The sequence below is a fragment of the Helicoverpa zea genome, chromosome 15 (genome assembly GCF_022581195.2).
Source record: "Helicoverpa zea isolate HzStark_Cry1AcR chromosome 15, ilHelZeax1.1, whole genome shotgun sequence".
Taxonomy (NCBI): Eukaryota; Metazoa; Arthropoda; class Insecta; order Lepidoptera; family Noctuidae; genus Helicoverpa; species Helicoverpa zea.
The window spans coordinates 7,734,274-7,878,452 of NC_061466.1; the positions used below are offsets into that span (position 1 = coordinate 7,734,274).

The 144,179-nt window shown below is 35.7% G+C and overlaps 4 protein-coding genes across 4 annotated transcripts in view; 1 reads left to right on the forward strand and 3 right to left on the reverse strand.

The window, feature by feature from the left end:
- Nucleotides 1-453: 453 nt before the first annotated feature.
- LOC124637218 (protein unc-13 homolog A-like) lies at nucleotides 454-92,735 on the forward strand. Its single transcript, XM_047173580.1, has 5 exons — nucleotides 454-598; nucleotides 74,722-74,751; nucleotides 75,787-75,892; nucleotides 87,859-87,973; nucleotides 92,601-92,735. Exons 1-5 carry the CDS (start codon nucleotides 577-579, stop codon nucleotides 92,733-92,735), a joined length of 408 nt encoding a protein of 135 aa, XP_047029536.1. The 5' UTR covers nucleotides 454-576.
- Nucleotides 92,736-104,084: 11,349 nt separating this feature from the next.
- On the reverse strand, nucleotides 104,085-107,196 carry LOC124637219. Its single transcript, XM_047173581.1, has 2 exons — nucleotides 106,958-107,196; nucleotides 104,085-105,131 (listed from the first exon to the last, which is right to left on the reverse strand). The coding sequence occupies exon 2, from the start codon at nucleotides 105,027-105,029 to the stop codon at nucleotides 104,085-104,087; it is 945 nt and encodes a 314-aa protein (XP_047029537.1). The 5' UTR covers nucleotides 105,030-105,131; nucleotides 106,958-107,196.
- A 7-nt stretch (nucleotides 107,197-107,203) lies between these two features.
- LOC124637220 lies at nucleotides 107,204-108,735 on the reverse strand. The gene is made up of 3 exons (XM_047173582.1): nucleotides 108,374-108,735; nucleotides 107,271-107,897; nucleotides 107,204-107,208 (listed from the first exon to the last, which is right to left on the reverse strand). Exons 1-3 carry the CDS (start codon nucleotides 108,489-108,491, stop codon nucleotides 107,204-107,206), a joined length of 750 nt encoding a protein of 249 aa, XP_047029538.1. The 5' UTR covers nucleotides 108,492-108,735.
- A 31,645-nt stretch (nucleotides 108,736-140,380) lies between these two features.
- Nucleotides 140,381-144,179, reverse strand: part of LOC124637180 — a 6,166-nt gene continuing 2,367 nt past the window's right edge. The window contains exons 2-5 of the mRNA XM_047173537.1: nucleotides 143,203-143,394; nucleotides 142,813-142,957; nucleotides 141,622-141,755; nucleotides 140,381-141,065 (exon numbers count right to left, since the gene is read on the reverse strand). Coding sequence (XP_047029493.1) covers nucleotides 140,850-141,065; nucleotides 141,622-141,755; nucleotides 142,813-142,957; nucleotides 143,203-143,394 — 687 coding nt within the window. The 3' untranslated portion in view covers nucleotides 140,381-140,849. The remainder of the gene's footprint in view (nucleotides 141,066-141,621; nucleotides 141,756-142,812; nucleotides 142,958-143,202; nucleotides 143,395-144,179) is intronic.

A 144,179-nucleotide genomic window follows, 5' to 3' on the forward strand; every position in this document is an offset into this window, starting at 1 on the left:
GCTGGGAACAGCAGTAGTCGATCCTAAATTCAGATTCGCAGTGTTTCGTAGTGTTAGCTACTGCTCGGGGCACGTTCTGAAAACTGAACTGGAAATTCTCGTGAAAATAATTAACGAGTCACAAACTCGCTGCAAACTTGTGCAGCTCCAAGCACTCGCATATTAAAAAGCGCGAAGACAACTCGGGTAATAATAATCGCTGGTTCGTCGCCAACACCTGCGTCCCGAAGAGAGGAGTTCGTTAGCGGTCATTAAAACTGCATCTTTAAGGACTAGGGCAGTGCAATAATTGCATCAAGTTTAACCGGGCTCGATCGATGTGAGGGTATTTACCTCGCCGGGCGAAAATAATCCGGGTACCGGTGATGTCAGAAGGCGGCCAGTGCGCAGGCGCGAGGACGCTAGTAGGTTCTAGTGGGTACAGTGGGTAGCCGGGCGTCAGTCGGTCGCCGGCCGCGCGTTGAGCCGGGCGCGCGTGTGCTACTGATGGCGCCCCGTGGCGGCCGGTGAGGCGCCGGCCCCGCCGACCGCCTCGGGTCGACGGGCCAGCCAGGCCAGACGGCCGTTCGTCCCAACATGTCCTTGCTCAGCGTTACAGGTATATAGTGCTGTGTGCCGGCTTCAATGGTGCTAACCTGCTTTGTGTTAACATATATGAGAGTTACGCAGCAATTTGTGGTCGTTATGGACGCGTATTGAATGTGCACAGGTACTTATGGTGGTCACGGCTAAGGACTTGCCTGTGGCAACCTAACACGATCAACTAACGGCCACGTTACATTGATCATTGCTGAGAAAAACAAGTTTCCTTTCTTAGGAGCTCCTCATACATATGTATTGGTAGCTATGACTGCAGGCTTAATGTGTTTCCGAGAACTTTTCGTTTAACTGATATCAGATAAATAAAGTTTGATTACCAGCTTCGATATATTAGTTTGTTTTGCGTGGGTTACGATCGCATATCGGCGTGAATCAACCGTGTGCTATTGGTTATAAAGGTCATAGTCAAGGAGCGCGTGCAATGTTGCATTTTAGCATTTTTATTAAAGTTCGTGACATTTTCTATAACAATTCCTCACTTAAAGTACAAGATTATGCATTATTTATGTGATTTTTCCGCCGAGCTTGAAGTAGTGAGTATACATTGCGCGCTGTCCAGATGTTTTGTTTATGGTCTAACGTTTTTACCAGTCAGTGTATACCGCGGCAATTTCTACAATCGCAAAGTTGAACGTATTCAGACGTCTTCGCCGTGTGTATTGAAGAAAGGCCGCATTATCTGAAGCGAGGTAGTTAATTCAATAGTGCTAGAGCGAGCGCATCGACGGGCCACGCAGGGAGGCTAAGTATAGCTATAGTATACACAATATTCTGCCCCATTTAATGCGGATGTAGGTCGTGAACATAACTAGATGCCTTTGGGTAACTGAAGGAATTAACTGCCTACTTAAGTAATGGTCAGCTTTTTATTTGTTGCGGCATTTTCAGTATTTTTGTATACTACTGTAATTATGCCGATTTTCATACTCTCAAATACTCAGTCTTTTAGACTTAAGACAACACTGAATTTCAATGTCAGTTAATGTACTGCATAAAGTATTCAGAAAAACTCTTTATTTCTTATTATTTTCTTAACAAGTTTTCTTAGTACTTTTAAGATTTTCTTCGAGTTCTGTTGTAATCTCGTCTGCGTATAAAATAACTGGGATTCCTATCGTAATGAAAGTCGACATTGTAGAGTAAATGATGAGGAGGGACGCTTCAAACTCGATTAATTTGCCTTCTTATATTTTTGAATCAGCTTTAAGTCTCAGAAGGTACATTTTGTTCGTGGGACAATTAATTAAATGGGCTGGGTTTAAGAGTATGGACAACGGTCCTTGTTTGTAAATATTGATTATATAAGTACTGTGAACTTAATTTGAGAGGAAAGGTGTTTTACTTTTAAGTTTTGAATCTCGTTTAAGTAATTAAAACATGTTTTGGGGAGCTCTTCATTTGAATCCATTTAAAAGAATAAGGTTGTTTTATATTATGCATATAGGCAGGAATCCTAACTAATATTATAAATGTGAAAGTAACTCTGTCTGTCTGTCTGTCTGTCTGTCTTTTCTTCACGCCTAAACTACTGAACCGATTTGTGTGAAATTTGGTACAGACATAGTTTGGAACTTGAGAAAGGACATAGGATAGTTTTTATTTCAAAAAAAAAAAAAAAATATTCCGGACATATAGCGCCATCTATTGGTCAAACCAAAAATATGCCGGAAGTCACTATATCATGCGAACGAAGTCGCGGGCAAAAGCTAGTAAAAAATATGTGTAAAACAACTCTTTAGAGTGTTTTGGTTACCTAAGTTTGATTGTAACTGACCTATATTAATTTGACTCAATATGATTAGCGGCTCAATACTATGTAGTGTATTACAAATATTTAATATTGTTATAAAAGTAGGAAACTAATCTACTAAAAGCCTATTCTTTGCTGGGGTTGACTTCCAGTTTAGACAGTTGCAGTTGCAACAGTATTTTACATTCAGAGAACATATCTGATCTCCACGACCATCATCAAAAGATTTTTTTTATGGGTTATATTTCATCAATGTTTTCACCAGAGTACATACATTATGTACTTACAGAAGTACATATATCTGTACTTGCACGTGAACACGTAATAAATCTTTGCAATTGTCAAAAAGTTGATTAATCCATTCAAGTGCGTGTAACATGGTATAATAATCATATGTTTTCACGCCCACGTTTTCACGATGAAAAACTCCCGCCTACATTGTTAGCAGTGTGTTTAAGTATTTTTAAAACTCATTTTGTTCCAGAAAAGACAGAAATGCATATTTGAATGTCCATGTTGTGTCGGTGTTTTGATTGGGTGTAAATTAGATCACAATTTCGTCACAATCTGTGAACAATATTTATATTAAGTAACTAAATTGTCTTTACCTTAAATGCCAGTATTGGTAGGTGAATAATATAGATTGTCGGATTCTCGCCACAGAGTGTCTTTGGTTAGCACGTGTGCCTAGAATTTTCAGCTGTTTTAAGTGTTTTGGTGAACTTTTGTGACTTAGTTTTGTGTTTGTGTGTTGTCCTTGTGTTTGTCTCCAGTGGTGTACTGTTATTTCGGTAACTAACAACTTTTTTACAAGCATAATGGATCAAAATAAACCCCCCGATCCCGATCCTCCCGACATCTCTGCATATGCTCCACTTTCCCCGAACTATCCGCTATCCCAACTCGCTGATGTTGCTTGCAGCATCGCGGACTCCCAGACCCCATCAACCTCGAATACCAGAAAACGCTCCGGAGATGATGCCAACATTGGCGTGTCAACCCCGCCATCTAAACAACAAAGAAACCTAGTTGGCCGCAGCAGGTACTCTGCTACTGATAAGGCACCTTTTATCGTTCATGTCTCTCGATTGGAGCCCCAGCCTAACGCCGGTACCTCTCTTCATCCTGTTACATTCGGAATATTCCTACAAAAACATAGCATTACTAACGTTGTCCGAGATGGTGTTAAAAAAGTTGGTAGGAACCGTGTATCTGTAGAGTTCAAATCCCCTCAGGATGCAAACTCATTCATTATCAACAGCATTTTACACAAGAACCGCTATGTTGCCTCTATCCCCACTTTTAATATAACTCGGATGGGAGTTGTGACTGGTGTTCCCACTGATTTAAATGAAGAGGAAGTCCAAAAGTACTTACAGGTCCCTTCAGGTTGTGGTGAAATCCTGAAAGTTCGTCGCATAAACAGGAAAGTAGTTATTGATGGGGTGACTGAATTCAAGGCAACAGAGACATGTGTACTTACATTTGATGGCCAAGTATTACCTCAAAGAGTATTTTGCTGTTACACCTCCCTTCCAGTTCAGCAATATGTTTATCCCACCATCCAGTGCCGTAAGTGCTGCAGGTTTGGTCATGTGGAACTAGTGTGTCGGTCCAAGCCTCGCTGCAGTAAGTGCGGCCATGATCACCCTGGTGATGGTTGCAGCACTTCTGAGGCGGAGGCATTCTGTGTGCTCTGCTCAGGGAATCATTTTGCAAATAGCAAATCATGCCCGGAGTTGGGTAGACAGAAGGCCATTAAGACGGTTATGGCTGAGAAGTCCCTTTCATATGCTGAAGCTAGCAAATCTGTCCCACTTCCTTCTCGCAATTATGCTAATGCTGCAAAAGCTATTCCCGCCCCCACTCAGTCATACCGCAAAACTGTTTTCCTTAAGCCAAAGACCCATGCCCCTCTATCTCCCTCTTATGATAAAGCTGCCCATCAGCAGATTATTAACTCCCCTGCACCTTCACAGCCTGATGGCTGCGCTCTGAATAACCCATTCATTGATAATAATGTTTCCTCAATAATAGATATTCTTATTAAACTTCTATCTACAATTCTATCCACCAATAATACCCAATTACCGTCCAACGTTGCCTACCAACTAACTAACCTTTTATTAAATATTAGAAATGGCGCCTCGCCAAGTATTCCTTCAATGGAATGTGAGGAGCGTGTGGCATAAAAAGCACGACCTCATATTCCTCCTCAACAAATTCAAGCCTCTGGCTTGCTCTGTAGCTGAGACTTGGCTCACCCCGAGTCTCAGTTTTAATATGCCACTATTTAATATTCTCAGATGTGACAGATCTGATGGCTATGGAGGGTCGGCTCTCCTTGTTAATAATCGTGTTCCCCTTTCCACCTTGACTCTTCCGGTTCTGGATGGTGATATGAATATAGTTGCGTGTAAAATTGAGGGTATCACTGTTTTATCAGTGTATATTTCCCATCCTCAGCGTAGGTTTTTAACCACCATTAGGGACATTTTGAATAACATAGTGGGACCTGTGCTCGTCATGGGTGATTTCAACTGTCACCACTTTAGATGGGGCTCCAATCGTTGTGATTCGTTTGGGGAAGGTTTAGTAGAAATCTTGGATGATTTAGACCTTTGCATCTTAAATGATGGTAGTCCTACTCGTAGATCCCTTCCAGGACAGCAAAAGAGTTGTGTAGACCTCACATTCTGTTCAGTAGAGTTGGCGGCATCAATTCATTGGGAATGTACTACTCTGACGCATGGTAGCGACCATTACCCCATTGTTGTAACTTTAATTAATAAAACTTATTTAGAGAAAACGTCTCCTCCACTATTGAAGTACAACTTGTCCAAACCTGATTGGTCGAGGTTTGCATCTTTACTGGAGGAGAAAATTAGTGTGCTTCCAAATTTAACTTCAAGTTTCCAAGATTCTTCTGGTCACTGCCATGCTAAGAGCTGTTACGATGGCTTTATCTCGGCCATTACCTCAAGCGCAGACTCTACATTTCCGTTGCGTAACTGTGCCAGAAATAAAATCCCGTCACCCCCGTGGTGGGATCAAGAATGCACATCGGTTATTAAAGAAAGAAAAGAGACCGAAAAACAGTACAATGATGCGATGAATAGCGACAATCTTATACGGTACAGACGAGTGTTAGCTCAATCTCGGCGGCTTCTTCGCAAGAAGAAACGTCGCGGTTGGGTTAAGTTTTGCACTTCTCTATCCCCTTCCACTCCCATTTCAGCAGTTTGGAAGAGCATTAATCGTTTCAGGCGAGGCTGCTCCCCATCTATCTCTTCCCCTATCTCGAGAGAAACTGCTGAATCCTTTTTCGACAAAATTGCTCCAGCCTATGTTCCTTCTTCCTCAGAACTTCTGCTCCCGTCTGTAAATATTGTGGATGATCCTATGAATGAACCATTTTCGTTGGAGGAACTTGATGCGGTATTACGTCATGTTAGGGATTCCGCCCCTGGCATAGACGGCATACCGTACTCATTTGCAGTTCATTTTGGTTTTGAAGCAAAAAAATATTTTTTAGGAATAATAAATTATTGCTATCAATTTGGTTGGGTTCCTGAACAGTGGAAAGCTCAGATAGTAATTCCCCTTTTGAAGCCCGGCAAGACTGCTGATGATCCGAATGGCCTTAGACCAATTGCTTTGTCCTCAGTGTTGGCCAAGATATTGGAACATTTAATTAAAAACAGACTTGAGTGGTTGGTGGAGTCTAGGGATCTACTGCCGAGTAGTCAGTTTGGCTTTAGAAAGGGGCTTAGCACCATGGACAGTGTGGCAATTTTGGTTACTGATATCCGTACAGCCTTTTCCAAAAATGAATCCGCTGTAGCCACTTTCCTTGACATCTCTTCCGCATACGACAGCGTCCTTCTTCCTGTTCTCAGGCAAAAATTGCAACAGCTGAGGATTCCGGGTAAGATGGTACAATGTATATGCGCACTCCTCATGTCTCGCTCTTTGATGCTCAGAGTGCAGGGGGAGGTATTTGAGGTGAGACAGACGTGGAAGGGCCTTCCCCAAGGCTCAGTTCTAAGCCCTCTACTATACAACCTGTATACAGCAGACATTGGCTCCTGCCTTAATTCTGACTGCCACCTTTTACAGTACGCTGACGATCTAGTGTTGTATGTAGTAAATCCATCTATTACGGACGCTGCCTCATCTCTCTGTCTCTCCCTGGACTCTCTGCACACATGGCTTTTGGACCATGGTCTCTCGTTATCCGCCCCAAAAAGCTCGGTAGTGATTTTTTCCCGAAAACTACTGATCCCTCAGGTCTCAGTTAACATTCAAGGACAAGATATCCCCATAGGCAACAAAACAAAATTTTTAGGCGTTTTCTTAGACTCAAAATTATCCGGGATTCACCACTTTAATTACTTGATCAAAAGATGCGAAAGAGCAATCTCCATCTTGAAAGCTCTCGCTGGTGTCTGGTGGGGGGCCCACCCCTTCACTATGAAACTGGTCTACAACGCCTTAGTCCGTAGTATCCTGGACTATGGGTCACACCTGGTGATTCCAAGCAACAAAGGTGCCTTGGCCGGTTTAGATAGGATTCAGTCTCAATGCCTTCGAATCATCTCAGGTTGCATGAAGTCGTCGCCTATTAACGCCTTGCAGGTCGAATGCGCTGAACCCCCCCTAGCCCTAAGACGTCAGTACCTCGCTTCCCGTTTCCTATCCAGGGTTATACCCAAGTCATCTCACCCCCTCATCCCAAAACTCAGAGAGCTTGACACTCTTTGTCACAGCTCCAAATATTGGGAACACAAAGAAATTCCCCTATTCCTAAAAGCATATCGGTTTTTTCAAAATTTAGAATCCCCCATTGCTCCACATCCCAGACTTCCTCTATTTAATTACCCTTATGAAGTACTTTGCTTCACCCCTAAAATATTTTATAACATTGGCATATCCAAAAACTCCCCGTCTGCAAATTCGGCCTTTAATGCGGTTTTGGGTGAACGATGGATTGGATTTCAAAAGTTCTTCACGGATGCTTCCAAATCAAATGGTGGCTGTACTGGAGCCGCGGTTTACTATCAGAACTCTAAAATAATTTTGAAATTCAGATGTCCGAAGGAGTCTTCAGTATTTACAGGCGAGTGTGTGGCACTATTGGAAGCTTGTCGTTTTATAGAGTCCCATGAGATTAGCTATGGAGTTATATTTACTGACTCCCTTAGCTGTCTCCAAGCCCTATCCCAGAATCCCTTTAGAACTAAACTCCACTGTCCTATTGTCCTGGATATTAAAAAGTCCCTTTTCTCCTGCACTAGGCAAGAGAAAGAAGTACACTTAGTCTGGATCCCTAGCCACTGCGGTATAGCGGGCAATGAATGTGCCGATGCATTGGCCAAAGATGCGTGTTCATCTGAGTCCGCTGACCTTGCACACTTCTCCCTTCAAGGGCATGACCTGCTAAACCTCCCCAAATTGAGTCTTGAGACCTCGTGGCAGGAATGGTGGAACATCTCAGGCAAAAAGAAGGGTAGCTCTTATTTCGCCATTCAACCGGTTGTAAAACCAAAACCGTGGTTTTCCAATTTCAAAAAATACCCTAAACGGGTAATCTCAGTCCTGTGCAGAATACGGTTAGGTCACTGCTGTACACCGGTCTTTCTGCGCAAAATTCGGGTGCAGGATTCATCCCTCTGCGAGTGTGGTCTGGATGAAGGTACCCTGGACCATATATTTTTTGACTGTCCTATCAACTCATCCTTTGATTTATATGGTCGTCTCCAAAAACTTAAAATCCCTCTCCCGACTAATTTCCGTTCCCTCCTATCCCACTCCTGTCCAGAACTGCTCCAGATGCTGTTGATGTTTATTAATCAAAACAATATTAAATTATAAACTGTGGCCTATATTTAGGCCACAGTTTGTATGGTTGTGGTATATATTTTATGTTATGTGTTACTAACATTTTGTTGTTGTTTTTATATATGTAAGTGTATTTCTGTTTGTTTCAGTGTCGTCCTACTAACACATTAAGTTACACAAGATCGGCCACAGCACCATCTTAAATCAATATATATATATATTTTTTTATTTATTTTTTTAATTGTAAGCACTTCTTGCTTCTCATTTCACTTGTCATTGGCAGAATCGTCGAAGTTGACATCGACACGGATTGCCATATACAAAAAATAGAATAGAATATAGATTGTCATAGTGATTTGTTCATTCAATTAGTTTTAATTTATCACTCATCTCTAAGTGATAAACGATACCCAAATTACAATTTTAATAATCGGATAGCAATTTTATATGATTAGGAAAAACTTTTGAAAAATATGAGAACTTTTTCTGCAATACGCAGTTGTATATATATATGTATATAGGTTTATTTTAACTTTTTGAAATTAATACGCATGAGAGTAATTGTGTTACCAAATAATAATATTAACATAGCAAAATCTTTAGATTTATGTGGCCATTGGCAAACGAAATAGAAGTACGTAAACGTTTAAATATCAATGTCAAGTTTTTAGCCTTAAATAGGGCTCTCCGGTACTCGCGTGGGTGTTGTCAAACAAAGGGATTATATTGAGCACCCTTTGGTCAGTACTTGCGCGTCAATACAAACCAATTTCAAAACCGAAATCTCTACCTATTGTTAGAAATAAATTTTAAGCTTAAAATAAAGGTACTTAGATTTATTCCACAGGATTTTGTACTTAAAATTTACGTGTGTGATTGTATGAGTACACTCATAGAAGTAGGTATGTGTATAAAATATAGCAGCAATAGTTTTTGAAACACAAGTCCTCCAACACTCTAGAAATAACTTAGAAACTTAATCAAGTATGTTTGAAGTTTGAGGCGTTGGTGATTCTTCGCGTTATTGCATTAAGTTTCAAGGGCTTGATAAATGGATATGAACAAAGCTTTATTACCATCCCCTTCAGGGTTTCTAATGTAAGAAATACAAGTCTTATTTCTTTATCTAGCTGTTACAGTAAACTACTAAAGCAATTTTAATAGAGATAAAATAATTTTCAAAGAGGTGTTTCTAGTACCCTCAGGGCATGAATTAAACTCAAGTAAAGTTACAGGTAGGTTATTTCACGAAACAGGTTGAACCATAGTTGTGTGTTTTAATATACATGCACATTGTCTTTGTATAAGTGATCAACTTGGCTACAACGGTTAGTGGGAAAACTTTTTATCAGTGAACGCACAATTTGTGGAAGAGAATTGGCAGTTCTTCGGTTGAAAGAACAAACAAACAAAACTATTAATACTTTTTAAAGTATTAAAGAGAATTACTACAGTCTGACGCCAGTCTAACCAATGAGTATCGGGTTGCCCGGGTAACTGGGTTGAGGAGGTCAGATTGGTAGTCGTTCCTTGTAAAGCACTGGTACTCAGCTGAATCCGGTTAGACTGGAAGCCGACCCCCACATAGTTGGGAAAAGGCTCAGGAGATGATGATGAAAGAGTACTACTATCGTTCTTTACTCAGTTTCTTACAGCTAAAGTTACCAGCAAACGCTCTTGAAAAATAATAAATATAGTACAGTATTTCTTTCTTTCTTTCCCTTAAGAGTAGCATATCAAACAATCCTTTTCTTATAGATTTTCGCGTCGAAGCCTTTTTTCCAATTCCCTATTGGTCTTGAAGTTATGAAGATTTTTTTTAGTGCGCGAGTGGTATATCGCTTTCAATAACAATGATGTATCGAAATCATATGTCTAGGTTATATAGTGAATTCTTTGTGATAGGCTTAATGTTAGAAGTTATGTTCACGGTACTAGGTAAATAGTACTGTGAAAATTTGCATTAAATTGTTCTGAGTCCATTCTTGAATTGTGATGTTGGGAGACTTTTCATTTGACTTTGAATTAATAATTATTTTGATATGAATAGAAAATATTTAATAGAATACAAGAAAGCGTATGGCGAAAGTATATCATTATAGAATGAACAGCGAAAAGTCTGAAGACAAATTAATCTTGAAAATTTTATCGATAAGTTACCAATCTCTTTAATTACAGCGTAAAATAATTTTCAACTTTCTGCTAAATACTCTGAAACGTAAACAAACCCGTGAGCGACCAAATCTCGTTGATCATTTAACCAGATTATTGGAAACTGCAACAGGTTTCTATGGTATTTCCACAAAATTCACAATCACATGTTCGTGGCGAGAGACTATGTTGAGTTCATTACAACAAACCAAAGCCTGGTGCCTGGAGCCTGGAGCCAAATGGTAAAGCACTAGCCTGTCAGTACATATAAATAAGCAGATTCGATTCCAGAAAATGTAGCTATTCTAACACAATAGGTATCTTCTAAGTGTATATTAAACGCCACTGATTAAGTTATAGGTGGATGAAATCTTGAGGAAACCTGAACTTTAAATTCTGAAATTTCCAATCCGCCTTTACCAAGCATGGTGATTAATGCTCATTCTTTTTGTGTGTGAGAAACGGCTTGCAGTGGGTCAGTAAAAAACCTGATTTAATGGTCCCAGTTCATCGAATATCCAATATTAGCAAAAGGTCCGAGTTTTCATGAAGTCGAATTATTATCGGGTGTGAATAAAATGCACACAGGGAATTCTCGAAAGCCGACAACGGGGTGATAACGTTTTATTGTCATGGTTGTATGTTGACTCCCTAGTTTTGGTTGTGAATTTATGTTTACGGTGATTTTATTTAAGTTTTACTGAGGCTGAAAGGATTTTTATTGTAAACAAGAATCAATGCAGTTGTTTTTATATAAGATTCACATATATTTTTCTTGTTTTGTCAAATTCAAATGAGATTTGACATGATGGTAAATAAGGTTAAAGAAGAATGGTCTATTGAAAATTGATATTGGTTATTAACTTCTTATGAAAGTATTTGTTTATAAGCATTAACTAAATGCGAATAAAAGGTACTGATAATAATATTATGGAATTGGTTTTTCAAAGGGAATATGATTGCTCGTTCGCTATAATGTTGGACACATATATATACCAGTCTAGTCTTGTTATTACAAGAAAATATATCAGTGTTTTAGCTCACAAACAACTAGATACAACCATATTTGTGTTATTTCGCGTGATCTGCCTACATTTAGCATTGATATCCACAATTTATAGGTACCAATGTTATTACGTAATGCTACATGCTACCATAGGCGAATTAACCACAGATATGATACATGGTTATTCTGTTTTTAGATTTCTAAAATAATATACGAATGGCCTACAGAGTTGTTATTTAATAACATCTACAATGTGTTCTGAAAACTGTTTTATAAGGGTTTGTAAACATTGTATATAATGAATTTTATTGGGTTTTGTGTCAACATTTCAATTTGCGTTACAATTTATGTCATTAAAAACTTAAACAACTTTTTACATAATCTTAATAAAATTATATACACCTATTATCTAACTTATTACCTACTATGTACACTTACTATAAATATATAAAAAAAATATAATTGAAACACATTGTTAATCTTTATATGCATTTAAAAAAGTATAAATAAGATTTTGTGTTAAGTACCAGCCTGATAAAGCTCGGAATTAATTATCGGTTACCGGTGTGGGCACAGTTTAATATCAATCTTTAATACTCCGAGATACATAATATTGTGGATCCTGGATATTATTTAAACAGCTGGGGCATTCGGAAATCACTCTTACCAGGGGGGTATCGGTTGCCCTGGTAACTGGGTTGAAGAGGTCAAATAGGCAGTCGATGTTTGTAAAAAAACAATAATACTCAGATATATCCAAGCTGTTCAGATGGGCCATTTATTATAGAATTTTTGAAAATTTTTGTTCTATTCACCTAAAAGAATTTTAAGCTTCTTATCTTGTGTAAGTAATGCTGATTGCTTTGGCAATAATTAAGGAGAGCAACAATAAATAAACCGTGCCTGAAAACTTGCTCGATTTAATTTTCATAAACTTTTCAGACGGTTCATGCTTTTGTTTCGAATACGTTACATTGCTAATGTCTATTCTTATGTAAGATTTGTTAACTTCAGTATATTTTCTATTATAGATAAGTATTATGTTCTAGTGCGTAAAATGGTTGGATAGTTTGATAGATAGATGACGTTGTGTGAATGTATGAGAGATGTTAGGAGACCGCGTTACAACAAACATAAATCATTTGTTTTTAAGATCCTTCATATTCATATTTTTGACCGTTTCATAATATACTTTTGCAAAATAGGTAAATGGTTTGGCCATCAAAATAATCATTCGCATCGTTGTCGATAGATAACGTGTATACACTCAAAAAATAAACCAAAAGTGCAATATTATCGGAACAAAAATTTTCCAACGTAATAAAAGCTTTTGTTTGATAAGTGATAAAACAATCACCAATAGTTTTATTGGCAATTTATTTTTAGCGTTTTCCAATTGGTTAATAATATGTAGCGGCCTAATTACGTAATACGTGGCAATCTCAATTTTATTGTTTTCAGTTTAGCGTGTTTTGTTAAAAGAAAGCGGTCAAGTGCGAGTTGGACTAGCGCAAGAAATTTCGCAATTTCTTAAGTTAATGATAGTATCCTTAGAAATTGCGTTTGTTGTATGGGAGCTTTCAAAAAATTTAATTTTATACCGTAAAAAATTTATAGTTGTATATTTCTGGTTTTAGGTCACAATTAATATGCAGCTTCAATTTAAAATAATGACATAAATGCATACGATGGATCGGAAAATACATGACGGTGATTAGCTCTTCATTTCCCATATGCATACGAAAGTGCATTTGTTTTAGGCCATCGATCCGTTGGTATATTTAGTCTCACACTGGAAATACTTGTGTACTGCAGTTGAGTGAAGTTTATAACGTGTCGTGATCGTGTTTGTTTGACTTAATAAGTTTACATATGTGTGGACAGAGATTTTATATACGTAAATAGCAAACTATTTATTATTTACAGTATCTTTTACTATATTTTTAGATTTTGGTAAACACCTGTTTAAGTGTAGGTCAATCGGTAATATTTGTGCATTTTTGTGTATTAACCCATACCGAGGCATTTAATCTTATTTTTGTTTACCTATTGTATTTTTCTATCAATTATACACAGCATATAGTTTATTAATTACTGAGATCATTAACGTTAAGACCAACTTTCACCAACTTTTAATTAAATTATCATCCTCCAAAAACTTCACAAACTATTCCATCCGTTATATTATAAGTTACATATTCCAAACACAACATCGAATACCGCATGTATCTCGTGGTTACAAATCGGAACATCCTGTATTTTCCCACGGGTATCGGTTAAGGCGACTAGGCGCTTACGCCTAGATCCTACGCCTACATACCTCTCTGTTCACGTAAGTAATACTAGCTATGATCGCTTGCCAACGGTTAAAAGCTGTTTGCTATCAAGATATAGTTGGGGTCGTAAATCCAATGGAGATTTATAGACTGGCTGTTTCAGACTAGTTTTAGTGTACCTATCGTGAGATGCATGATACATCATCTGTCTTGCTATTTCCGAGTATGTTGGGATCGGATTTTAGTCTAATACGATGCAGTTAAGTACTAGTGTTGTGCACGGTGCAAATACCTATCGGATCATCTCAACTTAGTGACTTGGGAAACCCGATATCACTTGTTTAGACTAGTTGTCATTCTGGCTTCTAACTACCATTAACGACTGCCAAACTGGCAAAGATTTTCAACCGATAGTTGGAATTTACTATGGTGCACCTGTTACGTGACTAATAAATAAGCATTTAAGCATTCAAAGTTTAAGTCCACCTAACAGAAAATATATTTAATATAGAAATTAAATGAAATTTCTTACTAGATGAACAGTTATAGAACGTCGAATATTCCAACTTTCATGACACGCAAGTGATTTTTCAGATCTTTAAAAGTTGCAGCACAACTCATGATTGCCGCTCTTCAGTAAATATTTTATGAAACTGCTACACTTATGAGAAAGTTCACAAACTCTTATAACTTGATAATATAAATTGATAGACGAACAAGTTTACGAGACAATTTTTACTTTGATATTAAGTTATTTTATTTCTCGTTAAAGTTATGCAAGTTGTCTATAGTTTAGTACTTAATATAGATATTAAATTACTTTTTATTGTTTATGAACTCGTATTTTGATTTATCTGCTTATTTTTTCAGTACTAGCTTTCGCCCGCGGTTTCACTCGCGTCCCGAAGCCGGATGGTGACAAAAACTATCCTAAAACCTTCTCTCGGGTCTAAGTTACTTCCCTTCTAATTTTCAGCCAAATCGGTCAAGTCGATTTCATGTTATGTCGTGACAACGGAAAGCGGGTTTCATTTTTATATATATAAGATTTGAAACGAGTTACTTACTGAAGCATACTTTGTATTTCAAGCAGCGCCTTAGTTATGTAATTGCTGTTCCCTACGGGTTTTGCAACTAGGCATTCACTAATAACTCAAAAAGAAAAATGTATACAGAGCTTTAGTCTGTGATAAATAAAACATTTAGAAATGTGTTTAAGAATTATTCCATTCGAGCCGATAATACTTTGATAAAAACATCAAAGGATTTTGCAAAACAAAATATTAAAGCATGCATATTCTTTGGCTTGTGAAAATCTATTGAAACGTTTATAGATAATCTGGTGCACACACTTGAAGGATATAAGAAAGGAGGTGGTATTATGTGTCTATGACATGGAGAACAAAATGACTAGCGGAGGTGCCATAACGGAAAATCTAAGAAAGTAGCGCGCCAAAATGCGGGTGTGCGGGGGGCGAGCAACGTTACTGTCTACGCCCTCATACGCCTTCTTTGGACCCGTTCATTTTTTTGTTACAAAAATCGTTGAAAGATGTCTCAAAGAACCCGAACGCCTCGACAGTCCACTCGTAACTGATCGCTTTGGTCATGGCCACCGTACGTTTTTGACCTACATAGAAGAAAGCGCCTGACCTACGTAACTTATGGAATCTCCAATCATCTTTCCTTACTCCGTGGTCTATGCCTTGGTGGAGTACAGGCCTGCCTACATAGCGAGCTCACATAAGCTCATATTGACATATTAAACTGGTATATACTGTACATGTTATGAGCGGAAGAGTATTTGGTTGTAACAAAAGGCTTTTGAATTGAGCATTGAGATCTTTTTTTATGGGTACAAAGAACAGTATAACCAAACAAAAAAGTTATTAATAAACTGTAATGCATATGTATTTGTTTAGAACAGTGTGCATTTTGTAGGACTATTTTTTTACTAGAACTTTCTGACCGCCTTAAAACTCGGTGTGTTCTATTTTTCTCCTACAAAAATCGATCACCGATGATGTTGTTGACGTTGGCTGGCAGCTATAGGATAACTTTACCCACATATTATAAATCAAAAATATATTTTTTACGAGTAAAAATCCTTATAATCATATAAAAACATCCCCAAAACACGAACACAACAGCTCAACGTCACAACACGTCCCCTAAAATTTTGTCTACGAAATCGGTTTAACGCGAAAAAAAGTAAGATTGGCGGCAAAAACCTGCCGTTTCCTTATTCCGGTGTAATCACGTAAGATTGTCAGTTTTCGCATGAATTATAAAGCGAGGAGATATCGGAAAAAAAGCTGGAATCATTTAGATATTCATGAACAACAGATGCTGTTGCGTGAACCGGTTTTACATCTCGTTGTTGATTTTTGTTTCTTGGTAAAAGGAAGAGTTTGTGATTGTTTGCTATAGATTCATGATTTTGTTTGTGTGTTTTTAAGGTTTTTGGTTTGTTTACAAGTTTATTTATCTTTCTTCTCTTATGGAAATAATATGTCAAATATTCATCAGAATGTGTTCTACAGTTTAAAGCTCCCGCCCACTCCAAACTTTTAGTCGGCCAACAGTTTGTCGGGCTCATAAATCAGTTTGAAGATGTATGGTAATACGTACATTATAAAGATTTGGCCAATATGAGATCGACTTAAAAGATTGAAGTTTCATCATTTCTAAAAATAAAACGTAAATAAGAAACTGTAGTTCAAAAAAGTACGCTAATATTCATGTAAAAGTAAAATATAAGCAAATCAAACTAACTCCTACAATGCTACTTACAAAAACGTTTTTTGTTAGCTTCAGTACGGGCGTTATTATGCCAATTTGCCATTTCTTGCCGCGCCAACTTTGATGTCGTTCCAAGCACAACTTTAATAATTAAGTTATTCCAAATGACCTTAAGAAGTCGCATAGCTTATCTGATTTTCAAATTCAATCTCTTTACAGAGGACCTGAAACTTTTGAGAACTTTTTTTCAGAAATTCGTAAAGTTTTTTCGAGTGTCATGTTCTGACGTTGGTCTGAAGAAATTGGAGCACTGTGTATAATTGAAATTGTTTTTCTTCTTTATGATTTATGTTCTTATTGTATCACTTATTTGCTTATCTATTTATACTTTTGGAAATAATTTGTGCTGGCTTCTAGTGTAGTGTTAAAACTTACTTCTGTACGCTATGTATGAAAGTAATTACTCCAAAACAAAATTGAAACAATAGGTAATGGAATAGATTGAATCCATTTTGAATTCGCACACAGTAGTAAGATTTCCCCAGGGGCCAACACATACTTCACTTTCAATAACTATGAATGGAACGTGACTCCGCTGACAGATCTTGGGGGAAAAAATGATATATGTGAATATATTCAAATAAACTACGAAATTACTTTTATAGAAATATATTTTTGTATCTTATGGAATAGAATAGAAAATGAAAAATCACGATTGAAAGTTACATTACTAAAGTGTGAAAATACACGTGGCATGAATTTCACAAAAGCAGTTTTTTACACATCATCGAATGAAACCATTTTGCTAGTCCTAGAAAAGCACATTTTTAAGTTGAAACCTATAAAACTGTTTTTCTACGAAAAACCGATAGTCACGCTTTTCAGTGAATATTAGAGTATTCAGCTCATACCTCTATCATCAATCAGTTTAATGATTTCTCTTTGAAATGTCTGCGATTTTTCAGCCTGCTGGCAGTTTCGACCTTTTTTAAAGGCACAGGCTGTTTCCTTCGTGCCTGAAAAATGTGTCTGTGTTTTTAAGCGAAGTGATCTGGTAGGAAAATAGTGGTATTTTTCACCCTATTTACATAAGCGTGGCGAGCAACACTCTCTCAGGGAGAGAAAATATATCAACGTCTTACATTGTTCGTGAATGTTGGAGGAAATTTAATTTTTAATGACACTTTAGTAAGGAACCATTTTTATCCTTGTGACGCGTAAGTTATGGCACTAGTAAAGCTTAAAAACTTTAACCTCACTTTTTATGGGAAATCATCAAACGACGGCCGGATTGTTTCTTCGAAGCCCTTTATTTACCAGGGCCGCGATCACCCTTTCAAACAATACCCAGCCAACTTTAACATCACTTTAGTTAGTATTCCAAGCGACTGAATCATTCAGCTTTCCAATACTCACAAACTTTCCTCGCATCCTAACTCTCAGAAACAATTTTCTTATTATTTCTTCGTACCAGTAGCTTATGACTTGTACCATCCCCCAAGGCAGGTGTACTCGGGGAACTATGTCAAGATGAACCATTTTTTAATCGTGTCGTCACAAGTATGAAGCGGCACTTGGATGGATTCCGTCCCTAAATACTGAATAAGACTTTGTTATGGTTAAGTCTTTAATTGGACACTTGGTTGCTTAACGGTTACGTGAGTGTTAGGTAATTTACTCTTATCGTATATAATTTGCTCGTCTTAGGTGAGGGCTTGTAGAAAAATCTTAAGGTATTATTATGATCGAGTAGAGATAAAAATTGATTAGATAGGAGCATTATATGTTTTGAAGTTCTGATTTGGAGTGCTCCTAAATATACTTTCTTTATTGGTACCATGTAAGACACAAATACACAGAGGTTCTATATAACATAGTAAGAAAATAAACTGTCCCGTTGGTCTATTAATCGCCAGCGCCACCGCCATGCACATGGTATCAGTTTCATACTAGGGAATCTTTTTGTATGTTTTCAGTAACTTTCACAAAAATACAACCCGTGCATTTAACGGCACGTAAAGTCGGCCTCCCCGACTGTTATCCAGTAGCAATCGCTGTTAAAATTAATCTTCAAAGGCCGTCAGGATCTGAGAAAATTAGGACACTAGAGCTTGTTAGGTGATTAAACGTATAGCTCAGTCGATAAGAAGAGATGATAATGTACTAATAATTGTAATAGTATGTGTATTTAATGTAGGTAATGTATATAATGTGATCCTGAAGATTTTGTCGCACTATAATAGTGAAAGGCCACGTCTACTCATATAAGTAATGATGTACTTACTGATATGAGATACTGTCATACGAATACTCATAGATAGATCATGAGCTGTCAAATGCCAACAAAATGGACAATATTATTGGTTTTATCTCACCTTTGCGGAATAGTATCTAAGGGTATGTAAATGGAAATAGAAATATAATAAATTGTATGGATTGTTTTGTAAAATAAGCGGTTGACAACCGTTAGATTCATAAGGATACAAAAATTACTGAGAGGATCTTAAAATAATTGGAAGTATGGATAAAATAAGTTATACATAACTCTTATCTTTTCATAAAGACCACTTGTTTTAGTCATGTTTAATAATCAACCATAAGACAGTGTTTAAAACTTTGCCAATTAAAATTCTCATTATAATACTAACACTAATAGATATAATTACATCTACTACACTAATACAAATCCATATATCACCCGTTTATAATAGAACAGTAGAACAGGTGTAGGTCGTAATGTCGGCTGTAACAGCGTAATTCGTAGTTAATATGAAATGGTGTGCAATGAATATATTGCAGGCAATTATTCGCTCACCTGTAGAGTGATGTTCCTTGTAATTGATTCTGTTATTGTCTGTACGGTTTGCAGATGAAATTTGTTCTAGTATACGAATGGTTAATAGTTCCTATACGAACAATGAATAGAAAGTTTTGTGTATAGATACGCATTTAGGTTTTTAAATGAACATTGTTCAGTTTATAGTGTTAATTTTAAATCTCATAAGTCAAGAAGCCATGAACATCGAATGTCATTTTAATGAACAGTGGCCTAATGCTCAATCCTTCTCCGTGTGAGAGGAGGTATGTGCCCAGCACGCTAAAAGGGCTGTAACAACAAGTGCTGCCTTACTAAAGTTTTTCTCCATAGGGTCCACTTTCTGGAAATATACAACTGTTGTCTGACTTTTTCTAACTCTGCAATTACCTGTATTTGAAATTATATTTTAAGTAATATATTAAGTACTAGCCGTTTTCCCACGGTTTCACCTGCGTCCCGTGGTAACTACTGTCCGTACCGGGATAAAATATAGCCTATGTTACTCGTGGATAATGTAGCTTTCGAATGGTGAAAGAATTTTCAACAGTAGTTTTTGAGCCTATTCATTACAACCAAACAAACAAACAAAGTTTTCCTCTTAATAATATTAGTATAGATTAAGATTGACTGGACAAAAATGTTATTAATGTTGTAATTAAGTGTTATTTTGGGATAAATATAGATTGAGAGATGGACACGTGTACCGTTTCTTTGAACTTGTCATCAAATAAGACAAGTATCAGCGTTATAAAGCCATTTCCGAGAATACCTTTAAAAAACAGACAGAGTACTTCTTAGTACGTAGCTTCTGAATAAATAACATTACTTTGCTTTTCATAAAAACCAAATTCTAATATAAACTTAAGTACATAGGTGAAGGCACTTATTCTTTTAAGTGTATACTTGGGCGGTAATTGCTTTCACTTATGACTACGGTTCAAGCTTCCTACGCGTGAAAATCCTCTACAAAATGTTTGCAGTAAAATTAAATGAACATTTATGGGTGTTTCGGCCTTTGTAGGTGAACTAGGGCTGGCACAGATACGTCACATAGAAGAGCGTTATCTATGTCAAACGATTATCGACTTTGTATTTAATGAAATAGAATATAAAATCAATTAATATAACTTTAAGTCGTTCCGTTTCTCTTTATGTCACAGTGGTGTTAATTGATTTTAGAACGTATTTAAATAAATACAGGGTTGATAATAGTTTGTTATATAGTGCAATATACACACATCGCCTTTCTGCAATCTGCCTCTATGCTAACTTACTTCCATATGAATTCAGATGTTTTGACAAAAGTACCTATTGATAGCAATGTACAGACAAACAAACAGTTATTTAACATTTTCGCACATATGATTTTAACGAAATCCCCTAAAAGTTATAGAACAATTTCCAATAAAATGAACATCGGACCTTCGACCTTTGAAAGGCCTAGTCAGTTTAATGTCACGCCTCTGCCTACGCCTATCCCCGTTAGTGGGATGAACATAGAACATTAGGGCAGTCATACACGTTTTGCAAATCTCTTTCACTACTCCGCCTACGTTTGAGTAAATACTCTGTGTTATAAAGGTTAAATGTTTCTTTTTATGGGAGTATTTTTAATGTATTTTTAGTTAGAAATGTTTCGTATTTGATTTTGTGACTAATGGAGGGTAGATAGTTTCTTATGTTAAATGGAAATTGGGGATCGAAGGCGATCGCATATTTATACCGGTTCGAGATCTTTTGTTCCCCCAGATAGAATTATCAAATCAAACTCGGAAAAACTGTGAGCTATACTAAAAACTATTCAAACCATAATATTTTTCTTGAGTTTTAGAGTTCAGAAAGGTTTTATATAAGTACTTAGTTTCTCTTTTCCCATCTGAAGGCAATTTTGACCATCAAAAATTGTTGTTATTACTTCTTATGAAACCGTTTTGTCACTAAAATGGGTGCTGTAAGAACCGTTCTATTTTCATTTGAAATGGAGAGACATTTGCGCCAAATCGAGAACCGAGCCAGTGGAAATAGACCTAATAATTTACGTACTCAGTTACCCGTCTCGTGAAATGGAATTTAGCGGAGCAATACCCAAATATAACCGCAGATACTTGTGGTGTCTGAGCATTCCTTACAGTGATAAGTAAACACCCATAGGAATATATATAGGTCCTGATATCCTAGTGGTTGACACATTTTCAATGCATAAACTTAATGGAAATGTGGTTAAAGCTTTTGTGTAACAATAGTGTAACAAACAACAAACAAAACAGAGTAGAAAGAACATTATGAATGAATTTATTTTCAAAGTGCAGTCAAAATCCTTTTATGTTTGACAGACGATTTTGTCTTTTCTACATAGTTTTAGCTTTTATTCATAAGTCGTATGTATTCCAGAAGGATTATATAAATAGTCAATTCTAAACTCCTTTCAACTAGTCAACTGCACATCATGTAACACAGATCACAAATCCCATTTACTTCTTCGAATAATCACAAAAAGTGCAAAACTGAAACGTACAAGATAGTTTGTCGTGTAAACTAGGTGCCGTTGACTCGAAGCTCCGCTTTCAGTCTTCTTTACCTTTGTGTTGGTTTGTTTCATTGCAAAGCCAAGTAGGTCACTGACATATCAGCACTGATACGCATTGTTCGTAAATAGGTTATGGCATAAGCAACTTACAAACTGGAGTACAAAGTGCAATTTCGTTTGATGGTTATCATTTTTGAATGTGTTGTCAACAAGCACGTAAATAACTGAACAAAAATATATAGGTTCTTTATTTTTTCAGCAAGTTGACACTGATCAATGATCACCATGTGACTTTACGAGTATTTGTGACCAACTTCAAAAACAGGAGGAGGACTTTTGACATGGGTCTAGAAGTCGGTGTTGAGATTTTGTTCCTCTCAGTGTTTTATGAAGTCGGTTTCTATTTTATAGTAAAAAAAGTATTTTTTGACGGATAGAAAGAAGAAGTGATGAACTTTTTATAAGTAGGTTAGTGGTAGTTAGTGGTTTTTTAGGTAGGTATACATCACTCGCTTCCATAAAATAAAACATCAATCCGCAATGTGTAAGTGCGTTTCCCTGATTGGTTGGCGTCAGTATACTACGTTATTAAGCCCCGTCACACGTCACTGATTGTAAAGTCGGTTTCACACTAAGTCGGGCCGGCCGTCATCTTACCGTGAGATCTACCTTTCATCCATCCTGTCTTGTTTAAGCTCGTAAGATTATGTTATAAGATTGCGTCTTTGACATAGATACTGTCATGAGATAGGATGTTATGAAAACAGCTTTATTATCGCGTTATCGTATAAAGGTTTATCGCGTTTCTTTTGTTTTTCATCGTCAGGAATTTTCCTCGTGAGTTTAATGTTAAGGTGTAATGGCTGTTATCCATGTTAATCATCAGTATGTAAGTAGGGAAAGTTCATAAGTTTTTAGGTACCTACTTCTGAGTACTTTATTTATTTTTCAAAATTGTTTGCACATATTTTATACAAGAACATACCACAACATAGTCGGCGCGATTAGATTCACTGCTAGTACGTATTGCGTGTCGCGCACTAAAATTGCATTTTCACGGACATTTCAGGAATTTGTACACACAGTTTGTAACTATTTTCTAGCGTGAGTAAATAGACCAGAAAAACATTTGTTTGTATCACAGTGCCACACACTGGTAGAAACTCAGCTTAGGTTCCTGCATCTTGGAATAACTTCATTTCTTGATACAAAGTAACGTTCATCCAAACCCACAGCATTATTATAAAATTAGTACATGAACATTTAGTCCAATAATTCTGTAACTAACTGCTGGAAAGCTGTTATTACCATATCATAGTTTAACTACAACACTAACTTTTCAGTGAGCTCGTGCATAACTATCCTTTTACAGAGCCGCGTTTAACTCTCGAATAACTATTATTATAACAAGTTATTTGCAAGTTTAGGTAGAAAATCAGAGGTTTGGCTATCATATGGGTCTAATGAGCATATTGATAAAGTTGGTACTTAATTAGAAGAGTCGGTATTTAGTTTTGCAGTTTGGTTTCCGGGGTTATTTGTTTTAAATTCCTTGTTTACCCTGGGTAAACGGTGATGATGTTTTCTGCGGTGATTCGTCCCATACATCCTGCGGCAGATATAAGTTTTAGTGCTATTTCGTGCCTCAAAGCAGTGCAAAACAGTGCTTCGTTCTTTTGTTAAAGATATAAAAACCGGATTTATAAATCACTACATGTAGTTCAAACCTTCATTACGTTTTTCAACACTACTGTTGTAGATTCTGTTCTTTAAACCTGATATTACATAGAAAGATATCAGGTGTCTTCAAATCTTATACTTACACATATTTAGATGTATGCATGTAACTAAAATAAGCTTTGTTCGTTACACGTGAGCTTCGTTTATTATTCAAAGCGGATCTGAAACTTTCAGCTTATGTACAGATAGTGTACATTCGATTTTTTCATTTATGTTAAATTATATTTACCAGATAATCTGGTTAAGAACGATTATTGACTAAAGTTTAAGATATTTCCTAAAACTTTGTAGTTTTTAGGAGTTACCTAAATCTGACACTGTTTCTATGTAACTGTCATAGAAACAGTGTAAATCTGACACTGTTTCTATGTAACTGTCATAGAAACAGTGTAAATCTGACACTGTTTCTATGTAACTGACATAGAAACAGTGTAAATCTGACACTGTTTCTATGTAACTGACATAGAAACAGTGTAAATTTGACACTGTTTCTATGTAACCGTCATAGAAACAGTGTAAATCTGACACTGTTTCTATGTAACTGACATAGAAACTGTGTAAATCTGACACTGTTTCTATGTAACCGTCATAGAAACAGTGTAAATCTGACACTGTTTCTATGTAACTGACATAGAAACAGTGTAAATCTGACACTGTTTCTATGTAACTGACATAGAAACAGTGTAAATTTGACACTGTTTCTATGTAACTGACATAGAAACAGTGTAAATCTGACACTGTTTCTATGTAACTGACATAGAAACAGTGTAAATCTGACACTGTTTCTATGTAACTGACATAGAAACAGTGTAAATTTGACACTGTTTCTATGTAACCGTCATAGAAACAGTGTAAATTTGACACTGTTTCTATGTAACCGTCATAGAAACAGTGTAAATCTGACACTGTTTCTATGTAACTGACATAGAAACAGTGTAAATCTGACACTGTTTCTATGTAACTGAACATGAACTGAACTGACATAGAAACAGTGTAAATCTGACACTGTTTCTATGTAACTGACATAGAAACAGTGTAAATCTGACACTGTTTCTATGTAACTGACATAGAAACAGTGTAAATCTGACACTGTTTCTATGTAACCGTCATAGAAACAGTGTAAATCTGACACTGTTTCTATGTAACTGACATAGAAACAGTGTAAATCTGACACTGTTTCTATGTAACTGACATAGAAACAGTGTAAATCTGACACTGTTTCTATGTAACTGACATAGAAACAGTGTAAATCTGACACTGTTTCTATGTAACTGACATAGAAACAGTGTAAATCTGACACTGTTTCTATGTAACTGACATAGAAACAGTGTAAATCTGACACTGTTTCTATGTAACTGACATAGAAACAGCGTCAGATTTTACAAGAAACTTAGATAAGCATTCTGAGCTTTTGCTGTCACATGTATGTGAGTGCGTTGCGACCGATATTAAATCCTGCACCTGTCAGACAGAAAATACTCTCTTGCAAAAATAGAACATAGGTTCTAAGGTAAAGAGATGTTACAGAGCATTTTATTTTATTTTTGTTGCTGATGTTACTAAACTGTGTTTTTTTTCTTAACAACAACACACACATGTCTAATATATCATTTGATATGTTTAAAAAGCTAGTTTATATGATGCAACAAATAATGCGTTTGGCGTAGGTATTGGTTTTGCCACAAGCGGAAAAACCTTCAACAACGTTATTGCTATTGCAAAAAAGAGATAAACAAACTACAAATTCTCTATACATGTAAAGGTTAATTATTAATTTGTATACACGTAACATACATAAAGTTTAACGGCTTCCACGGTAGTGTAGGAGAATTTATAGCATAGTAAACATACGGGCAATATTAGTTATTGTTCGCACAAACCTTTGTATGTAAAGTGGCGTTGTCATTTTATACGCTGTCTTCAAAAATCTACATGATAATAACATGGCATGAATATTTTTCAAGACTTTATTGTCATGTTTTGATATAACACAACTTAGTTTCCTTTAAGGGGGTAGACACAGAGGCGTTTTTCTGCTGAAAGAGTGTCAGCAAACCCTAGTGGGGCCCAACAGGATCAAAGCCTACCGGGGTTGCGCGATTATTCGAAAGAGTTACCCAGGTCCTGGTACATAAAGAGCTTGAGTAGGAACATGATGAGTTTTAGTCAGTAAGAGTCTGACATTCCCAGGAGGGGTCATTTGACGATTACCCGTAAAAAGATATTCTCGTCTTTTTGGCAGCAACGTTTACACTATGCAAAATAAATAAGTACAATAACTTTTATATAATTTTTGTAACTAAAAAGTTGGTATATAGTAATCAAGATGTAAATAGTTCATTGCCTAGCTTTCATTAAAACTTTACATAGAGATTTTAAATTATTTACACAGGCACAAAAAATACTAATTAGTCCAAAAAGGAAGCTCACTGGGAATAAGCTTGAAAAATATTTTACGATTTTTTACATACGTAGTTTGGGCTAAAAATTGGTTAAATCTATGGGCTTCATACACATTACTTGGTGCATTCCTGCCAGAAGTCAGCAGTGGCGAAATCGAGATCGCTCTGAGACAGCTCAAAAATGGAAAAGCCCCTGGCGAGGATGGCATTACAACAGAGCTATTAAAAGCAGGAGGAAAGCCCGTACTGGGGGAGCTCCAGAAGCTTTTTAATGCCGTCCTGTTTGAAGGGAGAACTCCAGAGGCGTGGAGTAGGAGTGTTGTCGTCCTGTTCTTCAAAAAGGGAGACAAAACCCAGTTGAAGAACTATCGACCCATTTCCCTCCTAAGCCACGTCTATAAGCTGTTCTCAAGAGTGATCACGAACCGACTTGCGCGAAGACTCGACGAATTCCAACCACCGGAGCAGGCTGGGTTTCGGAGCGGATACGGCACCATAGACCACATCCACACAGTGCGGCAGATTATACAGAAGACCGAAGAGTATAATCAGCCCCTGTGTCTAGCATTTGTGGACTATGAGAAGGCCTTTGACTCGGTTGAAATCTGGTCTGTTCTGGAGTCCCTGCAGCGTTGTCAAGTAGATTGGCGATACATCCAAGTGATGAGATGTCTCTACGAAGCCGCTACAATGTCCGTCCAAGTACAAAATCAGCAAACAAGGCCCATACCGTTGCATCGAGGAGTGAGACAAGGGGATGTTATTTCCCCGAAACTGTTCACTAATGCAATGGAGGATATGTTCAAGACGCTGAACTGGAAAGGACGTGGCATCAACATCAATGGCGAACACATCTCTCACTTGCGATTTGCTGACGATATCGTCATCATGGCAGAAACGCTGCAGGACCTACAACAAATGCTGAACGACCTGGCTGAATCTTCTCTACGCATCGGCCTACGGATGAACTTGGACAAAACCAAGGTCATGTTCAATGAACATGTTCTACCGGAACCGATTGCGATACACGGTGCCGTTCTCGAAGTTGTTCGGAAATATGTATACCTCGGGCAGACATTGCAGTTAGGTAGAAACAACTTTGAGGACGAGGTGAATAGGAGAATTCAGTTGGGTTGGGCTGCATTTGGGAAGCTACGTCGAGTCCTAACATCGTCGATCCCACAGTGCCTAAAGACGAAAGTCTTCAATCAGTGCGTCCTACCTGTCATGACTTACGGAGCCGAAACGTGGACACTGACGGTACGGCTGGTCCACAAGTTTAAAGTCGCTCAGCGGGCTATGGAAAGGGCTATGCTTGGCATTTCTCTGAGGGATCGCATCAGAAATGAGGTAATCCGTCAGAGAACCAAGGTCATCGACATAGCCCACCGAATCAGCAAGCTGAAGTGGCAGTGGGCTGGCCATATTAGCCGAAGAACCGATAACCGTTGGGGTAAACGAGTTCTAGAGTGGAGACCACGCCTCGGCAAGCGTAGTGTAGGACGTCCTCAGGCACGGTGGAGTGATGACTTGCGCAAGACGGCTGGCAGGAGCTGGATGCGAGTAGCCGAAAATCGATCTCAGTGGCGTGCACTTGGAGAGGCCTATGTCCAGCAGTGGACTGCGATAGGCTGATGATGATGAAATGACTTGGTGCATTTAAATACTTACGATGAGTTGTATCATTTAACTATACCTTTACCGAAGCAAATTCAATTGTCAAATCGCTGATTTAACCAATACGGCTGGTTATAGGCTTGTTATTGTTATCGGTAAAAGGTGCTATATATTTACGTGTACACTTTTCAAATTAACCAACAACTACCAACCACTCATTGTACAGTCAGCAATTGGACGCACGACGTGCTCTTTGTAGATAATAAGCTTGCAGTGTCGTCTCGCAATGAATAGGCTGACGTTACCTGCAGCTTGGCATTCACCGTGAGTGGCACTCGATTTAACTGTAACTAGGAACTGGGTACTGGGAATGTATGCAGTGAATGGCTCTTCAGGTAACAATAGGTCACCGCAGTACTACAGACCGATGTTGTTATTGGAAAACTGATAATATGGTCCAGTCTAGTTGTACTCAAGGGTCTATAGTGCCGGACTTTTGTAAGGCGACCGATGTCCTTTCTCAGACCTCTGTACCAAAATTCATTGAAAACGATTCAGTAGTTTTGACATGTAAACCGAACAGACAGACAGACAGGGTTTCTAAATTTCGCATTTATAACAAGGGTTAGTAAGAAAGAAATTGTGCTTCCGTAATTCTTATAGGGAAAAGGGACTTTTCGCTACTTACTTGTATTTATAAGGGTACGAGATAATCTTATAGATTTTCAGCTTTCACAGCACTCAATGAATATTAATGTTTTCCGTGTTCCGATGTTCCACTGTTTGTTTTAAACAAGACAGTTGCAACTTAGAAGTATTTTTTCTTGAGTATATTATTAGCATTTTATGCAATAGCAAACAGTCACAGCTGAGCCTGTGCCCAAAGCTTAAGGCGACGAATTGGTCAACAATAATTCCATAACCGGCACACGCATCTAAGGCGCCAAAAGGGGTCGGAGCGTCTGAGCGGGGCGAGGATAACAATACGCGCGCTAGCTTATAACTAAAAGTCGTAAGCGACTAAATGGTTTTGTAATTTTATTATTTAGAAATGATAATTTGATAAAAATTCCTTCTACAATTTTAAAGAGTATGTATTTACTCAACTACTAAAAAAGTTAAGAGGCTTAAATCGGTCCCGTTTGCCCATAATATGTGAATCTCTTTTTAAAAAGAGGTATATTTGATATATTTTTCTCTGTTATAAAAGTTACCTAATCATGTTTCTACGTCTAACAAAATAAGGTTTATATCATGAACTTTCAGGTAACCAAGTTGTATTTTGATCCGTTTTGTATTTACTGAGAAAAATTGAGATCCTTGGCGCCAAAAATTCCAATTCGTCCTCTTAATATTAATAAACAGTATCATAAAAAAATCGAATACACTTACCTACCTATATTATGTCACTACTTCATAACGTAGTTTAAGGTTTGAATAATATTATTAAAGATGTTTTCGAAGGCAATACTCTCAGTAAGCTGCAGATATTTTTCATCCAACTAGTCCTATTTAATTAGACTAGATCCTGACCTCAATAATCGGCTTATTGTATAAAAAAGTCGCCCGCGTCATCTTGATGATATCTAGGCCATCGGTAAGATATAGTGATATCATAAGGAAATTGGGATTGTAGGATAATTGCGATAGAATGACAGAATAATTGCAGAATATGAACTAATAATGTAATAATAATGTAATTGTTTTGCAATATCAAAGAAATTGTAAAAAATCCTGTAGGAATTTATGCGCGTATTTAACTATAACATTTAAAAAAAAGTCGTGGTGGCCTAGTGGGTAAAGGACCAACCTCTCAAGTATGAGGGCGCGGGTTTGTATGTACTTTCTAAGTATATCTAAGACACCATTGGCTGTGTTTCGGATGGCACGTTAAACTGTAGGTCCCGGCTGTCATTGAACATCCTTGGCAGTCGTTACGGGTAGTCAGAAGCCAGTAAGTCTGACACCAGTCTAACCAAGGGGTATCGGGTTGCCCGGGTAACTGGGTTGAGGAGGTCAGATAGGCAGTCGCTTCTTGTAAAGCACTGGTACTCAGCTGAATCCGGTTAGACTGGAAGCCGACCCCAACATGATTGGGAAAAAGGCTCGCAGGATGATGATGATTTAACTATAACATTTGGTTTTAAAAATCTCTACGTGCATCGTACTACATTCGACCCATGAAGTAGTATTTCAGCTGTAGAATACTTCTATCCCGGGTACGCGGAGTAGTTCCCACAGGATACGGGTAAAACCCCTAGCATAAGCTAGTAACAAATCTAATATAAAAAAGATTTCCCGACTCAGCTAATCGAAGTTAATCGCACAAAACATATCACAACTATAACGTAAGTCATTTTAGCCTGCCGCGACCTTTGCTTGGTCACGTCCTGACTATTAAGTGTCCCTTCATATGAAGGGGTGTCAATATTGGAAGCCGTGCTGCTATTTAACCGACAACCGTAAGTGGGAGGGAATGGGACGATTAGATGCTAAGAGCTATTTTTATACGAGTCTAAACGATTCATTTGTAGAGTTTTTCTTGTGTGTTGGTAATATTTTTTTGTGGATTGGATTTTAGAATGATACCGTTAAAGTCCCGATTTTTCATAAATATGTGTACAAATCGTGAAAGTTTCAAAAACTTTTATATGTAGGTAGTTTTCGTGAATCTCGATGGTGGTCGCAAGGCCCTCCTTAGCTCGCGAATTCCAAAAAAGGTTCTTACGCAGCGACTACAGCGCAATATTCTGTGACGACAAAAGTTTGGTGCAAACTATCAATTCGAAAAAAATATCAGGTGCTTAAAAGGTATTGTAACTTTGGATTAATAAATCGCGATTATGTCCCGATTGAGAATAAATAATTGAGTTTCAAGGTGACAAACCACAAAATTTAACCAACTTTATATTCTCAGATTATAGCTATTTTTACTTGGATTGATATCAGCTAAGTATATTGAAGTTCACTTATGATTTCTACATAGCTAGCACAAAAGAAAATCAGGGTAAGATTTACATAAATCATTTTGGTTTACAAATCTCCAATAAGGAAAAAAGGTTTTATTAAAAAGAGGTGAGAGAGGAGAGCCAGGGATATATTTTTTCTTCATGATTTCCCGAAATTGTTACCTCGTGGAAAATGTATGATTGTGGCGTGTTTATAGTTAATATACAGTAGCATTATGGTGTAAATTTTGTTCAATAATGCTAACCGACCGTTTAATATTTTTACCAGAAATATAAATTCAGTTTTCTAAACCAACATTTTAATAGGTACAAACCTCAAACCAATTTCCCCAAATGGATATATTGTCGACTAAACTATGTTTTTTATTTTATAATTACAACATGATATTGAAGGATTGCATACTGATAAGTTAAAGTAACGATAATTTAATTAAGAACTTGAATTCATTCCAAAAACATGGGTTTATCAAAGCCTATCATAGAATCCATTCAACATAAACTAAAATCTATCTATAATATCATAATTTCCTAAGACAGATTAGGATTATTCATACATATACGTGTGTAGATGGGATCCTATTCATAGCATTAATCCGTCTATTTTACAATCGGAGTTCAAAGCTTAAGCTATTACAGCACTTTCAGACTAGCGGATTTTGTCGCGCGTATATCTACAGTCGGTATTTCTACGTGCAACAGACTCCGCGCGGCAAAAACTTGTTGCGCGATTCCAGTTATCATATTTTTACCGGTGATTGTCCATCGTGGTTGTATAAATCACTGGCCGTACGAAACGAGCGTTGTCGAGCGGTATGTTCGCTAGTATGAAAGCGTTCTAAATATGACGCTTATATGCTATATGTTCAGACGTAACTCAGTAGACCACCTACAAAAAGAAATATCATGTCAAGCAATTCAAATACCTATCAAAATTATTTACTGGTTTCCCTCAGGGAATATTACCTGCCTATTTATACGGTAACGATTACATAAATGCCAAACAACCAAACGAAACGTTTACAAATGTCACTAAACATTTTTCCTTGTAATCTCAATGACCTTTATATGAAACATACGCATAATGGGTACATAAAAAATGAACATAATCTTCTTAAGATCAGAAGGCCATTAAATTGATGGGTCCCGGTTATTGTTTCAACTTCTTTGGCAGTCTACGAGTAGTCCGAAACGATAAATTCTGTAAACCAAGACTCGTTGTCATAATTTCTACGACTAGGAAGGTTGTGGAAGTCAGATAGGCTTGCTCTATGTAAAACACTCTCAGGTGCATACGGATAGACTGGAAGTCGACACCAATATAGTTGTGAATAAGCTAGGCAGACGATGATATCAAATATCACCCTCCTGCCATTATCCCAGTTTTATTTGGGGTCGACGCAGCATGTTTTCTCCTTCCATACTCTTCTATCTGCTGTCATCCCGCAAGTCACCATCTTTATAGCCATATCGACATTCACAGAATCCATCCCTCAGTAGATATGCTTACCACGTTTTAATGATGGCAGCTAAATAGACAACTGAAACTACAAAGCAACCATTGCAATACAATACTTGGGATATTATATGCTTTGTACAGAGCAATTTGTGGCAAACAAGACTATTGCAATGCACACACGATTAGTAACACTAGCGAAGCATACGTGTTGCATAGGTATTAGGTAGCCAACTGTAGACTAAGCCTGATTGATCTGACATTGATCATCTCTTAACAGCTCAGTGGTTTCTCAACCACTGGGTACTGCAAATTGATACTAGATGTTTCTTGGGGTTTCACCCGCGTTCCGTGGGAATTTCTTAGCATACTTGCCTAAAATATAGCCTATGGCAGTTGGAGATAGTGGAGCTTCCCAAAAGTGAAAGAGAATTCAAATCGTTTAATAGTTTTGTATCTTTTAGGGTAAAACTCAACAAAGATACATCATTGTAGTGCAGTGAGTTTAGATTCAATTGATTTTAAGCATTGGTCAGGATCAAATTATTTAGATTCTAGGTACATATGGCTGGCATTTATGTTTGTAAATCCACTTACAAACAAAGATCACAATCCTTACGAAATATAATAACATTTTATACATTTCGAAATGTTTAATAACTTCATTAGACATTCAAAACAAAAAAGATGATGTTTGGAAGCCACTGTCTTATACTAAGAAGGTTGTATTATTACCAGAAAATAATTGGATACCACTCGAAATAAACGGTTGACAAAGATTTTGTCCAATTAAATATAATAATAGACAAAATGAGATCTTCCGTCAGTGCCATGCGAAATCATTTGAATATTGAAATTGAAATCTTGTACATAATGTGTTCGGGGAAATAATTTTGAAGGCGTATTGGAAACTCCTTGGATTCCCTTGAAAACCTAAGTAATATTTACGTTCGTAGATGCTACTTTTCTTCAAAATGCTTTGGTTTTTGTATATAAAATTGACTTAATCTGTGTTTGAACATTAATTCTACAAAAGACATAAAATTAAATGAAAGTAGGCATATAAGTGTAATTTAAAATCATATTTTTTTTGTTGTATTTGATATGTGAATGTAACGTTTGTGAAAATATACATATTACATATAATTATAGTTTAATTTAAAACACTATACTGGTTCCTATAGAATCTAAGACTTTTTACCGTCACTTTGTAGGAAGTTAGAAATAAAAGTAGGTACATAGATTAGTACTGAAACTATATCGAACCTATTAAGAGATTAGCTAATAAAATTGAAGTTCAGCCAACATGACGGATGTTGGAAGGCAAACGAACTCTAATAATATTACTTACGTACCCCAAAAGTACGAGGAAAGTGGAAAGTTAAGGGAACGCGAATTATATACATTTTCTGCGTCTTTTTTTGGCAAAATGTGTAACGTTAGGCACGTGCTATGATTTGTAAAGACGCTATATAAAAGTAAGCTTTATAGGTTTTATGTAACGTGTACGTTTTTTCATTATGTTGGTTATTTTTAAGTGCTCACTTTTCGGTAATATACATATTTATTTAATATGTATTTGCATATCGATCTATGAAAATAATACTAGATTTCTGTAGTCGAGATTTTTAATGACCATATTGTTTGATTCAGTCACGGTAAAAAATATGATGAGGATAAACTGCCAAAAATTTTATCTATAATTAGAAAGTTTATTGTAATCTCCGACAAAAATACTCAAATTCTTTTTTATAAGAAACTAGCTTTTGCCCGCGGCTTCGCTCCCGTCAACTGACTTCTCTACTTTACCCTATTTTTTTTTCTCATAAGAACCTTCTCCTGACAATAACAAACACAACAAAAAAAGAATTAGCCAAATTGGTCCAGGCGTTTTTGAGTTATGCGCTTACCAACACATTTTGCGATTCATTTTTATATTATAGATTACTTGACTGTTCAATTTTTTTTGTGTCTCAACAACTTGGTACGTAGACTGTTAAATAAACAACTATACTTAGAGCTTAAAAATACCAATCACCTGTAAATTACGAGACCCAAATATACTCAATTAAATCGAACAACTATTATGGGAAATCTAGGTGACCTACAAACCCCATGAAGTCTTTTCCCTTGATTGTAAAACATGACAAACCAATAAGGCCTTTGGTTGGCCTTGCTAGACATTTTTGATTAGCCAATCGACATGCAAGCTGTAGGCCTTCTAATACTACAATTATTATTTGCCGTGTGCTGATTTTCAGCGGGCTGCGACCTATTTTCAAACTTAAAGTAAAGGAATTTTCCGAATTTGTATGTAAATATGGAAATTAGTTCAGATTTTTACCTATATGTTTTCTTTTTCCAAAGTTAAAGTAACCGTAAATGATAATAAAAACATTGTAGTTGAGTGAAAATTTATCTATTTCTACATGTATTTTACTGTACAATTTAATATATTTTAAGTACACCACTCTGATTTACCCTTCGAAACAGAAATTCCTGAAAACCAATACATTAACAAGTCACGTAAATAGGTATATCGATTTAAATCAAAAGCCACTTAAACTAATACAAAGCAATTACGTACCACACAAGTTTACCACAATAATTACTATGCATAATAATGCAGTTATTTAAATACCGTCCTCACCCGAGGACGCGTCAATGAGTACTAAACATGGAGTAAGGAAAGATGAACAGAGATGCAATAATGCAGGTAGGTCAGGCTCCTTCTTCTAGGTCAAATTCGTTTGGCATGACCAAAACGATCAGTTACGAGTAAACTGTCGTAGCGGTCGGGTTGTTTATGACATCTGTCACCGATTTTTGGTATGCCGAAAAGTGGTCGGGTTAAAAGAAGGCGTAAGTATAAGGGCGAAGACAGTAACGTTACTCGTCCCCCGCTCACCCACATTTTGGCGCGCTACTTTCTTAGGCTATTTTATTTTATGGCACCTCTTTGAGAAATCATGTCCCGCTGTGGCTTAGCAGCGTGAAGGAGTGTCAGGCTCTTACTGACAAAAACTCATCATATTGCTTCGTATACCTTTTATGTACCAGAGCCGCGGTAACTCTTTCGAACAATCCCGCAGTCCCGGCAGGCTTTGGCCCTGGTGGAACCGCTGATGTTATGGCACTTCCGCTAGTCATTTTGTTCTCCGTGGTCCTAACATATGCACATAATATGCACGCGAGTGTACTCCAACGCAGTCGCCCTTGAATTTTGAGTACTACATTAAAACCGTTATAAATGTGTTTTGCGATAAATCAATATGTCGAGTGGCGATCATCATTCAGCCTTCGTGGGTTATGGTGATTTTCCCAGCGGTTATTCAAGGCAAAGGGTACTTAATAGTTGCTTTTCAGCGATTTTTGAAACGTCATCCATTAATACTTTTTGCTTGAGGTATATCAGAACAGCTCTTATGGTAATAATTATGCAGCACATCAAGCATCACTGAAATTCAGTAATTCTTAGATTTATTTCATAAAATTTAGTCTGTAGTAGGTCTGAGTCAGATGATCATGAATATTGCGGAGGTAATCATTATGATTTTTAAAAATAAAGTAAACTTACATCCGCACCTTTTTTTAAAAAAATGATAGTTTTAGAAAATAGTCGCTAAGTTGTTTAATACTAAGCATTGGCTTGCTGCTTCCCAATTTGTTACTGATTTGGGATCGCCCCAAATCACGAAATTGCTCCACAACTGAAACTAGCACTAAAGTATCGCTTATAACTTGCACCAAACAAGCTGTGGTCGGCTGCACCACCATAACATTAATTCAGCCTCTGCTGATGACAGAGTTATCCGCGAAGTTGCATCTACAAATACATACCTTTAGAGTATCCGCACACTGGAAACTTTTAGTCGGCCCACAGTTCACTCCATGGTTGGCAAAAAAAAATAATTAAAGAAAATATTCATTTTAATTAAAGTTTTTATTCGGTCTGGTACCGGTTAGATGCCTGATCTTTGTAACGTGCGTACGGCCATTCACATTCATACTGATTTATGAGCACAAAAAAATGTCGGTCGACTAAAAGTTTGCAGTGTGCTAGTACTTAAGTAGAACGTCCATTATCAACTTTACCGGTAAAGCGTAAATCAGTTAAAATGTTTCATACAAAGTTTGTAGTTATTATTTAACTACACTTTGTACGCATTTTAGTGCAGTTTTGTATTGTAATTTTTTGTGTGGGGGTTTTTATTTTACCTTTGAGAATATTTGAGGGTATCTAAGTTATTTTTTTATGTTACAAACTTATGCAGTATTTTAAGGACTTTATATTAGTGTGTTGGTGTACTGAACTTATTCACTATTCGTTTTTTGATTTGGTAATGTTTGATTTTATCTTATACATATTTTATTGTTAGTTCCAAAGCTATGGCGCTACGAAGCGTCTACGTGCTACGCCGTAGCAATATCTACGTAAAAACGTGATAAGCGTAAATTAGCCTAAATTCGAACTATGTATAATAAAATAGAAACTGTACCAAGTATGTACATTTCACATTTTTTGTGTATATCTCCACCAAAAGTCACATCTTCTCACACAGCACACTTATAATTAGGAGATTAGAATTCTGGATGTTTGATACTTAACTAATTTTGATGAAAACTTACAGTTAAATAACTTAATATCAAAATAACATATGCTGCAACTTTTTATCCGGTTACACGAAGTAGTTCAACCACGACGCAAGTAAAACAATCGCAGAGAGGCAATCGTATTTCACTTTTTCAGCATACTCTACGTGGAATCGGTCACAAATAGTGTGAATTATATCATGAATGACGCAACACTGAATATGTTATCGTACGCCGTACATTGCCCTTGTGTCAGTCTATCGGTTTGTCGGTAAATAAACAAACTAGTATCGCGTCTGTTTGTAAACGTGTTAGGTAATTTAAACTGTTTGTGTTTGAGCGGATAGGTTTGGTTCTTATCGAGTGGGAAAAGTGTGACTAGAAGTGCTTTTGATGGCATAAAAAGGCTTAAAAGCCATCATAATTCTGCCCAAAGGTTGAGTTCGCCCAAATCATCTTCATTTATGGCTATGGTTTATGGCAATAAACAAGCACTCGACAATATATCATCATGCCTAGTCAAAGTTAAAATATCGGCCAAGTGCCAAATCGAACAGAAAATCAACAAAGTCTTAGTTATAAGGTCCCGTTCCAATAGTTATTATATATTGTAATTTAGGACTTGTTGTCATACTTTCATGCTTTCGACTATCAGTATCGTAGTGAAAATTATTAATCATCATCTGCCTAACCTTTTCCCAACTACTTCACTATCCAAATAATTAAAGTATGCTTTAATCTAATGGCCTCGGACCTTGTCTACCCAGCCTATCAAAACACGCATTAATCCAGTGGGCATAGACATTTACTATCCGGCCTTCATGGCTGTAGAAATAAGGTATTATAATTACGCGTAGATTGCAATTTACCGCGAACGATAGAAACAAGGATGTTCATTTCCTTGTTCAACTTCGCGTAGAAAATGGTAAAAAGCATTTTGTTTGTTTTTAGTATATCTCTTTGAATAATGTATGCAATAATTATTAATTACTTTTTAAATGTATCGCAAGTTACACATTGCAGTTAGTCAAAGACTTTAGGTGATTTGAGAAAAGGTTGTCATAAAAATCAAAGGTTCCGTACCCAAAGTGTAAAACGGGACCCTATTGCTGTATTCACTGATCATCACCCTTTAATTGACCTATCCCCCAGCTACCTATCCCCTATCACCTATGGATTGAGGTATTTTTTTCGAATTAACTATACACATTCCATTTAAAATTGTAAATCCACAGACTGCTACCTGCCTGCATACTACTTATAGTCAGAAACTCCAATCAAAACTTAAACCAAAAATAATCTCAACTCACCTCATAACAGTCTCATAAACAAGACAAGCAACAATATGTTTTTAAATGTCAATACCGGGATATGCCTAAGGGCGGGAATGCAGAGGTCGATGGCGAAATCCGCCCCTCTATCAAGGTCTTGGCCACTCCGTGACGTCATCGCAGGGGACTCGACGCAATGGAGTTCAAGTTTCCACATCTTTCTATAAGCTGTCTATCTGTTCATTTGCGATTAGAGATAGAAGTTAAGTCAAACGCAAATCGCAAATAGTGGATAGATAGATCATAGAAATTCGCAGTATGTATGTGATTCTTTTGGAGTGTTCAGGTTATGTGAGATTGGTGAATGAAAAGTGCTTATACCCGAATTGATGGAATATAAGCTATTGTATTATACAAAGGACTTCCTCCACAACCAGTCCTACCAGTAGGTTTCGCACCACGCACCAGTCCGAAGTCTATACCAACATCTTCATCATGATTTTTATCCATTGGTTAAAAGTCAATGAAAAACAGTGTCAGTCAATAAACTGATTTATCGCGAAGAGATAGACAAATCGAAAGACGTTGTAAACGATTTCGATTTTATTATGTAGTGATGATTTAAAAAATGACTTGACTTTTCTACGAGCGGCACATTCCCAGAAACAAAAATATTTCGTTCTAATCTAAAGATTATCTTTTGCTGAAGTGGTAACCGAGCGGAAAAACCTTTAATGTGAAAGCGCTGTAAAGATAGTAAATTAAGTGAAGCAAAAGAAAATACTATGACAAGAATATTTGATCGTTTTTTTATTGTATCATCATAATACCGCCTTAAGCTGGATAAGTACACGTTCGGAAGATTACTCGAGTGTTTTACCACCAAAATATGAATTATTATATACCGTGCATATTCTATGTAATCCCGTAATCGGTTTAAGTTATAATGTTCTTGGTATTAGTCAAGGTCACGATTTGTATGGGAAAATATTATCTTGTATGTGTGGTAAGGGAGAAGGGAAACTTTATTTACTTTTGTTTTTGTTTATGAATAGCGTATGAGGTTTCTCATCAAAGACTTTATCAATAATGTCTTTCTTATTATTGTATTTCGTAACAGAGCTTTCTCACTAGTGGATTTGGTCGGTTTTACGACATCGCTTGTACCAGTAGTTGTCAATTGTTTGTTGTCACTTGTATACCTGAGTAATCTTACGAATCATGCGTTGCCATGCTCAAATATCGAGCTGAAAATTCGCTGTTCTAGAGCAGCATTTTCATTGATATAAAATAAATACTGTTCCTTTTTGGGCAATAATGATTCTAAAACCAAATGAAAAGCGTCAAAAGCTTAAGTTTTATAATTTAATATTTAAGTCACAAATGTTGTATTTCGTAAATCATAATTAACCAAATTAATGTTTATATCCTAATAACTAACCGGTGTTTGTAACTATCTCAGTAAACTTGAAAACATTAACATAGTCTGCTTACATATATTATCTTTTGACACAAAATTAAGGCAATACCAGGAATGAAAGAGTGAGATAAGGCTATCTGATTGCAAATTGTTGTATCGCTAAAATGTAGGTGAAGTTACCTGTGTGGAGTTGATTTTGATGTAGGTCGTGCTTAGAGGTAGGTAATGTTTTTTAAACGAAGTTACACTACAATTTTGTAGTTTAATTTATTGTTTTATCAAAGCAATTTTTGTAATTTGTTTTGAAAAATCACGATTGACTTATAATTATTAATGAAAATGCGACTAACTATGTATCATAAGCCTAAAGAACTGTGTCCTGATTCTGTGGCAAAGCTTTTGGACTGATTTAATTTTTGGATCGCGTCTAAGAACGGATATAGGATACTAACTAATTTATAATACCAATTTAGTTTCTTTTTTATTTAGTTTGTTTAATATTCGTTTTATCAATTTCCGAAACACCTGTAAGTTCTCGTGTCTAAACATTTAACTTGTATCTATTTTGTATAAGGTGACATCGTATACGTAGCACATCGTCTTGTCATCTCTAAGTGGTTGCAAGACTAGGAATAGGTCAAACGCTTATTAGTGAGCCTACAATTAGTTGATGGATCTAGTTCAGTTATCTTAGAGGCAGTAGGCCTTTAGAGTACTTAACTATGGTCTTGGTCTTTGTAGTACGTACTCGCTGTGACAGACTGTATTAGTGTTAGTGTGAGTGTGTTATGCGTAGATGTGTTGTAGTAGGCTCTATGAATCAAAAAAGTGAATAGATAATGTAAAAGACCCGTAAGTTGCTTATCAATTATTTAGTAGGTATACTTGCACGTACTAAATTTGAAACACAAAAGTGTTACAAATTTTGAAATTTGTGTTTTGTTTTTGACAGGATTTTTTTAGTCTAGAATTTGGAATGCTTAGAATTAATGTGACTTGTTTGATGAAATAGCATAATGGAAGAAGAAAACATGCTGTGCCAACCAACCCCAAATAAGAGTGGAAGAATTTGCTTGGTCTACAGGAAACATACACAAAGCTCTTAGTTCTTACAATAACGTATGGCTATTGAGCAAACTAACATACTTTAGTAAAGCCATAGCTTTAGGCAAATCTAGCGTTACCATATAGAAACAGTTCATTATAACTACAACAAAATGTTCTGGAAATGGAATAGCTGCGTACATTCTGGAATTACAGAGAGAACATGGGGTTCTTAGGGTTAGCCTTGAAACTGCTTTGGTTACTTTCCCATTATTTTTGTTGACTTCTGAAGAAAATTCCCCACAAGTAATGCTTACTACGGATTTGGGAACTACGCAATAAATTCGATAAAAAATGTGACCTTCTGAAATCCTCGGTAAACAATGATTTTGTTTATGCTTTCTTTAGCTTTTATTTTTGTTCCACTTTCGCTGACGAAACATCAAGATAAAAAGTCGTCTCTGGTCCTATAGCTAGATAAAATCTTTACAACGTACTGCATTTTTGATACTGTTACCTGGCCGAATTATAATTAACGTTGCCTAATAGAACATGAAAGCGAAAAAGGGATTTATCTCTGTACATGGCTTATGGCACTGTGTCAGTCAGTTTAGCTATTTACACAATGAGGTACAGTTCTTCGCAGATAACTAACTGCCGTTCTTCTATCTATGTTTAGTTTACTAGATATATAGAAATTAGATATAGCTTGTTTGCTTTGATTTTAATTATTATCTAATAATTCTGAAACTGATATTTTATATAATTTGCATGCCCATGTGACGGTATAATATGGAGAACTTTTATAAATGTAACACCCGGACCTGTACCCATGTTTGCAAATAATGACTTTGACTTTGTATCGGGTCGATAACAAAATGTAACAAAAGCAAATCAACGCGATAGACAGAATATTGGAAAAGGAAGTTAGCCGTTTTGAAGATGGCTACCGGCGGTGTAACATAAAACTACATAGGTAAATACGATTTTTAAGTATTTTAGGCTACATACCACAATATTAGGAAGGAAATAAGCACAAACATTATTTTGGATTTCGCTTAGACTTGTAATAACGTCTAAAAAGGAAACAGTACATTCAAATTATTGTGACAGAAATATCGAGCCCGAATGTATTAAGGGTGTAAATAGGGTCTGCCCTAACTGAATGAAAGTAGCAGTAAGGAGTTTTTTATTCGCGTTTCGACCTTCAAGTCGTGGTATAAAACCACGGAGGAAGAAAAGATAAGCGGAGATACCATAAGGCCGTATTTACGGAGACGCGGGGCGTCTCGCGTCGCGTGTGGCGTGGCGTCTCGCGGCGCGTCGGACGTTTTTTCTGTTTACGGTGGGGCGGCGCGTGAAGCGGCACGCATCATCGCACGCGTAAACATAAACTTATAGCAATATATGACCATGTTCATAGAGAAGCGAGACGGGAAGCGTGGCGGTATCCACCGCGGCGCCCGCGGCGAATCCTCTAGCGTGTAGCGCAGCACGCGGCGGGCGACGCGGCGGCGCACGCTCGTCTCGATCAAATCGACTGGTTTTATGTTGGCGAGAGATGGGAGCCATATTATAATATATAGTAGTCTTTGATGGGAGCGCACGTGTCGCAACTTGCAGCATTTCTATATAAGTTGCGCGATTTCTAAATAAGACTGACAGCCTCCGCCGCCTCGGCCATAGCTTCATCGAGAATTGCCATAGCATTTGCCATAGCTTCGCGATAAACGCGGCGTGGGACGCGTCGGTGTCATCCGCGGGCTCGGCCGCAAAAAACGCGTCTAAAATCGCTTCTCCGTAAACGCACTCATACAACGCCATATATTTGAATTCAGTGCATCTCCGTAAATGAGGCCTAAGGCAGGTAGGTCAAGCGCCTTCTTGTAGGTCAAATACTTACGGTGGGCATGTCCAAAATGATAAGCTTCGAGTGAACTAACGAGGCATTACGTTTCTTTGAAACATCTGTTAACGATTTTTGGTATTACAAAAAATAGGCGGGTTCCAAAGAATGCGTATCGGAGATAGTAGCGTTCCATTTCCCCGAAGACCCTTTTCCTATTTCTTAGTAGATTTTCCGTTATGACATCTCCGCTAGTCATTTTGTTCTCCATGTACAAAATACACTTGAAATGACTGACTGTACACTTTAATATGACTTCCTTGGTGGTTACAGCTATATCTACATACGTAGGAATTCTAAAAGTAGAAAAAAAGCTTTATAAATGCCTATTCACGGGAGTCAGGTCCTTAGAGCCCCCGCAGACCACAGACTTTTTATCGGCCGATAGTTTGGTCGGGCTCTTAATCAGTACGCAGATGTAAGCAAGTGCGCACACTATGGCGATTTGGTATCGGCTGATAAACAAGTTTGATGGGCTTCCCGATTCAATTCAAACTAAACTGTCGGCAAACTATCGGCCGACCGTATAATCAGTATTGGCTCCCTACCACACGCGCACACATAACGATTTTTTAGTCGACCGACTAAGCCGATAGTTCAGTTCGCTCCGAGCTTTGACAGCGAATGGTCGGTTGCGCGTGTTTTGTAAAATGGCGTCGCCCAATTCTCAGTCACTTATTTCGGAATCTTCGATCGTAACTTTGATCGAGGAAGTCGAAAAACGCCCTGCACTTTAATAATCGAGTAATTTGGAATGCATAGTGTAAAATTTTCCATTTAATAATCTATCACTAAAGATATGATGCACCCAATACTCTCGGGCTCTCTTTTTAATTTTCCTTCTCCGGTGTATGCGAGCAATAATAACATTTCTATGCAATGTTTTATTAATTTTCATTGTGCGGTGCGACCACTCTTTTCACCAGTTGGTTAGAAACTAGCAAATAGTCGGCAGACTGTTGGATAGTTTGCGCACTCATCACCGACTAAACTGTTTAGTTGGCTCGGTGTGCGTACTAGCAGGCCAACCCGACTAAACTATCGGCCGATAAAAAGTCTGTGGTCTGCGGGGGCTCTTAGTCAATGGGTCTTAGGATACCTCTCAGTGCGTAAAAGTGGTCCTTTCTCACCACGCAGCGTAGATAGATAGATAGATAGATAGATATATTCTTTATTATGCACACCAATTAAAAAACAACAAGAACAAACAAAAATTTTGAAGTTGGTGGCACAGTGGGCAGTCTAGTAGTAATGGGCAGCGTAGTTGACTTGTAGAAAGTCATCCCTTTGCATTGTTAGTTCATAAGGTCTTACAGAAATATTTTATTATGCTAACACTTTTTTATACATATTTTAATGGTTTAAGTAAGATTGAAACTCGCCTTTGCAAGAACGTCTAAATAAACTTTTTGAATGATGAATTCGGTTATTATTGCAGCCTACTAAAAGTTTTGAATAACTATAGTCGACATAGTTTTCTTTATTATGTGTGTTATAGACTTAACCCTTGAAAGTACTGTGTACAAGTCTTTAAGGTTTTTATGAGTACTTAAAACAAACTGCTTTAGTATTACCAAGGTCAGTCCAGTTTGTTTAGTTTGTACTATTTTATTTTAATTGTAGCCCTTTTCAGTGAACATGAAAGTTTACATTGATATCTATGATGATGATGTCCCTACTTATTCTATGGTACTTTCATAATTTTTTACTAAAAACTTCTGAAGGAAGAGGCTGTTAGTGAACTATAACAGCAGTATAACAGCAGTATTACCAAGTGAAGGTAACTTCATAGTCGTTATCTTTAAACCAATCGCTACACACATGTTTAGCGCCAGCGAAGAAATAAAAGGCTACTCTTCATCCGCGTGCGGGAAGTAGCGTCCTCAGAACACGGATGGAAACGCGGGAATATCTAGTATATTTAAATGTTAGAAATAGCGACAAATACTATTGTTTCCTTACAAGCGCACCAAGGGGATTTTAAAGTTAATTACCAGACGATGTTGAGAATTAAGCGACTGGAATACTGATCACTCAGAGGGATTCAACTTTGTCTTAGATCAAGACATCTTTATCGCTAGTGAAAACGTGATGATTTTCGCACCTTGTTCTGGGCGGAATAAAATTACAACTCTGGGGTACTTAAACTCTTCTTTCTCCTGCCCTGTTCCCAAATTTTACTTGGGGTCGGCGCAATATGTCATTTTCTTCCATTTTCCCCTGTCACTCGTCATACTGACACTCACTCCCTTCCCATTCATATCATCCTTAAGGCAATCCATCCATCTTTTCTTAGGTCTTCCTCTTCCTCTCCATCCATCTACATTCATTCTTAGCACACACAAAAATTACTGGGGTACTTAAACTAATCCTTGTTTTTTTCAATATTTTACAATATTATGGCTCCGGATACTCTTTTCAAAACGAGGTAGTTGACTGCTTTTAACACCTTTTAGCAATAAAAAATACATAGTGTATGGCAAATGGCCTTTAAACTACTCCAAAACTAGTAATTGGATATTTTTGGGTACACCTTATGTAAATATGTTTAAGATCTTGCTTCTAAATCTTTACAGCACCAAGTGAAACCATAAAAAACAAACCCATAAAACGATAGTTAAGTGTAATTATATCAAAAACTTTATAGAATATCTGTTGCCGTGTAATAAAGGCATAATTTCGCGGCACAGGCGAGCCGGGATCCGGTATTGTTGGCACAGAGCCATTAACTTCTATCCATATTACGAAAACTTCCTATAATACCATTAGACTTAAATCCAACCTTAATGCTACAAGATAAGGTTCGGTTTTGTTTGTACTGGCGTTACTTTGTAACAACTGGCGAATCTTTTTTGTTTGAAAATTTTTTGAGTTGACGGTCCTAGTTTCCATGTGGATTTCAATTAGAGAATGATATTGTATGAATGGGTTTTACCTTTGTGTTGATAAGTAGTTGAAATTCGTAGACCTTCTTTTAAAAAAAGGTAGGATGTTGTCTTCTAAATCCGCTAGTGTCAAAAGTACAAATAATTTATGATTTTTCTTAGTATAGTCGATTTATTTCAGAATGCGATACAGGTAGGTACAGATATTGTCTGTCCTGAGTAATATCCTTGTAATCATTCGCTATGCCTGCCTATGCACTTTGACTATACCAAACAATTTTTTTGGTTCAAAATTATTCAAACACGAAATCTTACACAATAACATTAAACTATATTTATTTTCAATTCTAAATATGTTTAAGCTTTAAATAGGCTTATAGATGCACTTTGTAACGGCCTTTTTTTATCGTCCCACTGGGCACAGGCCTCCTCTCACACGGAGAAGGATTGAGCATTAATCACCACGCTTGCTCAATGCGGGTTGGTGATTTCCTCAAGATGTTGTCCAGGTTTCCTCAAGATGTTTTCCTTCACCTTTTTAATAGCCATTGGTGTCCAAGATATACTTAGAAAGTACATACAAACTTAGAAAAGTTGGTACTTTGCCTGAACTGGAATCGAACCCACACCCTCATACTCGAGAGGTTGGATCTTTACCCACTAGGCCATCACGACTTTGTAGATACACTTAAGATACAAGTTTTATGTGCTACAGATCATTTATAAGGAAAAGGGGTAAAATAATAAAATACAAGCAAGTTAGAGTGGAGATAAGGACGATATAAAGATTAATTAAACATGGTGACCTTGCCGATATAATGAATGTTCTTGCTAACTTTCTGAAGCTGCTGAAGCGATGGTGTTCAAGGGAATTGTCCCGTTTTCAGAGATATTTTGGAAATTGTTTTTGAATATTGACTTGTTTAAATTGAAGAGGTTTTGAAGGGATGAGAATTTGAAATTGTGTTTCGTATATATAATAATAATATACTTATTTTGAGTTTTGTAGTTGTTTGAGTAAAATATAATGTAGGTATAGCGTGGTAGGTTTAACAAAGTACAACGAAATAAATATGCCTTTTGCAGAGTTATTTCATTTAAAGAACGTAAAATTATATAGTTGGTGTTTTAATAACTTTGTTTAGTTATTATTTAGCTTCAATGAAACAAACATATTTCAACATAAAATCAAATCCTAATCACACACAATCACAATAATTCTCATTGACAATTTATCACATTCAGCCAAATAATTGGAATAATCAATCAAACTATTCAACACAAACAATAATTATTGCGTTATGGAACGCGCCTCAAACCACTCGTCCGCCATTGTAATTAGTGCAATTAACACTGCATTATTTCAATTGTAATCACGAATATTGTGGGTTGCCGCAAAATCACGCTTCATTATACGATTATGCATTGTACTGTTATTTATCAACCACAGTTATTTTATTTATGTATAATTATATAGGTTTGTAATTTAATAACATTGTTTGATGAATAAATTGATTGGCATAATGTAAAATACTTGCTGGTAGCCGCTGTTTATTCTGTATTCTGAGGGAATTACTTCTTGCACTCTCATAAAAAGTAGCCTATGTTCTTTCTCAAGCGCTAGACTCTCCCTCTACCTTATTGTAAAACGCAGTATAGTTCGGCCATTCAGAGAATGCGTTCCTGACACGTCGCGATTGAACGATACTAACAGCGATTTACTTGCGTTGCAGTTACGATAAAAATATTTTTGCTGGTTGTTTACCGTTTTAACAATTGAGGAGCATTAAAACAACATTATTATATCAATAATCAATGAATGTAGTTACGTCGTCAGTTCAATCGCGACGTGTCAGGAACGCATTCTCTGAATGGCCGAACTATAGTAAGAAAGTAGGTACTGGCTTTAGTACTAGGTAGGTATAGACGATAATGTCGAAGAAAGTTGAATCTATAAACCTCTTATGTCAGCACATGAATACCTGGTGCTTTTTGGGATAAATATTGATCTCCTCTAACATTGATAACTTTTCAGAACGGAACAAATTCACGTCACAGCAAAACAAAACATGATTCCACCGTTTTCACATAAATCATAAATTTCAATGAAAGGGTGTACCTTCACATCAAAACAGGTTTACACAAATGAGGTTCAAGTTAAATTTACGGAATGTAATCTCCCAGTCTGAGTCCACAGAAGGGATTTAAAGCCGATTAAAATTTACCCGTGAATCGGGGAAATAGTTGTGTACTGTTTTCGTTTTGTTTTTTATTCAGTTAAGCAGTTTCAGTTGTGCAGTTTCTCATATCACAGAAATAGCTATTTTTTAGGAAAATAATTTCCCAATGTGGTAGTGTGGTAACACAGTGTATATTTAGCTAGAAATTGAGTAAAAAAAAGCAGTCGAATTGGGAACCTTCAATATTTTTTGTAGTTGGTAAGAGCCGAAATACTAGCGGTTATTTACTTGTTTATACTTTTTTTATGAATTTCAACGTAGTAGAGATTATTTATAGCCAAACAATTCTACCTAATGTTGTTTGGTTCCCACTGGGATTTGCTACATCTATGTGCAAATGTCACACTACCAACAGTTAAAAGCTTGGCCAGTGCTATAAATATTGAAGCTACGTTTTAATTATGTTTCTCCCCTACAAAGGCTATTTAATTTTATTTTGTGACCGCCCTGAGAGGTACAATTTATGCCTAATTAGATAAAACTATAATTAGCCAGATGAAAACTAACTCGACTGAAAAGAATTAGTTTTGAAAATAATTTCAGCGCTCATTTAATTAATTATTCAGTGAAAAAGTGATTTTAAACGTCATATTAGATTGTGAATTTAGAAAATCTTTCCCATTCATTCAATATGAACCGTATTTTTAGAAGTCAATTTAGTTTAAACTGCCGACAAAATGTTATTTTGCACCAACTGTATCCCGCGTTAACACTAACGTTCTGATTTTTTTCCCGCACCCGGGTAAAAATTAGTCTATATCCTTTCGCAGGCTTTGAGCTATTCGTGTACCTTTCACTTAAATAATATATCTTTGAGCTATTCGTGTACCTTTCACTTAAATAATATATCTTTGAGCTATTCGTGTACCTTTCACTTAAATAATATATCTTCAATGGTTTTGGCGTGAAAGCTATTAGTGAGAGCTTCTTCCCACCCTAGAGAGTAACACACAATAGAATCCACAATAATATTTATTTAGGAGAAAATTATAAATACATTTTCATGAAAGCACAATGACATGACACAACACAGACAACCCATTTTTTTTTATTATTCTTTTTAAGTACTCCAAATTCAAAATTGGTTAATAGGCCAGTAGGCCGACAAGTAGTATATAAGAATTGAAACTTTAACAAAAGCCTACCTACAATGGTAGGGATTTAATTCTTTGTACTCTGTGGTATTTTCATGGATGTTAACTTGTTTCGCAGTCCATCATTGAATTCCCTAGAGATTCACTCGTACTCGTATTTTCACTATTCACATTGTTAAGTACGTCATGAATATTTAATATTAAGCGTTTAAATGCATTATGTTTATTTGAATAACTGTATTTCGCTCTATGAAATATTCCTGTGTGTTGTTCCTCTATATTTCCCAATGGTATACGAAAAATAACCGAAATATTATCATTCAGCCATGGTTTTCCGTATGGTGATTTATTTTAGTCGAAATTTGATTTTGTTTTGTTTATTTTCGGAGATAAGCTGCAGATATACAGATATTATTTAATTGTGTTATTAGTCTGTAAGCTTTCTGAAAAATTAAATAAATATATTTTTGTATCTCGTAGACTTCATGAAAAGAAGAGGAGTTGCAGTTTTTTTTTTAATAAATACTTTGAGTATTACTGTAGAGGTTGATCGGTCACAGGAAGTAATAAACCTATTTGAAAAAAAAAATTACAAGTAAATCTGGTTAAGCCAGTTTTAATAAAATTCTGGAAATTTCAAATATAATCAAAAATATATAGGTATTTTCATAATTTTATGTGCATGCAAATACTACAAAAAACTTATTTTAACCATATGAACGAGAAGCTTCTATTTTTTTTACTTATAGTAACGAGTTTTGACCTCGTTCTCGAATATTCACAATAATAGTAAATCAGGGATGTCGATAACAATATTATTACATAAATATTTGGAGTGTTGCCAGCCTCCTCGTCACTTATTGCTAAGTTTATCTATTAAGTAGATGTCAAGTTTTGCCGGAAAACGAACTTAGCGTGATTTTTCTAACCCCTCCTAAGTTTGGTAGTTCTTGAAAGTTTTGTTTAGTGTTTTGTTCTATCCCATACTAAGGCGGAAGCTTATATCGATTGGCTTTTTTCAGGTGATTCAACTTATGCGAACCTTCTTCACTTTCTATAGAAAGTCGTTACTGAGAAAAACTATGCAAAGTTCTTTAAATACTTAAACATAATATAGCTACTTGATATGTAATGTTAAAGAGATTTATTAACTAAGAAATATATTAAGCTCTTGGGGATAAGTCGACGGCATTTGTGACCCTATTAATTACTGTAAAACCGACATCTAGAAAAGCCATAAAACTCGAAAAAAACTGCCTCAATTTTAAAAGCCTAGCCACGTTGTTTCTCTAAAGCAAACTGATAAATATTTTCCAATTATTTTTAAAATAAATTAGCCGTTATCGTTAAAAAGGGCTATTAATTTTGGAAATATAGTGTTCTAGTTACATGCGGTACACCTATTTGTATTACGTGATCCGGTATTTGGAATCATTCTTCGTTTAGGTAGTGTGTGCTGAGCTTAATAACAGTGGGGCACGCAATGCCGTGCTATTTTCGGTTCAAATTTTTCAAAGTCTCTTATTAAGCGGTTTGCACACTGTTTGAGAATTCGAGCTTTTTGCCGCCGGTTTTCGCGCTAGTTGCATAAATTCCTGAACTAAAATCGTTTCTCTGTTCAGTTGGTCGGTATAAAAGTTGGCTCTGGATTTAGGTGGGAAAATTGGTAGTAATAATTTTAAGTTGCCCGGACTGTGTGTTTGTTTAAAAATACTTGTGGCTTGTTCTGTTTGTAGGACAAAGTTCTCTGTGTAAATGGATCGACTTTTGTAAGGAATTCATCACAATGATTTATGATAAGAACCTGTAGAACGATACTCGAAGGTTTACTGAAAATGTTTTAGAGATTTTGCATTTATTCAACCTACACATAAATTGAACGGATTTATAAGTAATATCCGCGGGCAATCAAAAACTCAGTGGATATTTTATGCGGGCAATTAGTATTACACAGTTTCTAACAATGTCATCAAGATAAGTTCAAAATTGTTAGCAGCTGTATGTAATATATTTAAAGGCTTATTGTTTTGAAAAAAAAAACACCCAATAACCCATTTATTTCATACATATATTACAACGTTTTTTCTAATTACAAAAGTAGGTAAATACCCTTAACTACCTTGAAGTTAGTGTTCATATCTATAGATAGAACATACCATAGACACTAAAAAGTTTTCAATCACAAAATTACAGGTTCTTTGTAACATTAATAATGGAAATATCGACTGTAAACTTTAAAATTCAACCTCGTTTCAGGCTGTAGACTCGGAGCAATTTGGTATCATTGCATAAATAATGAGGGTAGTCTACTAAAAGCTTTGTTGTCCTACTACAATTGCCTTGTAATTATATCGCATCGTCTGTAATTGGCTTAAATAAATAAAAAAATGAAGCAGTATTTTTAGTTTAGGGGAGTATTCTAGTCTATGCTTTTGAGCGGCAGAATTTAAATAAAAATATGCAGTGCTCAGACTTGTCTGTTTACATAACTAAAAATGAATATAACTTAGTTTCACTATAACTCGAGAATGATTGAAAATGGTGGGCTTATTATATACTTGTAGATATTCCAAAAAAGGTTTCAAATGTCAGAAAATATGTTTTCAGACATCGATTGGTTTGCCGGATCAGCTTTTGACAAAACTAAATAACTCAAAAACTGTTTTCAAACCAAAAAATATCCAGTCCAATAATATTATAAACAGTTTCAATAACAAAATAAATATTGATGCCACAGTTAGCTAAATTCCCCAATTTTCAGCAGCGACAATTCAAATATAACTGTGTTTCAGGAACTGCAGTGCAAATGTTCGGCTCATTTATTGTTTGAATAGGTTTCAGATTTGGTCGCCATATTGACTTTGTTCTGTTATTGTTTTAGATTTGCGATTATTGTGAGTATGTTTGGTTTACGAATATGGGGATTTTGGTGTTTGTAGAAGTAGAAGTAGTCATATAGAAGTAGTTATCATTTTGAAGTTTTTTCAATAAGTAGATATTGTCAGTAAAAGAATATGTATGGAAACGGATGGAAGCAATCAAGGCACATCCCGCCAAATTATTGACATCCGTTACGTTAACTGATAATAGTTTAACACTGAAATTTACAGAAAGATATCCAAATATAGTCCAAAGTTTTTTTTCCTTCAAGGATAAAGCAATCCAAGGCGCTCAACGCATTAGCGCTTGACTCACTCACTCACTCACCTACGTGACCAGCAGACTGAAAGATCTAGTAGACAACAGATCTGCTAATTTTGTATGCAAATTCACAACGGCTTTATATTTAACTAGTGTTAGACCGTGATTTCACCTGCATGGGAGTGCTTTGTGTTAATCAAATAGCTACTTCGTTCTGTCAGTCGATAGACGTCCTCTGTTGGACAAAAGCCTGCCCCAATGTTCGCCAATTTATTCGATCTTCAGCAACCAGCATAGCTAACTTACAAAAAACTAAACAGCTACTACATAGTCATTAAAATTAGTCCATATTTTTGTGTGAAAAAGTGATATCTTTAAAGAACAAAATAGTATCATTAAAGTGTAAAAAAAAAACAAAAAATGAAGTATAATTTCCACGAAGCTACATACAAACAAGATTCACCGGGCAACAAAAACAAAAAAATCCCGTGGACACAATTGCAAGACATCGCTTGTACCAATAAATTAAAGTTCTCTAGTGTCTTAAAGCGCTTTAAAAGCTATATAAAGCGTCGTCTGAAAAATAACAGTGCTGAAATAACATCGCAAACAGCGCTGCAAGTTAATTTGCTTGTTACCGTAACCCGCATTGTCTGACTTTAATAATTTACTGGCTGGCTTTATTCTGATTGCTAGTTTATCGGTGTAAATCTTAAATGAGTTTTTTTTTGTATTTTTTTTTACTATTACGTTGTCTTGTTGTATGTTTAAAGTTGTTTTTTAAATGTTTGTTTTTAAATTGTGCATCATTTGTGATTTATTAGTATCATCATCTTCAGCCTTTTTGTCGTCCCACTGCTGGGTACAGGCCTCCTCTCTAAATATAACGGTGTTTAAATAATTGACTGATCTGATAGTGATATCTTATGTCTATAGCTTTATCTATTTTTGGGACAAATCACATCGTACCTACAAAACATTTCTGCGAATTCTAGCTTTCAAAACATCTTGACTTCAATCCCCAAAAAACCGTAAACAATATTTATTTTAATTTATTTCTGTCTTCTCAAAACGAGTTTTCGAAGACTACAAAATAAAGCTTTATTTCACGATGGTGTTTATGGAGTCCAGGACTCTAGCAGACAGTCATTGACATAAAATCTTAATGCTATGTCCTAAGCCTTATATTTGGCCCAACAACCACCAAATGTTCGTAATTTGTCCCTCTTTATTGCGAATAAAATGATATATTGGAATATGAACGTGGTGATATTTTAGGTAGGTAGGTAAAAAAATATTGATATTTGGCTAAAAATAACTGACACAAATCTTTACTAATATTATAAAGAGGAAAACATTGTTTGTTTGTTTTTAAGGGCTAAACTGAAAAACTACTAAACCAATTTTAAAAATGATTTCACCGTTGCAAAGCTATGCTCTTCCCGAGTAATATTTTATCCCGGTACCTACTTCCCACGATACGGGAGTGAAACCGCGGGAAAACGGCTAGTGTTATAATAATTTAAATTTGGATGTGAAATTAAATAGACCGAGGTACAGTTCTGTCATTTTGGTCTTACTTTAAAGGAGAGATAAAATAATTTAGTTTAAGATAAAATACTACTAAGTTTCTTCAACATTTTTAAGTCAGTCTCAAAGGCATTATTAAAATTGTAAGATTGTTAAAACTCCTTTCATCCCTTATGACCTATTTCTTCATTCTATTCTAAATAAATATTATTCATGATGATAATAAATGTTCCTTTTGAGAATCTGTTGCATTAGTTTACGATGCTGCTTCAATGTAACTTGACATAAAATGAAGATAAAATGCTTTAGTGAAAACTAAACATTTTACTGTGAATTTTATTGGCGTGTTGGATTTAGGTTACGGTCATAGAATAGCTGTGGTTTTCATTGCCCAATATTGTATACTTAATAACATGTGGTAATTTTAAGTTTTATTCTAACTCTCCCGTAGTGGGCTGGAAGAGATTTCCTAAGAAATAAGTAGTGCTTTTGTACTTGGTTGTGAAATAAATAAATGGTTTTTAAATAATAATTCATAGTGACTGATTTTAGTGGTACTATTTATATATCAGTGCTAAATAATCAACGTAGTTAAATTTTTGATGATATAATCTATACTAATATTATAAAGCTGAAGAGTTTGTTTGTTTGTTTGAACGCGCTAATCTCAGGAACTACTGGTCCGATTTGAAAAATTCTTTCAGTGTTAGATAGTCCATTTATCGAGGAAGGCTATAGGCTCCTTTTTATCCGGGTTCGTGCAGAGGTTTCCACGGGATGCGGGTGAAACCGCTGGCAGAAGCTAATATAAAAATATAATTATGATGAGTTTAATTTTGTTAGAAGGTGCTAAACCCAGGTAGTTACTACCGGATCGATTCGCAAAATAATCTTATTTTCTCAGGGAAGGCGGGAGAATTGCTAACATGATACTTGACAAATAAATGAAAAGCATATGTGTAGATCAAAGCCTCTTCAATATTCCGTTTGACATCTCTGGTACGACTCGTAAACTGCCTGATACAGTTACGTTTATTGACTAGCTAGTTCTCCATGTCTGCCTAGTGTTTTGATATACGTAACTTGAAGATACGATAGCATTCTAGAATATTCCGTTTTAGGATGAAAGCTCTGCTGGAAATGCGAGCTATGGAAATGTTTGTGTAGCAGTTGCAAGTAAAAGCTTGTATTTTTACATGTTAATTTACCTGAGTATTTCTCAAGTATAGGCAATATGAAAAGGGTCATGGGTGAGATCATTCTCAAACTTTTGACCCGAGAATGTAATTTATGGGTCAAAGATTTATGACTCAAAGTTAAAAAAAAAACATTTTATTTAGAGCTATCAATTCCCTTTTTTATACAGAACTTGTTGTCTTTGTTATATAAGAGTGAGCCTCTCTTATGCAGTATACTATAACGTAGAAATGTGGCTTATGACAAAAACAAGATAACTTACATACAAAAAAAGTTATTATTGATTAACTTCTGGTTTTCGAAACTCTTGTATATTATTTGGTGTGTAGTACACTGACTATATTTTACCTAACCAGACTAGACATAACACATACACTTTGTAGTCCCCATCCATTAGTTGTAAGACGTATCTACCAACAGGTTGCTTCGTAACATTAACGTAATCGCACCGACATTTTCTCCCTTTCGTAATATTACCTGCAATCTATCTTCTAGCTTTTTGTACGTTTTCTAAAGCTTCAAGTAACATGCATTTGTTGGACAAAAAAAGGCTTTTTGCTGGTCCCTATATGGATAGAATTTTCTATCCAATATTTTTGGAAAGTGGCCAAAAGAATATTATTGCAATATCCAGCGAATGGTATGGATATGACCTTCTAAAAACAAATAAAAATGATTATGAACCCAAACGTTTGGTGAATGAAAAAAAGAAAATTTGTTGAAAAAAAGAAAAGAATATTAAACATTTCAAGACTGAAAAAGCAAGCAAGTATGTCACTTTCTACAACATTTAAATAACTGCTTATATATATATATATATTTTAAGCAGAAAAAAAACGAAAAAGGTGTAAATAAAAGGGCTAATAAATTGCTGCAGTAAAACATTTCTGTACCTTAAAGTATGCCCTCAATTTGTTATTAGTCCACTTAAATTGTCCCTTTCACCCTTCCGCTTAGATCGGTTTAAACTTATACGAGTCGTAAATCTTTGTCCGGTCGTTTATAAGCCTCCAAGCGAAAAAAGATGGTTTTGAAATTTGAACTCTATTAAGTAGTAAAATACAGTTCTTTTTATTTTTTCTGTGTATAATAGGTGCTTAAATTGTTTGCTTGTTTTATTTCTACATACATACAATATGGATATGAAAATAGAGTTTTCAAAAGTATAGAAATATGGAAGCGTTTCTGAAATTCTATATGATATTCTCAAAGTATGTTGATTAATAATAATATTACCTGCCTGATTTATAACAGAGAAAATATATATTTGAGTTCATTTCAAAGAGTGACAAAATTGTTAAATAACACTGCACAACTGCAACTTTATTTTCAACCCAAATTAATATTATTCAGACAGACCTGCCTAATTTATCTACTACCTCCATGAATAAGCTGCAATTTGTTCAGAACAGATTAATTTTACCCAAAAATATATGAGAGCAAATTTTATATTCCTGTAAAGGATATTCAACTTACTGAAATAAAATGAAATAGTGGAATTGCTTTATAGTGAGAACGAAACGAATGTTTGGCAAATGCGAGCTTCCTAGAACCTTTTCACATACGTATATATTATATGACTTGTGAGCTATATCGTTGGGATTAAAGAGTTTCTTGCCGCATACGAAATGTTTCTTAAGAATATCCTTGCCTTTGTGGGTACAACTTTTAAAAAGGTACACGGATTTGAGTTTTGTGGTAGGTCTATGGTACAGTTGATAGCTTAAAGCTGTGTTTTTTAAATATCTAGTGTGTTATGGCTTTATTTGACTTTAAATAGCTTTGTTTTAGGAGGGAAGATTTGTAATAGGCTATCAGTTCATCATACATTTAAATCTTACATACTAACGGCCAGTTTCTTCATCAAAAGTTAAAGTTAAAGTAAAAGTAACGGTCAAATTCGTTTTTTCAAGGCTAAAGTGACAGCAAAACTAATAGAAAAATTGAATTTAACCGTTACTTTTACTTTAGCCATAACTTTAACTTTTGATGAAGAAACTGGCCGTTAGTAAATAAATATTTGTATAACTGTCAAGAAGTAAGCTCAAATATAATTTCACCATTTAAGAGTTACTTAGTCTGTCGCTGTGTAAACCACTGCTTTTTAACTTTTTTTCAGTACTTTTGTTTTGATACTCAATTTTGTCAACAACTATTGTACCAACTAACTTATCGTTTCGCTACACAGATATACATATACATGTGTAGTTAATCAACATTAACAGTTCTTAGCTCAGTATCTAGGTCCCACTTTGTGAACAGGAGAGGGTCATTTATCAACTTTGCCAATGCGGGTCGGTGGACCGCAGATATGTAGGTAAGAAATTCTCTCTGAACACATGTTAGTTTTCTCACGATTTAAAATTGATAATTTAAAGTAACTTTAACAAGTAATCAGGAAGGCTAATTGTGGCTAAGTCAATTCATGTTACTGCCTGCAAATAGAGGGTGAACGACCTCAGTCACCACTGAAGCGAAGGTTTAGACATTTTTTTGGTTAAAATACGGGTTTCATTTGGATTTCTACGTTATAATATTTTTAGTGCTTTATTACCACATCATCATATTTATGACGGTAAAGTTTTGTGCGTGTGTGTGTATGTACGTTACTTACTCACGCGCAAACGCGGAATTAAATGAAACTTAGTGGTTATTTATATTTTTAAACAGATGCGGGAAGTAGTTCCCTTGAGAAGCTGGTAAAATATGTATATAAGTTGACTATTATCTGACTATTATCTTTGAATATTTCTTAATATTGTGTACCCCAGTGCCCGCACTATGTTATCTTAACACATCTGTACCATTTACAAGGTCCACAAGGAATAGAATATATGTATGCTAATATTCCTACTATTATTCTAACCAGCATAATATTATGACTATCATGACACACGAAATGCACTTGCATATAATAACAGTAACTAATTAATTCTCGTGGCGTTTATTATTATTTCAGAATTAATTTACCTAATAGGCTGTTAGTACCCTGACCTATTGAACTTAGTACACTACAGGAAGATGAGATTAGGTACTTCATCATCTTCCTGCCCTGTTCAAAAGTCATTTGGGTTCGGCGCAACATGTCTTTTTCTTCCATTCCTCTCTGTCAGACGTCATACTTACATCCACTCCCTTCTGCTTCATGTCCTCTTTCAGGCAATCAATCCATCTTTTCCTCGGTCTACCTCTGCCTCTCCATCCTTCCACATTCATACTCAGCACAGATTAGGTACTTATAGTTTAATATATCTAATGGTTACTTAAGACTTTCAGTTAAGAGATTGTAATATGAGGATAATAATAACTATGGATGGCGTCTTGATTTTTTCACATTATAGTTTATGAATGGACCTTATTTCTTGAAAAAATCACACGTATTTACCTCTTTTAAGGTTTGTAAATTTGAAAATGGGAAATTAACATATTGAACGCAATCACACTAACGCAACTATAAAAGAAAATTTTAAAATGTGTGCCTATAAGATTAGTACACAAGTCCAAATGTAATATTGGTGTTGCAAATTAAACTCACTACCAATAACAATAAAGTGGATATTTCAGTAAGTCGTACTAGTATTTCTATTTTCATATCAGCACAATGTACAAGTTCTTTTAGAATTCGTTTCATATCGTCCCTGCGTCATGCCGGCTGAATTTATTGCTTTCCACTTTTGTAGCGTCATAGTATATTACTATTGAGATTTGTGAAAAACCTCTAAAGGTTGCAAGAATTAATCAAAATTCCTGTAATTCCTTTTTTACCTGAATGAAAATGTTATAGACAAGTTCTACCCAGGTTTCAACAGAATTACCGCAACTGGATAAAAAGTAGCGCCCATATCTTACAGGCTCTGGGCAGTCAAACAGTCAGACAGACTGGTGAACGGACAGACACGCATATTTATAAATCTAAGTAAGGATTTTACCGATTTTCAAAATGAAAACCAAATTTTTGTCATAAAGACTAAGCTTTTATGGTGCGTAGTTTGGTATAGGTATCATTTAGTTTAGCTGTTTTCGCTTATCAGGTAATGAGACCTTCATGCTAATCTAAAGTGTGCCATGTTCGCAATAGTGCCTACTTTTATAACAAATACATACGAAATGGGAATTTACGTACAAGCTGTGATTTTGGAGAACATTATCTCTTTGTGTATGAAAAATATCACCATCATCTCCCGAGCCTTTTCCCAACTGTGTTGGAGTCGGCTTCCACTCTAAACAGATTCAGCTGAGTACCAGTGTTTTAAAAAGAGCGACTGTATGAAAAATATCTACAGGAATTAAACATTTTACCAAATAAAAGTCAGTGTAGGTACTTGTAAGAATATTATTTTCTACTTATTTGCGCTTTTTGCTAAATATTTGATGCCTTTGATGTTGAGATATACAAAACTTTATAAAGTCCAAACACCATTTTCAGGACTCATAATTTCTATTCATAAGTACAGAAGAAGGGGTCATATCTTCTTAAGATAATAATCACTTGCAAGGATTACATTTCCTCCCTCACCCGGCGTGAGAGAGTGACTCCATCTACTTATCTAATATTACAAAGTACACCACTTTGTTTAATCATAGTCCGTAGGTACCTACCTCATTTTGTATTTAAGTTTATGTTTTGCTATGGCAATGACAGATTTTTATTTTTTCACTTTCTCAGCGTGGTTGACATATACATTTATTGGTACCAAATTTCAAATCTCCAGTGGCAACCGTCAGTGAAATTATAGTCATGGTAAAACTGTAAGGGTTCCTTGTTGCCTTAAGGATTTTAATTTGAAAAGTAGACATATTGCATACTTAATTATTATTTATTAATAGATATATTAATCGATTTTGGTTATTTAAAACAAATACAGGATACCAATACCTAGCTGATATAACTAAGTTACAGATCAATAATACTCATCAAAATAACTTGACATGCATACGTATACAGCTACACCGTATTATGAGCGAGTAAAACCGCAAAGCCCCGCTAGTATTCCTATAAAACCCTTATAATGACCTAAGTCGTTTACAAACCCGATTTTTTTATAAATCCGCTATATTGTGGTATGACGAGGCTATCTGAAGGGTAATAAAAGGGGAGAAAAGGGGATTTAAGTTGCGTCAAACTGTTGTTACCCCTGTGTTACCCCTTATTCTTTTTGTAAAAGCTTGTGTTGTCATTTGTCATTATGAAAGTATGAAAGTTCGGTTATTGGCAAAGTTGTAGTGCAGAATGAATTTTGATTTTTAATAGTCAATTGATCATTGCTAAGCTTTTTTTTTTGTTTTTAGGGATTATATAATATTAATATACTTAACCAAGATAAAATCTTGAAGAGTATGTAGTCATATTTAAATGAATTTAGTTTTTATCGTACCTATAAGGGTTGTTTTAGCCGTATATGTGGTTGAGTGTGTTCAATCAGTGTCATTGTAGTTTTATGGCATAATGATAAAAGAACCTTCAAAATGTCTTTAAACTCCATAGAAATAAATAAAAAGGTTAGTTAGTCTTAATTTGTAAAAAAACTTGGATATATATGAAATGCATCATAAACTAGTTACTCTACAACTTTGAGGACTATCAATCCTTCTTAACAACTTTGTATATTTGTATATACAATGTAGGTAAAAAAGCTTAACTACAAAATAACAAATCTGCGCACCAGTAGGTAACCTTCGCTTGCAACTTGTATGAGTGGTATTGTCATAATTATCAGCCATTTCATATCAATAATTTACGACCACATTGAATGTAAAATTAAAAGTCCATTAAGCTTAAAAGCTTTCATATCAAAAACAATCATAATAAAACTACTTCCCATGGTGTGTTTGACAATATGATGTTTAAAAAAATACACGATTTCAATTAGTTTTTTGTAGTAAGCCTATGGAAAGTATTCGGGTATTAAAGTACATGAATTTGATATTTCGATAGAAATATGTATTAATACTGCATTTACTTTTCAATACGAGATCGAAGGGATATATAAAATATGTAAGGTCTAGTATTTTTGTGAAAAATACAACCAGATTTTTTATATAATTGGTGTGATTTAGATAATTTTTATTACGAAATATACTGGCACCATTTTCCTCCAAATCAATCAAAACTATTACATTTAATAGTGTTCAATCCTGATAACGGATTTTTAGGGGACTTATAATTATAGTCATTTTCTCCACCGATCAATAAATATAATATTACCGTGGAACCAAATAATAGCATATAAGAGTGCATTTGCGTGTTGCGGTATATTTATTACTAGAAGAAACTATTTAAAGAAAATAGCTTTTAAAAATATACAATCTTTTTATATTTTTACGGATCTTGTTATAAAGCCAGGTAATATCTGTACTTAAGAATCTAATCACAATAACCTTTGCATATAAACAACATTGGATTAAAACGAAAATGTATTTTCTAATCTACGTTGCCTTTACCATTCCTAAAACATACACAAAAAATACTTACCTTTAAAAAAGATAACTAGGCCGACCCATTTTCGAGTAAATTCTCCGAAACTTATTGGGATAATGGCATTCGAAAAAGAAGTATTTGATGATCCAAGCACTTAATAAGCGTTACTTATTAAGAGTATTTTTATGGTTAATTTTATGCTTATTTCGCTTTTTTTCATACTGGCTTTTACCCCATGGGATACGGTTTCACCCGTGCGCTTACAAAAATTATTAACATGGGAACTATTTCACGTACATATTGTACATGGATAACAAGTTGCCTGTATGTTACGCTGATACATAAACTATATTGCTATTATATTTATTAAGTTATACTTTATGCACTATGCATATATCATTACATCTTTTTGTGTGACAGAGGAACAAACATCCATCCATACAAACTTTTGCGTTTATAACATTAGCAGGATGTAAAAATGTGTTTATGTTTAAACTGTATAGCTCTGATTTAAGCCAAACTCTACATTGAGGATTATAGAACAATTGCAATGTTAAGGCGTATAATACCTACCTACACAATTGTGTGCTACTAAAGTGACATCATTCCTATAAGACGTGGGTGCAATCACAAGAAACAGATAGTTATTTCTAAAGGTAATACATATCAAAGATTAATCCTATAAACCCATATTACACGTTGAGCGATGATTAGTGGCCAAGAGTATGTTTTAAAGACTTCCCACATGGGTGGAGTTTCTCAATTCACATGCTTTTTTGTTTTCTTAGTTTTCTCCCATCTGGGCAGGTATCCAAACCTTGTAAGGTACTAACAGCTAGCATTAACAGCTTAGAGTTTGGAGTGCCACCAAATGTTCCATGTTGTGATCTTTGGCACAACCAGTTGGATTAAAGATGTTATTCAGATGAAGGTGTATATTTGTCACGAGCAAGAACAAATTGTAGACATACGTATCTACGTTATTAGGTATAATGCCAATTTGTACAATTTTGATCTTAAAACTAATTGAAGTAGGTGACATAATGGCCGATCTTAGGATGTGGTGGATTGAGACGAGAAGGTAAGCATGGAATATTTAGCAAGCTAATAAGATAAAGTAGTTTTGTACTTTTTAGTACCAATATATTAGAATTAAAGCCGAGTAAATATAACTCGTAGTCAATGAGTATCGTAGTTAGTCATAATTTTTATGAAGGTTACTCATTGATTTCACAATAATCCAATAGAAGGTTTGATACACACTGTGAATCATGAATTAAAGTTTTATAGTGTTGTGAAATGTTTCCTACAGGGTGCCAATATAAATAAATTAGTTCATTAGAATTGTATTTACTCTAAGAAGAAGTAATTTCTTGTAGTTTCTACCAAGTTACAAAATAATACATATACTTAAAGCAAACAGAATCATTTTATAATAGTTAAGTGTTTTTTCAATAAAACGCAATTGCAATAGTACTAGCTGTTCAGCGTAATAACGGGTTGTTGTTCTATTTACAAAAGCATGCGTGTCGACTTACCGACGGCAATATAATATTTACAGCCCACGTAACACGGAGGAAGGAAAGATGAGCGGAGGTGCCATAAGGAAGGCGTCTTCTTGTAGGTCAAGTACCGTACGGAAGGCGTGATCAAAATAATCAACTACTAGAACGAACGGGTAGAACTAACGAGACGTTCGGATTCCTTGTTTTTGCAAATCTAGACCTATCTGTCAATGATTGGTCTTGATTGATCGGCTACTTTATTTTGAAATAAATAGGCGGGTTCTAAAGGAGGTGTGTAAGGGCGGGGCTAGGGTCGTTCCTCGTATCCCGAACTATTCATTTTGGTGCGCTACGTTCTTAGGAGATATTGCGTTATGACGTCTCCGCTAGTTATTTTATTCTTCATGGCACGTTATTATACATGGCTTCAGTATAATAACATTATGCATCAATGCACTCGCTGTTCGTATACTTGTTTACATTATTACCGGGAATATGGCGACTGCATTATGCATGGTAAACGAATCAATTTGTTGTCAAATGATATTACGTTTTAGAGCTTGATGTAGGTTGATTAGTGTCGGCGTTAGTTTTGTTGTGATAGCCAGGGTTCATATTAGACTTATAATTAAATATTTAGTTCATAAATTATAAATATGTATATATGTAGCTATATATGGTTTATCAGTTGTGTTAGCACCCAAAACACAAGTTAATTAATAACTTGCCATGGGGCTAACCGACCGTGTGTGAAAAGGTGTCCCGACATTATTATATCATAAAGGAGAATGAGTTTTGGGCTACCTCTCCTCTAGCATTCAGTGATACATCAATAGAAAGCAAATTTTATGTTGAGTATTTTCTTGTATTGGTGTTACTGACATTAACGGAGATAGAACAGGTGTTTAGTGAAATAATAACTACCTAAGTCTCAAATCTGCTCTAAGTTATAATGTAATGACAATCAGTGGAAGGTATATTAATAAGAAAAGTTGCATTTGGACCAGCGAACTTTGGGTATAGAAGACAGTATAGGTACATGCTTGTCTGTTGGAAAGTTTCATCAAGTACAGAGCAACAAGCAACAAGTAAAGCAAAATTACTCTTAATAGAGATATATTCCTATTATGTACTCTCTTATGTACTCCTCTTATGTTCTCTTATTATGTACTCCTCTTATGTACTCTATAATGTACTCCTCTTATGTACTCTCTTATGTACTCTCTTATGTACTCTCTTGTGTACTCTCTTGTGTACTCTTTTGTGTACTCTCTTGTGTACTCTCTTATGAACTCTCTTATGTACTCTCTTATATACTCTCTTATGTACTCTCTTATGTACTCCTCTTATGTATTCCTCTTATGTACTCCTCTTATGTACTGCTCTAATATACTTACTCCTCTTATGTACTCTCTTATGTACTCATCTTATGTACTCTCTTATTTACTCCTCTTATGTACTCCTCTTATGTACTCTCTTATGTACTCCTCTTATGTACTCTTTTATGTACTCCTCTTATGTACTTTCTTATGTACTCTCTTATGTACTCTCTTATTTACTCCTCTTATGTACTCCTCTTATGTACTCTTTTATGTACTCCTCTTATGTACTCTCTTATGTACTTTCTTATGTACTCATCTTATGTACTCTCTTATTTACTCCTCTTATGTACTCCTCTTATGTACTCTCTTATGTACTCCTCTTATGTACTCTTTTATGTACTCCTCTTGTGTACTTTCTTATGTACTCTCTTATGTACTCCTCTTATGTACTTTATTATGTACTCTCTTATGTACTTTCTTATGTACTCTCTTATGTACTATCTTATGTACTTTCTTATCTACTCTCTTATGTACTTTCTTATGTAGTTTCTTATGTACTCTCTTATGTACTTTCTTATGTATTCTCTTATATACTCTCTTATGTACTATCTTATGTAGTTTCTTATGTACTCTCTTATGTACTTTCTTATGTATTCTCTTATATACTCTCTTATGTACTATCTTATGTAGTTTCTTATGTACTCTCTTATGTACTCTCTTATGTACTCTCTTATGTACTTTCTTATGTACTCTCTTATGTACTGCTCTAATATACTTACTCCTCTTATGTACTCTCTTATGTACTCATCTTATGTACTCTCTTATTTACTCCTCTTATGTACTCCTCTTATGTACTCTCTTATGTACTCCTCTTATGTACTCTTTTATGTACTCCTCTTATGTACTCTCTTATGTACTTTATTATGTACTCTCTTATGTACTTTCTTATTTACTCTCTTATGTACTCTCTTATGTACTATCTTATGTACTTTCTTATGCACTCTCTTATGTACTATCTTATGTAGTTTCTTATGTACTTTCTTATGTACTCTCTTATGTACTTTCTTATGTAGTTTCTTATGTACTCTCTTATGTACTCTCTTATTTACTCCTCTTATGTACTCCTCTTATGTACTCTCTTATGTACTCCTCTTATGTACTCTTTTATGTACTCTTCTTATGTACTTTCTTATGTACTCTCTTATGTACTCCTCTTATGTACTTTATTATGTACTCTCTTATGTACTTTCTTATGTACTCTTATGTACTATCTTATGTACTTTCTTATGCACTCTCTTATGTACTATCTTATGTAGTTTCTTATGTACTTTCTTATGTACTCTCTTATGTACTTTCTTATGTAGTTTCTTATGTACTCTCTTATGTACTTTCTTATGTATTCTCTTATATACTCTCTTATGTACTATCTTATGTACTCTCTTATGTACTTTCTTATGCACTCTCTTATGTACTATCTTATGTAGTTTCTTATGTACTTTCTTATGTACTCTCTTATGTACTTTCTTATGTAGTTTCTTATGTACTCTCTTATGTACTTTCTTATGTATTCTCTTATATACTCTTTTATGTACTCCTCTTATGTACTTTCTTATGTACTTTCTTATGCACTCTCTTATGTACTATCTTATGTAGTTTCTTATGTACTCTCTTATGTACTCTCTTATGTACTCTCTTATTTACTCCTCTTATGTACTCCTCTTATGTACTCTCTTGTGTACTCCTCTTATGTACTCTTTTATGTACTCTTCTTATGTACTTTCTTATGTACTCTCTTATGTACTCCTCTTATGTACTCTCTTGTGTACTCCTCTTATGTACTCTTTTATGTACTCTTCTTATGTACTTTATTATGTACTCTCTTATGTACTTTCTTATGTACTCTCTTATGTACTATCTTATGTACTTTCTTATGCACTCTCTTATGTACTATCTTATGTAGTTTCTTATGTACTTTCTTATGTACTCTCTTATGTACTTTCTTATGTAGTTTCTTATGTACTCTCTTATGTATTCTCTTATATACTCTCTTATGTACTATCTTATGTAGTTTCTTATGTAGTTTCTTATGTACTATCTTATGTACTCTCTTATGTACTTTCTTATGTACTCATCCTATGTACTCTCTTATTTACTCCTCTTATGTACTCCTCTTATGTACTCTCTTATGTACTCCTCTTATGTACTCTTTTATGTACTCCTCTTATGTACTTTCTTATGTACTCTCTTATGTACTCCTCTTATGTACTTTCTTATGTACTTTCTTATGTACTCTCTTATGTACTATCTTATGTACTTTCTTATGTACTCTCTTATGTACTATCTTATGTAGTTTCTTATGTACTTTCTTATGTACTCTCTTATGTACTTTCTTATGTAGTTTCTTATGTACTCTCTTATGTACTTTCTTATGTAGTTTCTTATGTACTCTCTTATGTACTATCTTATGTAGTTTCTTATGTACTTTCTTATGTACTCTCTTATGTACTCTCTTATGTACTCTATTATGTACTCTCTCTGTATTTCTATTTACACGTTTTTTTATTCACCTACAAAACTTAAATGTAGCCTTACCACTGAAAACAGTTAGCAATAGCAAGAACGGTAATTGTTTCAGTGTACCCATGGGTGTAAACACAGGACTACCATTGTTTCTTCACAAGTACCTTCAGTTTACGAGACCGGAATAATTTGAACGTTTACGAACTTTTGTTTTTGCGAACGCTTGCTAGACTGTGATGTTTGGTATAAAAGTTTAGCGTACTTTAAGTGACGAATTAAAATTAGGCAAGTACTGCGTTCTGATGTTGATTTTGATATGATACAGGTAGTAATCAAATATTGAATGATTTCCAATATAAAATATTGTGTACGTTGTGCTAAACAGGTTCATTGTAAACTGAATTTGAATAGTGTTACTCAAAGTCAAAGGGTTCTATGTCATATATGTAAATCGATAGAGACTTATTACAGGGTCCTTCTTATGAAACGTGGGGTGCATGCAGAAAACTGGTTACAATATTTGACTTACACTTTAGTGTAACCTTTAGGTTGACTCCAAGAAAATTATACAATACAAGTTGAAGTAAAAAGTTATATGAACTATAGGACATTCACAACATCACAAAATACATAACGAAACCGTCACCGATTCGCAATCAAGTGGTTTTTTAGGTTGGTTGACAGTACACGTAGGTGTCATAGCAAAGCGTGGAACAATCCTCGTTTAGAATAATTTATAATTAGACGAAACTGCCAGGATTATTTGTGGAAAGATACATTCGGATTCCTTATTTTTAAAAGGTTACGCCCGCTGAAAACTGACACAAAGATAAATACTGATTATCCCAAAACAAATGGGAAATGGATTTGTTTTGAATTTAACGGGATTAAATCAGGAATAATGAAATAGTTTCCGAGAAGGCTTTAAATAAAATATCGATTTCTTTCTTGTGACGTCTTAAGGGTATTTGGACCAATAGTAACACTGGATTGTTTAAGTTCTTACTGGCAAGTAGAAGCACCATTATTTCAGTGTGGTAAAAATACAGTCATATACGCATTCACACATATCATCATTTACATAAAACTTTAAAGTAAATAAATTTTGCCTTGTATGAAACATTAAGAAAATGTATATTCATGGAAAAAATTAAATTCTGAATAACCCTTGTTAAATCCAAATGTTTTTGTTGTAAACTAAACATAATACTTAGACTTTTTAAAACTTGACATAGAGGTTAAAAAAAGAACTTAGTTTCTAAGCAATTTTTTTTGCAGATAATGAGTCTGTCATCATCATCCTCCGAGCCTTTTCCCAAACTATGTTGGGGTCGGCTTCCAGTCTAACCGGATTCAGCTGAGTACCAGTGCTTTACAAGAAGCGACTGCCTATCTGACGTCCTCAACCCAGTTACCCGGGCAACCCGATACCCCTTGGTTAGACTGGTGTCAGACTTACTGGCTTCTGACTACCCGTAACGACTGCCAAGGATGTTCAATGACAGCCGGGACCTACAGTTTAACGTGCCATCCGAAACACAGTCCATGGTGTCTAAGATATACTTAGAAAGTACATACAAACTTAGAAAAGTTGCATTGGTACTTGCCTGACCTGGAATCGAACCCGCGCCCTCATACTCGAGAGGTTGGTTCTTTGCCCACTAGGCCACCACGACTTTATGATAATGAGTCTGTATGTAGAGTTAATTTAGGAACTACTAATAAATTACTTAAATAATAATTTGGGGTTCTTTAAATATGACCTACTTCGCAACAGGCTTTTCTTCGTTAAAAATCCTTACTTAGATTTTTTCCCGAATGATTTTGCGTGAGAGCTAGACTTTTATGAACTAATTCAGTATTTTACAGATTTTCGGTGCTTTATTTTTCTTATTTACATTCGGTTTCATTATTTACGAATGTCTTGCATTGTATTGAATTGATGCCGCGAATTAATAAAATGATGTTATTTGATTCCGAGTTCGTGCTCTTTGTCATTTGACGTCACCACCTTTCTGCTTTTGTTACCAAAAATTTGCTGTCACCTCATTTGCAAAGAAAAACGATGACTGTATTGGTAATGTTAAACAAAATATTGGGTTTTTAAAACTGATCATTTATTCCTTTTTTGTTCGTTATCAAAGTTTTATTGGGGTCATTAATATAGTCCAAAATATATTCTAAAGCTATAAAACAAAGTTATCATATATAACAGTATCTAAAATAAATGACTAACGCACACAGACACAGTCCGATGCTTCAGAAAGTTCAAGGATAATGAATGGCCGCGTAGGGGATTGACTGTGCTACGACAGCGTAGTCACGTCGTAGCATTTGCTACGGCGTAGCAATATATTAACGATAACAATTTGATTTATTGGTTATAACTTAGTTTTGCTTTAAAAGATTTACATATAAGGGCCCAGCATTTCTAAAAATAAGTGAAGTAAGCACAAGACTCATAGGAAGTGGCGAAGGGTAGTGTAGGCATTTTGGGGGCTGTCTTTTGTAAATTTTGACGTACAAAAAGTGCTGTTTTGCGGTCAAGATTAAATAAAAGATTTTTAGTTTAAGCTTAATTTATAAATTGGAAAATCCACTAGATATTGATACTAAGTTTAAAATCGGTATTGGTATTAAAGTTTCATAATAACAAAATCAGGCGATGTTTGCTTATATAGTTAGAAACATAAAATAGTCAGTTTTCGACGCTGGGCGACCCTTTTGAAAGTACGGAGTAAATAACATAGTTTTACGATGTTGTGTACTTGAGTACATAGATACTTGTTAGAACTTGTGATACAGGAGGTTGTAAATAATAAGTGACTCAATCTGGTTTTGGTAAAAGTACTTGGAAGGTTTTCCTAAACCGGAATATTTTGGTGTAGCCAAAACTTTTTTGAAAATGCATTTTATAAAATTTTGCCAATCAGCCTGCTATCATTATTTTTGGTGCTTATTCTATATAGCAAATCGTGGTGGCCTAGTGGGCAAAGAACCTACCTCTCGAGTAAGAGGGCGCGGGTTCGATTCCAGGTCAGGCAAGTACCAATGCAACTTTTCTAAGTTTGTATGTACTTTCTAAGTATATCTTAGACACCAATGACTGTGTTTCGGATGGCACGTTAAACTGTAGGTCCCGGCAGTCATTCAACATCCTTGGCAGTCGTTACGGGTAGTCAGAAGCCGGTGAGTCTGACACCAGTCTAATCAAGGGGTATCGGGTTGCCCGGGTAACTGGGTTGAGGAGGTCAGATAGGCAGTCGCTTCTTGAAAAGCACTGGTACTCAGCTGAATCCGGTTAGACTGGAAGCCGACCCCAACATAGTTTGGGAAAAGGCTAGGAGGATGATTCTATATAGCAAATGCCGAAATGTTAGGCACCTAATTTAAATAGTTCTTAGATCAAAATGGTACAATTCGTTCTGGCTAGCAAGATCACATATTCAGAAACACAATAACCTATAAACATATTGCCATAATCTTTTAACTCCAATAATGAAATTTTTATCATCTTTCTAACAACAATTCCACCCACAAAAGTCTCTCAAGAGAAATAGCTTGTGAACCAAAGAAACAAACACTTCAACACGCGTACGCAGAACTTTCAAACTAAACCCTCTTCCTACATTTAATTACCGCAGTTTGGGAAACTTGGTTCAACCAGAGACAGCCCTGGCAAAGAGGCATTTGCATACAGACCTACTTCGGGCATAATACTCCTTGCCTTCATATAAATTGCATGTAGTTTCTTCCACTCCCCAGTGTTCTCCAAGCTCACGAAACCTAGACACCTAAAAATGAAACTTTAAGAAATTATTCACACACCCACACATAGACACACACAGAGTAAAAAATGTAATATTAAAAAGTATTTTGTTTGAAACGATGCCAATATTTATTCGATGTCCCTCGCTTGAAAAATTGTTGAAGCTTAGAAAATATTTTACATTGCTGTTTTTATTTATACACTTTGACTACAAAAGGACATATTTACATACCTTACTCCCGTCAGCGTTGCCTCAGCGAGACCTTTTTGTGGTAATTTTTATTTGCATGCGAAAATACAGATGGCAGCATACCGCACATGTTTAAAGGACTTTAAGAAGTATTTTACTGAAAAGCTGTTGGGTAGACTGTACGCCACACAGTTTAACTAAGCTGGATTAATTTTGGGAGTATTATTAAGCGCTTTGCTTGCTTGTTTGATCTTTGTAACCCCTTTTTTGTCAGCAGTCTTTCACCACATTGAAGTAAGCTTTACCATGCCTGCTCAATGAATACACTCAATTATTGCTATATATTATTCAGACTAAGCTTTATCCGCCAATAGATCAATGCGACTCTTCGAAGATAAAATATTGATATGCTTTATAATCATAATATTTCTCAATATAATCAAAAAGAGTTCATACTATACCCAGTCGATAATAAGATCTCATTTACGTCTACAGCTGAACATTTCTTCCTCACTGCAATTGACAATATCGGCTCCGTAATTGGTCATTGCGCACGGCAGATAAGTTCGAAGTATACACAGGAAAAAGTAAATAAGAGAAAAGCTGCGATGCATTGGAAATATTTATTTAATCAGGGTGTTTTGCTTCAATAAATCTTACTTACTAAATTGTGTGAAAACGATATAGTAAGGTTTTACAAAAAGAAACTAAGAAGAGGTTGTATAAGTGATATAATTTATGTAACATCACAAAGCAACAACATCGATTTACAAAGGAGAAGCGATCAAAAATACATAAACATAATATTCAAAGTTTGCCTGAAGATCTAGATTCTGAAAGCAAAGTGTAGGTTCGGGGAGGAAAGTTCGGCCTTACAGTGGGAGAGAATTATCTAAAGTATGCATTCAAGTGGGGAGGGCAAAGCGTTTTGGTTTTAGCTTATAATTTTGCAATATTACAAGTATTTTTATGTTCTGAGCTACAACTCTGGCAGGTCAACTATTTGCGGAGAGTCTTTTTCAAATATATTTTTAAAAATTAAGCGGATAACTCTATTGCAGAAACAAAACTAAACAGTATAGAACTTTTTATGTATGTTTAAATTTCGGTAACATAATTAAAATATATCAATAGAAATAAAATAAATACCAATGGCCGATATTCACGACCGTAACAAAATCTTCGTCTAGCCCAATATTCAAGTGTTCAAGTGTAAAGTTTTTGTTATCAGCTGTCGTGGGAACGATGTTTTCAATGATCTAACTTTTAGTCAAGTCCCCTAAATAAGTCCGGGGAACTCTGGCTTCGGGGGATTTGATAAATTGTTACAGATTGCGGGTAGTTAAAGTTTTTGTGTACCTGTTGTTGAACTAGACCCCAAAGGGATTCGCTAACAAATATAATTGGAAAACTTCCATTTATCAAGGTATTAATTAGATATTTTTGTATCAGCAAAAGTTGTAATTCGTGTCTCCTTGGAAGAAACTTTTTGTGGAATATAGTAGTTTTGATACATTTTCGATTTGGTTTTAGTTTATTTAATCATACGTTAGATATGCCTGTGGTCTTGCTACATATTCTTACTAAAGAAGATAAGCTTTTATTTGCACTCAAAAGCGAACGATATTCTTAACTGAATTTGGTATGGTTAAGAAAATAAGCTGTGCTTTTGTACTTGATCCGTGTCCGTAAACTATTAAATAAAGATAGTGCGTTGAGATGATTATCTATTTTATGTCTTCTTATCAAAAACTACGGACTACAGGACATTTTATAACAACAATATTTGACCTATGACATTTAACTAATCCAAGACCACCATACGAACCAAGAACTTTCACCACACCTAATTACCGCCTTAAATATTAAATTAAGCGGCACAGACACACATACTCGTATATACAGTCCATCGACCACATTACGTTTTCTTAATTCTCAATAAGTCATGGTATCCACATCGATTGTGCCTATTCTCGGAGTAGTAAGTTCACACACGCGAACGCTGCACGTGGTTCAAGAAAGGCTTTTTTCCACACTTTTATCGTAGAAATAATGTGATTTTGTTGCATAGTTACTGTGAAATTGTAAGCTTGTGAACGTAGAAAATACTCGTAAGTGTTATGGACGAGTAAATTGTTTTTTGTTTGTAGTTTTTCCAGTGAATTCGGGTTGTGTTATTGTGCAAATAGAGGTAAATGAAAACAAAAAATGACTCTCGAAGTTTAACATTTTAATGAGCTCAATTAATTTTAATTTTTTGATTGAGTAAAAAAAAAATTGCTTCATTTCTGTTATTTGAAATGGTAAAATAAAATGTACGAGTGCTATTTATCAATCATTTATTTATTGAAGTGAAATACGGATGAAGTGTTCGTCTAGAATTAAAGCTCGGTTACTGACTCTTTTGACAAAAGTGTTCTAAACAGAATTCATTCTTGCGCCTAATCCTATGGGGATCTCTGTAAGTTCAAGTTGCAGAAGCATAACACAATAATTTTCCACGAACATGAAATGTGTATGCACAATCTCACTATTCAGATCTGAGAGGAATATGCTATGTCGGTAGCAAAACGTGCTTGAAATTAGAATGGCCGTGTCCGAGCGAAAACATTATGCTTTATGTCTTTATTTGTTTTCTAAGAAGCTCAAAAATATATATTTGCACTTACCGCATGTTTTTAATCTCAAACAATAATTAATTTCACTAGTTTACACGGTTTTTATACTCCAGCTGAAAGTTGTTGAATTTTATTTATCTATCTATAGGTAGTCTAGGAAAAATATTTAAAAAAATCTATCACGTCCACATTTGGAATTATATTTAATTTAAACAACACGAAAAAACGGACCATAAACAACTAAAAATTATTAATTTTGGACTTCTTTTTGTAGCTTTCGGAATCGGTTTCTCTTAATATAGACCAGGAGTAGTCTCCCAACATATTTTCGTCCCAATAGCCTTGATAACGATCTTCAAAAGCCTTTAAATCCTGGTAAAATGCTCTCTTTGTGCGTCGCTCATGCTTCCTAAGTTTTCCGGAAAAAAATCCAAGTGAGAATGTAGAAAAGGAATCAATTGACATGTTAACACCCATCTTATGATAATTTTGTAATGAATCACTAACTATCTCTTTATTGTTTTCACTTTTATTAATGCTGAAAAAGTCTCTAACAACAGTTTTGAATGAATTCCAAGCAACTCTTTCAGTCGTAGATAAAAGAGTATCAAACTTAAAATCACTTATGATTTTGCGTACTTGTGGGACGCTAAACACCCCCTCTTTAAGTGACATATGCATATACAATACCCGATATAGTTTTCCTATTAAAACCCGAAGTCTTAGTAACACAAAAGTAACAGTAATTTTCGTGATTAGTTGGTTCCCTGCACAACATTTGTGTACCAAATGGCAGGTGTACGTTTTCTTCTTATGACCATCACAGTAAAGTGATTCTACAGCTCTCACAAAACACATAGTGAGCCCAGTTTTTTCTTGAATGGCCACAGGAAATCCGAAATAAAGAAGATATGCAATTTTCAACGATTCTGTCATATGTGTTTTCTTTTTTATAAATATAAATTGTCCACAAACATTACAAAAGCGATCACAACTTTATTTACAGTGTCTAGGAGACATTTTATTTGAATTATATAAAAAATATCTCTTAAACTAAACAAGTAATGCAACACCAAAGATCGGTAGTTAAGAATGATTCCTAAAAACAAATATTTGAGGGCAGAAAAAAAATATGACGTGATAGAATTTTTATGTTGTTACTTTTATAATGTACAAAGGTAGCGAAGAGTACTGGTATAGATTTTGTAAGGGGTATATGAAAAAAATAAAAATTTGTAAACTAGTGTTTTCTTACCATTGTGAGAATTTATTTAAATAACATGGGGTATGGGTATTTTATATGACGTGTTACCATCCCGTTTTATATACAGAAAAATGTGTAACAACACACACATGACACGTTACTCATTGACTTAGAAATTTTCTAGTTAGGGTAGGTTAGGTAGGACTTTAAAAATAATAAAACTATATCTTAGGGATTTTCATTATGTGCCTGCTTTTATATACAACGTAGTTTATAGAGTTAAGCATTCTAGGTAACGTGTATTTATATAATAAATGCTGGTCTCTAAGGCTAAATGTCAAGTCTCTTCACATTTCCTGACCTTTAATGGGTCTTTCTGCGTAGTTTCTGGTTCAAAGCAAACTTTCAAATGTACATAATCACCAAAACTTTTGATGTATTGTTTCAAGTTCTAAGTTAAACTCTGGTTTTCATATTAAACATTAAAATATGTAGCACGCAGGAAAATAAAAGGCTAGCTTAACAATTCAGAAGTTAGAAAATATAAGTTTAAAACAATCATAGAAGTTATATTGCGAGTGCAAGATGTTGTGCGAAAAAGTTATGATGACAGTAACTGTGCAACTTAGTTAAGCTTAGAGTACCCGCATACTGTAGACTAAAAAGCCGGCCAACAGATGGCAATACGATTTTTAAAGAAAATTTTGATTTCAATCAAAGTTTTCAGTCGTTCGGAGACCGGCTAAATACCTAATCTTTGTAATGTGCGTACTGCAATTCATCTTCATACTGATTTACGACACAGACTATCGGTCGACTAAAAGTTTGCAGTGTGTGGATATTCTAAAGCTCAAGAAGTACCTTTCAACAGTATGACAATGTATATGAAGAGGTTATTGACCTCTCTCAGTCCAAACGACGTAATAATTGTTATTAAATTGCTCGTTTTTCTTTTGTTTCAGTAAAAAAGGCGCGCTATGTTTCCATGCAAGGTAAGAATTTTTTTAATATACCTTTTTTTTACAACGTCCATACACATACACACACAAGCAGGTATTTTCTTATTTTATGTCCAAAGTTCGTCGATATCTACAAATATATCAACTGTATATGTAATGATTCAGAATCTCAAGATACATACAAGCTATAGCTTAATTTAAGGGTCACTGAAGAAAAATATTTTAATTCTTTTTGACATACATATATTTTTTTATAAAGTATTTAATATCTGTAAGTTACATTTTCAATGTTCGTTACCAGCCAATTACCAGTTCTTTATATAAATCTGTGCCCTTGACCTTTGATAGAAATCTCCCTCCTAGGGCTCCTTTATTGATTTTAAATTTTACACACACGAACAGTCTGAGCATAACTTTATAGGTCATTCCATATTTGTTTTTGAATTGAATATCTGGAAAAAGTTATGAGATAAACGTCAAAATATATAACAAGTTCTTTCAATTCGAATGTAATCCTTAATAATGTTATATTTTGTATTAAAAGTTTGTCGGGTTACATTTGAAATAAAGACATCAAAAATTACTATGAGGTATCATTATCGCGAATGACAATATCACACCTCGTATCTACCTACAATCAGTTTAGGTAAAACATCAAAAAACATTTTTTTTTGAATTACCTGCTGCTACTCGAAAAACTCTCTTTTTCGAAATATTGGCTGCTAGTATATTTTTAAACAAAAAGTTATTTATGACTGTATTGCTGCCTCGCTTGTTACATAATTCTATTATAAAGCGAAAATACATTGAAAGCAACTGACCAAGGCCTAGTTCTATTTACAATTCAATGACCCTTTACATTAAGTTCGACCAACATGTTTGGCGGTTACACGAACCCGCAATAACCCTACATTACTTCTAATTTAATTCAACTCTCATTAGCTCTTTGATCGAAACTATACTAGGAAACATAGACCAGGCCTTTCTTTTCATTCCCTAGCCTACCTATTTTTATCTACCAAGCAAATTTGAACCTACGGCATATTAAGATATGGTTTATTTTCCCAGGAGTACAACAGTTCAACACTTACGTGACACTTAAACTACAGAATGTCAAGTCTACGACGGTGACAGTTAAGGGTCCGACTCCATGTTGGGAGCAAGACTTCCTATTGTGAGTATTTTTAACTTTTTTTTGTATTAATGCATGCAATAATAGGCTGTATTTCTTATATCTAAGGGCGAGAATAGAGTGTGTTTGAGTGTGCTTTCTAGTGGCCAAAGTAAGTGGTATACGTAGGAATCTTGTCTAATTAGTGGGCACTTAGAATTTTTTGTGCTGGCAAGACGTTAGTAAATTTTGCTACGATAGAAACGTAACATGCATGTCATTTCTTAAATTGTGATAGTTTATTGCTACTATTAACAGCGATTATGTAGGAACATGAAATGCATTGTTTACCTTTTGAACTTTAATATAAATGAGAACAATGAAAATCTTAAAAAAAAATATTGGAGTACACTCACTTAAAACAATCGAGAAAACAATACAGCATAAGGCTTGTAAGTTAACACTGCAGTGCCTACGTATTTAATGTAATAAGTACTAATTTTCACAAAATCAAACTTAGCACATAGTGCAGGCAATATTAATTTATTTAACCTTACAAGCGTCGAGGGACAGAATCTGTAACGGAACAATGGCGTCGCCACGGGACGGCTGACGTAGGTCACAACTGCCTACTTGTCATTCCTAACCGCGTCCTAGGGTTGTGACGAATCTGAAAGCCTAAGATTTTATGGCTTGGCCCCTGTTAAGTAGTCGTATATCTTTATGGAAAAACATATGTATGTTATTGTAAGTAGATTTTGGCAGTTGGAATAAAATGGTGATGCTTATTTTTTTTCGCAATGATGAGGTATGATTTTGTGCGAGATTTCAGATGGCTCGATTTTTGAATTAAAAAGTTTATCAAAAACATTTGAAAAGAAGGAACTTTTGAAGTAAAACATTGCAATAAAAACAATTGAGGTAGGTTTATAAATAATCGCAAATGATTAGACGCTCCATATCGTATATTAATTAACTTATGTTAGTAAAAAAAAGCATTAAATTTCATATTTTAGTTTCCCGCTTTAATCATGGCATCTACCTTAATTAGTTTCTTTTGAATTATCGATCAACATTTCTCCTTGGAAATTCATGTCACGTCACTAAAAACACACTGCAATACCTTCCAAGAAACCAGGAAGTACTTACACCATTTTACTCAATTTGAATACTTAAGAGATTTTATTTCAGTTCATTAAAGTGGTACGTTTCTTAGGCCAAAAATACTTGGAACTTGGGCTATATAGCCGTAGTTCATTAATCTCAATTCGAGCCTTAGCTGGTGCTGCATAGTAAGTAGACAGTAGACACATCTTGTCTCGTTTTGTATTCCTAGCTCAGTAACATTTTGTATTTCTAGCTCTGTAACATAGAGTTGTGTTACTTAGCGCGAGGATTGTGATGTCGTTTCTTTATACTATTGTGTTCTTATAGTTAGATTATTTGATCAGGATATATAACGTCCAGTCCAGCAATAACTAGCTAAGGAGATAATGCAATTTAAGGGCTTTGTATTTATCTATTTTAATTTCTGGATCGATTTATTATAGCACGCGATTTGAAAGCTATGATTCAGGTTTGCTTTATGGAGCTAATGGTGTAAAACCTATCATTATAATTTATTATTTTATTCTATACCTACTAACATCTATACATACTATTATGCATACATGATATGATGCAACCTCTAAATTATGCTATACTTAAAATAAAGTCGTTTCATAAGGTTCCAAAAATCAGTTCAGGTGATCATAACAAAATCCCCCGTGTTTGTCAACCCTGTGGCTGGCAGACTACAATTTGTATTATATTAGCATTTCAACCCTGCTGTCGCTTATTCATTGCACACCGCTCGACGTTGTAAAGTCACAATATGCGAATATACGTCATTCTGGTATGACAGCTGATGGACGCATTTGAGGGTTGAGTACAAATTGCGGTTAGGTTAAATATTTTTACAGGAATCTTTTGTAAGGGTTTTTTTTCTTTTTAAGCTTCTTAAGTCACAGTGAGGGAGAATGCATTTACAAAAGTGCTTGAATAAGAGGTTTATGCTAAGTTTTTTAGGTAAATTAAAATTAACATAAATTAATCGAAGTTATAGCCGAAGTGTCACGTCTTTACGGATGATACACTAATGCTATAAATCCTCTCAGAAACTTTAATGGCCTTACTACAAAAACTTAAACGTCTGATTTACACTTGTCTAAAAAAATTGTGGCTGCAAAATGAACCATATGTCAACGTCATAATCTGACATTTTTTTAGACAAGCCTTAAACTGACGTTTAAAAGTTTTTGTGGTGAGACGGGATGTGTTAGATTGCTTATTTATTGAGGCAAGTATAAGGCTTTTTTTATCCGACTGAGCGAAGTAGTTCCCAAAGGTCACAGATGAAGCCGGGTGGAAAACTACTATATATAAAAAGTGATATCAGCTATTAGGTACGTCTGTGACTGGCTTTATAACAGTCTGAAGTAGGTGTGACATGGCTTGATACTAATCTAGTGAACAATGCTTTGCACTTCGATGTGATAAGCAACGGTAAAACCATTTAACAGGTTTTATTTACCATATTTAATAGTGTTCTGATCATATCAGTGTTACTATCAAAGAGTGTTACAATTATTTGCTTCAGTAATTATGCGTATAATTACAGGCCTTATAACATAGTAGCGATTTTTTTTCTCAATCTCTATTATGTACACCAAATTTTTAGATCTTCATTAAAAAAAAAAATGGTATTCGAAATATCAAAAACCGCATGACACAAACAACAATCATTATCCGGTGCAAACATATATACCTAAGTATTGCAATAAAAATATACACCTATATTTAGTTATTTAGTTTTTTTTTTATTTATTTAGTTATCAAAAACACAGCTAATTTAATCTTTACAGGCACTTAGCCTAATACGACAAAATTAGTTACATTATATAAAATTTAAAAATTCAAAATTACATTATACATACGAAACTAAATATAATATCACAAAAATAATACCACTACTAAAGTTTTAAATACTAACAATACTATAGGTGGCCCTTGTGAACTCATTCAGCATGCATAACAGGAATGCAGGAAATAACAGAAAAAACGAATACATATAATAACACCACTACGTATATTACAAAAACATACGCGGCCCGTCGTTTTCAAGACGACTTTTTGCGTCCCTCCAACCATTTATAAAAACCAGTTCTGATGGAAAAGAATGAAAAATAAGGCTTGAGGTTTAGCCAAGATGAATGAAGAGTGTTGCCCTAAAAAGATGACGAGCGTCACACGCAGCCGCCTTAAGCTGCGATTCCACTAGGCAAATTTTTGCCGCGTCAAGTGCTGCTCAACATATACGGAAAAGGTACCTACGTTTTGAATGTTAGCTGCCGATCGTAACTGCTGAGCGAACGTGCCGTGGCTCTATATAAGCAATCGCAGCTTTACTTCTGGTTAGAACTTATATATTTACATGAAACTGTTTTGGATCGAAACGGCAGCAGCACGTACAGTCATTCTCAGATTTCGACAGTTGCAGTCGGCCGTTGCAGTTGGTAGCCAGCTTTCAAAAAGTACCTCAGCAAACGCGCAATATGACAAACAGACACAAAACAAAAGTTCCTTGCCGACTTTCAACAAGTTGGGCAACTTGCTATGTATAATGTTGCGCGTCAATTGTTGCCTAGTGGAAACGCGGCTTTAGAGTAAACACCTAATATAATCCTTCAGGCCTGTTGGTACTTTATTTAATAAGGGTTAGTGATGCTTGCAAAAAAGTCGTGGTGGCCTAGTGGGTAAAGAACCAACCTCTCGAGTATGAGGGTGTGGGTTCGATTCCAGGTCAGGCAAGTACCAATGTATCTTTTCTAAGTTTGTATGTACTTTCTAAGTATATCTTAGACACCAATGGCTGATAAAAAGGTGAAGGAAAACATCTTGAGGAAACCTGGACTATAGTCTGAAATCACCAACCCACATTGAGCAAGCGTGGTGATTAATGCTCAATCCTTCTCCGTGTGAGAGGAGGCCTGTGCCCAGCAGTGGGACGATAAAAAGGCTGTAACAGTAACAGTGATGCTTTCAGGGCCACTATGCACATAATATACATATGTGATTGAAGATAACGGAGCCAATGTGTTCTGTTGTCCTGTAGCGTAGAGATCTGAGGTATATTTAAATGACATTGTAAAAGAATTACTATTCAAAACATACTCGTAAATTTTCTTGTTTGCTCGGATTTTGCATCTGTATCTTAAGTATAGACTTAATCAGAGTGGGAAAAAAATGGACATCAGTATAGGCCAAAACCTGTGGAAAATAGCTTGTGAAATATTTAGATGTTTATGACTACTCCATACAAAACACCGATCGATAAAACGAGCACTAGATTTTTATCAAAATGTGAAAGTTATTAATATATATTCTGCGATAAGTTCGTGTGACGTAGGTCCGTACTTAATTTTTTTCAGACAAGTACTTATTTATTTATTCATTCCTGTTTAATATTGATTTTCGATATTGCGTAGTTAGCGTTATTTTCCTTACTTTGTTATCTCCTACGAGTTAACCAGTTATTCGTTTTGAATAAAGTTAATTTCTTTGTTCCAATATTTTTGTGAATTTTTCACCAAAACTTTTCATATTGTTCTAACTTTACGCGTGTCACTTTTAACACACAATATCACGCGCCAACTGTACCGGAAAATTCTGATATTTTGTGATAGCAAAATACACAAATCGCATACATTTTACGTCGTATCCCGCAACCGAATTTGTCGCTTCTCCATTCGTTCCTGATTTACGATTCTAGACAAAATGAACCCAATGCCAAAAACGAGAACAACAATATTGTGAGAGTATTGTTACGTCATCGTCGTCACAGCTTTTTTATCGTCCCACTGCTGGGCACAGGCCTCCTCTCACAAGAAGAGAAGGATTGAGCGGTAATCACCACGCTTGCTCAATGCAGGTATTTCAGACTTTACAATCCAGGTTTCCTCGAGATTTTTAATCAGCCATTTTTGCCCAATATATACTTAGAAAATACCCACATACAAACTTAGAAAAGCTGCATGGTTAGCGTTTCTCGGACGTTTTAATCAGACCCGATCGGACGGATTGGTGCTTTACCCTCTAGGCCATCACGACATTTTATATTGTTTCGTTATCATCAGTACGAGATATTGAGAATGTATTTTGGGAATCTAGTAACCGATTGACGGCCGAGGTTAAGAGGTGCAAACTGACCACCTACGTCGAACAGACGTCCAATTTCGTACATCTCGAGTCTGACATCTGACTGCGATGGGGTATTAGACAGTTAGACGTCCCTGAAGCTCATTGTGATAAAGGAAAGGTCTTACAACTCAGGGATCTTGAGATTCAGTGCTCGTTTCGTTCTAAGCCTACTTGAAATGCGTCTTGTAATAACGCGTGATGTCAGATATTTTAGCCAGAGACTTTTGTCACTGATTGAAGGAACACGTCAGGAATTATTTTTATTAGTGTTATGTTTTGAGAAAACATATTTATTTTTAGGTTTTATTGCCCGCGACCGTGATACAAAACGAAAGTAATTTTTGATGTCTTTCTTGAACTTCGAAAGTTCTTTAAATTCTTTTTCTCGAAATATGATCATATTTTGCATTAAACGTTTATCGAGATTCATTTCAATTGAAAGATCTTTCGGAATTAAATAAAAACACCAAAGATTAGGTACTACGATGGTAAATTTGTAGACTATAAAAAAGATACATTTCCCGTTCCAGTCGTGATACTTAATTTAAAGACTTTAATCTGACGTAGTAGTTATACTAAACCTATTACTGCCTCGTTGGTCTAGCTGTCGCAAGTGCGGCTGCTAAGCACGAGGTCTCGGGTTCGATTCCCGAGTCGGGCCGAAATCGCTTTGTGGGTTTTAGAAGACTTTCACAAAGCAGCCCGGAGCCTGGAAGCTGGTGATTGATACACCCGTGCATCGGAGAGCACGTAAATGTCGGTCCTGCGCCTGATCTCTCTCCGGTCGTGTCGGATTACCGTCCCATCGGGCTATGAGAGTTAAGGAATAGTGAGTGCACCTGTGTCTGCGCAAATGCTCGTGCACTATAATATTTCCTGCGTAGTTGGCTAATCTCCTTACATAAGAACAGCCGCCGTAGCCGATAATCGGCTAGGAGGACATCATCATCATCATCACTAAACCTATTAGGCCTCAATTTATTTTCTATCACTAATTTGATTTCACAAGGCTAAATTCAAACTTAGCTGGCATCGAATATACGCCCTGTATTCTTGAATATAGACCATTCATGTTATAATGGGGCATAAACTCGTTTTGTCCGCGCTCAATGGGCGCAATTAAGAGAGCAGAGGTGACTCTGGGCCAAAAGCGAAGCTTCGCCTATTCGGATTAGTTCTGATTTTAGTTCAGTATTGAAGCAATAAGTTTTTATGTGCTTTTGGTAATAAGAGTCATATTTGGTTAATGTTTTTTGCATACTTATTGTTATTGGTTTCGATCAGTCTTTTTATTGTTCCACTGCAAGGCATTTGTCATCTGATCTCATCTCTTATATAGAGAAGAAATGAGCGTTAATAACCACGCTTGCTCAAGGTGGATTGGGCATTTCAAAAGTTTTAGTCTACTCATGTTGCTTTCTTTCACCTTTACTCAGACATTGGTGTAAAATTATTCCTACTTAAAAAGTGCATGAAAATAAATAACTTATTATTGAAATATGCTTTTTTGCGCCTTTGTGGTATGAAAATATGCAAAAAAATACTGTTATATTTTTTCTGAATTGAAAAATTTAAAATCATATTGTACAAAAAATTGTGCCAATAAACCCTTTGTTCTATTGTTCATATTCAATTTTGCTGTTAAAAAACTGTTTTGCATCTGACTGAAGCTTTGGAAAATGAAGTATATTTTTTTATCAATACCGCAGTATTTTAGTATTCAGCTTTTGTAGATCAAATATCGGTATTTTTCACTTGAAATGCTGCTATTATAAATCGTAATTTGAAACAGTCAATTTAAAAATGTTTGCGTAAAATATATATTTTTGGGCTTAAATGTTTTTATAACTAAAGTATTCGTTGTAAATTAACATTGATTTACTTACCACATATTTTCTTTTTTATATGATTATTTATCTTACTCAACAAAACAAATGAAATATATCTTGAATAGCTATAAATTTAGTCTTTAGCCACACTGCTAGCTTCTAAAATGTGATCATTGCTTATTCTTAATCACCCCATAACGCCAGGCCCCTCTTCTCCACTGGGCACTATGGGCAAGTGCCCAGGGCCCCGGGATCGAATGGGGCCTCCTAGTTCCTGCCAGATTACCAAATGTTAAACCGATATTTAGGTATTACCGAAAAACATTAATTTTGAAAAATCTGATGATAATGTGATCGGCACTGCTTACTTTAAATTGGTTTTGTCGCAGCCCAAAATACTGATTCTCCTCTAAATGGTGTTTAATTATGAAAGAGCGATATTTTAAAACACGTGGGTACAATATCTAAACGATAGAGCGCTTTACACTAAAATACCGAAACTCTTAACATTGCCATCAATCATCAGTATAGCCCATTTAGAACAGGTGAAAATTTTATCAAATTTTAATACGCAGTTTTTCAAAAATGTTTTGGTCTAACAAAAATGTACATTAATTAAAACTGCATTATCATTTTTCTGAAAATCACTTCAAAACACTGACGAACTTTCTGCTAGCAATTAGTCCAAAACAGTGTTTAACCAATTTCTTAGCAAATGTATTTCAATTTCTTAGTAAGGTGGGGGGGGGGGGGAATCTCGGTCGGCACATATGGGCACGACCAGGATAGCGCCGGCAGAAGGGACAAGTGAGGGTGCCATTCTAATCTGCGAAGCCTAGGTTCACTACCAGTCACTGCACACTATTCAATTTTTAAACTAAACTACAACAGTGCATGCGCAAGACGTCGATGCGTCACTGAGAGGGGTGCCAGTCCGGCTGTCATGGATTACTTAAATTAATTCCCCAAAATTATAAAAAAAAATCCGCTCGCTTCGTTTGCGATTTTTTAATAGGTAATGTCTGATTCGTTCTGCGCTTACTGTTTGAGTCCTCAGTCTAACAAAAAGTTAAAGACCGAAGTAGCAAAAACAACTGACGCTCTACGCTGCCGATTTCTAAGTTGTTTAGGAGGTGGAGGACTTTTGTGTCCCAAAACTCGAAAAATTCGTGCTCGCTACGCTCGCGGCTTCTTCTCTCTACAGTGGTTTTTTTTACACTTGTTTGGGTGCTTTGTCCCAAATTTAAAAATTTCTTTGAAATACACGTAAGGCTTTAAATCTAGGATTTCGCATAGGTGCCCGTTTTTTTTGCAAAAGAGTTTATATTATAACTAAATACTGTTTTCTCAAGGTCATAGGGGCCCCATGATCCTAATGTGCCCAGGGCCTCAAATAGTTTAAAGACGGCCCTGCATAACGCAGGCTTTTATTTTGATTGCAAAAGGTATTTAAAGTGCCAACACCATTATTTGTTGCAAGGGGTCTTAAAAATATTAATATTATTCAGTTGCTCTGTTTTTGTTTCTTTCTCACCATGTATAGTATTTTTTAAAATAAATATTTTAAAAGCTATAACAGTTTAATATGTGCAACATTTATTTACTAAATGTTCTTACCATCAAATCTAAAACTTCAAAAATGGTAGGAACAAGAAAAAACACAACCTATATTTTAGTAGACAAAAGATAAATGTTTATATATATTTTAACCACTAAAGTGAAGAACTTAAGAATATCATACGTGTAATAGAATTATTTGATTGTAGTTTGTGGGAAAACTTTCATCTCATTTGACATACTCTAAATGTGTTCAGCGTTTATAAATAAAGTCTTGCCACATTGGAAAGCAACTCTACCAAAAAGTTTTAGAAACAACTAAACAATGCGTTGCTGCTAATAATTTAAAAATCTCAAATTTTATCCAGCTAGAATTTTGCGTAGTTATCCATTTAAAAAGATAACCAGTCTCGGGTTGCTTGGGGTATCGGGTTGCCCGGGTAACTGTGCGTTGAGCAGGTCGGTTAGACAGTCGCTTCGTGTAAATCACTAGTAGTCAGCAGATGATGATAATCCATTAAAAATAAATCTGTTCTTCAAGTTTATATGGACGTTAAATTAGGAGTGTTGCACAATAATAAATGTTGGAAGCCTACTTCTAAATAATGACTACGTCACGCAACTGCATTATTAACGAAATGGACAATGATGGTCACTTGACACGCACTTGAAGGCCTCCTAAAGTGGCAAACCACCACCAAAATGTATTATGTTTTGGGAAATAATCTCTTGTGTGTTTCAATTATTTTGATATAATAAATGCCAGATTTTACAAATATAATGACTCTTTTTAAATATTGAGACACTTTTTCATACCCGGTCGGTTAGCCCAAAGGTAAATTATTAATTAACTTATCACAACTGATTAACTAGTACATAAATATTATCACCAATTTTCAGCCTTTAAATTGACAACTGTCGATTTTCATTTTAAAGACAATAGACACGGTAATATCTCATATCGCATCAGTTGAATCGAAATGATATACAGAAATATTGAATTAAGACCACAGAAAGTGCCTTTTGACAGTTTTAACCCACGTTAATGTTACAACATTTGACTGTAAATAAAGTATGTCAAAATGGAAACAGACAAGTTTTAATGCAGCTCAAGCACAAAATAGTCTCACGAGACAAAGTGTATGAAATAACAATTCCTAAGATAAAGTAGATTTTTCTTGTCAGACATTTCCTCCGCGAGTGCAGTGTAAGAATGAAAAGTGCACAATTTTATTTGCTTCCAGTACAAAGGTTTCTCTTTATAGAGTGAACGAATTAATGTTATAAGGATCATCTGTATCTGCAGTTAATGCACTTACTCGATCATGGCTCAAGCATATTCTTCGATACAGGAGGACAGGATCGATAGTTCAAGTTGAACATTTGCTTTTTTAGTACTGGCGATGCGATATTCATTGAATTTAGGTAAAAGACCTGTTGAATGTTTAAACCAAAAATAATTAGGATTTTGTAACTCCAAATATTATACACTAACTCCCACCCGCAGTATCACCCACGCCCCGAGGGAACTCCTTGTAGCACTCGGATAAAAAGTGTAGGACACTTTTTAAGTTGGATTCCAATCTATATGTACCAAAACAATTTCAGCATATTTTATTCAGCGAATTGGCGAACATTTTTGGCGAATATTTTCATATACCTATTAACATTTCCAATATTAAAATAGTAGTATTATGAATAAAACCTATAATAACTAAGCAAAATATAAAACTAAGACACTCCATCTCTCCAAACCACTTACCTATAAACAAACTTCGTAGAGTACACAGAACCACAGTAAAACTTAGAATTAAACTACGTGGAAGAAAAATATTAGCTCATAAAACTTTACGTTTTCACAGCTCTACTGCCATTAATATGCTAAAGTACTTTCTTCTGTCACTTAAAGGCGAAGGAAACAAGTATCCATCCTCGAACAAAATATACGGTGCATTTTGATAAGTTTACCTGACACTGCAAACTTTTAGTCGGTCGATATGTTGTTTGGTCTCTTAAATCAGTGTGATAAGGAATGGAAGTACACATGTATCAACGATCAGGTATTTGTCCGGTATCACCGACTAAAAACTTTGATTGAATTCACGATTTTCTACAAAAAAAAAAAAACCAACCCGGTTTGAACGGTGCGCGGTTACCGTTTCAAACCGGGTTAAAAAAATCTTCATTTCAGTCAAAGGTTTCAGTGGATCTGATACCAGCTAACTACCTGACCGATGTTACGTATGTACTTCCATTCATCTTCATACTGACTTATGAGCCCAAACAAACTATCGGCCGACTAAAATTCGTAGTGTGCGGGTTCTCTAAGGCAAAGGAAACAAGATATCCATCCTCTAACAAAATATACGGTGTATTTTGATAAGTTTAAAAGCGATGGGTGTGGTTGTGAATCACTGAAGGCGTGACTGCTGCGATATAATTATGAGTAGTCTGTTTATATCGTAAAGAAGTTTTAGTGGCTGTTTTGAACTGTGATTGGTCAAGCTTGTAGTAGGAAGGTGGATTAAGTAGCGCAACGACGCGTGTTAAAAAGGAAACAAGAAGTGTCTATAGCATATTTTGCGAAATATGTTGATCTTAAAGGCCTGCAGATGACGATGTGTAGATTTTCATACCCCTTCCAAATGGTTGTGGCTAGATTGCCAAAATTATAACAATCGTCAGATAATCAACGCATATTTTTATTGTGTTTTGAAATTTTGAAAAACTCAAAATATGATTTTGCTAGTTACACAAAACTGCATAAATTCGAAAACTCTCACGGAAATAAACCCTGTAAAAGTAGAAAAACTTTTCAATTCTTCTTTACTGCATGAAAAATACGCGTCGTGTGATTTGTTTACCTACAGGACCAAGCTTACGATTCGCTGGAGTAAGCTCCTTTACTGTACGACCTGATTTTATGGACTGTTTGCCTTCAGTTGTGGTCGCTCTTATTTTGTTTTTTTTTTCTTCTTTTCTTTATTTTCTTTTACTGTGAATAGGGCAGGTGGGTTTAGATTTTGTGCATGGGTTGTTTGTTATTTGTGGATAACTATGGCATTGTGATTTTGTAATCTGTGTTAGTTCTATCAATGACACTTCTTTGTGTTTCATATCCACTTTCGCAATTTGTACATGTGTTTATAAACAATCTGATTTAAACGCGGTGATATGTAGAAATAGATTAACCTTAAAGCATTCTTAAGGTAAAAAAATAATTTATATTGAATTTTTATACTCGTGAATGACACCTTGTTTTCTATTCATTTGTGGCCTTTTTCAAAATTTATTTTCGAAATGCCCCTTTGCGGAATGACAATAAGGAAATAAATAAGTCCCATGCTAAATACAGATCTACTGATTTATTTATATGCTAAATATAAATATTTTCTTATTCAACAGTGAAATCAATGACATCAACCTGGGCCTCCTGGTGGAGGTGTGGAACAAAGGCGTGATCTGGGACAAAGCCCTCGGCTACCACTACCTGCCTCTCACTTCCGTGGCATATGACGAGGTAACATACAGATACTATGTGTTTATATGTGTATAGTTGAGTATTTTTGTGTTGAATATTGTGCTATTGTGAGATAAAAAAAACATAAAAGATTGCAACGAATAGAGAGTATTGTCCTTTTTGGGAAGTCTTTAAGTGAGTAGAATGAAATATTTTACCTTACAATCTAGTGTTACAAATAAAAATTGTCATCCGAATTTAAAAGTTGTATAAAGTACGTTATTTAATGGTACCTTATAAGGGTTGTAAGAGTGAGCTAAATCTCCTACTTCACCAGATACATAATTGAGTTATAATTTCAAGATTTTGGTTCATAGACATTATAATTTCTGCCTCAGAAAGCCATTGTTACAATAATCGTCAAATATCTTTGCTCCTGTTAAAATAGCCTGCTTTCACACATGCGCAGTAAGTAGTTTTTTAACAGTTTCTGATTGTCGTGAAGTCACTCCAGCTAAATTCGGAGCAGCTTACTTATTTCGCGAGATTGTAAAGTAGACCCTTTGTAATCGCAAACAGTGCTTAACAACACACAATGAAAGGACAAAATGGAAAACCCATTGAGTATTTTCAAGAGCCTTTATTCTTACACCATTTGAGACAGCCTTGAATCGAGCAATCCCTTTAAAGTCTTCCTTAAATGTAAACGTTTCTTTGTGTGCAATCCTCAACGAATTGCATTTATGCCCATTTATATTTGGCATGGAATGGGGTCGCATTTTAAAGGGTTTTAGGTTGGAATTTAAATAATATAAATCATAGAATGTTTCAGAGGTCCTTTTGGGTATTTTTTTTATCAAACTTTTTTCTGCTGACGTCATCATTTTTGTTGAGGGCTGATGTTAGTCATAAACACGTTAGTATCAGTACCTCAAAATTGTTGATTAACCATGGAATCAAAATTCTGAAATCAACAGTTGATCACTAACCAATATACAATGCATCGCATCGCCATGGCATAAGTATTATCAATACTCTTTTGTTTCAATTGTCCCAACACCAGAAACCCAATCTTTTAAAACGGAAAATGACAATTTATTTATTTATTTATTATATTTGGGAAAATTAAATATAATAAATTAAACAATTAAACCGTATAAAAAGCCAGAAACTCCCGTTTAGTGAGCTTTTACTGAACAATGTACGTTAATTTTCATGGAAATCATGATAAAGCTTCGATATATCGTACTCAGAGTATCCACTTTACTATGGCATGCAAATTGTACGGAATTTGCATACATAAAGGTTGTAAGCGGCATTTTCCACGGCGTCGACACAACTCGGCTTTTGTTAACTGAATAACCGCTAACCGGACGAGGTTTTTTTTATGAATACTCCGTAACAAGTTGGGTTTTAAACCCGGCTTTGTGGAAGGTGTTTGGAGAATGGCTTATGCTGTGTTCAGCGGCTAATAGGCATGGAAAGTTAGTTTGAAGGTTGCTGAGATTAAATATGAGTGACCTGATTATTACGAGAAAAACAATAATGACGTAGTTGTGCATAAGATACTAATTTTCAATGCCACAAATTTTTTAACGTATATTTTTATCATATGGGTATAAACAAGCATACTTAGTTCTACAATTTGGTTTTACTTATGTTAGTTTTCCGCAGTTTTATCCGTGTCTTGTGGGATCTACTATCCGCATTCAAATAAAAAGTAGTCTAGGTGTTAATTCAGGCTTCCTTCATATCAAATTGATTCAACCGTGTTTGCGTGTAGAAGTAACGAAGATACCCACAAAATTTCTTCTTTATTACTCTGATTAATAGAGTGACAACGTTCTTATCAATGTGTAAAATTGTATACAGTTCCTAGATTACAATGATTTCCATTACCGTATTACAAACAATAATTACTCTGTGAAACGTTGACCACAACCATAATACCGAACTGTACAGCTTACACTACGAGTTAACGTTTTGTGGTTAACACATAAATATCCATGACAAGCAGCTCTGAGTATTAAAGTCATAAATTATATCTAAAGGATATTCTCGGGAGACCCGCTTTGGGATACCTGTGTTGTTCTGAGTAATATATCGCTGTTCTACTAATTAAATATAATTCGTATTTATTTAAAAAGGTGGTGGTGGTATGATACTATATTTTTTTTCAGTAAATATGTGTAATTATGTATATGGGTCCGGGTTGTCATCTTTGGCATTCGTTCCAGGTGGTAGTAAAAAGCCAATTCGTTTCAAGTGGTATCAGTTTATGCATGTAGGTAGCCAATTGGAGGAGGTCAGATGGTCACTTCATACGAAAACACTGGTACTCAGCTACATCCATTAAAGTGGAAGCCGAATCCAACATAATTGGGAAAAAACTAGACAGATAATGATGAAAAGAAAATGGACGGTCGGTACGCAATCAGGGTACCTACGGTTATGGTGTAAGAAAGTCAATGAAATCAATACTTGTAATGAGCTCTGACTGACCTTTGCCCTTCCTGGCCTGGTATTACAGTAATTGGAGTATTTATCAAATTAATACTTCTCTAGAAATGTAAATTGATTTCATGGTATTCTTGAAAACTGCTGTTTGTGGTTCAGTTGTAATGCCGTGTTCACACCTTACCTTAGCGTACATAGAATGAGCATTATATAGATTCCTCACCTCATAGATTCTACCTCAAATCTTTCGATTCAAAAGATTTGAGGATTTCATACACAAATATACACGTAGGCCACTACTTGTAATACGTGGGTCCCTTCTTGAAAACATTAATGATTTTTCTCTGCTCTGATTTGCTCAAAATAACGCTATTCTGTTAACGAGAAAGGTTGCGTCTTACACACTGTATGTTTGTTACTATTTCTCGCAAAAACAACGATCACGTTTCAATTAAACTTGGCAGTAATACAGCTTGATACGGGCTATTTTTTATCTAGGTGCGAGAAGTATTGCTCTCCTAACGCAGACATCCACGTAGAACATTTAGCAAAATTGATTAAAAAATCATAGGTGTCCACGACCTATGCAAGTCAATACGTAATTGTCGGTTGAAAAATTTTTCCTTTCATGAGCGGCCAATTGATCAGATTACCTCTGAAATATTAATGAGAATCGCTATTCACGTTAATGAGCCCCTGACTGATTGATTGCAGCACTTTGCGAGTTATTTCAGTTCATTTGCGAATAACTGTGAACGAAGTGTGCGGTTCATGTTGAGTTTAAAAGTGGTAAAGGTTAGTTGGTGTTTGTGTGTACATTTTATAAATCGCGGTTGGTTCAAAATTTTCCTTGTACCAGTGAAGTCACTAAGATTCGTCCTAGTGTGACATAAGTTCGATGGCTTATAGACCGAATTGTATTCCATTTATAAAGTGTTTTCCAGTAAAATTCTGTTTGATCACCATTAGGTGCTACAGTTCCCATCATCAACGTAGTTTCTTCGAAATGTTTTGTTCATATGTTTGACTGTTGTAGAGTCACTTGTAGGCACTACAGTCACTGTACAAATATTGACGAGGTTGATGTAATACTTTATATTTTCAAAGTAAGTATACTAGGACTAGGTTACGAGTGACGTACGTGTTCAGCACGCAATTATAACGTAATTCCCTTCAAGCTTTCACAAGCCTTCGTGTGGATTCAACAACTCAAGGATAAATACTGTTCTAAGTATGTTTGCATGTTGAAATGTCGAGCTCAAGATTACGTATTAATTTCGATAAATGTTACAGTAGAATGAAAACAGAACAAAGCTAAAAGCTGTCCCTTTGATCTGTTCTGTAGCGCCAAAAATACTTTTGAGTGAGACTTAAGTTGAGTAGCATTTTGGGTATTCAAGCGTAGTCTGAAAACCTATTCCAATAAGTAGCGTATTCAAGTCTCCATTTAAAGCCGGAAGGTCAGCATATAAACAGAATTTAGACTGTTTTACTCTGCTATTAAAATACTTAGTTTTCAAACAGGTATTTCTCTACTGCGTAATTTTGCTGCTATCCGTACCAAGTTAAAATCACAATATTCATCCTACGGGAGTGTTTGCATTTGCATCGCCCTCCCAATTTACTCTTCGGAGGTAATTGGTACAAGTAAAATGGGATGAGGGGTGTAAATTTTCTTATTCATAGTCGAGAAGTTTGAGAAATCTCTGTTGTAGCATTTATGGTGATTGGGTTTTAAAATACTTTGAATTTTACTGATTTTATCATCATGTTTTGTTATAAATTAGTTTGTGTGAACACTTGGTTGAGTCAAACATACTTAATTAAATGATACAAAGGATAAAATTTGTATTATCAAAACTAAGCCTGGTTTGATTAAATTAATCTTTGTTACCTGCCAAAAAAGCAATGAGAGTTAACTTCGCCATTCCTTGCTGTCACATAAAACATATGATCACAAAAATCCACAAACAGGGCGATTTGTGGCCCATATTTTCCACTCACACACACAATTTTTCACCAATGAAATAGTCAGACGATCTCTCAAAAGTCGCGGATAGGCGTTGAACACGGAAGCCGCTTGCCACCAATCCTTTTGGAACTCACTGAGTAGTACAGTTTCAATAGGACCTATGTTCAGCAGTAGACTAGACATTCTATGGCTGAAATAATGATTTAGTATTCTTCTCCTTCTTCTTTTCACAACAATAACATACTTCTATTTCCCCAGTCGGACGGTGGGGGGCGGTGGGTGGAGTTGGAAGCGCAGGTGATGATGCGAGGTGGCGCCGTCGTCGGCACCACAGGCCCCACTGGCAATGCCTTGCTGTTGGACTGCAGGTTCGAGCCGCCTTTTGGTAAGTAACCTTTTATATATTTATCGTGAAATAAGAATATATACATAGCTGATGTTGAATAAGTGCCTCACGAACGCCTTAGGTTATAAGTCTGTAATGATAATGATAAGGATGGTGAATAAATAAATAGATACTGTGAACAGCACATTTTTAGTAAGGTGTAGAATTTTTGATGTTAATAAAATGCTTTGTAACTTAATGGTCCTAGAATATTGTTTAAACATAACGAGAACATTTTTCAGATAGGGTTTCGTTTACATCAAAATATGAATTCATGTTCAAAACTATCCTTGTCCTTTCTTATGGATAGTAGCTGGTTGTAATTTAGTCCAGCCATTATGAATGTGACTAATATAAGAAACAAAAAAAACGATATGAAACTTCTAGATTAAACATCACACTTTAAAATAATAAGAACCTTCTCTTCACACTGCCAATAATTACCTCCATTATGACCCACGTCACTTGAAACTTAAATTACTCAACGTAGAATCTAGCTTGCTCTAGTATAACACTGACTTGCAAGAGAAATGAAATAGGATATTGGCTATTAGGATTTATGCAAACTCCTCGACTTTAGCCAGCAGTGTATCTTGAGCGCGATTTCCTTTAAGCCTGGAAGTACGGAAATATTCTGTAGCTTGTGATAAAATAAACGTTTAAAAAGTAGTCTTCCTGAAGAAAATCTACAGTTGCTTTAAAAAAATACATACAAATAACTTTAAGTCCACTTGTGGGAACAGGTAGATATTGTACATATGCAGTTATGATGATTCCAAAATACTGATTTGTCGATTGTTCAGCTCAAGTTATGTTTCTTGAAGGATTGGATTTCTTTTTAATTATGTGTTCTAAGATGCATTAACATGTTCATATATATCACAGTTCATATGATAGGGATTTAAGTAAATACAAGGTGTTGATTTGCATTTGTGCCATAGTTCAGGAGGAGGACATACAATACGTAAATAATCGATTGGAATTACAGTAGATGGGAAATAACTAATATGCACTGCTTTTTTTGTCATTGTAATGTTCCGAAGTAATCCAATTTTATGAATGAAATTTATGAGTGATCGTTGCGTATGCTTTGTGTGAGGGTGCAGCACGGTTTTAACGCCAGTAACATACGCGCCAAGTTTAAATAAGGCCAGATGACATTTACGGAATTCCGAAAAAAAATTAAAGAAAAAAAATTCGTACCAATTTTTTTATTGATTTGGGTCGAGAATCATTAGTATAATTACCTCCTTGAATATGGCACGGATGCAAATCAACAGCTTGTATAAGGGATTGAATTGTGGGACTACATACTTAATTATCGTATTTATACTACGTGATGTTGTTTGCTTGTTCATCCTTGGCAGTCGTTACGGGTAGTCAGAAGCCAGTAAGTCTGACACCAGTCTAACCAAGGGGTATTGGGTTGCCCGGGTAACTGGGTTGAGGAGGTCAGATAGGCAGTTCTTGTAAAGCACTGGTACTCAGCTGAATCCGGTTAGACTGGAAGCCGACCCCAACATGATTGGGAAAAAGGCTCGGAGGATGATGATGTTGTTTGCTTGTTACTAAAAATAGGTAAATTATAAATAAAGATTTCTAATATACGATGAACAAAACGGAATACGACACACCATTAATCATCTTCAGGGACCATGTTACTTGTTGGCAGAATTTCGTTGCGAGATTTTTTTATGAAACAAAAATTTTTTTTTTTCGGCTTTTTGGCACCAAAATACATATTTTCGTTTTCTAAGAAATTATGATTTTGTATTGGTAATAGTACATGATGATAACAAGAAAAGCTTCAGGCTTTAAAGGTGATGAAAAGTAGAATTAGGTATTAGGAACCAAACATTTAAATCGATATAATAAATAATGCCCTCATGAATTTAATTATAATCAGTATCTTTCTTTACGGGAGGATTTTCATAATTAACGCCAATTTAATTAAAGGGTCCAAGATTAGGACGTGATCCCGTAATTAAAATTATCACCTGGGAAATGCGTTCTTTATTTTGACTTTTGTCTTACTAGTAGATTTATAGGATGTTGGGTTAGCAAAATAGAGCTCAGACATTGCCAACAAAAGTTATGTTATAAATACTTACAGTAGGTACCCATTTATAACTAGTTCACTGAAGAAACGTTACAATATTATATTCTCTCTGAAATACATAGAGAACATTATTATCTTTTATTGCTCAAGTTTCTGTTAACACGCAGAACTAAAAGAAAATTTGAATACCATTCGCAGTTACTAACAAACACACATAATATATTACATGGTCACATAAACATCGTGCTCTTGATTCATATCCCTTTCTAACTTACGGTGAGAAAACGAGACGCTATACATCTGGAACACGGAGTAAGGAAAGATGAGCAGAGATGCCATAATGCAGGTAGGTCAGGCGCCTTATTCTAAATGATTAGTTACTCAGTAACGAATGAGGCGTTCGGGTTCGTTGAGACATCTGTCGAAGATTTTTAGTAAGTATTACAAAAAATGAGCAGATGACAAGAGGGCGTGTAAGGGTAGATCCAGTAACGTTCCTCGTCTCCGAACACCCGCATTTTGGCGCGCTACTTTCTTAAGAGATTTTCCGTTATGGCACCTCCGCTTGTCATTTTGTTCTCCTTGATCTGAAACAATGTAAAACTTGAACGGTAAAGTATTTGTGACCCAAGACCCTTGTCACCAAACTGGCGGTTCCTGAAACAGGACGCGTAAAAATAGTTTGTAGGAAACCATTCTTCAGGACATTCGCCATAATCGATAAAGGAAAAGATATAAAGTTGTGTTGGCACAAATCTCAAGTATGTCATATTGGCGCCTGTCTGGCTGCTGAGCCTTGCCAAACTCTATGTCCTGATTTCGAAAATCTATGGTTAGGTCAGACCAGTAAGTGCGAGTAATGTGCGCGGAGGATTTATTCCACTTTCGAACAGGTCTTTGGTATATGGGTCGAAGAGTAAACAACCACAGAGGCTCATATTTGTCACATAACCACTGACATGGAAACCTATTTATTTGAAACTTTTTTATTCGAGTGATGGGCTTGATAACTGTAAACATTATGCCTATGAAGATTTAAAAAAGGAACTTCTTTTTTTGAAAATCAAAGTAATCTAATTTAGTTAGGAGGATCTGCTACCCTAGCGATCTATTTTCTTTGCTTTTCGATTACATTATCTGATGAGATCACATCTAAAATAGCCACTTAGAAACTCATTTATATAGTACCCTCTTTTATTTTGTAGCATTAAAAAAGTTTCTAGGGATGGGCATTGGACAATCTGTCTATGCTTAGAAAGTAAAAATAACAGGAAGAGTAACAAAAAATACTTATCAGTTTCGTATAAAACAATCAACCTTGATAAAAATCTGTTACTCATTATAAGGAGAGATAATTGGTTTCATGATCACACATGACAGAAATCGCCTCATAAACAGTGAAATAATTGTGCAATTTGAACAATAAACTGGTACCTAATTAATATACATGAAAAATTTGGAAACATGTTGCAATTTTCCTGCAATCGACGACCTTATCGAGTCCCTCTCAAAACCAATTTTAGAACAAATCTATAAAAAAGTTCCGACAGAAACAAAGACATTCAGCCAGGACGTCACTAGTCACTAGGACGAGACGTTTTTTTTTTTATTGTCCACAATGTAACAAACATCGGGCGCCGTCTAGGCGGGTCTGTGAGACTCGTGGGCGAACGCAGCCCGGGTGCCAAGGTCGCTGTGTCACGTGACCGTGCAAGGAGACGATAATAATGAATGGACAGCCTTATTACGTCTATGCTGGCTGTAGACGATTTGGCGCGAAATGTGCGTTCCATATTTGAATGTGAAGTTTTTTTCTTTTTCTTTGGAATGGCTTTGTGGAATGAATGAGTGTTTGCAATTCGAATAAGTAAGAATATTTATTAGAGTTTTGTATTGAAGTCGTGTAACCTATTTCTAGAATAGGTATAAAAGATACATATTTTTTTAACAGCGATTTACTTATATGTTCCTATGGCTTTGTTGTTCAAGGAAGTTGTCATTTCATGATTTGTAAATTAGAATTTTAAACTCATTCGTTACAAACACTGACACGATTAACACATGTCACAATATATAAATGTTACTGTTACTGTTACAGCCTTTTTATCGTCCCACTGCTGGGCACAGGCCTCCTCTCACATGGAGAAGGATTGAGCATTAATCACCACGCTTGCTCAATGCGGGTTGGTGATTACAGACTTTATAGTCCAGGTTTCCTCAAGATGTTTTCCTTCACCTTTATATCAGCCATTGGTGTCTAAGATATACTTAGAAAGTACATACAAACTTAGAAAAGTTGCATTGGTACTTGCCTGACCTGGAATCGAACCCACGCCTTCATACTCGAGAGGTTGGTTCTTTACCCACTAGGCCACCACGACTTTTTATCTAAATGAATTTAATTTAATTTGATTTAATTTTTTTATTTATATATAAATGAATCATTATCATTTATCAAATCCGTGTCCTAGAAACATAATTACAAAACATGAGGTGCATAAAAGCCATATATTGGCAGTGGGGTGGTTACGTACGTCAAATTTGATGGATTATGGTCGTATTAGGCAGTTCGTATACTTGAACATTTATGATAAATCGCGGCTCGCTACACGATTAGCCTCGCAGGGGGAGATAAAAGTGGTATTTATGCAAAAATTGCCAAAAAAGGGTTATAATATTATGTATTTTTTATATTTTTAATAGTATTTTAGTTATACCTAAGTGTTGGAGGTAGGTCAGTACTTTTCTTACCACATTCTAACTTGAATGTATTTTACAGTTTAGTGAAGAATTTCGTCTGGTTTGCTTGACCACATGGATAGAAAATCAATTGTGTCTCGCGTAAATCTGCGCTCCGATATACAACAGGTTAAAGTAAAAAACCGGCCAAGTGCGAGTCGGACTCGCTCACGAAGGGTTCCGTACCAGAGCAAACATTAGCAAAAAAAACAAAATATTTATTTTATTCTAGTTTTCAGTATTTGTTGTTATAGTGGCAACAGAAATACATCATCTGTGAAAATTTCAGCTCTCTAACTATCACGATTAATGAGATACAGCCTGGTGACAGACGGACGGACGGACGGACAGAGGAGCGAAAACAATAGGGTCCCGTTTTACCCTTTGGGTACGGAACCCTAAAAATAGTCCAATAAAGTTTAGTAACTTTAATTTTGGCTTATATTTTAAACCTGTTTATTATCTGTAAAACAATAATAATATTAACGAGTATACAGCAAAACTGCAATATAGAAACCTACATACCTCTATATTTCACACCGTGATCAACTACAATACTAGGTTTCATACAATATTAGGTGAACAGTAGCAAGACTATGTCCTATTTAGAACAATGACAAGAACTATTTTTAACTTCAACAATATCAATATCAGAATCACAGCAGTGAAAAGAACTAGATTCAGAGCGTAGACTTGTTTTACCAGAATAAAATGCTTTTCAAAATGGCCGCTGGCATCAGCTGTCATTTCAAATAATAGTTACGGACAGAACAGTTTAACTCTGTTCAACTTTAGTTGAATAGTTTATTCTATATTTACAAGCTTACTGTGTAATTTTTAGCATCCAATAATGCCTACAAAGGAGAGGTTTTAAAAAAATATTGAAAGGCATGTTTGAAAAATAATTTTCAAAATGATCTCGTTAAGTACTAAAAAAAATAGCTTTTGATAATAATGAAAAAAAAAAAAAAATTTAAAAGCGATGTAAATTTTAAATACCTACATTAAAAAATCTTATGTATTTAAAAAGACTCGAGATACTCTTTTTACCAAAAAACTGGCCACAAAAAAGTCTGTAGCCTATCTATGCATTGTTAAACATTGGTACAAAGAGAACCGACATCCGCATCTTGTCTCCGTTCCCCGATACCGTAGGAAACTGGGGAAGTGGGTGAGCGAGGGTGCACCGTCTAATCAATGTGTTGTACTTCCCTTGTATCTATTTGTACCTACAGTATGTTTTACATTATTGTATCACACTGTTTCGCACGTTTAGGCTTTGTATGTGTGTTTGGCTATTAAGAGGTTGTAAGTAATGGAAAAAAAAGGTTGAAATTCTCGTACATTGGTAGTCGTTACGGGTAGTGAAAAGCCAGTAAGTTTGACAACCAGTCTTACCTGGGGGTATTGAGTTGCCCAGGTCGACGACCTTATCGAGTCCCTCTAGGGGAGGAGGTCAAATAATGTAATCGCTCTTTGTAAGACACTGGTACTCAGCTGCATCCGGTTAGGGATGTTTAAAAGAAATTTCTTAGCTCTGGGTTCGGTTCATACTCGTGGTGTCATCATCAGCAAACAATTGACAACTCCCGGTACAAAAATGATGTTATGAACCGCTCAACAGATTTTGTCTTGTGTTACTACGGAAAAACCGTCTGTGTAAAAGTGCTATAATAGGTATATAGATATTACCTAAGTACTCTGTTTGATGATTTCTTTTATGGGTTACAAAGACTTGAAAGATCTAACAAAACAAATACTTTATAGTAGTGTAGAAATATTCGGATGAGTTATTTTGAATTGTTGTTTTTATTTTATTTTCTTTTATGCCTTTAGTGGTAAAGAAATCTTTGTAGTAAGTTCAAAGACTATAATCTAGAGGAGAGCTTTTTACACGAGTACGTTCGTTTAAGATCTATCATTTGATATAGAATAAAAGTATGTTACAAAGCTCAAAAAGTGGATTATTTAAATTGACAGTTCTTGTTCTTAATTACTTACCTCCCCACTCAGAGACATTTACTGATTACTTAAGTCACTCCTTAGTGACGGAATGTCATATAAATCCTTCACTAAGGAATGGCATAAGTAATCATAAAATGTCTCTGAGTGGGGAGGTAAGATATTTTAAGGCTCTTATTCTAAGCCTTGTAGTTCTACATTTTGTCGAAACTTATATAACTTATGTGTGATTAACACTCAATCCTTCTCTGTATGAAAATACTGCACTGCGACAATAAAAACTCTTATGATAATAATATGACTTACTTTCTCTTCATAAATAAATAAATGATCAAGAAACGTTTCTTTAATTTCTTAGAGTGCACAACTGCGGATACTGTAAACTATTAATAGGTATGCAGTTTCTGCAATGTAGTAATAATGAATGCACTGAGATACTGAATTAATTAACAGGGTTTCATGTACTAACTTCTCTGTCTTTGTTTGAAGTTCTAGTGTACTGTAGTATGTGACTATATTTAGTTATGTCTTTAGAATGTGCAATTATGCTCTAATTATCACTAACTAGCTTCTAACTCAGGTACTAGCTGCTCCACCTCTCTCGTAGTTCTCGTTGTCTCAAAGCTATCTGTTTGTCTGTTTCATAGGGCAGTCTGCTAAGTACCTTCTTTCGCAGCGTTACGGACCCTTGTCTATCAAACATTTAAATCAATTCTATCGTTTTGGCATAAAAGCGTGATAGATAAACGGATAGCCAGAGTTATTATTGAGGTACGTGTTGAATTCTTGCTGCCGCACATGTGCGGTTGGCTGCAGTCGGCAGCAAGAATCAAAACGAACCTTTATAAGGGGTATATACAGTATCTAAGTAAAATACTATGTATAAAAGCACTGTCTTAAATTTGTATGAGATTAAGCATAGCATACATTTTCACTCCAAAATACAGTTATAGTCAGATTTATATCAATAACAGTGGAGTTTATAACTGCGAATAGAAACGGCAATGAAACTATAAACAAGGTCTAACCTAGATAAACATCAAAGGCCCATATCATACGCTCTAATGAACACGTCCTAGCAAAACTTTGTGGAACTACCGTCGTTTATAGTTAAACAGTCTACCTGCAACAAAGTGTTTTCAATAGAGAATGACTGTTGCAGGTATTTGGGAACACTCATATTTGTATGTACACCTATGTTAAACTATTTTGACGAATTGCACCACGGCTGAAATTTGAAATGCCACCAAAATTGTTCGTGAATGTTTATTGAAACACCTGACAGGCTATTTTTGAGTCACCAATGACAGGGAAATTGTTTGCACATATTTGGTTCCGCAACAAAAAGTACCTTTGTAGGTAATACACGTTAGTTGCTAGCATGTGTTCAAGCACAAAGGTTGCAGTTACGTGGATATTTTAAAAACGTTTGCACTGACTTTGTTACTGTTTCTATCGACAATTTTATACCTTAAACCACTTGGCAGCCAGGCCCGCAAAACTTCAAATAAACCAAGATATCTCAATACCATATGTACACGAACTAATCATGAACATAATAACAGTTTAATATAGAATAGCAGTTCATTTACAGATGTCACGTATTTTCTTGTTATGCGTAGCCTCGTCGCTGAAATGGTCGTACCATTAGAACAATGAGACGGTTATGATCTTATGTACAAATAAAATCACTCTCTGAAGTACGCTGGGAGATTATTTATTACTAGCTGTTGCCCGCGACTTCGTCTGCGTGGGCAATATAGAATTTCCAATTGTCCAATTTCGTTCATTGCTCATCCCCCGTAGGTGATAGCGTGATAATATACAAGCTGTTGATTTGCATCCGTGCCGTATTCAAGGAGGTAATTATGCTAATGATTCTCGACCAAAATCAATAAAAAAATTGGTACGTAATTTTTTTTCTCTAATTTTTTTTCGGAATTCCGTAAATGTCATCTAGCCTTATTTAAACTTTTCGCGTATGTTACTGGCGTTAAAACCGTGCTGCACCCTCACACAAACGCAAACACAAAGCATACGCAACGATCACTCATAAATTTCATTCATAAAATTGGGTTACTTCGGAAATACCACGACATTACAATGACAATTAAAACAGTGCATATTAGTTATTTCCCATCTACTGTAATTGCAATCGATTATTTACGTATTGTATGTCCTCCTCCTGAACTATGGCACGAATGCAAATCAACACCTTGTATAGCCTATATGTTGAACCGGCCCCCAGGTAATAGTCATGCAAAATTTGATTTAAATCCATGCTGTACTTTTTGAGTTTATCCGGGACAAACATACAGACAAACAGATAAACAGACATACAGACAAAAATTCTAAAAACTACATATTTGGGTTCAGAATCGATTATGGATCACCCCCCAAGTATTCTTTAAAAAAATATTCAATGTACAGTTTTGACTTTCCTATCATTCTATTATATGTATAGATTTTGTTTACGCACTTGTAATACTTTTTCGTCTTTTTGATCAAAGAAGAAAGATATTAGGTAGAGAAAATAATATGAGTTTGGATACAATCTGAATGTGAGTAAAAGCTACTTTAGATGGGTTGGTTAGTTTTGAAATAATTATGAAAATATGAAAATCTCTTTCAAAAGGTCTTTCAAAAGAAAAAATATTTTACAAAGGTTTTGTATCAATACTGATTTCTGTATCTAAAATAGCATTCTTAATAACTTTTTCATTTCAAATACATTCACGATTCGTTTACCAAATTGCTTATCAGAATTTTTATTCACTACAAAAGATATTTAAAGTATTCATACGGCGTAATGAAAAAGGCATATTTTAAAAATTACTTTTAACCTTTCGGTGAAATAAGGTGTGTACATGGAGAATGAACTAGCGGAGATGCCATAACAGAAAATCTCCTAAGAAAGTAGCGAGTCAAAATGCGGGTGTGTTCGGGGAACGAGATAGTTACCTACTGTATCCGCATTAACACGCTTTGTTTGAAACCCGCCTACTTTTTTGTAATACTTAAAACCATTGCCATTCACTCGTGATTTACCTATTGTTGTGGCAATTCTCACCGTAGGTATTTGACCTAGAAGATGGTGCCTGACCTACCTCTACTATGGTATTTCTGCTCATTGTTACTTTCTCCGTGCTTATGTATGAAAGCCAGCCGCCGTTTCGGCGGGCCAATCAAAATTCAGGACACGGATTCGACTCAAAATAGCGTTTCGGAACCTAATTCTCTTTTATTGCAAGTATAATACCAATTAACTTGCTCCTAAGAAACTTTGTTCTTTGAATTTTATACATCGTAGGCTTATGACAGTCGTGATTATTATTTTATTATGTAGAGACCTTGTGAACGAAATTTTGTTATGACTTTGTATCTGTGTGATTGGATTTATAATTGTTTTCTTCGTTTTTGTGGTCAGGCTTTTTATAATTATTTATTTTTTGATACCGGAACTGTTATGTTATTCGATAAAGATGTCATCAACAAACGTAATCATTTTATGAATATTTCCGAATAAATAAAATTATACACGTATGTCAAAACAAGAAGTATGTAAGTAGTAATGTATAACAAAAAGTTTTAAGTACAAAAAGAGAAATGAAAATTTCGACATAAAAATGGACGATTAAATAAAGTAGACTGACCATTGATGCACTTTTGATGTCATAAATAAAAAGTAAATCTTTCATTAAATAACCTATCAATTATTTACTAAGAAGCAGAACAAAGATCTGAATATTCATAAATAATTTACTTTCCTTTTGTTCAGCCATATTTCGGTACTCTTAATATCTCATTACGAAATCTGTTGGAACTAACCATTCATGTCATCTGATGCCTTCTCGTCTAAGGCCCAGGTTCACCAACAACATAAACGTCAGTTTTCTTAAAACAATGGTTTACCAGGACTTTTCAAACGCGTATAAAATGATATTTTATCAAATATACAGAGATATTTACGCCTGCAATTGTAAATATTAACTGAAACCGTGCATTATTTTAAAGTAAACTAAATCTATATTTACGCAAAAAAGAAACCTAAGACTTATAAAGGGCGTAGGAATTTAGTTGTTCAATTTTCAAAGTAAACAATTATTGTTTTATGCAAGGCGGACGTTTACGTTTTCGGTGAAAGTAGACTTAAGCAAAGTATTGTCATAAATCACTACAAACAACCTACGAATATGATATATGATCAAACGAACTTCCAAGTGAAGTTCGATCATTATTATATGAGTCGCTTCATTCGAAGATATATTAACCATGTAGTCCCCCTTTCCTTGCGCTAGCAACTCCGCACGTCTTTTAGATTTTAAATTTACCCGCTTTTTTTTTTTTTTTTTTTTTTTTTTTTTACCACTTCTCTGACATAACCTGCCTTGCCGTGTTAGTCGTTTGTAACATCATTTCTTTTAGAGATATAAGGTTCTGGCAAATCTCTTTAGGGTTTTAACGGGTGGGTTGGGAAAATGATATATCTTCGAATGAAGCGACTCATATAATAATGATCGAACTTCACTTGGAAGTTCGTTTGATCATATATTATATTTCGTCGCTTCATTCTTCAGATATATTAACCATGTAGATGTTAAGAGACGATATGAGATTTGCATGTATGGTTGGAATGAAATGAGAGACATACTGACTCTGCAAACTCTGCTTCATTAATTATGTTCAGCTTATAGAACTTGGCGAACGTATGTGAGCGGCTAGTCCACCCCGCGGTTCTGCGTATTGTGTCGATGCACACTCCCGCTGAACTAGCGGACGAGGTCGAAGCGTGTCGTGTACTGTGTGCACTGAATATCGATGTATCTACACCGCTTTCTGACAACACTAACTTTATCCAACGGCTAATAGTTTGGGCCGTGGCCGCCCTGTTGGGTTTTTTAATTGTTAATATTAAATTATCAGAGTTTTTATTCCGGAGAGTTTTCGTAGCGTATATGTAATCTGAAAGTACAGTGGCCGGGCAAATATTTGTATTGTCTACAAAGTAGGGAAGAAAAAGTACGGGCTGTTCCCTACCTGGAGCAGAAGTCTTGATAATATCTGTTATTATTATTTTAATTCCAGTGGATGATATATTTATATTTTCAAGCTTAATAAGGGAAAGAGTTTGGACTCTTTGTGCCGTACATAAAGCAAGTAGTATAACTAATTTTTTAGTTAACCGGTATAAGTCCAAGTCCCTATTCGGGTACCAATTAGAAACATGGTTAAGTACTAGTTGTGGGTCCCATGTGTGTGTATATTTAGGTTTACTAGGTTTAAGCTTATATGCTCCCTTTAACAATCGTTTTACACATTCGTCAGAACCTATATTATTGCCCAATAATAACGAGAGTGCAGATCTGTGTGAGTTTAGGGATCCGTAGGAGGCACCCTTGTTAAACTGTTCCGTTAGGAAAGAAATAACTTTTGCCACTGTACCCTCGAATGGATTAATATTGTTAATATTGCAAAACTGCCACCAGGCTTTGTATGAGACACTATATTGTTTTTTAGTGTTATCAGAGAGCGATGCTAGCATGAGATCTATCGATTCTATGGGGATATTACGTCCGAGGAACGACTGCCGGAGAGTATCGCTGCAGCCAGCGTAAGTTGACTGTGTAGTGGGTGGTATATGTTCCTGGAAGGGGAAACAAGTAAGTTTTTATTGGGTGGAAAATATATGATTTCAGAGGAAATTAAATCTCTTAGCATGGGAAACCAAGGTTGTGATGGCCACCATGGGAACACTAGTATGCCACGCGCCTCGTCCTGTATAATCTTATAAAGGCATTTCAGTATTAATGAGAATGGGGGAAAAGCGTAGAAGAACATACGTTTCCAGTCGATAGTGAATGCATCGACAAAAGACGCGTCTGGGTCAGGAAACCAGGATGCATATACATGGCATTTGGCATTAGTGCGAGAGGCGAATAGGTCAATTACGGGCTGACCCAGTTTGACAATGATAGTTTGGAATGCGTGGTTTGCTAAACTCCATTCTATATCCGGATTAATTCTTCTTGACTCGATATCGGCTTCAATATTATGCTTAGTGTTAATATAAGATGCAAACAGCCATATGTCTCGCTCCTCGCACCATTGCCAAATTTGGGAAGCAAGATTATTTAAGTGAGGGTATTGAATTCCTCCCATTCTATTAATATAACTTATTGCTGTATTATTGTCCACCCTCAACAAAATAAAGCAGTTACAGAGTTGCTTAGCAAACGTTTTTAATGCTAGAAAAACAGCTAACAATTCTAAATAATTTATGTGACAATCCCTTTCGGTTTCCTTCCATGATCCGTGGGCGCGGTTTCCATTACAAAAGGCTCCCCAGCCTGTCTTAGAGGCATCAGAAAATATTTCTATTTTGAAATCTGGATTTTTTATAAAATTCGTACATATGTATATATTTTGAGCCCACCAGTTTAAGTCATTAATAATTGTATTGTACTGTTGTAAGTTTACTTTTGCGTTATAGTTATTATTAAATCTTTTCAAGAGAAGGTATTTTACGCGTTCTAAGGCTTTGGTATATAGCCACCCGTATTTAACAGCGGGGCACGCTGCGGTAAGAACACCGATTAAGTGAGCAAATTCTCTAATAGTGCAAGAGGGTAGACTGGTAAACTTTTTAGCGAGCTGCGCGATGATATGTCGTTTTTCTTTAGGCAAGGAAACAGAAAGGTTTGTTGTATTGTAAATAAAGCCAAGAAATTTGCATTGTTGTTGGGGTATTAAAGAGCTTTTATCGTAGTTAATTATGAATCCGAGACACGTTAATGTTCGCAAAGTCTCATTAACGTTACTAAGACACTCGGTGTAGGATTTACCAATACATAATATATCGTCAAGATATATAACGGATTTATATCCGCGGTATCTAAGATATGATATAACCTGTTTCATTATCTTTGTAAAAACTCTAGGTGCGATGGAAAGACCGTAGGGCATAGCGTTAAATTCGTACGTTATTGTATCACCGTTATCATTTTCGAATTGAAATCGAAGGTATTTACGGAATGACTTTTGAATCGGTACTAAAAAATAGGCTTCTTTAAGGTCGATAGTAGCCAGAAATCCGTTTTTTGGAATAAGTTTAGATGCGGTCCTATGATCTTCCATTTTAAAATGTGATTTTTTAACAAACTTATTAAATGGTTTGAGGTTTAAGATAAACCTCTTACCGCCATTTGGTTTAGTTGCTAGAAATATGCGGGATATGAACTGGTCTCTTACGGGTTCACAAATGCTGACGGCACCTAAGTCTAACAGCTTTTTAATAGCGATCGCCATGTCGTGTTTGTCTTGTTTAGACCAACATGTGTTTGTTACAATGTGAGGTTGTACTCTCTCAGACCAGGGGATATCTACGCCTTCACTAACCCACTTAAGGACAGTTTTGTTATCGGTTATTTTAAGCCAACAATTATAATAAAATTGTATTCTCCCTGCATGTACCTCGGTTATCGACGTCGTGTTGAAGCACGTGGCTTGTGGCTGTACCTGGCCCGACTGGTCGTTGCCGCTGCCGATGTCGTCGGGGGAGTTCGGTAGTTGATCCGATTCTGACCTCCTCGCCCCCCTCCCCTGTTTGACTGGGAGCGAGAAGGTCCCGACCAGTTTCCCTGGTAGCTGGACCGTGGAACCGTGGGCTGTATCCTGGAAGCTGAAGGCTTTGAAGCAGGCGAAGGTTTTTTGATTAGATCACCCTGTTTTACAATAGCCTTTGAGGCCTTTATTTTTTCCGAAAGGTCGTTGCCGAACAGAGTACTGTCCCGTTCGGAGCGATCGAGGGATTGTAAAAAGGATTTGTCCAGGCAGGGAGTTATGAATTTAACTCTAGCCTCTGTATTTTGGTGATGCAGATCGGATAGAATACGGCATCCGTCACTGATATACTTGATAGCCTCTATTCTGCTGTCACTATTAACCAGCAAGTGTAACCCTCGGTTAATTGCAGTAATGCCTACTCCCAGCTGTTGTTGGGTAGCGGTCATTTTCTTATCTCGGAATCTACTAGACTCTGGTATAGCCGCTGAAACTTCGAGGTTCAGTGCTGGCGCTTGAAGTAAAGAGCAATTTTCCGGGATAGGATAATTCGCCATAAGCGCCTCTCGACACTCCTTAGTCATGCCTTTCTTCAATAAAGGCAGCCATAATTTTGCGAGATTCTCGTGAATTTTTACGCCAAACTCCGGGTTTTCATCCGTAATCTCGCCTAGTGCCGCTAGAATATTCGGGTCCAGGTCCGGAACTGCGAGCGGCGCTGGTTCAGCTTCTGCGAGAGGCAAGTCGGTGGGGGCCTCGGAGGCCGGCGCCGCGTCGCTCGGTGGGTCCATTGGCGCATCTGGTTCGCAGTCGATCACTTCGTCGTTCGGATTCTCCAGTTCTCTCGGACCTGACGACGATATTTTGTTTGTTACAAGAGTGACTTTTATCAGTAGCGGGTAGATGAGAAAAAAAAACCATGTGCTTGTTGTAATAAAAAGCTTCTAGTACATACGTTATAACGCAATTACTAGGTCCTAAGAACTGTGTTTGTTCGATATAACCGTCGTGTTATCATCTCGGATAACCTCCAGGTACGATTAACCATTGTGTTGCCATCGCGGACAACCTCCCGGTATGTGTAAGCCATCGTGGTACCATCTCGGGCACCCTCCCGGCGTGTATAACCATCGTGTTACCATCGCGGGCAACCTCCCGGAATTTTAATGCCATCGTGTTACCATCTCGGGCAACCTCCCGGCGCGTATAACCATCGTGTTACCATCGCGGGCAACCTCCCGGTATAATAGTTATGTTACGTACACAAATACGTATAGGAAAGTTTAACACTTTAAGCACCAAGTATTGAAGATATTTAGTACTTACTTGTATTTTGTTCCGAATCTGATGAGGAAACAGCACGAATACGACGACGTTTTCCCTCTAATTTTCTTATTTTTTCCTTGTATCTTTCGATCTTGTCTTCCACTTTACGTTTCGGCATGATAACGAACTTATAGAAAATACTTTTGAAAAAAGACGTCCGTCTGTTGCGGCGCACGAAAAAGGAATGATGTTACAAACGACTAACACGGCAAGGCAGGTTATGTCAGAGAAGTGGTAAAAAAAAAAAAAAAAAAAAAAAAAAAAAAGCGGGTAAATTTAAAATCTAAAAGACGTGCGGAGTTGCTAGCGCAAGGAAAGGGGGACTACATGGTTAATATATCTGAAGAATGAAGCGACGAAATATAATATCTTTGTGTGGTTAATTAGTTGTATATGTGTGCGTGTGTATTTAGTGTAACAATAGCGTTGGTGTGGCTGTGTGCGTCTTGAAGAATTTTTGATAGCGTTTGATAGTTTAATACGTTTGTATTTTGTGGTAGGCTGAGTTAAGTGAAGATTTGAAAGTCTAGTGAGTGTTGGTGCCTTTTCTTAGTTGTGGTTTTTAAAATGTATCTTGAATGTCATTGGTAACGATAAAATGATTTGTGGAGTACCAGACTATATCTTCTTAATTTATTATAATTAGACAATATCTTACAACAAGTACCTTTTCAAACTTTAGTAACGAGCTTTAACTGTGGGCAAATTATAGTGGACACTCGTTAGGTAAGTACATATACATAAACTACTATTGAACCACATAAACTTAATCAATTGATACAACTCATACAACAATAAAAAGCTTATAATATAAAGTTAAATATAACAACAATAAATATAAAGTTTATACAACAATACTAAGCTTCTATTAATGAATTACGACGATTAGCCTCCAATTAGAATCAGATACTGTCAGACTAATCAAATAGATCGTAATTATAGATTAGCAGTGAAAGTATTGTTTGTTAAACAATAAACTACTGCGTGGTACAGTCGGCCATAAAAGGTTCAGTAGTTTTGAAAAAATCTTTGTTACAAAAACCAAACCGACTGCGATAATACCTATATTTAAAACCTTCTTCTAAATTTTATAATATAGTGAGATAATCGCGTAACATAAATATACAAATCAAACTGCGAACTTTTTGAAGTTGGTAAAATAATGTTCTATGAGTGTAAAGGGGTTATTTGAAAACGAGCCACTAACTGCGACTGCATGAAATCGGTTAATGGCTGAGGGTAGCACGTGCTAATACCACGACGATTGAAAGCCATTTCATATAAATATAGTCATACAAGCCAATAGTGCAGCTGCGGTAGATTTCTTGCAGTCACTGCACGTGTGCCGGCAGTTCATTTCTAACTAACACTTTATGAGAAAATGGACCTTGTTTCATGACATTCAAATAAATCTTACCCTTAGCCTACTACTAAACAATCGGCAGACTGTATGCAAGGGTGTCTTTTTTAAAAATCTTAATTCAATCAATGTTTTTTGAGTCGAGTTTGATACCGGATAAATACCTGATCGTTATTTCATGTGTAGTTTCAGGACCTACTTGCATTTATCTTCATGCCGACTTATGAGTCAAAACCAACTATCGGCAAACTAAAGGTTTGTAGTGTGCACGTACTCTTAGGGTCGTAAAGTACATTTTCACCCGACTGTACAATGACTGGTATAATTTATTGTGATTGAAATAAATTGTGATCTGTTTTAAACAAAAGAGTTCTTGATTGCTATTGTTGAAGGTTACTCCCACGGGAATTAATTGTTTTGAATGATACTTCACATTTTAAAGGTCAAGGAGTCCTTATCATTAAGGTTCAAGTTGAAGTTATGGTTTGCCATTTCTGTTCATTGTTTTAAGGTCATTGGCATAAATATAATTACAGCACCACATTATACATAATATATAAAGATAATTGATACAATAATTCTAAACGACTACCTTCTGCACAAACCCTAAAAAGTAGCCTATAGCGTTCCTCGATAAATGGTTACCTAACGTTGAAGATTTTTGCAAATCGGACCAGTAGTTCCTGATATTAGCACGTTCAAGCAAACATTCATACTCTTTCGCAAGCAAATAATAATATTAGTATAGATTAACAGAAACAGTAATTTTTGTATTTCTGAATCCTCGTCATCATTATATCCGCCAATTGCCGTCCACTGATGAACGTAGGTCCGCAGGTAGGTCTCAAAGAACGCTAACCATGCACCATATTTCTGAATAATATTTTATTTAAAATCAATTTTATTTAAAACAAACTTCAAATGGAATATACAAACAAATCTCTAAACATTAGCCCTCTCCCGGCGTGTCGTTTAAATAAACCAATGCTCTCAAGGTAATGACAAGATGGCTGCGATTACGAGATACCGCATATATTATTTGAGGGTTGAGCGGTCGGACGGTCAAATATACATAATCCTTACATTTCAATATCACCTCAAAACATGGACCCTATTTGTGTCTACAGTTGTGCGAGATTATTATGCTTTTTGATATTGTAGGTTAGATATTTTTTATTCACGGACAAGTCAAGGATGAAAATGTTAAATATAAATACCAATTATTTTGTGTGACTCTCCTTTATATTTCAATCAAAAATGATGATAATCACCTAACAACAAAGCTTCTAATCTATACTTCTATACCAATATAATACAGAGGAAACATTTTTTTGTTTACTTGTTTGTATCCTAAGGGCTGCGAAAGTCTGTACCAATTTTTAAAAAATATTTCACTGTTTTTCCCAGATAACATATTTTATACTGGTACGGGCAGTAGTTCACATGGAACGCAGAAAAAAACTGCGGATAAACGGCTAGTCTTTGATATTTTTTTGTGTAAAACTTAACATATTTACGCTTTTACGTTTCTAGATACAAATCAATACGTGACAACAACATAGGTATTAGGCTGTTTAGTGCCAATCTTAGCATAATCCTAAGTTATAAAGCTCCGATATATCCCAGTTTAGTGCACGGCACTAGCTTACACGGCCGTATTTCAACGTTCCATATTGTGTATATGGGCGCGAAACTAATATTTTTATTTAAATTGTAATTATTTTGTATCAACTACCGATAATTATAATGTTGCAAGTAATTTTTATTGTCATTTCCGTTTTTATATTAGTATTTGTTTTGACAGCTTTGTTAAATTTAGTATTTATTTTATTTTGAACTTCCGTTTGATTTAAATTTATTAAGTTTTTGTTTTGAACTTCCGTTTACGATTTAATTATTTTGTAAATCTTTCTTTTGACTACAACTGTATTTCCGTTCGTGATATTACAAGTGTTTCCGGCTGTGATTAATAATTAATATTAGTATGTCTGTAGATTTAAAATTGTGTTTCCGTTTATATTTTATACCTGAATAAGTCTTCAATTTGATTTCAACCATGTTTCCGTTTGTATTATTTTAATCTAATAGTAGGATTTTATTTTAATTCTTGTGTTTCTTTCGTATTTCCGTTTTTGTATTAAATTCATAATATTAGAGCTTATTTTGATTCGCTAGCGTTTCTGATTGGTTGATTGTAGGTATTGTAATACTTTTAACATTCCCGCTCTTTTTGATTGTCAAAAATCGGTATAAAAAGGCCGCAATGTGGCCATTAGGATTCATTCTTTTTTCGCTCAGCAGTGAATAAACAACTTAAGTCGGAGTAAGTCCTTTTTATTATAATATTTGTTACCCTATTTAATTGTGTGTGTTGGTGTGTGAACTTTTTGGTGGATATAATGTGTGATCGTGGTGACGACGGCGATGACGCGCCGACAGCAGCGGTGGGATCTACCTCGCCCCTGTTGAGGTCTTCCGGAACCAGGGCCCGCAAGCTAGCCCCGGCTACGCAGCCAGACCCCACCTTCTCTCTGGAACAAGTGATGAGCCTCGTAACCTCCATAACGAAGCAGGCTGCATCCAGCGCCGCCTCTAGCGCTGTGACTGCTGCGCTAAATGCTTCTCCAGCGCCGTCTCGGGACCGTGGTACCTTCTACCTACCACCCTTTGACCCAGATGTCAGATCACATGACATCAGGGACTGGTGTGCCAACGTTGACCAAACAATTTCAACGATTGGTATATCGCCCCACGAAGCTCGTATGAAGGCGATTCTGCAAGAGCGAAGACTTGGGCCGACACATGGTCACTGCAGTCCACTACATGGGAGCAAGTGAAACAGGACCTGATCCAGACATTTGGAGAAGAATTCCGCTATGCTGACGACGTCCAGCGGTGGCGCAACTTCACGTCGGAGCAGGCGAGCAGCTACGCGGACTACGCGACTACGGGATGGACGCTGTTTAAGCGTGTGCGGCCTGAAGCAACGGATGCCGAGGTAATTGATGCTCTTATTACTGGTATCTACCCTGATTTCATAAAATGTGAATTGTTACGTAATACGCCTGACTCTTTGCCCAAACTAGTTTCCGTTTTAAAACTTACCGCAAACGCGACCGACCAAAGACTGACAACAGTACGGACAAAAATCCTCCCAACAAAAAGCCCAGACCTTTCGAAATACCCGCAACTGCCACAAATATTTGCTTTAGATGTAGAAAGCCAGGTCACCTCATGCGTGATTGTAAGGGAAATTCGGTAGCTTCAGAGTTAAATCCACCTGCAACGTCCGCTTCTCAGGTTACGCCCGATCGTAAATCAGTAGAGTGTAAATATTGCCATAAAAAGGGACATTTAGAGAAAAACTGTTTTCGTAAGCAGAATGATGAGAAATCCAAACCACAAGTAAATTTCTGTGGCCCTATAAATAGATGTATGACTACCGTCAAAATTGGAGCTAATACCTATTCTTGTTTATTTGATTCTGGTGCAGACTGTTCGTTAGTACGAAAAAGTATTTCTGGTTCGATTCCAGGCAAAAGGAAATCTGTCAGCACAATTTTTACCGGAATTGGTGGCATTGATGTTATGTGTTCTCAAAGTATATTGGCTATTGTTGAGATAGATCAAGTAACTGTAGAGCTAGAGCTGTTCATTATGGAAGATCATCAAATCCAGTTTGATATTTTAATAGGCTATAATTTAGTTCAAATTCCTGGACTTGCTATTACATTGTCAAATTCAAAGTTAACTGTAACTAGAAACATGATTGTTAATGAATGTACCTTGTCCGATTCGGAAACAAAACTAAATACCGACATCGATGACCCTAATTTATTGGAGAAATTAAATGTAGTTTTGGAAAAATTCAAAGACAATTTTACTTCTGGTAACAAAGTTTCAGAGGTTAAAACCGGTCAGTTAAGCATTAGATTAAAGAATCCAGATAAAATTGTGCAACGTAGGCCATACAGATTATCACCAATAGAACGTGAAAAAGTTAAGGAAATAATTGATGACCTTAAACAAAATGGTATAATTCGAGACAGTTCATCTCCTTTCAGCAGCCCTATTCTATTAGTTAAAAAAAAGGATGGATCTGATAGGTTGTGTATAGATTTTCGTGAATTGAATGCAAATACTGTTAGGGATAATTTCCCACTGCCTCTTATTGCCGATCAGATAGATAAGTTAGGTACAGCTCGATATTTTACTTGTTTAGATATGACTGCAGGATTTTACCAAATACCTATTTCAGTCGAATCCATTGAAAAAACAGCGTTCGTTACACCCGATGGCCAATATGAATTTTTACGCATGCCTTTTGGACTTTGTAATGCACCGTCTGTCTACCAGCGTGCCATTAATAATGCGTTAGGTGACTATAGAGATAAAATTGCTTTAGTTTATATCGACGATGTGCTTGTAATATCTGCCACCGTAGAGGAAGGATTAACTAATCTACAACTCGTTTTAGAAAGGTTAACTAACGCTGGTTTTTCTTTAAATATTAAAAAGTGCTCCTTTCTAAAAAAATCTGTTGAATATTTAGGAAATATAGTAGAAAACGGAACCGTTAGGCCAAGCAGTAGGAAAATAGATGCACTCTCTAAGACCTCGGTGCCGAAAAACGTTAAGGAGTTGCGTCAGTTTAATGGTTTAGCTGGTTACTTCAGGAAATTTGTTCCAAACTTTTCGAAAATTATGTCTCCTTTATACGAGTTAACTAAAACGGGCGTACCTTGGAAGTGGACGGAACGTCAGGAAAATGCTAGGAATGAAATAATTTCTAGATTGACATCCTCCCCACTCTTGACAATTTTTAATCCCGACTTACCATGTGAACTCCATACAGACGCTAGTTCTCTTGGTTATGGTGCTGTTCTAATTCAACGCCATGATAATAATCCTCATGTTGTAGGCTATTTCAGTATGCGAACAACCAATGCTGAGAGCAGATATCACTCATATGAGCTCGAAACATTGGCTGTAGTTAAAGCCATTAAACATTTTCGCCATTTTTTATACGGTAGATGTTTCAAAGTCGTAACAGATTGTAATTCACTTAAAGCATCTAGAACAAAAAGAGAACTGACGCCCAGAGTTCACCGCTGGTGGGCGTTTTTGCAAAATTTCCAATTTGATATTGAGTATAGGAAGGGTGACCGACTTTCTCATGCTGACTTCTTTAGCCGGAATCCCGTAGAGCGCGAAGATAATAAAATTCATAGCGAAAATAGCTCTTTACAATTTTCAGTAAACTCCTCTACGTTAGATCATAACTGGCTACTTATCGAACAAAAAAGAGACCCTGTTCTTAAAAACATAGTAGAACAACTGGGGTCCGATACAATTCCAAAAGACATAGCAGACACTTATATAATATCACAAGATAAACTTTTACGACGTAAAGTTCAAATTGATAATAAAACTCGTAAACTTATTATAGTGCCACAAAATTACAGATGGAATCTTATTTCTCATTATCACGATAGCCTTCAGCATTTTAGCTGGGAAAAAGTACTCGCTAAAATAAGAGAACAGTATTGGTTCCCAAACATGTCAAAATTAGTTCGAAAGTTTACTGAAAATTGTGTAAGTTGTAGAATTCGAAAAGGTATGTCCGGTGCCAAACAGGTCACTCTCCATCCTATAGACAAAATCGCTATTCCTTTTCACACCATCCATGCTGACATAACCGGGCGTATGAATGGTAAACGTAACAACACTGAATATGCATTTGTATTTATAGACGCTTTTACTAAATATACGCATTTAATTTACACTACTGATAGAACGTCAAATACAGCTATATCTTGTTTACAAGAAGTAATTTCTATATTTGGTACCCCCAATAGACTTATAACGGACCAGGACAAAAGTATGACCTCAGCTGACTTTAAAAACTTTTGTCAGCGTTTCGGTATTGAACATCACGTAGTAGCTAAAGGCGCTAGTCGGGCAAACGGACAGGTGGAACGTATTATGAAAATAATCAAAGATAATATGTCAGTTGTAGAGCTTAATAAACCTTGGCATAGTGCTATCCGAGATTTACAGTTGGCTATTAACTCTACCATTTCTAAAAGTACGGGAATATCTCCAATGGAGTTGCTATTTGGGAAAAAATGTTCACCACCAGGTATTAAGCTCTTACAAATTGACAGCGATGAACCAATCGATGACCTTAATGCTGTAAGATCGTTGTGTAAATTAAGGATGGACGAGCGATCATTTCGGGATAAATTAAGATTTGATAAAGGTAAAGCTCATATAAATCCTTTTAAAGTTGGAGATTTTGTCTTAATGCATAAACATGAAAGACATACAACTAAGCTTGGTCCTAAATATGAAGGCCCTATGGAAGTTCTAGAGGTTCTGCCAAATAATCGTTACAAAGTAAAACATGTCAATTTGCGGGGTTGTTCTGAAAAGATCGCTAGTCATGATTTTTTGAGACCAGCACCTCTGGCCCAAAATGATCCATTTATGGATAATTGTGATGATAATAATGAACCGACCGTATGGGCCGATAATGATTAAATTACCTATCCACCTTTCCTTCCTTAAGCGCTGGCTGGCCACCATGCGTATCCTTATTCCCGGTCTAAGGGCTAGATCCCAGGCGGGTGATGCCATGTGATATGGCTAGATCCAAGGCGGGTGATGCCAAGTCAGTGATTTTGGGCTAGATCCCAGGCGGGTGATGCCATGTGATATGGCTAGATCCAAGGCGGGTGATGCCATGCAAAGAGGTTGACCCTACATGGGCCATATCTATTTAACTTGTGCAGCGCAGAGAGCGCGCTGGATCAGAATGGCCGTATGGGCGCGAAACTAATATTTTTATTTAAATTGTAATTATTTTGTATCAACTACCGATAATTATAATGTTGCAAGTAATTTTTATTGTCATTTCCGTTTTTATATTAGTATTTGTTTTGACAGCTTTGTTAAATTTAGTATTTATTTTATTTTGAACTTCCGTTTGATTTAAATTTATTAAGTTTTTGTTTTGAACTTCCGTTTACGATTTAATTATTTTGTAAATCTTTCTTTTGACTACAACTGTATTTCCGTTCGTGATATTACAAGTGTTTCCGGCTGTGATTAATAATTAATATTAGTATGTCTGTAGATTTAAAATTGTGTTTCCGTTTATATTTTATACCTGAATAAGTCTTCAATTTGATTTCAACCATGTTTCCGTTTGTATTATTTTAATCTAATAGTAGGATTTTATTTTAATTCTTGTGTTTCTTTCGTATTTCCGTTTTTGTATTAAATTCATAATATTAGAGCTTATTTTGATTCGCTAGCGTTTCTGATTGGTTGATTGTAGGTATTGTAATACTTTTAACATTCCCGCTCTTTTTGATTGTCAAAAATCGGTATAAAAAGGCCGCAATGTGGCCATTAGGATTCATTCTTTTTTCGCTCAGCAGTGAATAAACAACTTAAGTCGGAGTAAGTCCTTTTTATTATAATATTTGTTACCCTATTTAATTGTGTGTGTTGGTGTGTGAACTTTTTGGTGGATATAATGTGTGATCGTGGTGACGACGGCGATGACGCGCCGACATGTACAAAACACAGTATGGAATGAACAGTAGGTTAGCTTTGCGCAGTAGGTCATGCCTGAATCTTCACAACTATATTCGTACTCGTATATATTTCATGTACTTAACTGTGACATGTACAGTTGTTTGGTATTTTAAAGTTAGGTTAGTTGGATTTTATTTGAACTTATGTTAAACGTCCTTAGAATAAAAACTATCCAAAAATCTCAGAGAAGGTATAACTGAAAAATAAATAGTAAAAATAATATTTATATCATTACATGCATTCCTACCGTCCTTTCCCGTTTATTTATCAATATTTGACATTAATTTATTTTACACATACAGACAGTCACCAAAACATCAATGTTTTATTTTTGAAAATATATCTATAATTTTAACATTGGTAAATATGACAGACATAAACTGCAACTTTTCATTCACTTAAGAGACATTTTGAAGTTAAACTACTGTACATTTCTAACTGTGGCACAAAGCTCGTCGGTTATCACGTAAGTAGCTCTTGATAAATGGAGCGAAGGCTGGATACCACCATATCTTTCTGGTTAATAAACTCTTGCCCTAATTCTCTTTTCTCTTAGGAGTTGAGCTATTTAGAGAACCAATCTTGATGATTATGATGTTATCTTGACATATTTTTCGTACGATATAATTATGTGGATAAAGTTTTTTTTTGAGCATTATTGTAAGTTTTTTAGTTAGTTAAGCCGACGTTTGCTTTATCATCCTAAGAGTTAATATTATTATTTGTATAATGCACAAAAACGAATCTCTAACTTTGCTAGCGAGTGACTTCAAAACAATGGGACTTTTCAAAGTTGTTGAATTTAAATTTTGATTACATTTTTTGGAAGGAAAAAGTGAAAAGATAAAGCATATTTTTAACCTAAAAAATGAATATCTGGAATATTTGCTTTACCTAAAAAATGACAGTAAAACTACATGATTCATTCTGAGACTATTGTGTAAATTGTATTTTGGAGACATTTACCAGTCTTAAACATAACCCTAAATTAGGTTTACCAATAAACGTTTCTACTATCTTTCGAAGGTTCATAAAATGCAAGAGGAAAATCCTTTCGATACTTAGCTAACTTTATTTTAGTTAAGCTCCGTGGTTTAAGTTAATTAACAGGTATTAAAGCTAATTACCAGTAGCCACATTGGTTACCGAAACGGTTTAGCAGGGTATTTTGAAAATCGAGTGGAATATTGAAACTAATGTAAGTGAATATTAGTGCAGTTAATTAGTTTTAGTTTCCGACTACTCTTCGTAATTACAGTCTGTATCAATTACAATTTGCACATAATATGTTTTGTTAAAATAACAAGATTTGAATGCACTTAAACTATTATGGAAATCTGTGATTCGATTGACTATTAATAACAATACTGTCAAGAAGAATACATACTTATCTTTTTAAACTACCTCCATATAACATTTGTATTGCGTCTATTATCCTAAACTTTATTTATTTACTTATCCTAAATGTCGAAAATTCTGAAATATATACACATTTTATTCTTCCGAATTAAATCAAGTGTTAAAATCCCAGCTTCGTTTCATTCAATTTAAACATTACAAAACGAACACCTTTACAAAAGAAAAACATGAGAGCAACGACCTGGCTTAATAAATTGGAAATACTCAATACGAGGCTGCAATTTTCCAGTCTCGAATATCGAGGAAAATACAGTTACAAACCCCATGTGTCAGTAACGAACTGGAAGCGACACTTGAGTATGTTTTTACAGAGGCTTAACTTAACTTTGTGCTCATTGAAATTTCTATGGCGTGCATTGCTTTTGTTGAGTTGAGAATGGTTCTTGTTTTTCAGAGGTTATAGACTGATCAGTTCTATTCTATTCAGCACTGTTTTTGCTTCTTCTTGTGGTCTTGTGCTACAGTTTACAGGGAGTAAAGGCTACTCTATCTGCTTTACTTGTGATATTAAAAAAAGGTTTGTATCCTTTTATCAAGGTTCTTTACGCATGCATGAATCTTAATCGGTTCAGTCGTCTCAGCGTGAAGCGTGACAAACAAACAGAGGAATGCAAGGATCCTATTCATACCTTAGGCAGAACCACAATCCGTGCCAAGTAAACCATTGTATGTACTTCGCCCTCTGTTGCATGCCTACTCATGTGGCACTCCCCGTTTACGGAACACGAATTGCGCTCCAAAAATATTTTATTTTTTCCTTTCAAGTTTAAAAAAGTTTCGTTGTTGGCACAATAATAAAGAGCCTGCCGGCTGTTTTGAAATGTGCGGGATTACGACGCCAACGCGGCCATTTTATAGTACTCACTGCGAAGTATTATGGTTTTTATAAATCTTTTATTTGGTGGCAGCTGTAATGCTTAAATAAAAGGTACAGAATGGTCATCGCTGGGTGAAAGGAAAAATGCGATGCCACAATGGGATGCAGTCTGATGAATGAGTTTCGTTTTAGCGTTTGACTACTCATTAATGGCCTTACTACAAAAACTTAAACCCCTGTTTTACACTTGTCTAAAAAAAATTTGGCTGCAAAATGAACCATATGTCAACGTCATAATTTGACATTTTTTTAGACAAGGCATAAACTGACGTTTAAAAGTTTTTGTGGTAAGACGGTAAGAGTATAAAATAGTTTGATTTTAGATTTCATTGTTAATTATCTTGAAGAACAATAATCATGATAATCATGAACGTTTACAAATTAAAAACTTAGGACGGGCAAATGCGTAGTTTTTCCATTACATTGACGCAGATAAAACTGATTACCCAAACTAACTCATTAAAACTTCACACGAATAAAAGTTCATTGGTTTCACGCATTTTAAAATAGAAAACTCACTTTGCCACCGTGTCTCTTACAAAACCACTATAATTAGACCTAGTGTTAGCGAAAATAGCTTTTAATCACTGGGTATAAGGTTCTATTTACTAGTTCTGTGGGTCAATGACACTGGTATGTGTAAATGGGGGCATCTTCTTAACTGTCGCGATGACCTACCGTCCTACAGTGTGCTACGACAAATTCTGTTGTTACAATGTGTCTACGGCGTAGCGTGCTACGGTGCTACGCGAACGTAGTAAGAGCTTTGAAGTTATTTATAACTGTTCTTAGATGTGTCTAAGTTGCCTTGCGTTTAATTACTGCAGCTATTTTAGTACGTTCTTAGTGGTGTTTATTGAAACGTTTTGTTTGTGCAACGTTTTGTTATAGTGCTGTACATAACACAATACTTTAATTAATTAATCTCATACACATAGTAAAATATTATTATTGAACGTCTTTGGCAGTCGTTACGGGGTAGTCAAACGCCAGTAAGTCTGACAACCAGTCTTACCTGGGTTGCTCGGGTAACTGGGTTGAAGAGGTCAGATAGACAGTCGCTCCTTGTAAAACACTGATACCCAGCCGCATCTGGTTAGACTGGAAGCCGACCCCAACATATTCGCTAAAAGCCTAGACAGATGATGAGGAAAATACGAACATTACTTATACAAAACATAATTAAGTCTGATAACCTGATAATCGATACATTGTTTACATACATCAAAGTCACGTTGCTTTGTTTTCGCTCATGAATACATTGGTATGCATATACGTAATGTTGACTTAGCTAAACTGTGTGTATTGTTCGGTTTGTGTAATAACCAGATAATGTGTTAACTGCACAAGTTAATGTTCAAATAATGCGTCAGGTCTTTGTATATATGAGTAATTAGTAAATATCGTATGGAAAAGATAACGCATTATCATCAGCCTATGCTAAACCACGGCTGAATATATGTCTTCCCCATGATATACCATCGAGCTCGAATTTAATTTAATACATTGTATGTTTATGGTACACGACCTAGCGAAGAGTGGTGCGAATAAGACGATGGAATAGCATTTTTATTACACTTTGTTTTTTGAAACTAAATAAAATATAGTTTCTTGATAAACTGTGTAGCTTATTAAATGGGTCGTTGAAAGATAAAATATTGCCGTAGATTCCTTTTTTCTTTTAAAAGAACATAAAGACATAGGATCTATGTGTTTATGGTTAGTTTTCCAGGTCAAGTTGGCTAATTTAATGTTGTTAAATTAAATTAAAGAGAACTTTCGAAACGTGTACCTACTCGAATTATCATGTCATTATTAGGTAGTAGTATACATAGGTATAAATGAAACCTCTGTAAATCATTGTAATTCGTGTTATTTTTGAATGAGACACTCATAAAAATACTCCGGCAAATTTTTGACAAAGGTCAAAGGTTACAGTTCAAAGCCTGACCTTCATTTTATTTACTAAATAATTCAGCATGCAGTGTACTGAAAATTTCACTCATAACATTTCCATGTAATGTAGCACTATTTTTAGACGCTACTTACAAAGAAATAGGTTAATTCTCAATGCAAGGTTATTTTAATTATAAATAACATTTTTAATTAATTATTCTATTCGTTCTGACGTGTAGGCAATTAAATATTCCACAATTTCTGCTTGGCCTGGAAGCTAGCGTGCACTTGAGTTTGAAAAATGATTCCGCTTAATTACTATTTCATGTTTATAACTAGACATCTCCGCTACCCTATTAGTGTAGATTTTTAATTAGATATTGGAAATAAAAAGTAACATGAAGGCCATTTTTATACGGCTTATTTTTATTCCAAAAACTTTAAATAAATGCTGAAAATAAAGAATTTTTGATCAACGAACATTTATCAGGCAACCCCAAAAATATCCACCATCATTACTTCCTAGATTTTTGCTGGAAAAAAGAACAGACTGAACCCGATTACAACATTTATTCGTATTTGTAAATGATACTACGAAAACTTAGTCACAAAATCACCCTGCTACTGAAAAATCAATACCGAAATACTAAACTGTTACTCAAGTAGCAAAATGATGTATAAACGCCCAGTTACGCGCCATTAATCATTCTTTGAAACCATTGATTTTTCTGATTACGTATCGAGGTTAGCTAGAATTAAGCTGCCATACCCCATAAATATTTTTGTAATTCAAGGGGCTGCTACACACTCCATACTCTTCACACCAAGTGATTGCTTGTTCAGTCCCTTGTTATGCAAATTTCGACCTTTACCCTATAGAAATAAGTACGTTTTTTTATAATTTTAGGAGCAAAAAGTCTCGTGATTACTCTAACTTTTGATAGGATTATGGGTTCATAAGTTTATATTTATGCGAGTGAACTCCAAGCAAAGCCGTGCAAGTAATAAAATAAAGCATTTCCTTATATCTCGAAGTTAGCTGCGATTCTAGGAAACATTTTCCAAGAAATTCAAGCCCGCTCGGTTGCGGTTTCAAAGAAATTGGATTTAAAATTCCCTGTAATCTTTTCCATCTTTCCGACGATGTTATTTGTTCTAGGTTTCGGGTTTGTTCATGTAAATTATGTTTTCAACTGACGGCGGCCGGTGCCAAGTTTGGTAGACTTGTTTAGAGTGCAATGACCGATTGGGGTCACGTCGATCGAGAGATACGGCCGACAGCTAGATTATTAGCTACCTATGGGTTGATTGATATACCTATCACATACCATACGTTATATAATGTGTGTTTCTGATAGATAACAGCTTAATGATACACAAACGCAATGATTAACCTCCTTGATTTATTAGGTAAAACATCGATTAAAGTTATCGATAACATACTATTGTTAGTAATTTTAAATCGGTGTTTTTATAAACCAAACAGTGACCTGGGTCTCTTAACATCCTCTAGAAATAATGAACAATTAACTACTACGTAATACAGGTTGCTAATGACATCTGAGAAGACCAGTGCCTCCGGGGAAATAAATTTAATCTTAGAAATTGGGTCGCTTCAAGACTAAGGGGATGCTCTCGTCTTTTCTTCTTACTTAATAATGCTTTTTATGTCACAATATAAGCTGGTTGAGTGTTATAAGAATTAGAACAAAATGCTATGAAAACAAGTTTTTCTTTAGTGTTTTGGAATCACTGAATTTTGAAGTTTATGAGGATCAGAATGCACTGATAATTGTAATAATTTTATGAGAACTTGACACACTTAAAATATTGTAAAGTATTGTTTAAGTTTCAAAATAGTATATAAAATAGTATAGTTTTGCAAGAAAAATTAGTTAAAATATATTCGTTATTGCAGTAAGTTATAAATAAAATATCAAAATATATATTTTGCAAGACATAAGAAACATCAGACAAGCTAAGAACAAAAATATCCTACACTGCGCTCACGCGCGTATAGTATGGGCAAATCCCTCCTGCTTAGGGAGATCTTTATCCAGCAGAGGATGTTTTAGCCTGGAACGACTATGCAACATAAAAAATAGGTGCCCAAATCCTAGTGTTAAAGCAATGTTACGTGATAGAAATATAGTGTTATATTAAGGGTATGTTTATTTCGTTATTTCAGACGCTGAAGGTACCGGCGGGGCGGACCTGCAGCGCAAGCTGGATCTGCTCAACGGAACGCTGGACGCGGAGAGAGCGGAGCAAGCTCGCAGGCAGATGCAGTATATTGCTCATTGTAAGTTATATTCATTTATATGTTAAGAAAAGGTTCATTTATAAGCCACTGTAGTTTAAAATCTGACCACGTCAACAAATACTTTCACTTTTATTAACCATCGCAGTTCAAAGCCTGCCCCCGTCTACAATTAAAAATCTTCATTTTTAACAATGATGAGTTAACTTTAAACGTTATCATTATTATTATGAGAATAGGCATTAATCTCAAGGTTCTACAATTGTGTGCAATTCTGCGTGTTTAATTTGTCTAGGTTTTTTTGATAGTTTTTATTTGTAACATATAAAACTACTGGGTTAAATTAATACTTACTTTACATCGCAGTATTATATATTAAAATATAATATATCATCCTAATGGCATAGGCATTGACAGCTTAATGCCGATTCTTGGGAGATTATAACTACATAAACCCGTGGAGCACATCAATCTATTGTGCAGCTTTAGTATATCAGGAAGATTCAGTTCATATCTCCCCAACACATGCTTGTCCAGGTACTAATATTATACGAAAAATTAACAGGCTACGAAACTCTTGAACCGATTTGAATTCGCACTACACTTATTGAAAAATAAACAATCTTCTTTCCAGCGGGTTACTCCGAGGATTCGGACTACACATCGGACCTCAACTACCCAGTGGGGCAGCACGCCAACTGCAGCGCGTCGCAGTTCCGCAGCGCTGCACACCAGATGCACACTCCACAGGTGAGATATATCTACAGTATATTAATATTACAAACTAACTAGTTCCGCCAGCAGTTTCAGCCGCGTTCCGTCGGTAGGATAACTCCGCATAAAATATGCCGGATAGCCTATGTCCTTACTAAAACTCAAGAGATCTGTATAATATTTAAATCGATTCTCTACTTTGAAAACCGGATTAATGAAAAACAAAGTTACGTCTCATCCTCATCCTCCGAGCCTTTTTCCCAAACTATGTTGGGGTCGGCTTCCAGTCTAACCGGATTCAGCTGAGTACCAGTGCTTTACAAGAAGCGACTGCCTATCTGACCTTCTCAACCCAAAAATAGATAGATAGAAAAACAAAGTTAACGCTGCATTTATAATATTAATATCAGTCAGAAGCAAGCAGGTACGCTATTTCTTACTAGGAGTGTGGAGTAGTCCTCTTGAAAGAAACCACCAGAAACGGCAAGAATAAATAGATTTACTATACATAAGCAAAAGTATTCTAGTCTAATTAATGAAAGAAAGCTTATGCAATAACATTCTTTTCATTTTCTGGCACAAACGAAGACCAACGATCCGTGAAGTTCTTCTCTCGAAACGAATTTGAAACTGTGAAACAACTACGAGTAGTGGAGTGGTGATATAATATCTAAACGCTTTGGCGCTCAACCCTGTTAGGTCCACGTGTGACCTGAATTCGCACCGAAAGGCCTTAATTATTTGATAGTTGGACAGCTTGTGTTGCCCGATAGTTTTGAAACTACTAGTATATTTTATGATGAAAATGCCTGTAAGACTGCCTCGTGTCGTATTCGCATAGCGCGCCTGCTGTGCACGGTAGATCCCGTTCGATTACCGGGTAGTGATAAAACTTTCACAAGTTAGCCCGGAGTCTAGATGTTGTTAGTGATGCACCTGTGCATCGGAAAACACGTAAATATGGGGCTGAGAGTGAGAGAATAAAGAGTGCACTTCTATCCGCGCAAATGCTTGTGTCCAATAATACCTATGTCCAGTGGAACTGGTTTATCTCCTTATAGAGGATAGCCGCCATGGTTACCGCCACAATTGATCTGTTCTCCATTGTTATCAGAAAAATGTTCCATACGCCCTTTTCAAAAACAGTCTTACCGATTTCTAATGTTTTGTTGATTTTGTCCTTTCCAGAGATCTTTGGAGGTATCTCGTGAGAATTCGTACGAGAGGGAGGAGTATCACATACACGGGGACACCGACCCGCTGTATTATAACAGTCAGCCGCGGACCAACAGGTAAATACTCACACTTAAAATAACTATTAAAAATATAAATAAATTCTATTCAAATACACAACGCTTAGGCCCCATTGTAGAACAGCTTGCAAAGTTCTATAAAACGGTAGTTGATAACTCGCCAAAGATGATTACTTTTAATGCCATTCTGTATGAATGATGTATGATGTCACAGATTTTTCTCATCAAGGTTTTCTTTTTGACAACATGTTGGTAAAAATAATATTTAACAGTTAATTAACGTGTACAGAGAGATATTGTTCAATCACTACCTAAGCCTTGAATATTACTAAATACTTATGGTTTCAAAGTATTTTATTTACGATTATTATGTTTATTAATTCCAGGATAGACACATGGTCACAGTTGCACGCACAAGTGAGCGTGGAGTCAGCGATATCATGGCGGACCGCGGCTGACTGGCAGTCTGGCGGTAAATATCAATCACTTTTACATTTAAAAAATACTGAAATCGTTTCTCGAGCTGTGCCTGTGCCACAGACAGGCACTTGATACTTAAGACATCTCCCTAACCACCATTTAAAATGTAGTGTCCTGTCCACATTTCACTTTATAAAAACCACAACAATACAATGCTCGTTGAAATTATCTCGCCAGATTTGGTAAATAGACGGATTATAATAACATAAAAATAGGTACATAACAAAATAGATACACATCCACGCATTTTGGAAAGAATGTTGTTATTTCAGTCGATGTATATGGATGTTAAGGCTCTTAAAATCTTTCAAAGGCGGTTTTGACATTGGTGTTTTGTTTACAGAGGAGCAGCGACGGCCGAGTCTGGAGCGTCAGAACACGCTGTACGATGACAACATGCCTATGTATGGGTTCGATAGCTACACCAGTATCACGCACACTAGGTAACAATCTCATTACATCTATGAAAAACATATATACCGGCAATCAGATTTCCCAACGATCAGATAAAGGAAATTCGTTAAAACATGGGGTGCGTCCTAAGTGGCATTTGAAGTGGTCAACGTGAGGTAGCATGGTACGGCACGGGAACAATATATTCACTTTGCATTCGCGTTCACGATTCTGCAACGCAGGACGCACCCTTATAAAGCCTAATAGTAGTAGTTTCTGAGATCTATCAGGCTTACGACCTTATTTGACTGTAGAAAACTTGCTTAGCCCTAGTCAAAATAATCTATTGCCACTGATTCTAACCGAATGTTGTCTTTCCAGGGACCACTCGCATTTATCTCAGCAGCCCAGTTACGAGGAGTTCTACGACTCGTCCAGCTATCCCTACCAGACGTCGTACGTAGGAGACGACTCGAGGCAATGGGATAGTGGAGGCCAGTACTTCTATGATGACGGTCACGGACTCACCCCGACGGACTACGAGAATATTGTCAATAAGAGAAGGTCTTCTGTTGTTCAGTTGCCGCAAGTGCCGCCTAAACCGGTAAGGGGGCATTTAAGTTTTAAGTTACATGTTTTATTATACATAGGTACTATTGCGTATACATAGGTGATATGAACATTTTTCTACTGTTTTATTGATGGGAGTTTCGTTTAAAATTTGTTGGGTTATTCAATGCTGAGGATCTGTTGATTTATGTTTCTCTCTGTAGATACATGCTGACATGATGGTAGATACTGCGTTAAGAAAATGGGAACCTGTTTTGTCTCTGCCATTAGGGTTCAGACGAGTAAAGGAACATATAAATTCTGGGCACTGTACCGCTTATCCACCTCAATAAACAATTTGCATAACTAAAACTTATCAGTCCATGTGTATCTTTAGCCAGGAAAATACCATCAGTACAAAAGCTTAAGTTTGAATAGATGAAAAGAATGAGAATTAAATTTTTGTGTTATTTTTCAGTTGGTGCCCTCGTCTAGGTACTCAGACTACAATGAGATGGCCCCCTACAGGCCGCGGCCGCGACGGACTGCCGCCAGTCTTCCAGGTAAACGATTTGTTACTAATGTAGTGCCTAATCAAATACTTTGTCAATGGAGGCTTTCATTATTAGAGGGAATATTGTACTAAGAAAACGTTGCTTATCAGTGTTATTGTCTATTTAAAGGAACGCTGCCATCAAACTAATTGTTCGATGAACTTCGTCCAATATAAACTGGCCTCATATATTTCGATAAGAAAACTTCACACTTTAATGATTCATCTAGATTTTGTTAATAAATGTATGACCCAAGGGAGGGGTCACTTATTGTTCGAAAGAGTTACAACAGCCCTGGTACATAAAGAGCTTAAGAAAGAACATGATGGGTTTACGTCAGTAAGAGTCTGACATTCCCTCTGGCTGCTAACCCACAGAGGGAGGTGGACAGTGAACATTTGAAAATTTCCCGTCTAAGACAAAAATTACATAAATTATTCCCAAAATATCATAAAGCCGTACTAAAATACGTTTGGAAATATAACCTCTACAAGAAATTATATGAGAAAATTGCCTTATGTCCTCATAAAAGGACAGCCCCGCTTCACCCACCGATGAACGTAACCTTCCAGCCACGCCGTCATCGACCCCCAAGCGGGGCCGCGCGCTTCCCGTTCCACCGGGCAGCGAGTCCTCGGGCTGGTCCCGCTCGGGGCGGTCGCGTCGGCTGCCGCAGCCGCCGGCGCAGACGCGCCCGCGCCGCGCGCCCTCCGCCTCCACGCTTACGCACGTGCCTTACGTACCCGGTGAGGGGTCTTATTTTTAGCTCAACTGCTATTTGCCTTTAAATATTTGTTGTTGAATCTATATACCAGCTCACTACTGCAAAAAATAGGGGACAGATTAGGTTTGCTGCCATCGCGATAGCATAGTCGAAGGTCCAAAATTCAATGATCCGTGAAAATACATAATATGAAGCTAATAAATGGAACTCGAGAAAATATGAGATTTTAAGGCACATACACTTTCTAAAAATATTATAATGTTAGAGAAAATAGTATCATTGTTTTACTATAATATATAATCATCTCAAATCCTTAAGATATACCGCGGCTATCAATGCAATTGTTAATCGGTATATAAAGAAATGCTGCAGATGTCTTTATGGTTTCTTTAAAGAAAATTGGGCCTGAAATGTCTTCACAAACTAGGGTTTCCGGCTATTAAATGTCTGGCTTAAATGCTTACAGTTTTAAAACTTTTAGCAAATGTCCGGAGGCCAGAGCAGTGTAGCCAGGGGCCAGTGTGCCGGCCGTTATCAAATGTGTCAAACAAATATGCTCGTGGTGTGCCTCAGGCTATGTAGAAAACGTTTATTCGGTGTTGGTAGTCGCTCCGAGGGTTTTTCAATTTTTCTGTAGCTTTTGCCTAAGACCTGTTGAATGCAGGAGATAGCAGTTAACTTGAATTGTGTCGTTAAGTTTTCCGCGCTCTTTGAGTCCCTTTCGCCCCTTTCGAATCATGGATTTGAAATGGATCAAAATATGCCGATGGAGAGTACTGTGTGTTATTGATATACAAATGATGTTTTATTTCACGAAAGCGGATGAGCTGTCGTTGTGTCAATAATGATACGTTTTTGTTGTCTTTGTATTAGTAAGTTCGGGAGCCTTCAGTATTGGTCGAGTCACCGAGTCATATAAAAACAATATGCACGGTCAAGTATGATTCTCTGGGCCTCGTGAGACTGTAAAAAAAAAATATTTAGTAACTTATTGTTTTCTTATACAAATATTTTGTTTTACAGAACCTGAAAAACCTATACCTGATGTGAGCTATGGTTATGACAGCTTCGGGTTTCAGCAAGACTTTCAAGACACTGCCACTGAACCGTATCCAGATACTAATTATAATAATACGACGTAAGTCACATACACATATAGGGTTTTCTTCTTTTACATATTAAATACATATTTTACTATATTAAATACATATAAAATACATATTTTACCGATCGATCGATCGATAAAATATGTATTTTTGTAAAACTCAATTCAATAAATGACTATCGGTATTCTATTCGATATCGTGCGAAACTTGCTTTCCCATAAAAAACCATGCCCAGGGGAAACTATACTTCATGTTAAATTCGTATCTTTTCAATGCAATATTTTCTAAATTCTTAGAATCCTCCAACATTATCAAAAACTGTATTGTGCACAACAGCGCATTTGTTATCTATCATATACAAACATTAATCTGAATAATGAGGAGAAGTCGTAGGCGTATCATATCTGCATAATACGCCTACAGATTCTTTTAACCAATAAAAACTACAATGAGAATAATATCTAACCTTATCTAAATGCATGAGAAAAATATGAACATGCATTCCCCACTATAGTGAAGTGATCTACTGAGGATTTCAATTGAATTGAAGGAAAAGAATTTGAATTTTGACATTACAGCTTCATATAAATTACAAATAAATGTAGGTACTGTATTGGTCGCAAAAAGCAATCCATTTGTTTATATTCTCTAAACATGTTTTATCTGGTGATCTCATCCCACTTTGTCTCCACATAATTTTAATAAGTAAAAAATATGAGATTTGTTTTTGACTCGTAATATTTTTTCAGTTATGATTCGGATGGGATGCAACCATTCTTCGATGAAACGCCTCACGCTACTCCGCCTGCAGCTGGTAAATATACATACATTTATAATTACTAAAATTAAAATACAGGAAAAAAGTACTCGGAAAATTATTAAAAGACTACAAAAAGTTTTTCCCAAAATTATTGTAAAAAGCCTATTTATCCTTAAAACGTAATTGAGATCCTATTTATAAACACTGATATCAAAATTATGTCAATGTCACAAACAATGGCAAGATATAATATTCACATTAAAAATGATTCAGTTACATAAAAGATAAGAACTTCCGCAGCACCGACTATATATTTATTATTGCAATCAGTTCTTTTTTAACCTTAAACATGACAACCCGTATCATTAACTGTCTGTGTGGTGAATTTTCATTAAATATCTATAACGTATTCTTCCAATTTCCAGCTCAAAAAACGCCGTGGACCGAAACAGAGACAATAACGCAGTTCACATACCCTATTACTAGTGAGATTGACTCTTTGTTACCAAAAACAGTGCCATCAACAATTTCATCTTATTTACCACAACCGCCTGTGACTAGCCAACAAGACGTATATCAAGTGCAAAGTTATCAGGACTTCGATTTGCCGTATGACGAACAACAGTACCGGTACGACCAACAAGACAATCAGTATACGGACCAAAGTCAGTACGAAGATAAACAACAGTACCAACAGCAGGAATACCAGTATGACTCACAGTTTGAGTCGCAGTACCCAGAGGAAGAGAAACAGCCAGTTTCGCATCAGTTGTATACGCAGGAATACGAACATGATCAGCAATATTTACAAGATCAGCAGTATTTGCAACAAAGTGAACAACAGAAAGTTCACCAGTTGCCGTTCCCACAACAACAGCAATCGTTGCAATATCATCAGCAGCAGCAGCAACAACAACAACAACAACAACAACAACATTTGCAACAACAGCAGCAGCTAAATCTGCAACAACAACAGCAACAGCAACAACAACAACAAGCAAAACAACCTGCGCAACAACTGCAAACAACTGTTCTAACCGGTGCTGCAACTCTTGGTTCATTTATGGCAGGCAGTGCGAAGAAATTAGGAAGTTTCTTCGGCGCAGCTGCTGCAGCCGTAACTGCGCCGGCAGTCAGCCAGCCTCCACACACTGTTCCTGCTACAACTGCTCCCACAAGCATCTTCGCTTCGTCCGTAGCTCCAGTCACGCCGTTCACCAGTACCGTGTCAGCGACAACATCCGTCCCAGAAGTATCGCCGTCAGTGCCAGTGTCTACTGTGACTGTGACCACGTCTGCGCCCGTTACATTACCGCGAACTCCGTCTCTCAGGAGACAGGAGTCCATACAAAGACCTTCGGTGCGTCGTACTCGGACGTTACCAGACGCACCCGAAGACTTAACCCAGTCGAGTTTCGACGAAAGTGCCTACGAGGACGAGTATCATAAGACTGAATACGATCAATCAATTGACCGCGATAGGACTTCTTTGGACAGGTATCGTGATGACGATTATGCTCATGATACCATCCTTGAGGAAGTCCCTGAGGAAAGGCGTTTGTCGGAGGTTCCTCCAAGCCCCAGCTTGCAGAAGCAGGCTTCTCCGACGAGAACTGTAGCTCAAATAAGGAAGCCGTCGGTAGACAGCTACCACAGTCAAGCGCCGTCGATTGTTGATCGTAGAACCTCGCAAAGTTCTTTTCATCCCGAAGAGAAACTTGCTGTCCCGACTACACAAGAAGGTAAAGTTTTTCATCTTTATTCATTTCATAAATTATATTTTCCTTAAAAACACCATTCTATGTAACAAGCTCTATAAAGTATTATTTCAAACAATTTAATTACCTTGACTTCTATGTATATGATTTGGTTTTGAACGAATCAATTACATTCTACATTCGTATACACAATTGTCTAATACTTCTACTTAAGCCCTTTTAGATGACCTTCTTATGGCTCTATTAAAACATAAACCCCAAAATCATCTCCTAGGTCTTACATCAAGCTAAGTAACAGAAAATTCAATTCCACAGAATCACTCACGGATAAATCAAAAGTCACATTCCAAGATGAGCGCACCACATACCACGAGGTACCCGAAGAGACTGACGGCTTCCATGAAGCTGAACACTATGATGACCAGGTCGAAGAGTATAGAGACGACCATGACACATACAATGATACAGACGATACGTTTAGAGAAGATAGAGAGAAGTTCGATGATCAAGAACCGTTTCAGGAGACGGATGAACCGTATCAGGAGGAAGATAGTGTGTTCCAAGAGCCTGATAGGCCTGAGGAAGACAGGTTGGAGTTCCAGCCGGAACAGCCGAAGTTGACACCGAAGCAGAGGTGGCATCGGGCGTACAACAAGATCGTGATGCAGCTGAACGTGAGTACTCTTTTAGAGTTATTACGATGGATGAAGAAAATTAGGAAGGAAAGCATTTATTTTTGGTTTAATTTGATTTTGTTTTTGTTTTCATTTTGGTTATGATAATTTATTTTACGTTTTTACATTTTTTTTAATTTCATCAATATGATGTTTTGTTTTTGTTTCTTTTCATTGTTTCTTTGTATTTTTTTCATTCTAAATTTTATACTAAAACAATAAATAGTGACAGAACAAATACTATTACCAAAACTGAATTCTGCATCCATCGTACCAATTTTAATCGTTTATTATTTCAAAATATTATGTGATTATTTTCTACAAACATGGAGAATTAACATAGCTTACTATTGAATGGATCAGGTAAGTGATCGATTTAAGAACAATTGTTTTATAGTTACGGATAAAACAAGGTTGAATTGATAAACGTACATTGTCCCATATTAATCGTGCATTCAAATACATATTGAAGCAGTTTTAGGTAATATAATTTGTATAGGTAATATATTAAGGTTTTAGTTGCGTTAATTATAAAGAGCGACGAAGTTGCTTAACGACATAGGTACCTGTTGATAAACGTAAAACGTGAATTGACGTATTCTTATCTACATAATTACGTATACTGTACCAGTTTAGTTATATCTATCTTTATAAGGCAATAATTTTGTGTCTGCGTTTCACCTTTTCTTTAGCATTTTACAACGAATTTACTTTTATTTGTTATATTTTGTGCTATATAAATTCTAAATGTTTCAGACATACTTAACCATATCATATTTATATTTAATGGAACTCTGTGAACATATAAAAAAGCCACGTTCTTTAACGACATAAAAATATCATTCTTTTATTCATGAATTACGAAAACTATGAAAACAGGCGAGAATTACGTATCACAAATACTTTCAAAAGGCCTGCCAAATTACAAACCCGTAGTTAAGTGGGTAAGACTCACACTAAGAGCGTCTAGCCTAGTGGGGGTTAACCCCCGTCGTGTTACAGCCCCGCTGACGATTTAATGGCCAAGCTAATTATGTCTTAACACCAATTGAGGTTACCGAAAGAAACAGGGGAGGGTTAAAGGATGATGTCGATGATAATGAATATTGCTTATTGATTGGATAGGTAATTTTACGTAAATCTTCAAGGTTCTGAACTTATCTTACAGTTTCTGATAAAAATATCTGGCCACTAATGCATACCTATAAATATTATTAGGTATATTGCTATATTTTGCAAGCACGTTATGGAACGTCTATATAGGTTTCAATATATTTAGAAACTAAATACATTCATTTAGATACAGAGTAGAAAGCCGCGTATCAACTAAAATAAAATGCGCACTGTATTTATATGTATCGAGCACGTTGCTCCACTTAATAACGTTTAAAATATACAATAATTTCAGATACTTACTGAATACAACACATTGAAGTCAACATAAAGCAGACACTTAAAACGTGCGAAGTACTCAATTTAGAAGTACTTTAGTTTACTACTTTAGTTTAGGTACAACACTATCATGTTCAACAAAATTACCATACTAAAATCCAAAGCAATACTTTTAATAAAAATAAAATAAAACGAAAATACACAACCATTAAAAAAAAAAACAAAATAACATCGAAAGCAATTCCAAATTCAAACTACAATCCCGCTGCACAGAGGAGCAACTGAACTTTAATCCACTGCATTACTCGTCCACGCAAATAGTGCAAAGTCCTGTACTAAACAGTTACAAGACAAACGCATATAGTAACAACGTTGTGCTTTACGCCCTGCTGCGTTGAGCGCGTGGGCACGTAATAAAGATGGCGGGTAAATAAAATGGCGAAATGTTAGCCTTCTGGGTGACCTTGAACGGTAATGGGAACCCGATATTGGGAATGGAGTGTTAAATATTGGGTTATGTATGTTGAGTAGTTTTGTATCAAGTTTCAGTTAAGAGATTTATTGAATTGAACGAAAAGTTCAGCTGGCTTATTAAGAGTTTCGGAAAACTGTCGCCAATTTTTTTCAATTCGTGATATTAAATTAATAAAATGTAGCCTATTTATTTAAAACAAATGGTGATTAATTGAGTATATATAAGATTATATGAATCCCATTATTTTGTATTGTGTGTATCTCTTAAACATAATCTTACAAATGCTACTGCAAGCACGTTTTACAAACGATGCTATTAACACGCAAGCATTAGAAACAGCAAAACTATGCTCAGCAAAGTTCTCCGGTCAAGTAGTTCCTAACAGTCCGTTGTAATAACTAGTAAGGACTTCTGCATACTAATAGCTATGCTATAGCCAAGCTATAGCTATAATATTACGGTACGGTAGCAGCTACAGGAGTCAACGGCTTAACTTAGTCGCTAATCCTCTTAGAGATTAGCCTGGACTCTGGATTAGCTGGGACAATTTGTTCCGTGCAACGACTAAGAAATTGTGAAAATGTCCTTTCTGAGCTAGGCTGAGGTGGGGAAGATTAATTTTAGTGTTTTCATAGAAAAGAGAAAACTCACTAGGAATGCCAAAAGATAACTCATAACGCGTTAAAAGCGTTACGCTTTATGAAACCACGTATTTTACATGTCTGACGCACATTACCGAGAACTTTTCAAAAAGCTCTAAGTACCTAAAATGCATTGAAATATTCGCTTCGCCTGGTGTAGTATAGCGTTACATATAACACTGTCCTAATAACTCAAGTTTCAAACAAAGATTATGCTGTGCAAATGTAACTCTAGCTGGCTTTAATTGCCCTATTTCCTTCAATAAGCCCGTTCTTATAGTAAGTGTGATATTTTACATTAATAACTTCTATGAGACTACCGTGATTACGTATTTTTAAAGATATATTCTTTATTTAGTTTTTATCATACAAATTGAAACAAACTACTAAATGACTGAATTAAATTCGTGACGCAAAATCTTTTGTGTCTTTTTAGACATACTTAATCAAATTTTCAGTGTCTTCAAACGAATAGTACAAAATTATTGTTCATATTACCATCTCAACTTTTATTAAAGACCTCTAACATAATAAGTAAAACAAAAACTCGGCCGAACCGATATTCTTTTGTAGTAGAATTATTAACACTTGCATGACCAGACAAGCGGCGGCGGATTGCCATTCTCATATAATATAGTAATACACACCTGTTTCAGTATAGAAAAGATCTTAAGACTGAATCAAACATCTTTTTCGAAAAATAAAATCGTAAGCTTTTCGTTACATTTACGAATATCATAGTAGGTATTTTCTTTGAAAAAGTATATTGTACCCAATATTGACATTAAAATCCCTTAAGTTAATAATGTTGTAACAAATAATAATATGATACTTCTCAGTAAATATTTGACCTGAGAGGGTTCGTTAAATTGAGTTTACGTAATTGTTTGAATAGAATATCATTTTGGTACTTCAATCAGTAGAACAATCAACTGATTACATTGAAACAACTGAAATTATATACTTCTGTTTGATCAATAAAAGCTCTAGTGATACTAGCCTCTTCATAATTTAATTAAGTTCAAAACCTATTAAAATAATACAGAGCAGAAAATAATTTTCAGTTTCGTCTAATTTTTGTTCGATTTTTGAAACCAAATAAACATTTTGAAAACTTTATTTTTGGCTATACTAGAAATTATTCTACAGTAAAATAACTACGGAATATTAATCAGGGTTTGAGAGACGTATGAAAAAGACTGAAATCCACATTTTCTTATAAAAACAAACCTTTCCTCATACAATTGTATGTATTTCATTTCATTAACATATTCACTACTCAGTGATTTATCTCTCGGAGCTGATCCTCTGGCCTCAGCTTCGGTAATTGATTGAACCCGCCTTAACGAGTGTACCCGTAAAATAACACTTCATTAGCTTTTATATCGACTTAATTAATATTCCAGAGAGAAGATAGTGAGACAATTATGTTTTTGAAAAATTACGACAGTTTTCAGTAAAGATGAAAACTTATTACTCGTAATTTAATCTCATTTTAATGGACTCTCATTCTATCTAAAATTAAGAATGTATCTATAAAATATTGTAGACTTGCTATTTGAAAATAATAATTAACTTATTTAATTTTCGTAGAATTCTTTAATAATATTACCTACACAAACTGGTTTCTGATTAAAACGATTACTTCGAAAAAGGCCTTGAGTATATACTAAGTTATGTATATATTTAGTCTAACAATAACAAGAGAGTTCTTAAAAGAATAAGAGAGAAAACCTTTGAAAATATATTACAATTTTCCTTTTCCTTTATTTAATTCCGCCCCCGTGAGGGATCCTAAACGTACTTTAACTTGAGATAAAATTGAATGACTAATTAATAGTTACGTTTTACTTTATGGATTGATCGTCGTGTTCTTTAGAGTTCGACTATTAGCTCGGCGGTAACCGTCGCCTGCAGAGACCCCTGACGCCTTTGAACTCGATCGCCTCATTAGTCCAGCTCAGTTATTCCATACATACGCACATACGAAACTACGCGTTCCCGCTCAGTCCGTTAACAGACTTTGTTGCGTACGCACCCCTTAATAAAAATCAGAAGAAATTTGAAAGTGTTTATCGGGGTACGAAAACATTGCGCAAGCGATGGCGGCGGAAAGCCACGAGGACGCGATAGCGACATCCTGCGGGCGACCGTGGCCCTATTGATATCGCACCTATCACTCGTTTGTATGCAAATTCTTTGCACAGGTGTTAAACGTTCAGTGTTGTTGGAGACTTTGATGTGTGTGAACACGTTTGTAAAATGTTCCGGAGTAGGAAAGGTCAAGCGATCAGCGAGGCCGATGTCCGGCGGGAACAGGCGCTGGGATATCAGAACCGTTCCAATGTGAGCGGTTCGCGGCTCCGCGTTCGTCGCGGTTCTAGTTTGACGGACTTGGACAAGTTGCGTTGTGGCGGCGGTTCTAGCGGTGGCGGGTCTATTGGGGATTTGATGAACATGTTTAGTGGTAGTGTGAATTCTGTTGGGAGTGACACTCTGGTTGCTCGGACTGTGCCCTTGGAGACAGTGAGGAGAAGTGCGCCTCCTGTGTCGACGCCGCCGCCTCGCCCGCCGTCGTCGCCGCTCATCCATGTGTCCAGGCCCGTAGGTCCACTGACGATGGCTCAACGTACTCTCAGATTTAGTAGACTGCTGAAGTACCAACCTTGTTCTGCCGACGTTCTTATTACTCTGGTGAGTGGCCCCATTTACTTGTAAACAGTTTTTTAACATTACATGTACTATCCTTCGTTTACATTTAATGATGTTTATCATTAACACTGAAGTTTAAAGCACACTAGCATTATCAGTCAAGTACATAGTATCGTTCGTGAAAGCTTGTCAAATATCGCTGACGGCCGATAATTGCGTTATTAACTCATTATCAATTGATCACTGCGATATGTGTTGACATTATCTACGCCATTGACGCTTTTAACACTGATAAGCGGATTTTTATGCTTTTCGGTGCTGGAAATATATTTTAGTATACTAAGATTGGTTCGTAGGTGTATGATAAAGTTCAATGGCCTGTCTCAAGATGAGTCATAGTTCGTTTATTGCAAAACGTCAAGTAACCCATATTTAGTAGCTATCAATAATTCATCGGAGTTGTTACAGCATAGAGATAGATATTGGTTGAAAGTTATATTCGCTAACAGTGTTTTATTGAAAAGAGGGGAGCAAACATTGGACATTGACTAAGCTTTAAATTTTATTATTCGCTTGTATGTTTCGCTTTAGTATTTTGGTTCAAAATACTCGTGAAAATTGCGAACTGTTGATATCGGAAAGACTAAAAACCATACGTCAGTAAGGTATGAAGTAATCATAATAATTCGATGTTCAACTGTTACGACAGACCGTTTTCAAAACGGATTTATAAACCTTGTGGAATATTTAAATAGGATGAAGTCTGACAAAAGTTTCTGTGCATTTTATATAAGCTGTATTTTTCCAATCCTAAGTGCTAATGCATCATGTTGAAGTAATTTGTTCGCAAGCAATCATATAACTTTATTTAGATGACGTCCGTCCATTTCCAAGAGCGTAAACTCTGGTAGAATGAAGCCTACAAATTGGATTTAAAAATACTGCACTTATAAAATAATGAATAGTATCCAATATTGTGTAGTTTTAAACAAATAATATTTTATATATCCATTGTAAAATGTGTTAAATCAACATTAACTTTGACAAAGTTACAAGTTACATGCGCTTTGCTTTTCGAGTCAAAATTATACACCTATTTACCATCGAATATATAACAAATAAAAAATATTTTTTGAATAGTGATAACACGCATGTTTTATATTAAAAAAGTAACAGATATTTTTTTTGTCAGCAAAGAGCTAAAAAAACTAGTCTAAACAATACTTCTGTGTATCCAGTCACAACAAACAATTAATTACGAACATTGCCGATATTCTTACTTTCATGACTTACCTACTATAGATAGAATTTTGACATTTGTTCTATACAAGAAATGTCAAATTACAATTTCTATTAAGAAAACGATAGATGGATAGAAATGAAAACTTCTGTTAGTAATTTTCCAAAACACACCATTTTCAACCCATATTTTTCTAAGACATCTGTGTAGCCATACAGAATTTCAGCCATCGGTTTCGTATCTTGACTACAAGCGTCTAACGTTTGCGACAAGGACACGGACGATACTTAGTAGTGTTTACAGCGTTCAATAGATGGCGCTGTCGTAGTTTTCTGACTCGAAGCAATAAGTTCTTCGTTTAAGAGCCCTATAAAGATGGTTTTTATTTCGCGAAGGTTTGTACAAAACTATACAATTTCTAGATAAAGGACACGAGGAATTGTTAAAGTTTGTTTTTGTTCGATGCTGTTCTCGAAGTATGGCGTGGTAATTATGTGATACTTGAAGTATTTTTGTTAGAGAATCTTTTTTGATTCGATGAAGTATTTATGTGTCAAAATGTTTTAATTTCATTTATAAAAAAATACGATTGGAAAATAAACACATATCTTTTCATTACAAAATGGATGTTTTATGTATGAGAGGCCTACAAGAAGTCCAGATAGTAAAAAAATCAAAAATGTTCTGTAATATACATATTTACTGTAAAATGAAAAGCCCTTTTTATTTTCCATCCGCAGTTCTTTCAAGACAATTTTCTAGAATATTTGTGTTGAGATTCAATGATTCGACTCATTGAATAGAAAGCAATGCATAAGGAAGTAGTGACGTCACTCGGTGGCGGAGATTTCATGAATTTTCAACTATCCACATTTTTATTTAAATGGCTCCATTTACTTTCTGGATGACTGCAAACAATATTCAATGCGTTTGCGTGGTTTATTTAATAATGGACTTTTGGTAGATGTGTTTATTTGTTTTTAGTAGGTTATCGAATCTGAAAGGTTTTTCTTCTTCAGAAAGTTGTGGAAATGTCGATCGTCTTTATCAATACACAAAAATGTACGCAGATTAGAGGCATTATTTTTAAACTATCTAGAAGACTTTGATCATAATAATAATGAGGCATTTTTTATTGGGTAAAAATAGTAGCGTGGCTCTTATACTTAAAATAACTGTCTATCAATGAATAACAAGCAGTTTTGTTACTAAAATCGTCGAAAGTTTTCCCCAGTAACTAGTAAAATATTGAATAAAACAAAAGGCAATTTAGATTTATTTATTAAAATCGTAAATCTCATCAATATTAGACATAAAAAAATAATTTCACTACAATTTAATAAATTGAATGTTAATAAAACACACGTTATTTACATTTTGATTAACCATACAAATCATGTCAATCATACTTTGGGTTGCCATTCCTCAAGTTGAATTTAATACTCAAATGAAATATCTCAATAAATGACGTTTCGATACAAATAAAACCATAAAAATGTTAATAATTTTAAAGCAACTAAAACGTTCAATAATATTATCAACTTCACGAAGTACAAAACTCAATAAAAGTATTTTTGATTCCCCGACATAACAAGAAAATATAAACCCACCAATTACAGTAAAAAAATAAAATTTTGATTTTAAAAATTTTAAAAGAAAATTGACACCAAAAGTTACTGTTCCAAAAATAAAAGTACAATCTGGCAACCCTATTGAATTCAACCACGCTGTCAATCAAGCATATTTCTTCATGAACTTGAGTAAATATTTGAGTTTCGGCATCTCTATGTTGTGGATGCATCTGTTGAAGTCTCCGATGACCTTGACGGAGTGTGTCATCATTCTAGAAATGATGTCCTTGAGGCACACACTAAGGTCTGACACTTCTTTGAAACCGTGGATTGCTATTTCGGCCATGACCACTGGGAACGGCGAAGTTTCGTACAGGAACTGAAAATAAAAGTACAGTATAAGATGTGCTAAACCAACATACACCAATATCACTGTCTTATAAGTCCGATAAAAAAAGTATTCCTTGGAGCGCAAGTGCAGGTGCTACCAAATTATAAATGATTGGCTCTCTCAAAAAAACAATATTACTTCTTTGGCAGCGTAATTTAAAAGTACCATAGTAGAGAAACATGGTCACTGATTGTACACTGTCACATCTAAAACTTTAATCCCAAGAGAGAAGTTGCGTTATCGGACGTCATTTGGAAAATTGAGTTTGTATCTACATTTTTCTTAGCGAAAACATTACTAGACCCGTAGTGTTCAGAGAAAAAATATCGGTAGTCACAGATTTTGTATTCTTACACTATACATTAAAATAAATTACTAATTAAAAACAAAGTTTTTCACTATATGCATAATTCTAAGAATTTGTAAAAAACATCAATAAGGCAAAGTCATATAGTGACCATCGATGTAGCGATCAAGTTATGTGTTATATAATTTAGTTACCCAATACGAAAGTAAATTGGCGTTGAAAGTTTGCAATACTTACAACAGTCCTCTCAAGATCCTGACTCTCGTGAGAGCAGTTCCCACCAACTTGCTGCTGCTTCTGACATTCGAACAGCTTTGAGGCTGAGTACTTCTTCAAGTTTTCCAACGTTTCGAAGTGGACTTGTAGTTTTTCTGAAAGGAAGACAGTTCTGTTATACTAGATCCTACATTTTAGCTTGCTTAAGTAAATATGACCTTAACCTTTGACCTTTTGACCCATGAAAAGATATTAATTGATAGAAATGTTAATGCTTTTACTAATTCATTCGTCAGTCAAACGTATCGTTCCCAAATGTATATGTATGCATGCAAGATTGGTGTTGGTTTAGTTCCCGGATTTAACTTTGACACACATTGCCTTTGTTATTATTACTCAGTACAGTTTGTTTTGGCCACTACCGCTACTGTCACTAACGGATATGTTGACATTCATAAACAAGGAACGTTGTCCCAAAATAATACGGACGTATGTGGGTTAACAAAGCCGACGGCCAAATCGTAAACAATTGGGATTTAAAGTAAACATTGGATTAGCGAAGCCCTATTTGTATATGTAACTTTCCAATTTCCCTTCTGTTAATGGCAAATATTTACATGACAAGTTCTACAAATAGTCAATAAATTCGAGGAAGGTTTTGTTGCTTTTCTATATTAATTTTGCAGTAGATGTTGGTTTTAAATACTCTATGAACTGTAAACTGGCCATCAACAAATCGCCCTTCAATAAACGTCACTCTAAACTAAACCAAGAAACTCAATTCCCTGACTGATCAAAGAGAAAGGATATTGACCGTCTTCAGCATAATCGATTCTACGACAAACAGGAAGCCTGATTTAACTGAGCTCGACCGCACATTCATTAAGCCCAAACTACAACACGATACACAATAACATTGGACCGAACGGAAGGCAGTGAACGAGGTAATCACATATAATATGGTGGAAATAGCAATATTCTTTATCCTATATAACTTTTTGTTTTTTCCTGGTAGTTACAAATTTAATATCTGGATGTCGGAACTACTAGATCAATAATAAGATCGTGTAAAAACAAGACTATTGAACTCTGATTCAAACTAACCCCTGGCGTCTCCCAAGGAGTTGTGTTGGGACGCACACTTTTTTCAGATAAAAATACATATTTCATCATACGTGTTTATGTGTTACTAAAAATGAAAGTTAAACATACCTGGTAATCTCTGTACTCTCTGATAGCCAAGGGCGAGACACAATGTGACATTTTCGTCGGCCAACTGAAGATTCTCACCGAGCAGCTTAACTATGCTCTCTTTGCAATATGTCCCGTTCCGAGGCTTACGGTCGTGTATTATCACCTAGGGAAGCGTAAAATGGTCAGCTGTAATCGGATGAATACTTGCAGAAATTTATTGGATGTCGTTAGGATGTAAGCTTGGATTTTATTGTTTTAATTTTGAATGTAGGATTGCAATTGAAGATTATTTTACTGAAAAATGATGTGATATTATCCCAAAATACTTATTAGCGTTACTATAACCAAGTTTATTCATCCGAAAATTACCCAATAAACTTTTGAACAAAACCTAATTTTAAAACACACCTGGAAATACAAGGATATTTGTTCAAGGTACACAGTCATGTAGTTAATGGCTTTGTCTGCCTCGTTCTTCATGAGCAGTTTTATTTGGGACACTAGTGTGTCCATGTCCTCCCGGGACTTTTGTGTTCGGACCTGAATGTCCGCAATCAGCGCCCGGTACCCATTTATTAGGTTATCTTGGAAATCTGTCGTCTGAAAATAAAGAGGGTATTAGTTTTGCTGTTGAGACATTGTTTTTTTTTTATTTGGGGAAAGCTCAGTTATTTTATGTTACGTATGTACTTTTGTGTATGTACATATATTTTTAGAGATCTATAAGCTTTAAATAAAATACACTTTCAAAAATTTTATGACGACTCAATAATATTTGAGATAAACATACAATTGCCTGTTGTTTCAGTTTAATTCAAATTTGAATAATTTCATGTTATTTTTAAGATTCAGAACGATGCCTAAAAACTGGTTTATTTTTAAATCTCATTAAGCATTTTGAAAAACCTGTGTACCGGTGTACATGTCAAAAGTGTACAATCAAAGCGTTAATAATTCCCATAATAATTTCTAAACTATAAATCACAACTAAAGTTAATCATAGCATAATGCTCTAGAGATCGGAACAATCGGTTTATTATCAAACAAATCTACTGTATACTAAAACATCTAATGACAGCTGCAACTGATTTGATATTGTTGTTTAAATAGAATAGTTTAATAAACATTGTTGCTATTGATAGTTAGTAGCTCAGTAAATAATAGTTAAATGCCTCCATGGTTTAGTGGTCGCAAGCGCCACAGCTCTGCATGAGGTTATGGGTTCAGTTCCCGGGTCAGGCCAAAATCGCTAGGTGGGTTTTAGAATCTTTCACAAAGGAGCTCGTAGTCTGTAAATTGGTGATTGATAGACCCGTACATAGGAGAGCATGTTAATGTCGGTCCTACACCTGATCTCTCTGTGGTCATGTCGGGCTATGAGTGCA

What these genes read in the sequence shown, in the direction of transcription:
- LOC124637218 (XM_047173580.1), top strand. Translation starts at nt 577, where the DNA reads ATGTCCTTGCTCAGCGTTACAG. An exon ending in GCGCTATGTTTCCATGCAAG is followed by an intron (nt 74,752 to 75,786) that starts GTAAGAATTTTT and finishes TTATTTTCCCAG; the next exon opens with GAGTACAACAGTTCAACACT. An exon ending in TGGGAGCAAGACTTCCTATT is followed by an intron (nt 75,893 to 87,858) that starts GTGAGTATTTTT and finishes CTTATTCAACAG; the next exon opens with TGAAATCAATGACATCAACC.
- LOC124637219 (XM_047173581.1), bottom strand. Translation starts at nt 105,029, where the DNA reads ATGCTAGCATCGCTCTCTGATAACACTAAAAAACAATATAGTGTCTCA.
- LOC124637220 (XM_047173582.1), bottom strand. Translation starts at nt 108,491, where the DNA reads ATGCCGAAACGTAAAGTGGAAGACAAGATCGAAAGATACAAGGAAAAA. An exon ending in AGATTCGGAACAAAATACAA is followed by an intron (nt 107,898 to 108,373) that starts GTAAGTACTAAA and finishes TATCGTCGTCAG; the next exon opens with GTCCGAGAGAACTGGAGAAT.